This window comes from Falco rusticolus, chromosome 1 (genome assembly GCF_015220075.1).
Source record: "Falco rusticolus isolate bFalRus1 chromosome 1, bFalRus1.pri, whole genome shotgun sequence".
Lineage (NCBI taxonomy): Eukaryota > Metazoa > Chordata > Aves > Falconiformes > Falconidae > Falco > Falco rusticolus.
In genome coordinates, this window is record NC_051187.1 from 38912696 (window position 1) to 39055922 (window position 143227).

Genomic DNA, 143227 nt, shown 5'->3' on the forward strand with positions numbered 1-143227 from the left:
TTTCCTTAAGTACATGCATTCTTGAATTAAGGCTCTAGCTTCCTGCTGTCTCATGCACCCAGACTCCACTGCTCTGTCATTGCCACTAGCTGCTGGTGACCAGCGATACGTCAAAACTGGCAGTGTGCTGCTGTATGCCACAGTGAAGAACTGCTTTGGTTGTGTGCTGCATCTTACCTCACCTGGGCACAGGTGAAGCCCTCGGGCTCCTGGCAGGCTGCCACTGCACAGCCAGCACAGAGCGAGTTAGTGTGAGCAGGGAATGAGACCTCAGTATTGCATTTCAAACACTAAGTAGTAAAGCAGGCAATTGAAAAAAAAAGCATCTGTCTAGCTTATGGAGATTGTGGAAAGGAAAACAGCTGCAGAACTAGAAATGCTAGAGCAGTCAGGTACATCAGATTCCTAAGGATGTCTCCTTCCCACCACCTTCAGCTGCAAGGGTGACAGCCTGACCCGTTTTCTCAGACGCTAGGCTGGACAAGCAGTTGAAATGCAGCTCAACAAAGCACCAGTCAAAAGGGTCAAGAGCAAGGATTCAGGCAATAAAACAAACATCTGGAAATGGAAAAATCCTTTTCCATTTTTGCTCCCACATGTTTTGGAATCATTGTGCCAGGAAATTATTAAATCACACAAATTTCAGTAATGAATGCGTCGTTTGGATGGCATGTGATATTGCCCAGGGATATGGCTAAGGAAAATAAAAACTTTTCAAAGTCAGTAGTGATGAAATATCAGATAGAGGAGCTAAACTACAACTTATATGGACTTCTGAAAACAGTACTTGTATGGGACAATATTCTCCTGATTGATACAAGTGAGCTTTAAGAGGAAGTGTGTGCATAAAAAGCAGAGGAACCTCTGTTTAATATTTTCTGCTGTAATTCAGCACAATGATTCACCATATTTTTGCTCAGCTGAGAAGACTCTGCCACCTCATTAGGAGAGGGAGAAAGCAGACTTGTTAAAGCACTTCTCTATCTAGAAGGCCATTTTTATGGCTTTGGAGAGCAAGACTACTGTTGCTCTGCTGCAAATGCCAGTTTGTAGCATGCTAGAGTTGTTCTGCAACTTAATAGGATTGCTGCATTGGTAACAGGATGCTGACAAGCCAGTTTTCTCACCTGCACTTTGCTTAATGTTGCAGTTCAGTTTAGCTCGTTAGATCTTGCTAAACATGTACCAGCAAAATTTAACCCTTCCCTGAATTATTGCAGCTGCGTCATCTAGGAAACAATTCTCTCTGTATCATGATACAGTATATTTTAAATAATATTTTCTGTCTAGCTCAGTCACAATGGAACATGGAGCATGTGGAGGAGGGGTGGGAGCTGACAGGCTGGCCAGAGCAAAGGAGGCTGCTGCAGCACTGCCACTGACCGCGCTCATGTTGCCATTCTGAGCCCACGTGGTGACTGAGGTGGGGAGAATCCCAGAGGCAGGGGCTGAGGAGTAGCACCCACAAACGCTGCTAGCTCCATCTATACTGCATTACTGTGTGCAGCTTTGGGAATAAAAATAAATGCCAGAAATGTCAACAGCCCATAGCACAACAGCGTACGATGAAGCAGATAAAATGACTCACAGGTCTCTGCAGTGTTGTTAGCAGCCCAAGTATTTTCAGAGCAGAAGGCTGCAGAACTTTTGAATATGGAATTGTCTCAGTCTCCATGAAATTCCTGCCATTTAAGAATTCTTGGCTTTCCACAAAAGTCCAATGACAAGTAACAAGTCCTTGGACATTCAGTCCCAGTCATCCTGCATGCATTATTCCAGGAGGAAAAAATACAGGCCTGTGTAATTCCCTTGCAAATCTTTTTCTGTGGGCAGGTGGATGCAACTAGGTTTTAACCTTTGCTTTCTTAGACTACAATTTTGTAACCTTGTTATTTATATTGTACTGCTGCATTTCTTGGCTGCCTCTCTGCCTAGACTTCACGCAAAGAGCCAAGGAACATCCTGTCATCATCATCCAAGACAACCAGCGGGCAGAACTGTAAACAGATTGGCCAATCCAGACACAAGGTGACTGGTGAAAATAGGGCAATAAAGTCAAGACTATCAAGACCCGATGCTATGAGTGTTGGTATGCAGTAACTCAGTACTGACATTACTGTGGATCTTACTGGAAGCCAAGAGCAGGCTGCATCACCACCCTTTTCAGTTGCTTCACACAAGGGAACTCCTGCAGGAATTTTTCTTCAAAAGGCAATGATACACGCTAGCCATCTGGCCATCAAACATCAGATGCAAACACTAGAGTCACACAGAAATTCTAACAGAAATCTGGGGCCCAAATCTTAGGGCAAGCAAGTCAGATTTTAGCACCTACATGACTTGAACTCAATTGGGACTAGCAAAATGAATACACTGACCAGAGTGTATTGAAGAAAAGCTCTTCCATTAGCTATTTATTTCTCACAGGATGGAGAGTGGGTGAATTTAAAGGATGAAAGAGCAAGGAAGAAATCGGGAGAGACACAGGAATCATGCAGCAAGACAAGCAAACTGTTTGATTAATAACTAGATTAAATGCAGGGAGAGACTAAAAGTCAGGAATAAAGAGCCTAGACTTTACCTATTTTACAAAATGCATAATGTCAGCAGGAAATTTTGTTGAGTGAAAACAAAGGAAAATAATTAAACTATATATTTTTCCCCCACCAGCTCTAACATTTTAAATTTTTTTAAATTTATTTTTAAAATTTTGTTCAATTATACACCTTTTTGAGCAGTGCCTCCCACTCCCTAGGGCTGTCAGCACCTGACATACACATTCCAAACTGTATCCTTTTCTTTCTACACTGAAGGGTTAATATATACAGCATGGCCTTGGTGGCACACTCCATACCGTCGCTGCCCTAGCTGAACCTGGAAGGCTGCGACACATACTAGAGCTGGGCAAAGGTTTCTTCTTCCAAGCAATAGAAATTCTAGTGGCTTTTCAGAGTGCTGATCTGCAGGCAGAGCTCACCCTTGGCAAAAAGATCTACAATTAATATGGAGGAAAAATAAGGATCACCTAGAATGAAGATGCCAAGGAAGTCCATTGTTTTCCCCAAAATATCCACAGCTAGAGCTGGAAGCCCATTTTCTAGAAGGTTCTGCCTTGCCAACAGCAAACTCACAATCCATCTAGACTTTTTATAGCTGAGGCAGGGCTCCAAAGTCTCTGTATTTAGAAAACCCTGCCTGGCATTCAGGGATCTTCCTGATTTGGCAGACTGTTTATTCTGGGGGCACCTCGCTGCTTTTGGTCCCCTACCAAGCCTTCAATTTTGCCCCCAATGCAGTTCTTCATATTTTCCCATTTCAGGAATACGTAATATATTTATTGAAGCAAACCGACCCACTGACCACCTACCAAAATGAAATGAAAACTGTAGAACTGTCTCTTAAACCCAAACCTCTTTTCCGAAGCAGGGAAAAGGGAATGAGGTGGGCAGAAGCATGGGGGGCCCTCTGTTCCAACAGCACCTGCTCTGCCTGGTCTTACATCCTTGCGTGAGCATCTTTTTATCTCCCCTTCCCTCTCATTTCCCAGAAAGGCAGGGACTGTGTTGTAAGCAAGGAAGTCCTTGAAAAAATACAAGAGGGCTAAAATGCCTGACCAGCCATAAGCAAACAGATTTGTGTGAAATACTCTCTCTTCTAGGACTCAGAAACTGATTCTCCGTGCAGGCAGAGCAAGCAGAGAACATTCCTAGCAGAAATCCAGAACTCACTGCACTGCTCTGTTCTCTACTATCTTCCACTGTGCTCTTCACATATTTTTTGTTTTTCTATATGCAACAAAGTGCAGAGATGGAAGAGCTCAGTTCCCATTTGTTGAAGAACCCTTAGCAAAGGCACCAAAAGTTACCTGAATTAAAAAAAAAATAAAAAAAATCTGTCAATCTCCCTCTAGCATACTGACTTTCCCTTTTCAGAGCTTTTGTAACAGCGCTTATGGATCTCTGCTTTACAGTATCAAACAAAACTACACTTTACTACAAAAAAATTTTCAGAAGCCAAGTTCCTCCCTTCATATATAGATAAGACTCTAACTGAAGGTGAGGACATTCTGAAGTTTTCTGCCATCACCAAATTTGGGACCACGCAGGAATATTGCATACCTGTTGGCTTTAAGTTTTCAAGATGACATGGGGCTCTTTTTGCCTTACTCCTGTTCTGCCTGCCTTGTTCATGCTTACATCCAGTTTATGATGCTCCTGATACTACCAAGCACTATGGCAAGATTACTTTTCAAGGAACATCTCAAATATTTTATTATCACAAGTTAAAAGTTTTGCAAAAATAAATGCCCATTTGCATTCCTCTTTCAGAAACTAAAAGAATCTACTCAAGAGTCAAGTAGAAACGTAATACCCTCTTTTTATTCTCAGAAAACAAAAACCAGCTGCAAACTTATTTGCATTCTGGCACAAACTTAAAAGTAGGTCCAGCACCTTAACAGATCTTACTATGGGAAAGAAATGTCAATGAAGCTGTTAGCAAAGAATTTTAGGGAAATAAATGTAAAAACTCTCCATTTATAAGCACCTTTATTCACCATCTTACCATTCAACATTCATTTCATTCAATTTCTTAAATTACCATACTACAATCCAGTTTAGCACTTAAATAAAAGAAATAGATATTTCAATTTGACTAGTATAAAATTGTTACACTTGGGTGGCACAGAATTAAAGTACTATTTAAAAAAGCCATAGACACAAATAATCACTACCTGTGATTTTGAAAATTAAGCCCCATATATTTCAAAGTAAAAATTAACACATATCCTCTGTATGTTATGCTTGTAAAAATGCCTACAAAAATCTGTTTGTTCAGAAGGCAGAGTGGTTGGAAAGTATTTTCTATTTTACCATTTAACAAATGATATCACTTCACAAAAACTACTAAGCAGCAAAATATTTCAGATGAGTTTCACACATTAGAAAACCCGTGGCACCATGTAGTGCCCCCAGCAACTTCTGTAGGCCAACAGAGTTCAGCACAGCAACAGATCTTTGTAGTACAGACTAAAATTCAGCTACGCATCACTTGTTACAATATTTAATTCAATGCTCAGGAAATTTAAAAAGCAAATACACCTAGGCATCTAGTAGTCAGACACTAGTTTTTTTTCCTTGCTGTTTTTAGTCTTATGTACGCAGGGTATGCTACTTTCTAGTGTTTAAAACCTCTTCAAAATGTATTAGCAAACTTTTTGAGAAACAAGAAAATGCCTTGTGCAAAGAACACAAAATATTTTTTTCTATCATCTTCTGACCTTCAACTTCTACTCAAGACAATAAAATTAACAGAGGTATTTTGCTGCAATGACACCAGTTTCTACACCAACATGAGTATTTAGGCAATATCATTTAACTTACCAAGTTAGCGCTTGAGTGCAAATTAAATTTCTTCTGGAAGTCCTATACCCTACACAAAGTAAGTTTTTCAACAGTATCCAAGAAATAAAATTCTCTCAGGAAGTAGTAAGAAAAGCTACTGAACTAAGTCCTTCATAACACATGCAAAATGACATTTCCTGGACCGGCAAAAATCATGTGGTGGTTTATTTTTTGTTTCCTTTAAATTTCCCCTTTCTGCAGGAAAGTTACTCTAAGGAGCAAAAAAATTCATCACTATTACAAAATAGTGTGGTCTCTTCATGTCAGTTACACTTAAGTTCTTCATCAACATAAATCACCCGTATGAAAGGCAAGAATGGGAATTCAGTTTGTCACAGGAATGAATTTACTCCCATACACCATCTTTTTTTCCCCACAAAAGAAATCAGATGTGGGAAATAATCCTTTAAAACAAGGCCATTAAAAAATACCAAAAAGAAAAATAAATTGAGCAGGAAAGCCTAAGCAAAGACAGACATACATTACTGAGGCAATGAATGGGATTCTTAGAAGAGATGAGAAGTTAGACCTCTGCATGACTTCCACATGGCTGAGATGCAGGTGTTCTAGTCTGCTTGGATCATGAGGTTCACAAAGCAGAAATAGGGGGTTATTTTTTTTAATCCACCTTTCCTGCCTGTGTTTAAAAGGCAAAGAGATCCAGGATGCAATAAACATTTCATAAGGCTAATACAACTGAACAGTCGACCAAAAACTTCAGTTCATTTTGTGAAATAATTGAGACTAAAAAATTGAATAGTTTACATTAGAAAGGCAACACACTTCACTCTTAAATCAACAAAAATTTTTGTTTGAATCCAAGCTCCACATTTCTTATTACACGTAACACAACTACAGCTACATTTTTCCTCCATTAGCCATACCCTAGTTGAGAAAGTCTCAGCGTACTCCCTAGTTAAATTCTTACTCCGCAAAAAATTTAGTTGTGAAACAGTTGCATTCAGGTGAAGGCAGATCTCACAGTAAAAGGAGTGTTACTATGCCATTTTTTTTCATTCTCTGTCTGGAGAGAATTTATACAGCCTTTCTAAGGTGTGTTTCTGTTAACCAGCATTGGGATAAGAAAAAAATGCAAGTCTTTTCACCCTTTTTATTAAAAGGGAAGAGTGAAATAAGAAACTAAAGTAGGTCTAATCAAAATCTCAATCTTCGTTCACTAAGATACTTAACGTTTTGAAAACTAATGATTGTATCATTTACTAAATAAATGCATCAACCATGTTGAGACATCAAATTATATAATTCATAAATATTCTAACAGAGTAACAGAGAATTAATTATGGTATATACCCAAAAAGTTAAGATGATACATTGTTATTAATAAGTTTTTTCACAGTTCCAAATGAACGTAAATGGCACAAAGTGAAAATTAAAAAACAATTAAAGGTACTCAATATCTCTTGAAGTTTTATGTCCCTGGAAACCACATTTCTTTTTAGGGACTGAAATCAATGACATCAGTAACATAAGGGGAAACAGAAGCTCACCTCAAATTAATTCACAACTCTACTCTGCTAGTAATCCCAGGAATAATATTTTTTCCATAATATTATGTCCAAGAAGTATAGCTTTTTTAGTGATTCATTTTTCTACAAGTGAACTTTCAGGAGACACAGTAAACCAAGAAAGACTCAAGTTTTATCTCCTTAACAATGGCATGTACTTCGCAGCAAGCCAGCTCAAGGCAACAAATCCTTGAAAAAAGAAAAAGGGAGGGTGTGAACACGATGTTCATGAGGGGTAAAAGCTCGATAGCCCTAAACACCAAGGTCTTCCTTTAATTGGTAAAATACCAAGATACAGCTCAAAAAGCAACTCTCTCTTCTTAGCCACACATTGTCATTTGTGACAGCAAGTGCTGCAATACTGACACAGGTCCCTTGGCCTCTCCAAACTGAAATAACTTGTTTTCATGACAGACAGCAAGTTCTCACTGTCATGTCTTCAGGCAGGAGCAGAATTGTTATCATTTTGTTCTACAGTGATACTTACAAAAGAATAAAGCAAATTGGAAGGCCCAACTTCTATCTGGAAGATTCAAAGATGTTATTGAGCTTTTCTTTATTCGCAGGAACTTTTCACACCTGCTAAGTTTCTTCAAAACAGTCATTACCTGGGAAAGCACAGCACCTACTCAATCCCTATCGCATCTGAAATAAACGTTAAAGAACAGTCTCCTACAATCTGTGCAGCATCAGACCAACTCTCTGTTTCTAAAATGGAAGTTCTTTTTCAAATAATCACCTAACTGAATAAACTGAGAAAAAGCAGGAAATAAAAAAGCAAGACTGTAGCAATTTCTACACAAGAATCTTTAAGAGCACATATATTTAAGTCCTGATTTTGTTATCCAAACTTTTGGGGTCACTGTCAATCAGCACTTCTTGCTGACTGTAAGACACCCTTAGAGATCTTTACAGAAAATGCTATAAAGGTGATAGAATTTAGTGACCCAAACATAAACCCTGCATTTTGTGGAGCCACATTTGGCAAAAGTCATCTTAGGAAAGGGAATGTGCACAGGGTATTATCATCACTGCATGACATCCCCAGTATTTCACAACTTCCACAGAACAGTGCGTTCCTTAAGCCCCAGAAACACCAGAGAACAGTCACTTCGAATTATTTTTACAGCTGGAAATCAGCATTTTTTCAGAATTTAAAATAGCTGTAGGTAAACAGAATCAGCAACATTTGCTCTGGGCAAAGCAGCACATTCTGTTCCCCCTACCCTCTCCCCAAAACAGGGGTAAAATGCAGTTACTTTTCTCATCGCAGCTACCAGGCCAAGGACACTGGAGCTTTGTAGATTGCAAATTCCTGCGCACACATCATGCACAGTTATACAGCTGAGCAGGGTATCCAGCACAAAACCACTTACCAAGCGCTGAGAGATTTCACTCAACATGCACTTTTCCCATATTCATTAGGAAGAAGTATAATGTATTATGCTGCACTTAAGATTATGCCATTTTAATGACAACAAAATCAATAACATATCAGAAAAAAAAGAAATGGACACTGTCCAAGATTTTTTTGTTTTAGGCGATCAGTTGAGATAAGACATCCAAGAAGAATTGATGCTGGACAAAAATATTTCTAAAAAGCCTTTAAAGTTGTCGGACTTTTTTATCAGTACTTTTAATATTGACGTCCAGTGTCTCCACTTTTTTTGTTAGCCGATCCAGCATATCATCTTGCTCATCTATTTCTGTCTGCAGACCAAGAGCTAGGTTTTTCAGACGACTCAATCCAGAAGACATCTCATCTGTCAATAAAGAGAGGGACCATAAGGAAGCATAAAGCATACTGTTTAAATGGACACTCTCAGGATTCCCTCTTCTACAAAACCCTGAGTTAGAAAATGTTCATTACAACTGCTCAAATCTAAATGTTGTTCTCCAGTAGTGGAAGTGTTGACGTTTTAATACTTCTACAGCATTACTACCAGAAATAATCACTTCCTCCTTTTTTCCATTACAAGTTAATGACAAATGCTTAAAACCAAATCAGATCTTTATAAAATGACATACTCTGTAATGTACTTTTTACTTTAAAAAAAAAATTCCTAGAAAATTTGGCACATCTTTTCTCAGCTCTGTATACACAGTATGCTCACTACCTCAATTGTTTTACCTTAAACTTCATGCAGAGGTATCATCAATACACTAAGATTTAAGCAGTTATTTACCAAGCATAGATTGAAAAAATCCCATTTCCAGATTTTCTCATTTGGCTACAAGGAAACTATTTAATCATATAATTTATTGGTATAAATGCTTCTGGGGCTAATAAGTTTTGCACAGCTTGGGAGTAGAACAAATGTGTGTCTACTAACTGGTGCTTGACTACTTTGATCTATTCCTTTCTGATTTCTAGGTCAGCTAAACAGTGACACATGTAAGCAAAGAGGCACTTTGTATATATGCTACAGAACAAAGGAAGAGAAAGTCAGCTGAGTGGTTTTGGGAAGTAATGAAAGAAATGCAGCAATTTCACAAATTAAATATTTAGTGCCTTTTGATTCTTCTATTTTCTGCATAACTTGTTTATTTCAAAAGTTGTGCACAGTTGTAAATTCTTTGGGTCCAAACTGATGTACAATTTCATGTCTGCATTCAACTGTCAGTCAGGTAAGTTGAATGCATCTTTCAATATAAGTAGTAAGCTTTAGAAAAAGAGGTAGTAAGTATCCACGCTGATATAATCTGGATGTCAATTCAAAGCAGTATTTCCTTATTAATGTTACTAGTACCTGCTTAAGACTTTTCAGAATAGATGGTATAGTGGGTTTGTGGGGCAAGGTTTTGGTAGTGGGGGGGGGGGCTACAGAGGTGGCTTCTGTGAGAATATGCTAGGAGCTTCCCCCATGTCCAATGCAGCCAATGCCAGCCAGCTCCAAAACAAGCCCACCACTGGGCAAGGCCAAGCTAATCAGTGCAGTGGCAGCACCTCTGGGATAGTATAATACGGAAAAAAAATCAGCACCACTGAGAGCAGCGAGACTTTGAGAGCACCACAACTCTGCAGACACCAAGGTCAGTGCAGAAGGAGGCAGGAGGTGCTCCAGGCGCTGGAGCAGAGATTCCCTGCAGCCTGTGGTGAAGCCCATGGTGAGGCAGGCTGTGCCCCTGCAGGTTAACAGTGGAGCAGAGATCCACCTGCAGCCCACAGAGGACCCCACACCGGAGCAGGTGGATCCTGAAGGAGGCGCTGACTTGTGGGAAGCCTACACTGGAGCAGTTTTGCTGGTGGGACTTGTGGACCTACGACGAGTCCATGCTGCAACAGGTTTGCTGGCAGGCTTGTGACCCCACAGGGGACCCATGCTGGAGCAGTCTGTTCCTGAAGGGCTGTACCCCATGGACGGAACGCATGCTGGAGCAGTGCATGAAGAACTGCAGCCCATGGGGAGGACTCATGCTGGAGAAATTAATGGAGAACTGTCTCCCGTGGGAAAAAGCTCATGCTGGACAAGGGAGGAATGTGAGGAAGAAGGAACAGCAGAAACAACATGCTATGAACTGACTGTAATGCCCATTCCCTGCTCCCCTGCTCTGCTCAGGGCAAAGACATAGAGGTACTGGGAATTAAGTTAAGCCCAGGAAGAAGTAAGCAGTGGGGGGAAGGTGTTTTTTTCTGATTTGAATGGTAGTAAATTAAAGAAGTTGAGTCTCTTTCGCTCATAACAGTAATTGCTGAGTGATCTCCCTGTCTTTATGCCTACCCACGAGCCTTTTGATATATTTTCTCTCCCCACCCAGTTGAGGAGGGAAGTCATGAGTGGTTTTGGTGGGCACCTGGCATCCAGCCAGGGTCAAACCACCACAGGTGAATAAGCCTGCTTGTCTCAGTAATATTCCAGTCAACTTATACAATGATTTAAAGAGACATTTTCGTATCTTGAATGCAAATGTTATGGGATACTTCAGCACCATTTTGTCATTCAAATGACAGATTTGCTAACGTATTCATACTTGGTAAGTGTTTTTCTTGTCAATATATGATCTAACAGACCTTATGGTTTTGGTGTGGGTTTTTCCCCTTGGTCTCTCTGCTCAGAGACAGTTCAAAACCTAACTATTTCTAAAGCACAAGCATGTTGCTGAAGAGTTGAAGTACTGATACCAGTAGTGTCCACAGTAGATTTATACTATTCCAGGCATCCTAGCCAGTTTGTTTCTAGCTGATTTCACATTAAATTAATGTCTAACCCTGACTTGTTATTAATATTTGCAAGTAGTTGATCCACAGACACCTTACAGCATTCTACCATTCAAATACTGTATGCTTCAATCAACTTCGGGTTCTTGCCACATGAATGCTGAATACAAGCAAATAATTTATTTTTATTATTATCAAATTTCACATGTGAATTAAGTGAAAAACTGTTTGTTCACAATATCTTACTTAGTAATTTTCTCTGGCTCAAGAGCCAAAAATTGAATTACATCAAACAGCTTCAATTTTCTCACTCACCCAAGTTGCTATCAATTTTCTGGTGGTAAGCTCGCAGGTGTTGGTTCTTCGGATAGGAATCCCCTTGCACTGAAGAAACTAAATCTGCTTTGCTGAAATTGTTGTCTGTTAAGAGTAGATACATAATATTTTATAATAGAAAAGCTAGCAAGAAGAAGCTATAACATTTTAGAAGGGCTATTAAAAATTAGTCTGGCCACAGCTGCCATGTAATCACATAACCTGTTGGCAATATATCAAAACCAGTCCAAGGTATACAGCACCCCTCAAGATGAACAGTTATTAAGCTACAATTATTCTCTTTTGGGCTGCCTTTTGTAGTTCTACTATGTAGTTGAGAGAAAAAAGGAAAAACCCCGTCCAACAAAGCAAGTAAGTTGGTAACTTCTACCAGCAGCAGTTAGTGTTCTCCCAGGTCAAGCCACCAGAGAGTTATTTCTGCCCTCTATCGGACAGACTTTTAGTATTCCATGGAGTGGAATGGAGATTAATGTTACCAAAACCCACTCCTTCGCTTACACAACTACAACTATAGATACCCTGCTGCTTTCTCACTCTTACTAAGCTAAATAATTGAACCTCTTCAAAAAGGAACAGTTACTTTGTATGTTAACATCACCACACAAGTTAACTCATTGTGAGAAAGAGGAACAAGACCAAAGCTACACTTCCTTGCGTGAATCAAGTAATGACTTCAGTATGAAGGGTTATAATCCATGTTTGAAATAACAAGGAAAACATATATGAAAACTATGACAAATGGTAGTTAAAAAGGAGAACCTCTGAACCTGTAAGTTGACATTTTGGCAAACATAGGACAAGGCTGCCTGCAGCTTGTGTGAATTCTTGGCTATAGTCTCCTCTGTGCAAATACAGGCACTGGATATATCAGTCTTTAGCAGCTGCAGCATAATTTCCCTCACCCCCACTCCTGGAAGGGCTAAATAAAATCTGCATCCAAGTAAAAAATTTCACATCCTCAGCATGGATATAAGGAGTTTTAGGAAAGATAATTGCCTAGAATTCAAAGCCATGAAGGGATACAAATCTCCAGATGATAGGCAGCAACGCAAGTCAACAATTGGGCAGGCTGAAGGGTGTCTGCCTTCACCACTGTGCAAGTTTGCCCCACACGGATAACAGACATTCAGTATAAAGTTAACAAACCTGAATTATCTAGCTTCCTTAAATTTGGATGACTTTCCTGGTATTTTGACTCTTGTTCTTTACTAGACATCATTGCTTCTTTCAATCTAGTAATAAAGAGAATAAAAAGAAAACATTCCAATGGACCACAGGCCTCATTCCGACTCTGTTAAACAAGAACAGGTATCAAATTTAAACAAAAGCAAATTTGTCAGGCCCAATCCTAAATGCTCCTTTAAAATAAACTATTAGCATTTGTTTTCAGTGAGAGCAGAACTGGTTGCTTTAGTGCTGAAAATAGGGTATGGAAACTTTGAGATCAAAACAAAAACTGTATCTTCCATCTTGGAGGCAACCTGTTGCTTTCCTCTAGTGGAAGATTGAGGGGGAAGGGAAGGGGGAATCAATCCATGTAGCATTACCAGGCTTGACATAAATTTCTCAGCTCAAGACAGACAAGTACTGTAAGACACAGTAACTCCACAGCAACGATTTTTTTAATTACAGCTTCTATTAAAGCTAGAGAAATACACATCATGTTTAACTGGAAGCATGTCAATGCTACAAATCATGACTTCCTGATAAGACTGAAGTAAGCATGATACTTCAGAAGGCTCTGAAGAATTACTTGTGTGACTTTGTGTAGTTGTTCTAATTAACTTCAATTACAAGTTAATTACAAAATTAACACAATTACAAGTCATTATTACCACTAAAATTATAAATAAGAGTAAAAACATTTCTCTCAGAGTTAAAGGAGAAAGAGAGCTAGACACCATCTCAAAAGTCTACTCAACAGAGTCAACAGATCTTTTAAGTTCTGGTTTTCTGGTGACATTTTAGAGATGCTGTGGGAGATAAATCTCAAGTACAATATTTATTTTACTTACCTACTGTTAGCATAATATTCAGGGGTTCCATTCTGCTCTGGTCTGCTCTCTGGAGGTTTGGCTTTGAAGTAATTTACCAAGCCCCCCCAAACACTTTTAATGCTATTTATGTGCCTTTGACTAGTCTTCAAGTCCTGGTCCATTTTATCTACCATCTGTTCCGTGCGCTTCAGTGCCTCTCCTTGACGTACGAGCTCCTAACAGACATTGACAGAAAAAGAGAAGCTAGTAAAGCCAAGATAAACTGAAATATCAAGCATGTAACAGACACACTAAAGGAAAATAACAGAGTTCCTTCATCTGTGTAGATTATTTCTAAAGGCACGTAGCTTTTTCACTCACTCACTCTTCCTCCAGAGCATTCCAATCAAGAGCTGCTAGTCAGCCATAGCATTAGCCAGCTATAAAACCATCATCACTATGCAATGCCAGTTTCCTGACACCTACCACAAAGAGCATCCAGGAATTTTCTGTATTGGCCTTTTGTCAGGCTGATGTTTGTACCTCTTCTTGATGGAACAAGCATGGCACCAGATGGGACATGCAGTGAAAATGCAAGGGTTTAAGGCTGGGAAACAAGCAAGCGGTACTATTTCTAGTTGTGAACGACACCTTCACTGGAAAGGGATACTATTTTCACATTACTGGGATGTTCCTGGTCATTTATAAACAGGATAACCACAGGAAATAAACACAAACAGAGTATTTTCATAGCATAGGTATAATATTTTAGCTGATACTAGCAGTACAGGATTTGAAATGTTGATATATACAATTATGCTATTTTCCAGTTCAGCAGCACCAACACTATTCCAAAGTAATCCAAAGATTTTGGCAAATTCTGGCAGGAAAGCTACCTGCAGCTAACACTAATCCAGAACAAGGAACTTGCATCCATATTGTCTCTAAACTTCAGGAAATTCTAGTTGAATATTCTTTCCTTCCCTTCAATAAAGCAGCAAACGCATATGATTCAAGTCTTTCCACGAGCCCTATGTTAAGCCTAAGTTCTTGATTCCTCATTTGTGCTTTCCTGGACAAGTCACGCGCTCGCATGTGTGTGTTGGCGTCGCGGAGAGCCCTCCTCAGCGCCAGCACCTACCGCGGCCTGCGGGTGCTCCCGGGTGGATTTCGGCAGCTACATTACTGCTGTTCAAAGAAACGTGCCATTAGCAGGTGACACAAGGGACAAGACCTTTACGAGCGACCTCTCTAAGCACAAGCCCTGCTAGCCAGGCAGGAGGAACGGAGGAAGTGATTCATTGGGGTGAAACACAGCAACAAACAACAACAGGGCAGGCTCTTCGCTTCGTCGAGAGCCCCTGAACGCGTTTTGGTCAGATAAAAATAGGCATAAATACGATTAATAAGACTTAATAAGAATTGTTAAAAGCAGCTGAAAACACAGCCCAGTCCTACTCTCAGGCCCGTACAGACAGAGAGGAGCTAACGGGGGATTTTTCCTCAGAAATCCAACCGCCTCCCCCGAAACCGCCAGCCTGCGGCGGCGCAGAAAGATCCGGTGTCTCCGAGGCACCGACTGACCCTGCGGAGCCGTTCCGGAGACCCGCGGGGAAGGGCAAGCAGCCCCCCGGCGGTCCCTGGCGGGGGCGGCGGACACAGGGCAGGGGTGGCCGCCGCGGCCCAGACACAGCAGCGGCGCGAAGGGAGGCGGCTCCGCCCCGGGCCCAGGCCCCGAGCCGCCGCGACCCACCTCGGAGGCGGCCACGCCGATCCGCTCCGACTCGTAGAGGAGCGAGAGGGAGCGGGCGGTGCTGTCGGCGGTGGCGGCGGAGCGGCGCAGCACCTCCTGCTGCAGGTACCGCTGCCGCTCTCCGCTGCCCCGCGCCGCCACCTCCTCCTCCTCCTCATCGTCCTCCTCGGCGAACGGGTTGTAGCTCCTCGGGACGGCCGACATGGCGCCGCCGACAGCCGGGCGCGAAGGCAGCGTCCGCGGCGAGCGCCTGAGGCAGACGGCGCCCTCAACCCTCTCGCCTCACGGGGGACGACCCACGCCTGCCCCGCCGCCAGCTGTCAAGCCCCCACCTCAGACCAAGGCCCTCTCAGCTCCTTCCGCCCACAGGCCGCCGCCGGGCGAAACCACCGCTCACCCTCCACCCCCGCCCGGGGCGGGGCAAGCGTGCCGGCGCCCCGCTAAGAGATAGGCGGTTGCTGGGAGAGACCACCGCGGCGGGGGGAGGGAAGTAGTAGGGCTGAGCGCGCCCATTTGTACAGCGGGGCCTGAGGGCGGGCGGCGCGGCAGCCAGGGCGGGGCACTGGTGAAGGGCGGGGAAGCCACGGCTAGCGCCGCCATCTTTGCGGTGCGATTCGCGATCCGTGATCCCGCGGGAGGTGGAAGTCTTGCGAGAGAGGGCGGGGCGCGAGCTGGCCGGCGGGCGGGCTGCGCTTCGCGTTCCCTCAGAACATGGCGGCCGCGGCTGTGGCGGCGGCTGCGGTGGCCGCTGCGACGGCGGCGACGGCGGCGGCGGTGGCCACCACTACTACGACCACCGCGGGCGCGGCTCCTTCTGTGGGGCGGGGGAGCAGCGCGGGCACCGCGCGCGGGTTTTATTTCAACACGGTGCTGTCGCTGGCGCGGTCGCTGGCGGTGCAGAGCCCGGCGCCGCTGGAGAAGGTGAGGGGAGCCCCGTGAGGGGGGCGGGGGGGGGCTGTGCCTGCGGGGAGTGTGGGGTTGTCACGCGTGGGGGCTGCGCCTGTGGTGGTGGGAGGGGTCGTCTCGCCTGGGGGCTGCGTGTGTGTGGGGAGAAGGGGCGTCGTGCGAGCGGGGGGGGCCGTCTGTGTGTGCGTCACACGGGTGGGGGCTGCGTGGAGGGGTCGGCATCGGGGGTGCTGGGGCAGGGGGGACCCTTCCTGTGGAGAGTGTTCGTGCCGCGGGGGTGGGAGGGCGGGGGGTCGCGGCCGTGTGCGGGGCGGGGGTGGGAGGCCGCCTCGCTTGGCTCTGGCACGCGTGGGGAGCGGGTCAGGGCGGCGCTGGGGGTCCGTGCCCCGGGGGGGGGGTTTGTGTCCGTGCCCGGGGATGCTGCCGCCGCGGGCGGGGCCTGCCCCGGCCCTGCGTGGGGGCTGCGGGCCCGGCGGGACCCCAAAGCACGGTCACGGGAGGCATCGCCACAGCAGCTGTGGCCATCGGCCCCCGTGACCTTGCGAGGAACGTGGGTCCTTGCAGCAGTTTCGCATCCCTGAATTTTGTGGAACACAGTCCTATAAGTTTAATTAGTCTCAGCTTAATTAGGGCAGGCCGCTTTATTCCACGTATCTGGTTAAATCCAAGGGACGCGGTCGGCTCAAGGTAAAATTTGCTTGGGATAAACCTCCACGGAATGTAAAAGCAGGTGGGAGCCCTCGCCTGGGCAGTACCCCCGGTGGGTCTCCACCGAGACCCACCGCTGGCGTGGGGCAGCCGGGTGTGTCGGGTGTTGGTGTCTCTGAGCTCAAAGCTGCGCTGGTGAAAACTATAGTGCTTGTTCGTGGTCCTCTGTCACAGACTGCTTAGTTCTTGTTCTCAGAATCTGCCATTGGTCTGACAGCCAACTGTGAATAATTTTTTTATGTCTTGCTGTTGGTTCACTAATATTCAGGGGTTTATTTCTTTAGTTTGAGAGACTATAGTAGCAGTTAAATTATGTTAATGGTTCATATCTAGCTGAAATTACTCACTCATTTTATTGCAGATATTAACCTGATGTGTGCATCAGAAGTTATTTTCCAAAGTTCCTATTTCCTCTGCTGTGTTTTATGTTGAGCAAGGCGATTATTTGTGTTGTGTATGGATCTTGTAATCATGAGGTCTGGCAGTATAAGGATCAGAATCTTAAAATTCCACTGAGTACCCAGTAAATTCTTTCAGTCCTCTAGGGAAATAGTTTTGTGGCTTAGAAATCTCAAGGCTGTGTGTTTAAAGAGCTATGTAAACAGGAAGTAACTTGCGTTCAAACATAAATATTTATTGTGGCAGTCCTTTTTAGATAGTATTTATTAACACTAAGGAGATTTACAAAAAGACAAATACGCTTGTTGCATTTTCCTTTTCTTACTTTGTTTCCCTATGGAACTGTTATTTGGGAGAATTATTTAGATGTGTGTTTGCTTGGTATGGAGTGAAGTAATAGGTAAGTAGTGAGAAAGTAATAGTTCTGGAAACTTAATTATGCTAAAAAGATTTGAGCAAAAGTCGTACTCGGCTAGGTAAAAGTTTATTGTTCATTGCTATATGTAATTGAGGCATTTGTGCAGCTGTAACTAAAGCTCTGTCCACCTGGTTTTTGTTTACAGGAATTGATTAAATGTGGTGTGTGGTGCACATTTTTTGTATGTCCAGAATGCCCAATGAATTAGTGGAAGGGAAGGCTTTGTTGTACCAGGGATGCAGGAATGCGCTCTGTTAATGTGATGCTCTGAAAAGTTTCAGAAATCTTCTTGAGATGTGAAAATAAGTTGTGGTAAAAATGTTTGACATCTACTTGAGATTTTTCTGTCTTTCTTTAGTTTCTGTCATTCATCATTCTTTGGTGGCCCTTAGATGCTCTCATTAAGATTGTTGACTAAAGGAGGGGAATGTGGCCATCTGCCTTCCAGAAGATGGAAAGACTACTGCCCACTTCAAACACAGGAGGTCTGAATGAATCTTGAAAACCACAGCCTGTCAACTCCTTCCACTGCTGTGAAAATATTTGCTATTGTGTTAGTGCTACCCAGGCCTGTTGCTTGGCATGTGCTAGGGCATGGATGTGACAGCCAGCTCTGCTCCATGAGGAGAAGCTAGGAGCTATTTGCATTACTTGCCTGAGGTCTACTGGTGGATTTTTGGAAGGCAGTTTTAACAGATGTACTGTTGTTCCCTTGGATTGTTTTTTGACACTTTCAGTCTTGTTCCACTGTTCTTTTCCTCCGCTATTTTTCAGGTACAAAAACTGCTCTGTATGTGTCCAGTGGACTTCCATGGGATTTTCCAGTTAGATGAACGTCGCAGAGATGCTGTTATTGCTTTAGGAATCTTTCTAATTGAATCTGATCTTCAGGTATTTGTCCTGCTTAGACTAACTCTATTTAACTTGAAAAATTTTGGATTAATTCAAGTTTAGTTGTTCAATGAATGAAAAGTTGGTATTTACTCTTCATAAAAATAAATAAAAGGGTCAGAGATAACAGATGGATGCAGGCAGAAGAGCACAAGGAAACAAGGACAGCACTGATGAGTGTGCTACAGTAGTCATGACACTGCCACAGCCAAACTGCTGTCATGTTTGTTGGTCATCATAGCTTAAGGAGAGAAAGGAGAGGCTATTCAGGAGGATTTACTCAAACCGTGTGTATCGTTCTGTGTTCTTCCCCACATGCTTCTGAATGACAGGTATGTTCCAATGGACTCCTGAATGTCAGGTTTGTAATAGGCCCTTTCACGACTGGCACTACCCAGGCATGAGAAGACAAACAGTGCACATAGGCTGCATTGTGTATGAACACCCCTTTTGTGTCTGTCAGCCTGTTTATGACAAGCTGGTCCTCTTCCCTTTGAAGATCCTTTCTGGGCATGGTATTGTTTTGTGCAGAGGAAAGGAAGGATACATGGAGTCCTACGTCCAAAGTGATTAGATGTTACTTTAAGTTGTGCAGTGTTGCTTAGGTTTGCATCGGACCCGAGTCATCTTCTATTTAGTAGTACATACTTACTATAATACTGCTTGCATTTTTCCTTTTTTTTTTTTGCATTTTTTAGGTGTTTTTGTTAGTATGAAGTTTAAATAAGGCAGCTGTATTCATGTTTTGTAGCATTTTTACGATATTTTCAAAACCAGCAGTTAGTATTAGTTAACTCTGTGAGGCAGGAAAGTGCTACCCTTTGATTTGCAGATTAGGAAGCTGAAGTGTTACATAGGTGAGTTAAGTGCCAGGTCAGTCACATGTACTGAATTAGGACTGGCACTTTGAATTTCTAGGTGCCTTAAAATTATTTTTGACCTTGCTGTAAACTAATAAATTGTTTGGGGTTAATTGCTGTTCTGGAACTTTTTTTCCCAAGTTTTGTGGGGAATGAACTGTTGCCTAGAATGAAAGGATTGGATTTATAGCATCGAATTGGTTTACTTCCAGTTGCCTGTGTTGAAATCAATTTTGCAATGTTGAAGAAGCCTGTGGAGTAATCATTAGCAGCAAGTTCTTTGTGTGGTTAGTGTAGTCTTTCCATATCTCTAAAAACTGTTGAGATTATATGGTTCAGCTTTTCTGCTCCATTTTAAATAGAGTGTTTTCTTCTTTAGCACAAAGATAATGTGGTTCCTTACCTCCTCCGACTTCTGAAGGGTCTTCCCAAAGTCCAATGGATAGAAGAAAGCAATGCACGGAAGGGCAGAGGTGATGTTTGGATTTTTTGATCTTTCATGGAATGCCAGCCAGGAAATAGAGATTACGAAGGTTTTTCAGGATATGGTACTAGGGGAGATGATAGGTCCTGCTAGGTTTTAGCTCCTGACTTAGCAGCCTTGAATATTGATTTCCTTTAGAAGCAAAGAGGAAGTTTAATAGCTCCTGGCTTTCTTGCTTGACTGCTTTTTGATTAAATTAATTTGGATGAATTAAAAATAGTTCTACGCTCAATATATTTTTGTTACTCAATTGGAGAAGATTGTGTCGTAGTTAGAGCAGCAGAGTGGAACCTGATTTGTATGCTCTGCTTCTAGTTTTGATGCTTAGTCACTAATTAAACCACTTAATTTCTAGCTCTGTTAATCTCTCTTAAAATTAATGTAACTATACTTTTATATAATGTTATAGAATTTACTTTTTTTCAATTACTTGAAAACTTGGACATTTTTTAATTGTTAAAACTACTTTTTTAACATTCCATGCTGAAATAATAATGGTTAGAGTGTACTTTTAATTTTGTGTGTTATACTATATTTTTCTACAATCTATCTCAGAGCTGTATGAGTTGGGAATCCCTTAGCGTCTTCTTCCTTTATTATCATTTGCTCTTTCTATGTTGTTCTCTGTCACAATGCTTAAGTGGCTTATTTTCTGTCTTACTTTGCAGGCTTGCTTCCAGTGGCAGAAAACTTCAGCTTCTGCTTGGTAACGTTGTTATCGGATGTTGCTTACAGGGATGCATCTCTCAGAGAGCAGGTAGAGTTTATCTTAAGTTTGTACTGATGTAGTGCCCAGTTCTCCAATGCTGTAATACTGACAAATGTCTAGAGAAGAGTACACCACAGCAAACCTTTCTTGCAAAGGGTTTGATTGCTTTAACATGCATAGCGTTCCATTATTTTGCTTGTGTTAATTAATAGTCAAGTATCTAGAAGATACTCATAAGTCTGCCCTTACTTCTGGGTGTTGAAGGATGCCAGCTGCTGACCCCAGAGTTTTAGAATTCCAGTTTTAATACTGAGATAAGGACCGCTGCAGTTTTCCTCTGCTGGTATGTACAAGCTAACTGCAGACTTTACAAAAGAAGCTCTGTAAGCTGAGTGAGGCCAATATATGTTTTCAGTCACACAGCATTAAGAAAAATTGTTCGCAGAGGTGCTTAAATTAATATTTGCAAGTTCCAGTTGTTGTAGTGATCTAATAGAAGATAATGATATGTCTTTACCAAAAGATATTTTTATATATCTGTCTTTAGATTTTGGATGCAATTCTACAAGTAATGCAGTTCCTGTTGGGAATGTGCCAGACCCCACAAATGCATGATAAAGGTACTATAAAAATTGTTACTATATTTGTAACTCCTGTCCTCTGAACTTCTCTTGTGTATTCTAATTATCAGGGTCGCTCCTGAAAAGTGAGCAGCTTTTTCTTTTGACTCACCTTAACACACATTTATCCTGTGTGTTGCTGACTGGTAAATATGGAAGCGGAAGTGTTAATTTATAGTTTTTCCTCTGCTTGCACAGATAAGTCTTTGTAAATCACATTAGGCTGAAGCAGTTAAATGAAGTGATAGCAAAACCATGAAGGGGAAGTTCTAAGTTACTATTAATGTACTCTTTTCTTTTTTTTTTTTTTTTTTTTTTACTTTTCCAGAATATTTATGCAAGTATGCAGTGCCCTGCCTGATTGGAATCTCTCGAGCTTTTGGTCGCTACAGCAATTCAGAGGAGGCTCTCCTTTCAAAGCTTTTTCCAAAAATTCCCCCACATTCCCTGAGAGTTCCTGAAGAGCTTGAAGGAATTCGCCGACGATCTTTTAATGATTTCAGATCAATTCTTCCCAGTTCTCTACTCACTGTTTGCCAAGAAGGGACACTGAAGAGAAAGGCTAGCAGTGTATCTAGCATCTCACAGGTTTGCATGACTTGCTCTGGGTTGGAGTTGGTGCTTAGATGATTTTGTGGTCTTGGTGGAGTTAAGGCAGCATTAAGTCTGGATATGCAGTCAATGTCTCATTGCAGACATGTTGTTTGACCAGATACAGAGATCTTTATTTCTGTTCCACAGCTGAGTTTCAAAATAATTTTATAGTTTCTCAGCTACAGAACAATCAGTGACAGTTAAGCTAACACCTGGACTAATAAGTCTTCACATGGAACAACTGGCAAATCCTGCTCCTTGCTTTATGTTCATGAAAAAGCAGTGTAATGTCAATCTGTGAATTTGAGGAGCTGGCACTCTGTGGGTGAAGTTTTCAGAAGTGCTTGAGGATACATGGGCTCTCAGTGGTTTCACGAGTATCTGTGGATGTTCGTTGTCTTAGGGGAAGAATGGATTGAGGTGCTGGTTTTGAAACCACAGATGGCTATTGGCATGGTTTCATACAGTGCAGGAGTCATCATTCTGATCTCATTCCTTTACTCAAAAGCACTGAGCTAGTTTTTGACAACTTCCTATTTTTTGTTTCAATTGAGCTATTAGGCCCAGCAATACGTAGTCCCTGTTAGTTTTGTTTGAAGCTGTGTTTCATTTTAAAGTGTCTCAACCATTCTCTGGAAGACTTTTCAATGTTTTGTAAATAGTTTTAAGATTATGGCTTTTGTGAATGTTTCAGGTTAGTCCTGAACGTGGAATTCCCCCTCCCAGCTCTCCTGGAGGATCTGCAATTCATTACTTTGAAGGTAAATTATTTTGCAAAGGAACAGTGTGTGATTTGGGAGTTTGTTACTATCTACAGAAAATTGAAAACCAAATTCCTTTTGACCCCTTTGTCTGGACTCTAGAATTTTTACGTAATTTTCTGGCACATGCCTGCTAGGTTTCTGAAAAATTGTGTAAAGACAGTAGGAAGTTATTATTAACACTGGCATTTTCCAGGCTGAGAGACACGTGATTTCCTTATTGCTAGGCTGTGCTAGTACTGAAGAGTTGAATTCAGCTAGGCCAAAAATACTTCAGGAGATTAGGTTGAGTAACTTTGAGGAGCAAGTGTTAGTACTGTGCTTCACTGGACAACTAGATTTTTGGACGGGGGTCTGGAATTTTGAGGCTTTTGGGGCACATTGTATAAATCTGAACTGCTCTGTTTGAAGTAAACTATGGATCATTTTGTAAGACCTAGTAACTTGCTGAAGTGAAGAGTTATAAAGGACACGCTGAAGTCAAGTGCTCACTAATGTGTGTTAATTACTGCATCATAAAAAGCAGAAACATGAAAAATTTTCATGAATTAATATACAAACTCTTAACTACTGTGTTTTGGGAGAGCTGAGTTCTATGTCAAAGCAGGGCTTAAAAATAACCTGTCTCATTAATCAAGTGGAGGCCTAGCTCTGCATCTGAGGTGTTTTGGTGTCTCTAGTTTTGTCTGGCCCTCCGAGGTTTTTAACAGCTTGGCCATTATCTGTTTCTGGGTCATTCTCCTCTCTTGAGCCCTGGTTTAAATGAATTTCTTCCACATTACTTTTTTTTTTGTTTCCTTCATATTACTGTTTGTAGAGGCATCTGTCTTCCTCAGTCATATTATGGGATTGCAGGGTAGCTCAGATACTGTTCTTAAATTGCCAGGTAGGAAGAGACCTGTTTGTCTTCTGTCTATCCTGTTGAACCAACTTGTTCTTCTTAAATATTGTGATCTTTGTGTTTTGAATTAAAAAAAAAAAAAGCTGCAGGTTAGAGAGAGCCTATAGTAGTAGATCAAAAATAATCAAAACTGTAGGTGGATAGTGGACAACTTTGTAAAATTTTTGGAATAATTTAATTGTGTCTTCAGCAGAGTTATGGTTATTCTGATCAGGATTTTATTTTCAATACTGACTTCCACCAGTTATTTCAGATACAGGCAGTCCTTGTATTATTTCCAATAGTATAGATTGTGATAGTCTTACTTTCTGAAGAAGATAAGTAATTACCTTAATTTTTATTATATTAATATAATTATTTATATGTATATGTAAATAAGATAATTAATATAAACAGCATGCTTAGCAAGTTGTTTGCTTAATAGAGTACTAGAACCTGAAAAATAATTTGATTTCTCTTTGCCTTCAAATTGCAGTAGTGAATTGGTGCTGCTTCTAAGATGAAAGCTGTGTCATGTGTTCATTTGATCTAATATAGGGGAAAACCTTGCAAGATAGTTTCGACTTAACCTGTTCTTAGCACCTCTATGCTTTTGAATAAAATGGCATTTACAAATGTTTTCAGGTAAATGTACATCAGTAATATGGGAAGACTTTTTGTTAGCAGTGTCTCTGATACGGACACACGTCATTGAAATCAATTCTTCCACTGTCACTGTAAACTTCTCATGAACAAATGTATGTTTTCATCATAGTGTTCTGTCTTGATTTGCCAGTAAATTAGCTGAAATGTGCCTCTTGATAGCTTGCAAGTTAAAGACTGTACCTGGGTTGGACATAACTCTTTAGTAGTGACTAAACAGTACTGTTAAACGAAGTTAATATATCCTCTTTCCCCAAACTTCTGTTTCTGTTATTTTTTCTGATCAGGTTCATATCTTCCTGATGGGAGTGCACTGGATCCTGATTATTACTTCTGTACAATCAGCTCTAGCTTTTCAGTTTCTCCTCTCTTCAATGGCATTAACAATAAAGAGTTTAACATCCCACTGGAAATGCTCCGTCAGCTGTTGAACATGGTATGCAATGGGTTCTTACAAAGGCTGTAGTGAGACTGTATTCTAGATATTCATGCAAGAAATAGATGCAGTTTAAGTTTTAAGCTTTTAGAATTCCAAATAAAGAGACAGTGTTTGTCTCTCAAGCTTTTGTAATGTTATTTTTATGGCATTTAACATTATGCTTCAGTAGTATTCCTATGAATCATAAAGAATTTGGAAAATCAAAGTAAGTTTATGTCACCTTATTTGATTTTCCAAATAAGTTGACAAAACTTCATGTGTGAGTATTTCAGACCACTTGATCTGAGGTAACTTAAATACTGCTAGCTGCTGAAGTACAAGATTGGCTTTTTTTTGTGAGAATGAGACCCTTTTCTAGAAGAGTTTATTTGCTGGGAATTCACGCAAGTGACAAAAACTACTAGCCCTGTCTGCTCCCTGCAGCAGCTATTTTGGAACAGCACACAGATGCTCAGATACATTTATTCTTGTTGCAGCCAGAAATTCTTGTAGCCTTAATTTCATCTGAAACTTTGTGGTCTAGTGATTTGTGTTTTCTGTGCATGGGCAAAATTGTATTGCTTTCATATCACAGTCACCCACAGGAAACTTTTTTTTTTTTTTTTTTTTTCATTCTGTAGGTAAAACAGATAGTTGGGGATTCTCTGCTGAAGACCTTAGATGCAGTTGTAGCTGAAGTTGCAGAGGTATGTTCTTTAATTCCTTGTCTGATGACTATTTTTTTGTCTTAATAATTAATACTTGGAAATTTGTCTTCTACGTATGTAAGGTATGCCTTCTCTTTACAAAATTACACTAATTCCCTGTTTGAACTGTTCTTTCAGTGCTTTAAATCTAGCCTTGAACTGTGTGAAAATGTGGGGGTGAAGGGGGAATGTTTTTCACTTACACAGAAGGAAATAGTTATTCTCCTAAAAAATGAACCATTTTCTTACTTTAGCTGTGTTGTCTCATTAAGTTACAGCATTGGTTGCCCAAAACTGGTTTACTGTAGACGAAGGTCTTTATCACATATTACAGTAATGTTGTCTTTTTTTCATGTAGACACAGTGTGTTGGTGGTTTTCTGGCTTGGAAATCACTGCTGCTCTTTTTGGTGTAATTTCTATGAGTTGAAGAGTGTAACAGTTTGTTGACATTTACTTTCAGAGGTGGCATACTTGTTTCTATAGGGCTGTGGGTCCTTGTTCTCCCCTACCCTGGGTGCAGTTCTGTGACAGCCTCCACCACGTTTTATGGAGTTAGCCTCACCTCCTTGGGAGCGTAAAGCCGTGTTGAAAAGAGTATGTGTTCAGTTACGTAGGAAAAGGGCTTTGCTGTTCCCTCCTGTCTTCCTTCAAGTACTGCCATATTTGAAATGTAGGCATAAGTGCAGACAGCTTCAGTTTCTTTTTTTGCAATCTCAGTAAAATGAGAGGTTTAAATCCTCCTCTTCTTTTTTTCTTTTAACAATTCCGTTCGAGAGAACATATATGTGCTTTTCAAATCGAAAGACTGACTGAATCTTATTTAATGCATTGAATGGCTGTACTTTTCCTTTTAATAAAAGTAGACGGGAAAAAGCTGTGAGAGTACTTCTGGTAGCTGTTTTAAGTGCTTGTTTACATTGTAGAGGGAAACAATTATGTCACTTGAGTAAGATTTATTATCCATATAATGGAAAATGTTTAATTTTGAATCCAGCAGGTTACTTCTTTTCTCTTTCAGACGGGTGCTAATACAGATCTCTATTATAAAACATTCAGTGACCCTCTTTATCTTGCTCAGTTTAAAATGCTGAGAGACACTTTGTACTATATGAAAGGTATAGTATTTGTATTTTTTTTTTTTATTTATCCTTCATTATGTTTAGTATCCAAAGTGTTGTCTGTATTGTATTGAATGCTTGAACATTGGGGTTTGAGTTTTCTGGGAACTCTGCCTGTCCTGTAAAATTTGTATTTTGAAATGTTTTCATATATAAAAAAGGTACTATGGAAACAGGACAAAAATATTTTTAGCACCATTAAAAGGATTAATAGATGGCATTTAATTTGTCTACTCAGTGGTGGACTTTGCTATGAAATTTATGGTACAGGCAGGATATAAACTTTATTAAATAGTTTGATTTATAATGTAGCAGTGGATTTTATGTATGTTGTCATTCTTATACACTGACTTCCATCCTTCTAGTATAATGCTGTTTCCTTTTATTTCTTTAGACCTTCCCAACTCATTTGTGAAGGAAATACATGATTTTGTGCTAGAGCAATTCAACAGCAGTCAGTCAGAACTTCAGAAAATCCTTCATGATGTGGATCGACTGCACAATGAACTGAGTCCTTTAAAACTGCGTTGTCAGGCTAACGCTGCCTGTGTGGATCTCATGGTGTGGGCTGTGAAGGATGAGCAAGGTAAAAAATGCTCTTCGGTCTCTGGAATGTCTTATTTTTTTTAAGTTGTAGAAATACTTACAAGGTCTCTGAGGGTAGATGATGCTCAGAGAAATATAAAATAAATTTCACTGCAATACTTTTTGCTATTAGAATACAAGAGTAAAACTTCGATCAAAAAGTTGTCAGACAAGTTGGCTATGTAGTTAGACATCTCTTTATAGAAATGGAAACAAACATCCTATTGGCTTATCTACAAGAGATGGTATAATTGCTGCATTATATGCAGCTCTTACTTTCTAGTTTATGTTTTTTAATTATCGCTCTTAGTGTCTTCAATGTTTCTCAGTTGTTCTTTTAAAGAAAAAGTTTTTTCTTCATTGCTATCAGGACTGGTAAACCCTTACTTTTTCTCCATTTTCTTTCTTGTATAATTCTTATGCCGCCTCTGAATAATTTGAAGGATTTTTTTTTTTTCCTTTGGACTGTGCAATACCTAATTTCTGTCAGATGTGAAGTATGCTCAAAACCAACTTTAAATACTGTCATTCTTTCAATCATAGTGTTTGACAGAGCTGTTTGGTGCAGATAGTAAGTTTCCAAAACTGTTTTTGCAGAAGCAGCACTAAATCTTTTTGAGGATTTGTCGTATGAAGAGAGTGAAGTTGATAATTTTTCTGCATTGTTTTAGAATTTCCAGTAAGCATTAGGATTTGTGTGGCCTGATAACAAATCGATAAATATAAATTTTTCTGTTGGATTTTTCATTTAAGGTGCAGAAAACCTGTGCATCAAGTTATCAGAGAAGCTGCAGTCAAAAACTTCAAGCAAAGTCATCATTGCTCACTTGCCACTGCTAATTTGCTGTTTGCAGGTCTGTCTTTACAGTACTTGTCATTACCATATCAGTGAGTGAGAGTTTGGGGACTTCTGCAGGTTGACAGAAGGATACTTTTTATCTGCTATTTGTATTACTTTCTATCAGTGTGCTCTATGTTTGTATTTAGAGGTCTGTTGTGGAAACTAGAACTGCAGTAGAGTAGTGCTTTCAGAATTTTCTTAGTTCAGCTACTTCTTGAAGAGTAATATTCATGAGGGTTTTTTAAACCAGTATTTCATTTCTGAAATATTTAGATTCTTAGTCCATTACATAAACAGATAAAATACTGGGACTGGCAGATCACTGAGTTTTAAAGCTAAGACTTGTTTATTCTTATTTTTATGTCTTCCTGTTCGCACTTATTCATAACCTTACAAATCCGGTGTTTTCCACCACATAGTAAATAGTAAGTTATTAGGATTTTCTAAATGTTGGAACTTGTTCAGTAACTTTATTTTTAGAAAGTGCAGTTCATTTCATGTCATTCCTGTGAAATCACCCAGGAAGGGACAGCAAGGCTTGACTGGCATGACACACTGTAGGAAAACCTCCAAGAATTAGAGGCTTAAAAGATCTAAATCTTCCACTAAAAACTGAATCCCTCTGAACTGTGTATGGTTTGGTTTGGTGGGGTTTTTTGGTTGGCTTTTTTTTTAGTTGAGCTGAAGTTGCAAGCTTACAGTTGAAATAAAAATTGTGCTGTTATATTCTAAAGCTATGTTATGCTTGCTTTTTTGTTGTTGTTTAGGGTCTAGGTCGTTTGTGTGAGAGGTTCCCTGTTGTGGTTCATTCTGTCAATCCATCTTTGAGAGACTTTCTTGTGATACCGTCCCCAGTGCTTGTGAAACTTTACAAGTATCATAGTCAGTATCACACAGGTAAGGGAAAAAAAGCCACATTTCAAAGGGTATGCTAGTGATTGTTTTCCAGCTTGTATGGCTTTTTGATGCTTTTGGATATTTTGTGGTGATAGAGCTGTAGGGGCAAATGGAGATGGATTTATGTTTTTTGTTCTGTTTGTTTGGTTTTGGGTTTTTTTTGAGATGGAAGGGTGGAATGCAAACCAAGTTCTGGTAGAAGTGTGTCTAAGGGCAAGCAGTGTATGTAGAACTGCATTTTATCCTAGCAACGATATAGCTGTTCTGCTGCTGCTGAAATGGAGCACTTCTGTCCTAAGTAAGATCACCAGCAAGTATAGTGGGATACTACAGTATTTAAGGTTGTATTATGTGTGTCAACCTCCTACGTTCCATTCAGAGCAGTTTGCTTAGAGCTTTGTCAATGTGGGCCTTCAGAGGCCTCCAAGGACAGGGACTCTATAACCTGAGCCAAGGCACAATTATCCTCATAGTGGTGGTGGCAGGAATCACATATCCAGTTGGAACTTTCCTTGTTTCAAGTTAGGGCTGTTGCGTCTCATTCTCGTATGAAGCCTGCTTTTGTCTTATTGGTAGCCTACTTTGCATTTTGGAAGGCAGCTGTTTAGTCTGTCCAAAGTTGCCTTTTCTGCAGGCTGAACAAGGTGAGGTTCCTCAGACTCTGCATCCATGTCCTGTGCTCCAGCCCCATGACCATCTTGATGGCATTTGGCAGGTTTTTTGTGGGTTGTTTTCAAATTGTAATGTCAGGTTATGATTTTGAAAAAGAAAATGTTCAGTTTAAATCATTTGCATAATGCTAAAGCAGAACAGGTAAAATGAGAACTGAAAGTGACTAATTTAGGAATAATTATTTAGGAATAAATATTAATTATATTGAATACAGTAAACACAGTAAATTTTGTATAGCTAGTGGCAACACATGCACTCTCAGAGTCCTTCAGTTCAACTCTGAGCTGTAAAGTAGGTTGTTTTGCACTCGCCAGATATTGCTCTGGCTGTGCGCTCTCATCTTGGGGAAAAAGGGTATTTCAAATGTTGTTGATTTCCGTACTCTGTGTTCTTAGTAGGTGGTAATGACATCAAGATTAGTGTAACCAACGAGCATTCAGAGTCTACTCTAAATGTAATGCCTGGCAAGAAAAGTCAACCATCCATGTATGAGCAGCTGCGTGACATTGCCATAGACAACATCTGCAGGTAAGAGGGGCTTGCACCATGTTGGAACGTGTTCTTGTCCCTAGCTGAAAAGTATTGTGACGGTTCAGAAAGGTGCTGCTCTAGAAGGCTTGTTGCCTTTTCTGATCGTGACTCCATTTTCCTTCAGACATCTTTTGGTTCTGTTTATGTTATGTAAAATAACAATTCAGTCTCATTGCTTCCCACATATGTAATTCAAGTTAGTCACCATTTTGATACTCAGCAGGGTTTTTGTTTTCTGCTGAAGATTATCATGTTGAGTGAGCCTCCTGTAACAGGATTGTTACATGCACAAATGTGGGCAGTGTAATGATTATTCTTCCCTTCTAGACAGCTACAGAGAGCTGGAGGGAAGACAGATAGTTGGTGACTAGAGATGAGATTGACGTTTCCAAAGCAGTGGATTCTGAGTTTACGTTATTGCATATCCCCATCTTTATTGTTGCTGGAGAAAGCAGCAGTAGAAGCTCTGCTCATTTTTTAGAAATACGTCAGTGTTAAAATACAGCAGCCTTCCTAGGCAATCAGTTCTTCAGTATAAAGTTATTTCCCTTACACCTAGCATGCATTTATAGTAGTAAAAAGTAAAATGTTTAATTCATGTTCTTTGTTTTTTTCCCTCTGGCTCTTCTAGCAAGTTTTCTGTTTATTGTTATTCCAGGTGCTTGAAAGCTGGCTTGACTATAGATTCAGTGATTGTTGAGGCCTTCCTTGCCAGTTTATCTAACCGTCTGTACATTTCTCAAGAGAGTGATAAGTAAGTTGTTAGCGATCAAACCAATTTTTCCTTCACTTAGTGAACCTGAAGCTTATTTGTAGATATAAGTATGGGCAGCATTATTTTAGAATTAAGTGTCTCTGGGATTCGTGGGATTAGTATGTGGGGCCAGGATCTTCCCATGCAAGTCTTTGCAGAGCTGAGCCTTTGTTTTTATACTGAGAGGTATGGATTTATTCTTACATGATTGAATCAGCAAATCTATGGTGAGTATTAGCCAGTTTTGTATCCTAGATTGAGTGATACTCTCTGCTGTATCATTCAGGCATCAGCCATCTTTTATGGCTAGACACAGCTTGTCACTTGTGGCATTTGACTTGCTTCACTTCTGAGAGACTCGCCAACCAAGAAACCTCCAAGGAGAGGTCCTGTCTTGTCTTAATGTTTTGCAGATCACTTTTACCTCTTGTCACTTGTTTCTAGAACAGTTTCTTCATGGATTAGTGTGGATTTCTTGGATAGTGTGTTTGTAGGTGGGTTGGTTTGGGTTTTTTTTGAAAACCAACCTGTGTAAGTATATATCTGTATAGTTAATGTTGAGAGTAGATGGATATATAGAGTGACAATATTAAAGCTGTTAGTGATGTTTAAATTTAGTATATGAACTATTTCTTACATGAATGTAACCATGCTTGGAGTTCTTGATAACTGTTGAACAGTTATGTGTATCATTTTGTATCATTTGTTTTTTGTAACAGGGAAGCTCATTTGATTCCTGACCACACAATTCGTGCTCTAGGGCACATTGCAGTGGCTCTGAGGGACACGCCAAAAATGATGGAACCCATCCTACAGATCTTACAGCAGAAGTTTTGCCAGCCGCCTTCTCATCTTGATGTACTCATCATTGATCAGCTGGGCTGCTTGGTCATCACTGGAAATGTAAGGAAAGAACTGGTCAAGAAAGTGCCAGTTCATGTTCCCTTTCTTTTAGTTAAAAAGTTAAAAAAATTTTAGAAACTACATTTGCAGAAGTTTTTTAAGGTTTTTTCTTTTCTTCATCACAGGTATGTGCTTGTACAATCCTCATTTCTCTGTGACATCAGAAAACAAAAGCTAATTAATGATGTGTAAAGTGCTGTCCCTGTAAAGATTATTTCCCATAGAAAATAATAAAAAAGCCACCAAACTCATTGCTTTCAGAATGTAGTAAGAAGTTTATAAACTTGGCCAGTGTCCCAAATAAGCACACAGTATTTTTTTTTTATCACTATTTAACTTTCAAAGTCTTGTAGGTCCATACATTTAAAAGTATAGATTGTCTTCTTCAGTCATAAAAGGAGTAACTAAATTTTCAGAATGTGATTTGTGCCTCTGGCAATTAATTGCCTGAACTCAGACGTCTGAAAAAGTTTTCCATCAGCAGGGCAGAGTTAAAGAACTTAATACATTTTGTAAAATAATGAAAGCATTTCCACTGTGTGCTTTATGGAAGCTGAAACTGTTGCTCAGGCTACAACTAGATACCTGTCTGAAGGACTTCCTAATACTTAGTGTGTTTTAAACGTTGTTCTTCAGAGAGATTGTATTCAATAAGCTCTACTTAATAATTTGTTTGGGGTTTTTTTTTACAGCAATATATCTACCAGGAGGTGTGGAATTTGTTTCAGCAAATCAGTGTTAAAGCAAGCTCAGTTGTTTACTCTGCCACAAAAGACTATAAGGATCATGGATACAGGTAACACTTTGCTGTGTCCCTTAAATGTATGAATACAATATTGAACATCCTTTATGTTACATCACGGATTTTCACTTTTTTCCACTGTAAGTTTTATAAAAAAGTTATAAATGGTACTGTTCTTTTTTTTGTGTGTTAAAAAGTAATATATGTTTAAAAATAGTAGCACTTCATAATGTAGAGATTCCTGAAAATGTTTTTCACAACAGGTAGTATTAATTTTTTTGTTCTCCCCTCTGTAAGGAGTTAATGTTTGTAAATGATATTTGACACTGATGACTTACATTATCTACAACTAGACTAATAAATCTCTCAGCCTAAAAAAAAAAAAAACCGGTGAAGTTCCACTGGGTTTTGTGTGTGTGTGTTTCATTATGTTTGTTTTTTTTAAATGTCATCCCAGTACTACTTAGGGATTAAATGCAAACAATTAACAATTTAATTCTTAGTATATAAATATGGATTGTAGTCCCTGTTACAACTAAAGATTATCACTGTCTTTGTTGATAGCTGGAGTAGGCTGGATATCTTCTAATGCACTATGATTCTATGTGAATGACTGAGAGGACTATTCCTGTCAGTACGTTTTAACATACTGTCTGACCAATGCAGTCTCAGCTTTGACAACTGATACTAGGTCTGATTCTTCTGCTCAGGAGCTTTCCCAGTCCAGAAACACATCCCTTTGCTGCTGTTTGCAGCCGTATCTGCTCCAGGGAAGTAATTTCCTTTTGGCCGTGACAGCATCATAAATGAAACATTTTCCAGAGGCAAAGCTTACAACTAGTTTTTCACTTCAATACTGATTGAATTTCAATTATCAGTAAAGTGACGTGTTATTCATAAAAACAAAAAACAACACACACCCCAAAAAAATTAAGTGCAAAAAATGTCAGCAGCTTTATTAAAAGAGTTACAATCAACGTTATGAGGAAAGCACTAAAAATATAAAACTTTAAGGAATTGCTTGTTCATAACTTTTTTTTTTTCTTCTTAGACACTGTTCTTTAGCAGTCATTAATGCCCTAGCTAACATCGCTGCTAACATTCAAGGAGAACACCTTGTGGATGAACTACTGATGAACTTGCTGGAACTGTTTGTTCAGCTTGGGCTGGAAGGGAAGAGAGCTAGTGAGAGAGCAAGTGAAAAAGGACCAGCACTGAAGGTCAGATATTCACTGTTCATCGTATGTAGCTGTGCATTTATATGGATGGCACTATTAGATGTAGTCTTCTGCATGTTGTTTTTTTTTAAACTAAAACCACACCCTGACACACACAGAAAAAAACCCCATGATTCGTGAAGCCTGAGAATGTGTCCTGATCATGGAATATGAGTGAGGGTCCCTAATGCCTTTCAAACACCTAACTAATCTGTGTATAGTATCTGAGACAAAGCAGCGACATAGCTGTTGTTCACCTGAGCCTGTTCGGTGTGAAACTGAGTGAAGTGTTAGAGACAGAGCTCTATAGAGAAATAGTGAATGCTGACTACTGAACGCTTCTTACTAATTCCTGAAGTGTCTTTAGGTGTGACAAATTTCTAATTTTAGTGGTGCCTTTAGATCATAGGAAAACCCAAGTTGGAAGGGACTTTAGGAAGTCATCTAGTCCAATTTCCATCTTAGAAATAGTCAGCTTATGCAATGAAGCTTAAGCTTAGAAGCAGTGAAAAATCTCAGCCTTTCCCACAGTATCTTCCTCTTCTCTTTGCTTTAAAATTTACTCATAAACAAGCTGTTAACCCTGACTTTTGTTCGTGAGATATATGTTGTTGTTTGAAAAGCAAAATGTGGATGCTTCCTACACGTAAAAACCCAGAGCTTTCCTCCAGTTACGTTCCTCCCTAGTGTTCAAATTCTGTAACCTCTTGGCATTCATGCAGTGCCTTAGGATAGCTTTTAAAAACTTGTGGTGTTTGATAGTGATTTTTATATGCAAGAAAGACACTTTTAATAATTCAAATGTGTTCATACTGGAAAATTAAGGTTTTCTTAGAGATGCGGTTTGAGAGCTGTTCCCAGTTTTTTAGGGCAGATAGGTAACAATTCTTTTTGAAATAGGCGTATTTTTCCTAACAGTGAGGGTTTTTTCAGTGTTGTTTTCAGTGAGGGTTTTCAGTGTTCAGTTTTTAAACAGTGTGGGGTTTTTCTCGTGTTGACCTCTTTTTCCCCCCCACCTTCCTGTGCATGCTATGTTTTAATAGTACTAAGTTTGTCCTTCATCCTTTTTATGGGGTGAGTGAACTCTTGGTAAATCCCTCTGAAATGAATCTGCTTTGAAGACAGATTGCATTTAATCGGGAATGCCAAGTCTTCTTTTAAAAGGGAGCTAGAACATGTCTAGAATCTGGTTTTCATGAAGTCTATGGTGGAAAATGTCTCTCCACAGGTTTCATAGATTCTTTTAACCACAGATAAGTGAGCTGAAATGGTGGTAAACATATTGTAAACAGTGCTCTAAAATGACACTTCTAAATAAGTTTCCACTCTCCTCCTTTCAGGGATATTTTTCCACTGTTATTTGGGATCACTATGGGAGACTTAACTGCTGCACTGACTTAAAGCAGCCTGCAAACAAAAATATGTGATTGATTTAACACGGATTTGAGCTAGGAGGCAGTGTTTCTTTATTATGAAGATACTTGGAGCAGTTTTCACTAGAACACTCTTTACTCAATGTAGAGTAGAAGTTATGAAAGGTATTCTGAAGACTGGGTTACTTAAGAAGAGATAAGTAGGTAAAACACTGCACATGCTGTTCTCCCAAACAAAAGCAGTGTTTTTCTTTGATACTTTGCCTATGTTCTCTGCTTCTCAGCATACCTTTCTATGGACTTAAATTTGCTTGCTAGCCATTAAAATGCTTCAGTGACTTATTCTGTTTTAAACCAGATTTTTCAACCACGCAAAAGTGGCTTCTGTGAGGGGAAGAAAAATAACCTTTTTGTGGGTTTCGGTTTTTTGTGCTATTGCTGATAGTTAACACTAATGTCCCCTGAGTATGCCCAAGGATGGAAGTCATTGCATTTTCTTCATCCTTAGTGCCATATACCATCATAAAGAGGCTGCTATTCCATTTTTCTAACAAAAATGCTAGTAGAAAAGTAGGTTTTCTACAGTTCTATTTGTTGGTGTTGTGTGCTGGATTCTGCCTATCTCAGCTGACTCTGCAGCACTTTGCCGTGTGCAGTGGACTGTCCTGATGCTAGCAAAAAAAAGAACAGTGACTTTTTTCCAGTTGTTCCTACCCCTTAGAGTGACTTGAGGGCTGTTCTTTTACTCCCTTAAAAAATATTAAAGGATCCATCTGTTTTGCTTTATCTTGGACACTACAGGAAGGATAACTAAAATGTGTTTTAGTTGGGTTGTGTCATTATTGTTTCATCTGAAGACTGTTTGACTTTTTCTCCCTCCTTCCTCTTCCTCCTCCCTCCTCCTCCTCCCTTTTTCTTTTTGCTCCTTTTGGTTTATTCCAGTTCTTGCAAAGCTGTACCCTGTTAGCATGTCTGCCTTGCCTCCTCCCTGTGGGGCCACGGTCTCTGTACCTGGCTCTCTCGTAAGAAGGAAGATGGAGAGTTATCTCCATCCCAAATCCAGTGTGGAGGGACATGGGAGGGAGGGAAGAACTTCAGAGAGACGTCTCTGAGCATGTTATCTGTGCTTTCACTCTTCACCTTTACCAGAGAAGCGAGACAGCATGCTGTGTGCAGTGAATGTTTTCCGTTCTTAAACACTGTGTTTTGCCAAGAGCCGCACACTGTATAGAGTGCAATTAATAAGTCCTAGTAAGTCAAAGGAAATATGTATTCTTCTTAAGCTTGTTATGTTTCAGTGGAAAAGGTTTTTCCCCCTGCTTAAATAAATTCTTGATAACGGTGTCTTTTTACAGACTTGTTATTTTTCGCTTTGTTTTAGTAGTAAAATGAGAGTTCTAGTAAAGTATTGACACTTGTCTGTGGCCACCCATTTAATGAGAGCATTTTTCTTGCAGTTGTTGAATGTTAGGGTAGATGCAGTGGTAACGAATATTTCCCCCCCCGCTTTAACTTCTAAACACAGTAGACTGTGTTGGAGGGGAAAAAACAACCCTTCAATAGTTTATGAGGAGCCACCTGAAGAGCTCTGAAAGGCTCCAGGGTGTGCCCAGTCCTGTGGATATCTGAGGCACTCTTTTGGCCACCTCTTGTACACCTATTTGCAAGATACAGAGCTGTAATTGGCAATATATGTTTTCATTTGCATAGACAGTAGGAGTGTTTGAAGTATGTCTTGTAGCAAGTATTTTAGAAATGCTTTTATAGCTGTTTTGATAATTTCAATTTCCTTTTCCAGGCCTCCAGCAGTGCAGGGAATCTGGGTGTGCTTATTCCTGTTATTGCTGTGGTGAGTATCCAATGGCTGGATCGTTGCAAAAGGAATATTTTTTCTCACATGTCAAATACCAGTGCTATTTCATGGTCAAATGGGTTGACAAATAACTAGTGCAGAAGTAAGCATCCAAGAGAAATAGTTTTGTAAAATAATATTTCTTGCTCTAAGAGGGGGGGAACATTTGTTAAATAATAACATATCTCTTAAAATAATGAATCTTTTGTGATTCAGGGTTAGGTTGTTGCTAGTCATGAATTCAAGAGATTCATGAGCTAAATAATACCACAGGGGATATTTCTTTGAATAGTGTTTGATATGCAATACAATAAATAGCACGTATCTGTGGCCTAAGGAGAAAAGTCAAAAAACTAAGTTAATAGAAACGGAGTTAAAAATAAATCTTGGTTTGGCAGCACAGTGAATTCTGCTGCTTAACAGGAGAGAGAAAAGAAAAAAAAAAGTTAAAAAAAGAATCATTGATAAAGGAGGGAGGAAGGGGAGGAAGTGTCCTCTGTCTTCTGAAACTATAATTGGCTGTCATGCTGAAAGCATTTTAGGAGATGTGCAAGGACACTGATGTCCATTCCAGACTCATTTATTTTCATGTATATCTGCTTTTGGTCTCACATGACAACTTGTTCTGCATGAAAAACTTTTTTAACAAAGTATAATTACTAATTCAGCCAAAAATTGGTATGTAACGGTTCTAGATCTCCAACAGAAAATGTGGTACATCTGAGCTGGGTTTCCAAGTCAGTAGGACTAGTTGCCTAACTGCTGTAGCTTTTACAAAAACTGTCACGTCTAGAAGATCCATAGACAAACTTAAACTTACTGGAGGACAAAAAGCAGCATGTCACTTTCTCCCCTCCTGAAGCAGAGTTCTTCTGTGGAACTTTTCCTGCACAGCTAGTGAGTGGGACAAAAGGGGAAAATGTATTATGTACTTACAGTAGGCATGCCTACTTGTAACTCGCTCATACTGCATGTCCATTAATAAGCAGAAAAACCCCATTCATTTCATCCTCTGTGCTCACAAACCTCTTTACTGAGGCTTTTCAAAGAGAAGAGCCTAAAATTGGCATTGGCTAAAGATCAAAGAACTGTTTCTTTCTTTCCCCTGTCTCTTGCACCACTTTCCAACATAAGCTCTTCCTGAATTCGCCAGCGTCGCAAGGGCCGAATCCTAGCTTCACAGAAATGTGTTTATCGGTGTCTTCAACTGGTGTTCTTCAATAGCTGCTCAGGTTTTGCATGAATTAGCTAGTCCTGTTTTGAGAGAGACATCCTTGTGGGTTGTATTTTTCAGCTGTCAGTAATGCCAGTACTGATGTGAGTGAAAGCAGGACTGTTTCTTGCATATTGAGAAAAGATTGGTGCTTGTTAGAGACTTAATATAAAAGTTATGGAAGTACTTCTCTGTTTCAAATTTTTATTGATGATACATTTCTTCTGAATAACTAGTGGTAGCTACGTTTTTCTTAACCAATGTGACCTTTAAATGGAGTCACATAGTGCCAGAATCTGAAGCAAGAGTTAATGGTTACATTATGGTTGTTGAAGCAAATATTTGACTTTCTTGCACAATGTATGAAGATCATGAGTTTTGAGCAGTAGCTGATTTGCTTTTCTGCTCGACCTCTTTCCCTTGAATAATTTCTGTTACTTAGGTCTCAAAACCCCCTTATTTCAGATGCTCCAGCTCATTTAATCATTGATAATATACAGCATGCATATTTAATATTTTGCATATGCTTTTCTTTTTGCATATAGAAAAAACAATAAAATGCATATATGAACATTAATGATTTCTGTTGTGAGCCTTCAATGCTGAAAATTGTCCCCCACACGGTGGGCTTACAAGCACACACAATGTGAGACAGGGATAAAGAGAACCATCTGAGCTTCTTATTCACTATCAGCTTTTCATCACCCTTCATCTTATGCTGGCTGATAATTCACTGGCTGTCATGTTGAAATGCATTGTGTATGTGGCAAATAATTGTAGTAGATGCAAAATTACAAATGGCAGTATTTAAAAGTAAAATAAAATCAGTAAGTTAATATTGGAAAACACCTTTCTAAGAGAATTCCTAATCCTTAAGATAACTGTTGGTTTATACCTTAATTTGTGTATTTTTGCTAATATAAGACAAATTTATAATATAAGTAGATTTAGATAGATACAATATTTGATACTGCAAATAATAAAAATACTGTCACTGGATTGTGAGGCATGCTTTTTTAAAAGGTACAATGCAAAGGAAGGTATGCAAAGGTGAGTATGTTCATTGGCTTTGATAACTTGAATGTAAGGTGCAACTCTGTTCCTTGTACTGGGTAGGTAGTAATATGTTACAGAGCTCAGGTGAATTTTTGCTTTTTCAGATGTGAAACAGGCTTTGTACGGCATTCATGTTATTACCATAATGATTCAGAAAGTTTACAATCTTAAGTTTTAAGACTTGAAAGATTTTGTCCATTGAATCAAATATGGAGAGTGTATTTGTGTTCTTAACCAATGTGATTGCTGTAGTTTTGTAGAGAGGATTAGGTGATACTTAGCTGGTGAAAAGAGCGTTTTGCTAGCTGCTTTCACTATAAAAAGTATTCTAAGGATGTTTATAGAATTTACCTGTTTGGCCTAATTCTGATACTGCTTGTACCAATGAAAATCGGAGAACTGTATTGAAAAGGATACAACTTAGGTTGGGGAAAAGTAGTAGATCCCTTAAATATTTCATTCCTCCAAGACATTTTTATCTTCTGTTATTCAGTGCGCTGGTCCATAAGGTTCATTGTGTGTATCAGTCTACTAAATTGTGCAAGCAAAAAACTCTTAATGTAGACACCTACTCTTTTTTCACTTTAGATTATGTAAAACACCCAAGGGAGGCTTAGGTTTCTAAGGCTGGTCAGGTGTTCAGGTTTTCCTTATTCCTATTCTAAAAAGTCGTCCTGGCACAAATTTAGAGCTAAACTTCAAGAATCCAGATAGTCTAAATATTTTATTGATTACATTTTATACGTAGAACACAAAGGGTAAGTTACTTTGTGATTTATTTTTTTAATACACTTGTATCGATACATGGCACTAACCATTTTAAATTGCAGTCAAATTATCTACTGCTATGAGTCCATTCATGTGAAACTACCTGTAGATAATATCATTTCTTTTGATACCAGTGGCTTTTATATTGGCTAATATGACAATAAAATTCTCTTTGTGATACTGGTATATTAACGTGTGATTATACAGCCCATGTATAACAGTATGTTGGAGGTCGTCTCTGCTCTTAAGATTTGGCTGGGTTGACAACTCTGCCCATGAACAGAAGGCAGCTGGTACGATGTTCATAGATCAGAAACAAAAAGGGGCGGTCAACAATAAAGCGAATCTGAGTAGAAAGAGGCATGAACCCGACATTGGTTATTGCTCCAGCCTCTGTACCTTCCTCATTCACAGTTATTGTGCCTTGATGATTGAACTGTTTAAACAAACAAAAAAAGGAAAACAAACAAAAAAGAAGTTTAGGATTTTGGAAGTATATTCAAATTATGTACTTACAGCCTTTCCCCTGCCCCGTGTTCTGCACGTGGTTCTGTTGTGACAGTTTTGCCGATAGCTCCTGTGCAGCAATAATCGTTTGGTTGCTGTTCCTGACTGACCACAACACTGTTGGTGCCTTTGACATCTGATTAAACATGTCCCTCACTAGATGAATAGACTAAGACATGCAGAGAAACCCAAACCCCTCCTGTGTCCTCCAGGAAAGATGAGAAAAAAATATTATTTTAGCTTACTGTGAATTGTTTTTACTGTGTTGCCATGTTTTCAGGTGATACAGTTTAATCAGAAAGGAAATGAAAAGAGAACAGGTATAAATACCTTGTCAATGGTGACTTTCTCATCCGATATACCAGAGTAGTCGCCTTTTTCATTGAACAGTTCTTCTATTCCCATGGATCTCAGATAACCGATCAGGTTGTAACTCTTCTCCAGCTTAAATTTAGGCAGAACCACTTCTCTTGTTCTGGTAAGAATAAAAACAAAAATTCAAATCATCGAGGAGGTAAATATTTGCATGACTCCTTTGCTTTGCATACCTGTCGTGATTTGGTTTTTTTGCTGTTTTCAGCAAGCAGTACACAGAAGTATATGGGAGTGGTTATTGTACTTTCAAAACTTGGGCATCATTATTTTTAAGCTATGTTTTAAAAAACTAATTCTCCTCCCAAAACTGTTAGTTTGTCAATTTAATATTTCACTTATGATTATTTACATTTTTTTATATGTATGAAATCCATGGCTTTGAGCAGTTCAGCACATGGTTGGATATGCTTGTAATAGTTGAACTGAGATTTTCTGGAGTACTACTAGATTGGAGATTGGTCACTTACTGTATACAATAGAAATAGGCCGGCTTCCTGAAGAGCATGTCAAATTAGCTCTTCATATCTTTTTTTTCTGAATCAAGTCTGAAGACTACCTAGTCTCTCATCTTGCACAAAAGAGGCTATATAATTTTTTCGCTTCTGTAATTGTGATGTCCATTGTTGGTTACTGAGTGTGTGCCTTCACACAACAGCTATGTTGAAATGCATAGTGCTGTAATGACATAGGGTGCTTTCCGTATGATTGAGATCATTCTGCACAAATAAGCTGTTATTATCATACGCCTAGTTTTTTCCTCATTGTAAGCTTTATCAATAAGCACTTCTTTACATCTACAACATTAAATATGTAATAGAGAGAATTTTGGAAGTCAATTAGAATTTTCCACTTCAGTTATCCTTGATTTCTTGATGGCATTTAAATTTTGAGAGATCATTGGTGCTGGTTTTTACTTCAATAAATCCATCCTTTTGGGGTTCTTGTTGAGGTTTAATGGTTTTAATCAAAATGTTAGCTTCTGTGCTCTTTACTTACCCTTGTCAATCTCATAAAGGAAATGCATTAAGAGTTTAACAAGATGTACTTTTCAGCAGATACCTGTTTGTCATGCTCTTCTGCCATTTTTCCACCACTTGAGGTGTTATCTGCTTTTCTAGGGCTTTCATGCCAGAGAGTTTGTGTGGAAGTACAATCAGCATGCTGATGTTCCCCACAAATGGGAGCTGGATCACGCTGCAGTCTAGCTCGGGGTCTGCAGCAGCGAGGAAGTTCCCTTTAGTCTGCATCATAGGGACCTTTATTGTTTGCTTCTCATTCAGACGGAAACTTCTCTTTGTAGTCATTTCCACTGGAAACTTATTCTCCCAAGTTCCTGTTAATACAATGCAGAAAACACATAAACCCCCACCAAGATTCTTGTTTAATTAAATCTTCCCAGATTAACAGTTTAGATTGAGCTTTAATTCATGTGAATTGAGAATTACTGTAGGAATGTTGGTTTCGGTTAAGCCTGAATGAGAAGACAGGTTTTGAAGTGACATTGAAATTTCTGGCTTTCTAAATTTTAACTAACATTTCTCTGATTGGAGTGTTCTGAATTACAAAAGCAGGTAGCACAAACTGGAGATCTGAAAGAGGCTGGTGTGTACTTTTTTCCTGCAAGGAACCTAGAAATTACAAAGTTTAAACAGATACAAAATACTTGACAGTGTTTGCACCTAGCAGAACAACTGACACAGCTGTATTTTCTGAGAGAGCTTGATACCTGAAACCCATGCTGAAGCAGTCTGTTGCAAGCATGTTATTGGTACATCAAGCTAAGTAATGTCTGGTTTAGTTCTGCGTAAAGTTATAAAAGATGTTATGCTGAAGGCATTACCTTGACTTAGTCCATTCAAGCCAATTAACTTTCTGTCTTAACACAACCTGAAGAGTTTGAATGTTGACTGCGTTAATTGTATGACCCAGTCTAATGTGATTTCGGCATGTCTGTGGGAGCCTGTCATCTGACGGGTTGATGCCCGAATAATGCAATTTAACATACTTTGCAGGCCAGGAAGCTTTCCCATCAGGGTTTGAATTTTTCTATGTGAAGATTCTTTGGGTACCCCAAGTATTTACTGACTGTGTAAAAGAAGGTGCTTTTCTTAAAGCAGTGTTCCTATTAATCTCTTTTCAGAACCACAGCTCTGGAAAAAACATTTCTTTCTTCATGGGCAGACAAAGCTAGAATTTCATAGTGGAATTAGGGTTGTTGGTATTTCCTGTTAATACTCTGGATTTTAGGTCAGCATTGGCAAGAAAGTAAATGGGGAATGTGGCTGTGACTGTGTATAGACTACAAATCTAAACTTAATCAATAACCATTTTCTAAAAGGTTGCAAGTGATTCTGAGATCCTTAATCTGACTTGCAAATTAACTGTGAAGTAACAAAAAAAGCCTTAAGTCCAACTTTCAGCCTAATAGTTTCTTTGTAATGGGTCCCAGGCTGATGGGGAGCAGTTTGAGAAGTGGTCAGACTATAGTTAATACTCTGAAGGGAATGGGATATAAAATGGTTTATGCTATTCCCAAACAAATTGTCTCACTTCTCAGGAGAACCCAACATCTGGCTGTTCTTCAGGGAGCAGAATTCACAGGTGTGGGACTCTTAACTAGCTAACGACATGAAGCTGCTGTGGGCCAGGGGAGCTTCAGCAGCACTGTCACCACCTGAGGAATGGGAGACACTTAACGGTTTTTCCTAGTAAAAGAGGAGCTGGGGAACTTTATTCTTCGGGTTCATTTTTCCAAATGTGTTTGTCTTGGGGTAAAATGTTGTTCTCCAGCAGGAGGCATGTGTTCTTCTGGGGTCAGCTAAAACCGGTTGGGACTTTGACTTGTGACTTCCCATTTTGAATCTTCCACCAGGATGTCTTTGGGATCAGTCTGTGGTGACAGATGTTGTCTCCACAGATTGACTTCTGCCTTGCATTCATGACTAGAATCTCAGAAAAGTAATTTTAGACCTGTCAAAATTTCAGTTACCAAAAGCTGCTGTGATCTACTGTGGCTAAAATAACCAGCTCCTACATGATAGGGGGCTCATAAATGATTGTTCAGACCTCTGCAGACTGGTGGGTAGATCTCAATTAGAGGTAGACTGGGCACCTATAGAAGATAAAACTTGCTTTTTATCTAAGTGAATAGTTCCTAATAGTTTCTTGATGGTATTTAATATAAAAGGAGCTTGAGATTTCGGTGTTTGGCAAGTATGCCATTACTCAGTATTGCTTGTACTGTGCATCTCTCTATATCTGAGAACACTCATAGGTTTCTTAGATCTAAGGGCTTAACAGAGCTTGTCTGCAGTGGTACAAACAGCATAAATATTGTAAATGGAAAGATGTAGACAAAAATTAGCATGTCTAGGACTAGTGGGGAAGCTAGGAAACTCAGGAGCAGAACTTGCTTTTAAAAAGTTTGGTTCCACTCAAAATAGAGTTACCAGGAGACTATCAATGTAAAACAGAAGAATGGGAGACAGCAATATAGAACTGATCTTTCTCGTTTTGAGGGTTAGAAATTGCAGCCTTCAGCAGACAACACCAAGGCAGTTTGGACAAACAGGACTCCATGGGCAGAAGAAAAAGCCAAAAATCTTTTTGATCTTGGTGACTCAATAGTTCCAATATTAAAGCTATTTATTTTTTGGTGGTGTTTTTGTTACTTTGAGATGGTACAAGTATTTAATAATTGTAGAGTAGAACAAAATGGTATTTTAAGCTTGACTGAATTGTGAAACATTATGTATCTGTTTCACTTTGCCTAATCCTTTTCTTAGGATGGTCTAATGGAGAGTAAAACCATGTATTTAATATGATATGATGTGATCATCAGAGATGTACTTAAGGATACAAATAAGTCCCTTTTCAATGGTATTTCAGAACAAGGGATTATTTGGATGTTATGCTAATGACTGCTTCAGATCTTTTAAAGGTACAAGTGGCATTATTCAAGGAAGTAATGCCTTGCAGGTGAATGGGGAAAGGTATGTTTCATAACCTTACAGGAATGGTGTTCCTGTAATCAAATGCTGAGAAGGCAGGCATAGAAGAGCCTTTGAGCATTTGTTTCCTGAAAGCAGGGATATAATTGGGAAAAGAAACTGCTTTATAAGTTATGGAAAGGAGTGTGTTGTATTTTCTTTTCTGCTAATCTGTCTTTCCTCACCAGTGTTTGAAGTCGCCTTCATCTGATTTTGGTCTCAGTCAGTCAGTAACATTTCCTTTTCTTCCTCAGTTCTTCTTTCATTGGCACTTCCCACCTCTTGCTCATTTAATACTAATTTAATTTTAAAAGTTTGTTGAAAAATTAACAAAACTTCCAACCTGAGGAAGATAACTGCTGTTGAAAACCTCTCTACAGACTCTTAGTTTAAATGTAAAGAAATTGAAAACAAGAATTTATAGTAAGTATATATTGTACAGTCTTTAGCTCAAGCCTCTAACTCTTCAGCCTGTAGTGATACATGTGGGAGCCTGTATCAGCAGACAGTTCATGAATGTGTGTGTTGTTGGTTGTAGAAGAATACTGTTTTGGTTATTCTCTTCAGTCCCCTGTATAGGCTTGTTGACAAGGATCATGCTCTGTTCATATAAAATAAATACATACTTCAAGCTGGAATTCTTTATAGTCACTCCTGTGAATCCTGAATACTTCAGAAATGTTAAGTGTTATAATTGAAATAAACCTGTACCATTAATGAAGTCAGTAACTTGAAGCAAGACTGAATGTGATTATTAACTTGGACATGAGTTAATACCTCTCTATCTGAGACTCCTACAAAGCTTATGCTTTCTGAGGGTATTCTGCATTTATATGTTGTTTTGTAGTCTCACTTTTAGACTGTAAGGCTTTGGGTGTAATAAGAATTTGCTGTATTTTTACAATACCCACTAGCTTCGGGGCATGACTGGAAAATCAGTGTGCTACAGAAACACACAAAAATGGGCTAATAGAGATTCTTAATGAGGGAGTTGGTAGGTGGTTTTGAAGTGTAGGCTAGATTTAAGTTCCATCTGGGATTTCTAATGAAGTATGCAGTGAGTTGCAAACTGAGGAAAACACATTGCTAAGATCGAACCAACAGATTCTTACCTTTAAAGTAAAGACAGTTAAGAATCATCATCAGCGTTGTAGGGTTTACATTCACAAGAGCTTCCTTTATTAATCCTTTGGTCAGCTTCAAGATGCGTTCATTTGTTGTAGTTATGAAGTCAGGATCTGAAAAATCAGCTGGTTGGGCATCGGCAAAGTAGTATGTTTTCATATTGTTTCTGAAATCATTCAGAATAGAAAAGTCCTTCTGAATGTAAAGATCATTCACAGACCTCAGTGTATAACCAAAATTGCGCCTGAAGAGCCGATGAGTGAGTTTGCGGAAGAGATTATGAACAGTCATCAGCTCATATTTGGTGCTGGCATTAATGAATTCTTGAAAGCCAAGAACAGATAATACTTCCTGCTGAGTTTGACCCTTGAGACCCAGAGAAATCATAGCCATTGCAGTGGAAATACCAACAGGAGCCATGAGAATATTATCTGAAGAGTTGGCCTTGTCTGCCACACTGCGGTAAAGGTTGAAGCCAAAGTTTGCATTGAGGATATTGAGGCGCTGGATTCTGGTTTTGCCTTGGAATAGTTCAAGAATATTTCCTTGCTGAACTTCAGAAACCATGTATGGGCCAGCATCAATAATGTCGCTGTAGTCATCTTCGCCCAAAATCTTGTCAAGATCTAGATAGTCCTCTTCCTCCTCCTCTTCAGGAATCAAGTCGTTAGTGATCGTGTTTTCTCTGTGGAACTCGGGTGGTAAGTTTGGCATATCATAGGTCCCATTTTCATGTGCGTGCGCATCTTTAAGGCTTTCAAAATGCTCAGTGAAGTCCTTGACTCCACAAAATGCGGAGGTTATGATGAGAGCAAGGGCAAGCAAACAAAACAAGAACTTCATACTGACAGGTCAAAACCTGGAAGACAATGTAACACAGAGTTGAGTGTGTAATTGAATTTGTTATCTATTCCTTAGGTCCAGTCTGTCTCAGCAGAAGGTCTATAGTTACCATATTTGACAGCTTTTTTTTTTTTTTGGTGCAACACAGCTTAATTAGATGGATAAATCTGTTTTACTGGTAATTGGTTTTGCTTACATAATGCCTCCAAGCCTCCCAAAAAATTGGTTGCCTTCCTCCCATGCAAGTGGTCATTACTGGTGTATTTCAGCAGCTACAGAATCATTACCTAAAATGTGTGGGACACTATAAATTTGTAACACTTAAAATGTGTGCTAACTGTGTTACTGGTGCATGCTAAAAATATGATGTGAAGTTAGTCTGAGGATTTGAGCTGGGTAGAAGGAGGGACTAGGCATCCACTACATGAGCATACCAGAAAGCTGAGATGTGCTGAAGAATTTGAAAAACAGACATCCTGTATGTAGCTACAGCAAAAATAGGAGTTTTATGGGAGTGTTTTTGGGAAAGCAAGGTTGAAATTTAGTGGAATAAAGGAGATCTAGGGATATAGCAACAAACCTTAAGATGTGTATTTGCACCAAGTAATGGTACTGGTATTGCACTGTGGGAAGTGTCGGGCATAAATGTATGTCCTAGTCTGATTGTGACCTTACTCGATGTCTGTGCATGCTTTCTGCAGCTGTGTATCCTCATCTGCCGCTTCCATGAAGGATTGGCTTGATGCTGCTTTTTGTTTAGTTATCTTTTGTTTCAGTTTGCTTTCGTGTAGCACTGCACAACAGGTAGTACTGTTTCCTTCATGATGCAAATTCTTTGTAAGTTCCTGTTCCGACCTTTGTTTCTCTAGACTTAATGTTATCCTGATGCTAGATTTCTAACCTCACCTGTTTTAATTGAAAATATATTTAAGTAGAACCTGCATTTTTCTAAAAGGCAGCTTTATATCTTCTTGATCTACTGAGTATTGGACTATTGCAATTTTAAAATATTTTTAAAATCAAGAACTATCTTAGGTATGTATTGTTTGAAGAGAATCCATTGGTCTTACTCAGCTGTAAAACACTGTATCAAGAAGTGGGTCTGAAAGACTTTTCACCATAATATCAGATTGCAGTAATTACAGTGATCTTAAAAAAGATAGGAGAAAGTGTAATTCCTTCCCTTGACAGTGAAAGAAAGACCAGAATATAAATGTTCAGTAATTCTGTACCAAGTGAAACTGTAATGTAGGTGTCTGAATGCCAGGGTCTTGTTTTTTGCTCAGACTTATTTAGAAAGTAATTTGCTGACATTATAAAGTCAATTTATGTTGATAATCACCTTTTTACTCAAAAAAGTACTATTTACAGTATTATCTAGTAGAAAACACTGAATACAGTTAAAACAAAAATCTTACTAAGATATATATTAAAATGCTTTTTAAATGAGCAAATAGTCCAAAGAGCTGTTCTGTAGAAGTAAAATATATAGGTATACATACCTGTATTATCAGCGAATAAAACCAGTGCTTGGCTTGAAGGAAAGTATTTTCAAACATGTTGTAGCAGGACTGAGGTAACTGAGCTAACAGTTTAATTTTTGAAAAACTCCCCCCAAACTAATTTGCCTGAAATCCTAAAACCATTTAAGGTGACTATCTCACTTAAAAAACTGTGGTGTTTTGCAACAATGATGGATCCACAGAAGATGCTTTTTAAATGGTTTTACACTGTGACTGGACAACATGAGTCAGTCTTTTTCTTAGTGTTTCTTCATAAATTCATTACTTTTTTCCCCGCCCCGAGGAGTCAGGCCCTTATGGCTGAGATACTCTGTCCAGTAACCACTGATAAACGTTTTCTGCTTCTGGCATAGAAGAATTTGCTGTCTGTAGTTCCCAACTTTACATTCTCATCTTCACTAAAGTTCAATTATTGCTCAGCTGCATTTACACAGGCAAAACATTCCCTCCCTCTGCAATATATATGTCTTTGGTCAGATCTACCTAAAATAACAGAAGATGTAAATGAAGCTTACCTTTAAGCCACTGTACAGAAAGGATGTGTTGAACAGCCCAAGTAAGAGGAATGGCGGGGTTTAAATCTGAACTTTGACGCTAGTTTTTTGTGTATCTCCCAAAGTAAACATTCTCTAAACCAAACACTGCTAAACTTACTTCGTCAGCCAAAATCCCTCCCTTGCCTAGTGATCTCTGCTGAATTGTATGTTGTTTGTTGAACTACTTTTATGGCTTCGCAGGTACTTGTTCACTTTTGAGGAGGATCTTTGAAAAAAAATTCGGGTGTATGTAAAGTTTCAAAGTCAAGCATGCACATAAACTTGACTGTTAATGACTAGTGAAAGCCATGTCACTGATACTTTGTGCTAAAATGGGGGGCATTTGTACTGCAAATATGGTTGAGGCCTCGGTGCTTGTGATGGTTGGTCTGCTTCAGTCCGTGTTATGTTGGTGCAAACATGTGTTGCACAAGCAACTTTTTACTGTAGTTCCATTCCCCAGCTTAAACTGATTAGTTTTACTATAATCGAGGGATTTTCTTCATGTTTTTCTTTTATAAATGAACAGCCTCCCTCATGATTTGCAAATATATCCAAAGTTGGCTTTATATAAGGTTTCACTGAAATACTGCTGGCTTTCATACCTCAAGGGAATTACTGTGCAGTTAAAGAAAATGTCAAATTGGATTAGAATCTAACATTTTCTTAATAAAGTTTACAGTAATAATATATAGTCATACTGAATAAAGCTTGCAGTTTAATGGGCCGTTTCCTTCATATTTTAAATACTGCCTGTGCTTCTAACGCTTTTTAGAATAACACACTATGATCTTTGTTACATAAATATATGTAAAATTGCATATCATGTTGGCTGGGAGGATAAACTGTGCTCCTCCAGTGGTAGCAGCTGTTTGTGCAAATAGTATCAGAGAATTTTAATAAATGTGTTGAAAATAATGCTCTTTTGCTTGCTTGTTTAGATAGTGAATTCTCCAGAACTGATGTCACTGTGTGCGTGTGTGCAAACAATGAAAGATCCCCAATTGGTGCCTCAATGTATTTCCACAAAGCCAATAAACAATAGCAACCAGAAGTATGTTTGACTAATATTTATTTAGTTTTGAGTTCCTTTGCACTGAAGCAAAGCTGCATGGCATTGTCTTCAACACTATTTAAAGGACCATGTAGTTTCTTCTCTCTGTAGTTGATAGTATACTAATACTATGTGTTCTCTTCAGAGGTTACTGTATCAGCATGGTATTATTCCTGTGTAAAACAAAAGAAGTTCTTATTTCAGGCATCTCAAAAGTTAGCATTTCAGATACTCTAACAAGATCTAATTTTCTTCAATATATATAACAATAGCAATATAGTACTAGTTTTCACAGATGACAAAGAACATTACCTTCATAAATCATAGTAAAGAAGGTACATGAATTGATTCCTTAGCATGAAATTAAGTTGTTATAACTCCCATGATTTTCTGATGTTAACTTTTATTTCTTTGGTAGCTCACTAGGCGCTTGCCACCTATCAAGGAGGCCAAGCCCAGGTTGCAAAAGCTGTTCCGTGACTTCTGGTTGTATTCAGTGCTGATGGGATTTGCTGTGGAAGGATCAGGTAGTGTAAATGATAAGAGAACAATGTTGCTGCTCACATTTAAACTCTCGATGAATGTAAATGTAACTGTATGCAAACCATTCACAGCAGGCTGAAGAAAAATTGCAGGCATAAAGACACTACAAAGCAAAGAGCTTACATGACAGTTCTCTGGTAGGATTTCTTTACATCTTTGCAGTTTTGCTATGAGATTCAGCCCAGTACAGGTTGTACTTAATTTTTTTTTATAAGTTAATAACCTTAGTTAACTATGAGTTTTGATAGTTAAGTTCCTGAAATGGAAGAGCAGACACATGGGGTACAATGTTAATCAAGTAGGAACTTCTTATCCAGTGAGAAACTTCACTTGGAATTACCTACATGTGTGTGTTTGGAACATGGATCGCTTGTATGGAGGTTTTGTGCTTAAGTACATGAGAAACTGGCCCTAGGAAGCAGCACAAGTCTTGGTAATGCTGATTAGCTTTATGAATTTTCGTCTTGTTTCCTCTCCCCACCCTGCCTTCCTCTTTATACTTGTGTTCCAGGTCTTTGGCCAGAAGAATGGTATGAAGGTGTATGTGAAATTGCCACCAAGTCTCCATTACTCACGTTTCCCAGCAAAGAACCACTTCGATCTGTTCTTCAGTACAATTCTGCCATGAAGAATGATACTGTAACTTCTGTAAGAATTAATTTCTTCTATTAGACCCTTCCATAAGGTCTGTCAGTGTTAAATGATACAGTAACCATGATATATTGAAATAGCACAGTTTCTCCAGCCTGCCACCTATTAGTGAAAACCAGCTTGTGTACACTGCTCTTATGACGGCAGTGTACATAAATGGCTTGGGTTTAGTTTTATTGAGTATTAATACCAACATTTAGGATGGTAACTACAGTATTTTGATAAGGTGTAGAAAACTAGTCTTTGTGGAGGTGGAAGCCTTCTAATACTTTTTCATTTATTTTGTATCAGGCAGACAAAACTCACACTTTAAAAAAAATAAGCAAACTTTGGAAGGAAACAACACATTTAGTCTTTCAAAGAAATGTTAAGTGAGCTTTTTCCCTTTTTATCCTCTGGTTTGGTACTGGTATACTTCTCTCTCCGTAGTGTTTGCAGGATAGATTTTACCTGAGGACTAACTGCGGTAGCAGTGTAAAGTGTATTGAAGAGTTGGCAATTTACGAAATATCTTTGTCTGGCTCCCAAATAATACAGAAATGTGTATCGTGCCAGGATAGTTAGTTCTGTGCCATCAAAGAATGGCACAACAGACCCATGAAGTTTCAGAAGCCAGACAGTGTTGATGTTGATCAAACTTATATGCTTTTAGTGTAGGAATTGTATTTCCTCATTGGTATAACTGCACGGAAACTAGCAGTTATTTCAACAGAGACCTTGACTCCAGTACTTAATTCTGTTTAGTTGTGTATTTGAAGAATTGTGACTTGCTGAGTCAGAGCAGGTCGGTCTTAGTCTGCAGACAGAAGCATCCTGGCATATTGTTTATGAAGGTTAAAAAGTAAACAGAGTAATAGCTGAAAACAAATGTTTTCAGAACACAAACTAATATAATACTCCCACTTCAGATAACTTCATGTATTCATCTCTAGGCTGAATTAAATGAATTGCGGAGTACCATAATAAATCTCTTGGATCCTCCTCCAGAAGTGTCAGCGTTGATCAATAAGTTGGACTTTGCCATGTCTACCTATCTCCTTTCTGTTTACCGCCTAGAGTATATGAGGTATATATACACCTTTTTCACTGATGCATTTTTTAAAAAATAAATTAAAAACCACCTATGTTCCAGTCAGAATTGCCAGACACTAAGATAAATGAGAGTGTGTATTTTGAGTCACGTTAGCTCTATTAAGATTCCAAGATTGGCAATTAATCTGTGCAAAAATGCCTTTAGGGTAGATAAAAAGGATGGTTAACATAGTAGGGCCCAAAAAAGTGTGATCTCCTCTGTATAGGTACTAATAGAAGATGGACAAAAGGGTTCTTCAAAGGAATGTTTTGCAAGTGTAATATATCCTCTGCACAGTCTTGTGCTTGCATCTCTGAAGGACAGTGTAGACACTTGCCTATTCTGTGAGATCCGTGTAATGTAGGAGCGGAGAAATCTTTTTTGTAGTGTACTTTGTTTCCCCTCAGCAGTGTGTGTTAGGTTGTACTAATTAAACATACTGAATTCACAGACTGCGCTTTTTTTTTAAAAAAATTCTTCAAAACTGTATTTCTTACAGCTGTTTAAAGAAGTGTATAGCTGAAAGCTGAGCTGGAGGTCTAGCAGTGAGGAAAGTAGGAAGAAACTTCTCCATCACGTTTTTACTCTGACAGTAAACCAGAAACATCTTGGCTGTATTTTAGAAACAATCTTTTAATAAGTGATATTTCTATTGTATGCAAATTCAACAAATGCAAAACCTGTAGAAATACCAAAGATTGTACCACATTTATATGTTTGTGGTGATTGTATAAGTGCATCATCAGGTTTCCTGCTCCTGAGGTGTGAAAGTTAGTCTCTCAGTGACAAACCAGCATTTTATGGTCTCAGTCCTGTTAATTGAATGTAGAAACAAATAGCAGTATCACACTTGCTGGAGACTTAAAATTGCCATGAAATGAACAGTGACTGTATGTTGTGTACTGTGGTGTTAAAGTACATAGTTTTATGTTTAACATCTTTAAAAGAAAAGGAAAAAGAAAAAAACAAAACTAAACCAAAACAACCAAACCCACAGAGCTCTTATTTTCCTAGGGTGTTACGTTCAACCGACCAAGATCGTTTCCAAGTCATGTTTTGCTATTTTGAGGATAAAGCAATTCAGAAAGACAAATCTGGTAAGATTACCTGTCTTGGTTGTCTTGCAACTTGACATACTAGGAAGTTATTTCCAGGCATGCAAAACTAAAAGAAATCAAGCAACTATATGACAAAATGAATCATGTTCACTAGATTGCTATCGCTTTGTTCTTGCACTGCTTTTGTTGTGAAACAGCTTGGTTCAGTGTTGGCCGAGTAAACATAAACACTTTGTTAAGCATGATTTATAAAACAAATGTAATTCTGATAATCAAATCTGCCACTTCTCTCAATTCCTCAGGCATGATGCAGTGTGTGATAGCTGTTGCTGATAAGGTGTTTGAAGCTTTCCTGACAATGATGGCTGATAAGGTAGGTTACATGGAAACTAAAATTTTGAATTTGTATAATTGTTCTGAATTTGAGCTTCATACTTCTCTTTGGCATGCTTTTTAGCCTAAAACTAAGGAGAATGAAGAAGAGTTGGAGAGGCATGCTCAGTTCTTGCTGGTAAATTTTAACCACATTCACAAGAGGATCAGAAGAGTTGCAGACAAATACTTATCTGGTCTGGTAGACAAGTGAGTATAGATTTCATCTTCCTGCTCTCTTTTCACATTGGCTGTTTAGTGATTGCTTATGCAGTTGATGACAACAATCAAGTGGATTTCTTGGCTGGTACATCTGCTGAAACATCTCCTTCAAAATTAACATTCAATAGTATTTTTACCCTGGGCCCTGAAACCCCTGCTTAACGTGTCTGTGTCTGCTTAGTATTCCCATGGATGGAGCAAAGCAAAGTGTGCATGAAATAAATGCATTCTCAACTCCTATGAAATAGCTCTAGTTAGCTTACTTTCTGAAAGCTTTTGATGCTGTATTGAGCTAGGCTGTTGTGAGCCATGGCCAGCTTTGTAACTTCTGTTGAGTATGAGCTTACCAGGTGATCTATGTAACTAGCTCTTGGAGCAGCTCAGTTTTTTGATAAAATAATTTCCTTTCATAGCTGTCCATCATTGTTGGTTTCTGAATCCTGTCTTGCTCTAGGTTTCCTCACTTGTTATGGAGTGGAACTGTGCTGAAGACTATGCTAGATATTCTGCAGACACTGTCACTGTCTCTTAGTGCAGTAAGTTCCTTTTTCTTTCATAGAACTGAATTGTCTGGCTTTGGTTTGCATTTATTTGATACTTATTTATGAGTTCTTACTTTGGTTTTGCTTTTATCACTAGAGAATGATAAAATCTTTATTTTAAATTCTGTGAGGTAAGTGCATTTCCAACCCTCTTTCATAGGTAGTAAAACTAGTGCTAGAAAGTTGTTGTCGAATGTGGTTCAGAAAGTCATGTTTAGCATCAAGAACAAAACATAGGATTACCAGTTCTGGGTTGTAATTGTTGAACTGTCTCATTTGATATCAAAATTTGGTGGTGGTTTTCTGGTTTGTGTTGGTTTTATGAACTGTGGTTGTCAGATTATATTCTTTCCAGTCTCTGTATGTGTATCCATATTCCTTGAATTTATTACATATTAGTATTTTTGAAGATGGAAATGCTTTGTAGAGTTTTATTTTTGTATTAAACGTTGAAGGGAGAGCCTTGAATTTTTAAAATTATTCATACTAAAAGCCAACTGGAATACAAGCAATTTCTTCTAGAGCTATTCAAATTGACTTTGAGAGCAAATATTAGCAAAAAGGTTTGGTAAATCAGGCTTCTTGTTTGTGAAAAGTGCTACCTGTAGCATTCAGGTTAAGTGATGATGAATTTCATCTTACTGAAAGCTGATAATTGTTTTTGTGCAGGACATTCACAAGGACCAACCATACTATGACATTCCTGATGCTCCATATAGAATAACTGTCCCTGACACACATGAAGCCAGAGAGGTAGGTGGTCTTCCTTGATTTATTGAAGAACAAAATAATGCCTAATATTTTTGTATGTCTTGAGGATACATTAGTGAGCCACTCGGGTCCTTTTTTTAAGTGCTTCCCTAGGTAAGTTTTTTCTAATAGAATATGACACTTGGTATGTATGTTTTTCTGAATCTTACTATTTTACTTGAAGTGTGACAGTTGCTTGCTTATCAAGGGTACATTGATTGTTACAGAAAATCCTAACTGTATCATGTTGCTGCAACCTGTCTTACTCCATATGTAACTTACTACACCATTAAAACCAGGGCCTCTTGTTATATGCCCTATATTGTACTGATTGTATTCATGCTTTCTAATTCTAGAGTATAGTCAAGGATTTTGCTGCACGCTGTGGGATGATTCTGCAAGAAGCAATGAAATGGGCTCCTTCTGTCACAAAATCTCATCTACAGGTAATAAGCATGTGAAAACTTGATTTTTGCAGATATTCAAAATTAGTATTAAATTATGTGTTGTTTTTCAGGCTATCCAAGCATAACTTTAAATATTCTGTTGCTCTAGCGTTTCCTTTAGAGCATTGTCAGAGGATAATTAGGATTTTTGATTTGGTGTGACTTTTGATGTAGTCCAAACTGAAGTATCTTGGAAATAACAGGTTTGTAAACAGTTGATCATCCTGGATTTACTTCAGAAGTCAGAATTCAGTATAATAGAATCATCTGCCTACCAAAGTCCATTTAATGCCGACATTAGCTGAAAATATCAGCTGGACTGAAGTATATGATTAGGTTGTAAGATTTGTTTATTATTTCCCTCTTGGGAGGATGTTTTTTTCTGTCTTTATGGTTGGGTGGGGTTTTTTCCTTTTTTAAATATGGAGAAACACTGCTAATATGAGACCACTGTAAACTACAGGCTTGAATTTGAGTGTGGGTGTTGTAAATACTCACATGTGGTATATTTCAGTAAAAAGCAGTCACAAGACCACAAAGAAAGATTAAGAGACTGTTTATGATCTACTAATAAAATACCTTTTATGTAAACAAAAAATCTCACTATAGTAAAATGCAGGTGTCTATTAATCCTTGGTGAGTAGCTGAAGGAGCTATGTAGTCTCGGTTAGACTAGTATTCCTTCTAGAGGTGCCTAATGTAGTCCTGATAACAGAATTTCTGGGAGGCTCACAATCTTGGGCACTGCAGATCAACCTGAAGTTTGTATTTCTTTCCCCAAAAAAAGAACCTCAAGGGATTCTACCCTCATGTGAAAGGATTCCCTTCTTCCATGGGGTCCAAAGCACTTCCTTTCGTAAGGTTCTCTTTGTAAGGTTCTTTTTGTCAAAAGGGATTTTTTCTAAAGAAGACCTCAGCCTTCGAGTATCTAGCTTGAAAACTTTATCTTTTTGCAAAATGGAGCAAGTCTTACTCTTCACATATTTGGGAGGACATTTAGAATTTCTTATTGCCAGGGGAACACTGCCTAGAAGGGATGAGTAGAGGCAGCCTGTTTGTTATCAGGTATGTGTGTAATTAAGTTTCTGGTAGTTTGTGATGCTGCAACACTTGCCTATGTGTTGCCTTGTTTTGAAAAACACAGTAGTTTCCCAACAAACTTTTTTTTTTTTTTTTTGTCAGGAGTACCTCAACAAACATCAGAACTGGGTGTCAGGTTTGTCCCAGCACACAGGACTGGCTATGGCTACGGAAAGTGTTTTGCACTTTGCTGGCTACAACAGACAGAACACTACTCTGGGCGTGAGTATTGGGCACATCCTTGTTTGTTCATTTGTGTACCTGTATAGCTATCGTGCTAAATTTATAACATTCGGTATAGCCAAGTAATACAGATTTTCTAAATCACCTTTGTTGTGGCTCTTGAACATTACTCGGAAAGATCCCTTATTTCTTTCCATCTGAAATCAAGGTATCTGCCAATCATATTCTTCTGTAAAATACTGAAAAGTAAGATGGTAACAAGTAAGAAAATAAAACCATATCTAATACTGTTTAAGAGTTTTCTGTAGATGATTTTCAGTTACTTGAAACTAGGATCTGTGTTAGGCTGAAATGAACTGTTTTCTAGAATAGTAGCGTAGGTGAGAGTTGGGTGACGCCCATTTGCTCTGTGTTTCACATAGCTACACTCAAAACATGGTTTTGCATTGAATATTTCATGTAGTTATTAACTGTAAAAAACCTGCATATTTCTTCTGATTTGTGGTTGTAATTTCTGATCTGGAGAAACGCCCAGTAGAATCTGCTGCATCATCAGCCAGCGTGTTTTCTAGCAGCAGCTCTGGAACTGCCTCCTCCCCCAGCCTTAGCAGGATTTCCTTTTGGTTCTCTGTTACAGTTGTCCTTCTAGACAGTTGCTAGTTACTAAAGGTAATTAGGATAAAGAACTCCCAGGGCTCAGGAAGACAGCCATGCAGTTCTCTAAAGGGACAAACTTGATAGAATACAGACTGTTCTGGAAGAATCTAGAAGCTTTACGACTGGAAAGGAAATAAGGGAAACAACATTCTCATTTTCTTAATAAGATAACAGTATTTGTTTTTATTAGGGCCCTCCTGTGTCAACCAAGTGGCAAAAGCTGTTTCAGAAAGCTTTCAAATTGCTAGCAGTTTGGTTTGCTTTATTCCCGTGGACTGGACAGTGCTAATGTGAAGGTGATCGTGTACAAATTTTATAACCAAGACACACAAAACTAGTTCTCAGAAGTTTATCCATTGTTGAGCCAAGCTAGCCATTAGCAGTACTGAAGCAAAGCATTGCAGGAGGGTTAAATTTTTGGTGGTTTTGCGGGCCTTGAATTTTAGTATTAAATCCTCAATATAAAAAATTCATTTTACAGTGTAAAGAATCATTCTTTTTTTGTTTGCTTTTGAGGAGAAACTCTGAGTCATGAATTCCTGAGTGCTTCTGTGAAGGGAAACAAGGATTACTAGTGCACTTCTTAAAGACAGGAAAAAAATATTCTCTCTTCTGCAGTACCATCAGTTCAGCAAGCTGTTGCATGGAGAGGGCAGAACCAAGATCAGATCTCCTCCTTTCTTCTTCCCTACCTTTACCTGTTCATGAAAAGAGAGCAGCAGTCCCAGAGCGTCTATCCTTTATATAGTTTGGTTTTGGTCTTTCGAGAAGTACATCCAATACGTATATATTTCAAACTGTGTATCCATGGAATAAATGCACATGTTACTTAATTTTTGTCAGTCCTGGTCCTGTTGCACCTAATAGTCTCAATGCTATTCTGATTATAAGCATAAGGAAAACTAAACTTAAAACATGTTTGAAAGTATAAAAAGACAAAACCACGAATGGTTGGATATGAACAGTATAAACACCTGTGTGTGGTTTGGTCACAGGCAACCCAGCTGACTGAAAGACCAACTTGTGTGAAGAAGGACTACTCCAACTTCATGGCTTCTCTTAACTTACGCAACCGCTATGCAGGAGAGGCAAGTACAGGATTTCTCATGAGTGTGGAATGTCCACGAGCTCTGGCATGGCTTTTCAGGGCATGATGCCCCTTCCAATCTGAACTATTGTATGTTTCTGTGTTATTTTAAGCACAGATTCTAAAGTTCAAATCCTTCAAGGTAAAGTATATAATTTTCTTAAGTTTTTAAACAGATAATTTTACTGTTGGTCTTGCAGAAAGTTCTTAGATTGCAGATAAAGTGAAAGATTTAGGGAAGTAGTAACAAAAGATGCCTCTATTTGTGAAGTTCCTTAACAGGCACATGACAAATAACAAATGAGATACGTAAAATACTGTTCTCTGTTGAAAAAAACCACTGTATTTTACAGGTTTCTGGAATGATTCAGTTCTCAAATGCTACAGGACGAACATCTGACCTGAACAAACTGATGGTCAAAGAGCTGAATGATGCTCTTGAATCAGGCCACACTGAATTCTACACTCAGGCCATGTTTAAGTTGACTGCACTGCTAATAAGTAGCAAAGGTAATGAAAAACAAATGGAGTTCTGCTTTCTGGCTGTGAATGCCAAGAATAATAAAAGTACAAAAAATATCTGTATACAAATGCAGTATGCATCAGCTTGAAGCAGATTTGTGTTTTGAGTTTTTTCAATTAGGCTTATATTGCCGAAAAGCTTTAAGCTAGAAGCTATTTATTAGAAATTGATTATTACATACCGTGCGCACCAGTTTCGTGCTGATGTGAAAAGCAGTTATTTATTCTGTTGGAGAAATCTGAGTGAATGTTTGTTTCTAGACTGTGATCCCCAGCTCCTTCATCATCTGTGTTGGGGACCCCTGCGAATGTTCAACGAGCACGGCATGGAAACAGCAATTGCTTGCTGGGAGTGGCTGCTTGCTGCCAAGAATGGAATAGAAGTGCCGGTAGGAAGCTATTTAACAACTCTTTCTCTGCCCCTGCAAGGGGTGGAAGGGAGAAAATTTTGAGAGATTCACAGCTATTGTGAATCTGTGTCAAGTGAGGGTGTTAAATGCATTGTTAATCACTTCAGTCTGCTAGGAAGTTTCTTTTCATATATTGTTGGAAGTCGGAGCACCCTTACAAAGTAGAGTCTGGGAAACAGATCTTTCTCAGCAGCAGGAATGATACAGCAAAGGAAATCTGTTAGGATCTTAGCAGTACCATTTGTTTTGCTGCCGAGATGCCCAAGATGCTCATGAACCAGGTTCTAAACTACCAAAATTTATAGAATAGTGTTTTAAAACAAATAGAGATCAATGTCCCTGTTCATGATTCAGGGCCTCTGGTATCTGGCATTGCACCCTTGCACAAAAAAATAGGCTTGCAAGTGTCCTAATCCTGTAACAGGCTAGACCAGCTGTATTTTGTGAGGTGGGGATGAATCTAGTGGTAATAAAGCAACTCAGCATGGTGTAGTGAGAGCCCACACAGAGTTGAGAAGCTGCCTCTGATAATTGCTCCAGTTAGTGAGTGCTAAGTGTTTCACTTGCTGGAGATAATCATCTAAATTTGCTTAGGTCATGTACATGGCACATCTTGGTTTTTAACTTTATAAGCATCAATTTCATTTTTTTTCCCCTCTTAGGATTCTGGGAAAGTTCTTTATCTTGTTGAGGCGATCAGATAAGCTCCCTTGGTTGCTGGGCCTCCTTTCTACTAGAGGATGCTGCTCCCTGGGGCAGGTTCAGCAAAAGTGAATTATGTGCCATCTTTATATTGTGCACTGCATCAGCTCTGTGTGGTCATGGGTCCAACTGTGTCCTGCAGTGCATGAGAACCTGGTGTAGGCCTGTCTCTGCTGCCCTGGGGCTGGAGGCGGTAACCTTTAGTAGAGAGGGAGAGGGGCTGGCACCAGCTGATCTAACAGTTCAGTTTCCTCAAGAAAATACAGCACTTGTCTGTTACTAGCTGAACTTCCAGGGGAGTGGTTCTTCACTTTGTAATTTAGGATGCAAAAGAAACAGTTATTAACACTGTTACCTTTCTTTTTGCAGTTCATGCGGGAAATGGCAGGAGCCTGGCAGATGACTGTGGAACAGAAAGTTGGTCTGTTTTCTGCTGAGCAGAAAGAAGCAGATCCATTAGCAGCCTCAGAAGAGAGCCAGCCAAGGCCTTGTCCACCAGAGGTGACCCCACATTACATCTGGATAGAGGTGTGTATTTCTTCTGGAATGTCCCACCTATGGTGGTGTTGCAGTGATGCTGTGATTAAGCTACTCTGCACTGCTTGTTCTCATGATTCAGGAAAGGGCTGGAGGTCATGGTGGTAGTCAATCTGCCTCAAAGCCAGGAGACGCACTCTTTCTGGATGAGCATAATAACTGAAGGGTAGAAAGGCATTTGAAACGGAAAAGACTGGGTGAGAGTTGAGATGAAAAAGGTCAAAGAAGGCATGGCATGTCTCTCTTTCTCAGTTTTTGGTGCAGAGATTTGAAATAGCCAAGTACTGCAGCTCTGACCAAATAGAGATCTTCTCCAGCCTGCTCCAGCGGTCTCTTTCGTTGAACATTGGAGGGGCCAAAGGCAGTTTGAATCGGCATGTGGCAGCAATTGGACCCCGATTTAAGTGAGTAGTTTTGGATTTTTCCTTGGGGGAAGAAATAAGTTTATAGGGAGTTGGGAGATAAGGACTAAACACTAAATGTTAAATTGTCCTTGGCTTCAAGTGGTGATGTTCCTTTAAAAGCCTGCAATGATATAGAGTGTAAGCCCTGTTTTCAAAGCAGAAATAGCTAATTTTAGCTTGAAAGTCATTTTTTGGTGCTTCAGAAAACTTCATGGGATAATTTCATACAGTGAATTGCCTGCATCATGGATCTGTCAATGTATCAGTTGGACATAATTTTTCTCAATCGTTTTCACTTTTTGTGGCTTAAAGGCTTTTACTTTTTGTGGTTCAGTAGGCACAGCTTTAGGAACAGACTGATGATAATATGAGCAGTTTGCCAAGAGCTCTGAAACAGGCACTTTCTGATAAATTGAGCAGAGTTACAGCTGTAGCTATGGTTTGGATGGTATTGCGTTGGTCTCCGTTTTGGGAATGCTAAAATTTTTGTTCTCTATTTTGCTTATTAGGTTGCTGACTCTGGGGTTGTCTTTACTGCACGCTGATGTGGTTCCAAATGCAACTATTCGAAATGTTTTGAGAGAAAAGATTTATTCAACTGCCTTTGATTATTTCAGGTACCTTTTTATTTGCAACTACTCACTGAAACTGTGTGTGTGTGATTTCCTGAACTTTCTGTCATACTTCAGAGCAGCAGCTGTCTTTCTCTTCTAGTGATTTAACTTCTTCCTTTACTTTTTCTCCCTTTTTAACAGAAACCTTTTTTTTCCTTGTGCTTTTCTCTAGTTCATAAGCCATCTCGGAGAGGCTTGGATATAATTTCCAGATTTCATCTGTCGTTTACAAAGTAGTGTCTGCAGGTGTTTCTGTTGTTTTGGGGTTTTTTTCTTATTTTGGAGTTTAGGTACCATTTTAAGCACTGAATAGATTTATAGGATCTAAAGAATTGCTGTTACAGAGTGTGTGGCTGAAATACAGTTGCACTGTTTTGATAGTACACCCACGCTGAATCTGATGATTTCAGTATTTGACATGGGCACAACAGAAAATAATATAATTTACAGGAATGTCTGAATGTGAGGAGGTCAGTCAGTCATAATAATAAATTTCAAATGAATCCAGGATGCTGACAGACTGCTGCCTTAATTTTCATTTATAATGGGTAGTTTCTACTTCTTCAGTCAGACATAATAAAGCCATGAGGGTAAAATGTAGTGATGCTTAGTCTCCATCCTTGTAGATTCTGGTCAGAATAAGAAATACGACTTGGTTAGATTTGTGGGTTGTTAGTTGTTTTCCCCTAATACGTTCAACTTCACATTATTTGTGTAATTTCTTCAAGTTGTCCCTCAAAGTTCCCTACACAAGGGGAAAAGAGGCTTCGTGAGGATATCAGTATATTGATCAAGTTTTGGACAGCGATGTTCTCAGACAAGAAGTATCTGACCGCCAGCCAACTTGTGCCACCTGGTGAGCTCCTTTATGTGCTGTTTGAAAAGCCTGCTATTTCTTTGATTGGATTCTACATCAGGTCTGTGCTCTGTTGTTAGATAATCAAGACACCAGGAGCAACCTGGATATCAATGTTGGGTCTCGGCAACAGGCTACACAAGGATGGATAAACACTTACCCTCTGTCCAGTGGCATGTCAACTATATCTAAAAAATCAGGTATATTTTTGATTGTAACTAGCTCATTGCAATTAATTGCATAGTGTATTTCATATGCAGATGTTGCTTAAAGTCATTGTTTCCCTTTGACATTGGGCTCGTGTTCTTCTGGCAAGGTATTTAATTACCAGTGCCAAACTGGAGAGGGAACAGAAAAAGTCTCACTAGTAGGAGGCAGCAAGTTTTGAAATTACTTGGTTTTTTGACAGAATGTTCAATTCTGCAGTGCAGAAGGAGTAAGAATGGAGGTCAAGATGTATCGAAATCCTGTGAGGAAATTGCTTTGTGCAGACATGCTGCTAGCGCTTCTTGGGGGCAGCGGAGTGACATGAGATTGTGGGCTGTTGCTGTACAGTTATAAACTATGTGCCCTTTCTTTTCAATAGGCTGTCTTGTTTCTAAAGTGAACACAATGCTGGCTAAATTGATACCGCTGTAGCCTGTTGTACTTTGTATATTCAGAGAACAACTGCACAACGAGTAGCTGCACTGCTGACTTTGGGAAGTCACTCTGATCTAAATTTACACATGTTCTGTGATTATTCAGTTCTTATATGTTGGTGTTGCCAGTTGTGGACAGTTTGAAAGCACATTTAACGTACTGAACAAAAGCCACTGAAAACTTTTTTTATCCTTTTCTAAAGGAATGTCTAAGAAGACTAACAGAGGTACACAGCTACACAAGTACTACATGAAGCGAAGAACATTACTGCTGTCATTGCTGGTGGGTCATCAGAAGAATGGGGAAGCTGCATGAATTTCTAAGACTGTTGTTGCAGGATACATAAACTGCATGCAGTATGAGATCAGAAGTGTTGTTCTTCTTCCAGAAAACATTGCTTTTTTTTTTGCTTTTTTTTTTTTCTGCTTTCCTCAGGCTACTGAGATTGAACGCTTAATCACATGGTACAATCCACTGTCTTCCCCTGAGCTAGAGCTGGATCAAACTGGAGAAAGCAGTGTAGCAAACTGGAGGTCCAAGTATATCGGTCTTAGTGAGAAGCAGTGGAAGGATAATGTAAATCTGGCTTGGAGCATTTCTCCTCATCTTGCTGTACAGCTGCCTACCAGGTGAGAAATTTCAAAAGAAAACTGATGGAATTCCTGCTGCCTCTAGAAGTTGAGTGAGTACTTGCACTGTAAGTACCGATGGCAGTTGCTCCTGTTTAGAGCCCCCTTGCATACTGTCACAGCTGGTTGTGACCTTTGAAATGAAGAGAACTAGATTACCTAATATACTCGTTTGGCTCGTGCTCTGCTGGAGTCTAGCTTCTTTTCTGCCACCCATTCTTTGCTAACACTTATATGGTGTTCAGAAGAAATCATGTTTGATTTCTAACAGCACTGAACCCATTAACAGGCAAGCTTTTAAACAGTGCTAGAAGTGTCTTTGAATGAATTGTTCTAGATATATATTGGCTTGCACTTTAATAAGTATTATAAGAGAATTAGCATAGTTGGCTCCTGAAGGGAAAGGAAATTCTTTCCCCCTTACAACAGTGATAGTTTTTGCCAAGTAGAGTTCTGCACACCAGTTTCTGTAGAATCCCAGACAGTATATTTCAGCCAAGAATTCAGTAGTGGGCTAAAATACTACTGGTTTATACAAAAGCATTGGATGAGGACCAGTTGTTCCTGAATCCTCTTTTGACAGCATATTGGTCCCTCAGTGTGCATTATTTCATAGTTAGACTATTTGTTTATCAAGCATATACTCTTCTGCCTTCTGCTGTCTGCATCTTCACATAAACAGAAGAGGCTGACAAAGTTTTCTAATGTTGTTACTGTATTTCTGGTTGTACTTAGATTTAAGAACACTGAAGCTATTGGAACAGAAGTGACCCGTCTGGTTCGGTTGGATCCAGGAGCTGTTAGTGATGTTCCTGAAGCCATAAAGGTACTTGTGAATATCTGTACTGTTACAGGGCCCCACTATGCCCGTTTCCTTCAGATGTATTGGAAAATACAGTCTTTACTTAACACAACATGTATATTCTAGTTCTAGTCATAGCTCTAAGGAGAGAATGACAGAATAGCTGTGGAAATAGGATGCTGAGACAAGAATCACAGCAATAAAGAGTAGGTAGCTAGTTAGCTAGTGGTACATCTTGCTCCTGGGTATATTCTCACCATACAGAAAATGTCTCAAAAGTCATCACTTGCAGCACAGCCACCATTTCTGTTCCTTTTGCATCATTTGTAAGGAAAGGCACTGGACCAAGTCATGGTGAGTGCTGCTGCTGCAATTATTTCAAGCTTAATCCGTTCTGTGTGTCATGAGGCCAAGCCTTTTGAAGTGGAGGAGACTCACCGTGCTGATCTGCAGTGAAGTACTTGTCATGTGAGAGTCTTGTCAGAGCTACATTCTGTACATCACCTGTAAGAATAGATGACAGGAAAGTTGAACCTTCTTTAACCCTTACAAAAGGGCTCATCCTTTCTCCCTATGCTAAAGCTCCTGTGCTGTGCTTTTAGTAACTTGATTTCACTAACTTCGTCTGGTGATCTGGGAGGTGTTAGGTTTTCATAGGAAAAAAAATGTTTTAGATAAAATAGCTGTGGATTTGTAAAATAAAAAGTACCATGTTTCAATTTCTCTGCTATAGGAGGCTAGCTAATAGCGTTACTGTCTGGTGTGTTCTACTCAGGCGTTATTGGGTGCTATAACCCCCTAACATGTCTGCCTTGCTTTTTCAGTACCTGGTTACCTGGCATACAATTGATGCTGATGCACCTGAGCTCAGCCACGTTCTGTGCTGGGCACCAACAGATCCACCAACTGGCCTTTCCTATTTTTCAAGCATGTATCCACCTCATCCTCTAACAGCTCAGTATGGGGTTAAAGTCCTGCGATCTTTTCCTCCGGTAAGACAAGTCCCAAGAGAGCCTTAACACTCCTAGTAAAGTTACAGCCGTAGTCATTGTGACCACAGAGTTCATTTTAATACCATGGGGAGACATGTATGCTGAAAGGGCACACCGCATTGCAGAATGTGACTAGATTGGCATGGAAAGTTAAAGTTGATTGTCCCACGTAATACTGGCTCGGGTACTTACAACTTTTTTGTCATAAATCACACAGCTTAATTCTTCAGACTGCTCTTCTCAGATTGTTCCTTTCAAAACTTTTCTTAGTGGAAAAGTGTTTTCTAAAGCATCAGAAGGCTGGATTTTTTACACTTGTCAGACTTGTATTAGGACTGTAAAATACATGATTATTAATGACATCTTTGAAGGGAGTAACTGGACAGAAAAATACTTTGTTTTGAGGAGGTGGTATAAATATAGTTCTAAAATAAAGAGGCAGTGGTATTTTGTTCATTACCTAACTGAAAGTAGCTTTTCTCTGTGCATATGACCTGTCTTCCCTTCTGACTACTAAATAACAATACAAACCCTGCCATCTTTTCTCTTTCAGGATGCCATTTTGTTCTACATTCCACAGATTGTGCAGGCACTTCGGTATGACAAGGTGAGGATATGAAAAGCTGCATATGAACGAAACAGATTTATATTAAGGCAGTGTTTAGACCTGACAAAATCTAAGCTTAATGCTGCTTATTATTGCCCTGTATCTAATACATAGAAGAAAAATTATTGTCTCTAGAGGCTGGTTTGCTTTGGATACCCTTCTTATGAACAAGTAAACTTGAGAAACCAGAGGCTATGTAGCTCATCTGCCAGGAAAGAGATTTTGTTGTGGGAAACCCCAGATAAAGATTTTGAATAAAGCTTTTGAAGGTCTGTTTGCATGAGACAAGCAGTAATGAATTTGAATCACTATCCTTAATCATTTTGCTGTGGAGTTAACCAGAGAAGACATCTAGGGGTGTCTTGTGCTCCATCACGTGTATGAAATCGGATCTTAGCTTCATTTTGCAGAAGCCAGAAGTGAAGCTTGATAACCAGGTTCAGAGTTCGTTAATGTGAGATCATTGTTATCTGCCCACAAGGTATGTGAACTCTGGTCAGTGCGTTATTTTCAGGTGAAGACATCCCCAGCCAGTAGTGTAGGTGACCACATACAGTTATTCTTTGACAACTTTGCATGTTGCAGAGCACAAGCATCAGACATCTTGTCTGTTAATATCAGTCATACATAGAAACATCTACAGACTGCAGAAATAGTTGAAAGTAGAGGAAAGGGAATGCAACTTGTGGAAGGAGTAGGATTCCCTTGTACATTTCAACTTCTTTTGTAAGTTTGTTCTTACTTTCTAGAATTTCTGTGGAACTGTGCCAGCACTTGCAGTTCTTGCTGCCAAAACGTGCAGTCCATATGACACTGTCTAGATTTCTGGTATTACAGAAGTATTCAGTGATGCCAAGCAAGACCAATGTCTCTGTTGCAGTTGTGCTTTCTGCTCTGCTTTGTACACATAATAGAAGATGCCGTAAGCTCAGAGAAATCTGAAGTTCAAATAAAACAGGTAGAAGGGGGCACGGAAGCTGGAAGAAGGTTGGTTAGAATAACAGAATAGGTCAGTACTGAAGCTGGAAGCAGTTTAGGTCAATTCACTGCCTATTAAAATAGTACTGTCGTTCTTTAGAGGTCTTTTTAGTAATGTGAATAAGAGTGCAGAGGTCATGTTTAAATCTGTTAAATGTTTTGGGGGGTTGAAGAGTAGCTGTTAGAAGAGTAATATTTAGTCTGCTAGAGTTATAATGATCTTTGATCCTTACTGGACTGGATATGGTTGCAGATGGGTTATGTTAGAGAATACATCCTGTGGGCAGCCGCCAAATCCCAGCTCTTGGCTCACCAGTTCATCTGGAACATGAAAACTAATATCTACCTGGATGAAGAAGGACATCAAAAAGATCGTGAGTGCTTTAAAATATAATCTAGCTTGACTCCTTTCCTTGTCTCAGTTCAGACTAAGTCTCCTTCATGATTCTCCCTTGGCAGGAGGAATCCTTTTAGCTAGGAACTTCTCTTTCATTTGTAGAGATAGGGCCCATTCTGTGGAAGTGCTACCTGGTAAGAGTCCATCAGAATTGATGCAGCAATGTTTGCTTTGGTACCTTTTTTGAATACTATCCCAAGGTGTTACTTCTATCACCCTTATAATTTAGCTTTCTGAAATAAGCTTCTGACACAGATGATTCCTTTTTCATATGCAGCTGACATCGGGGAACTTCTAGAGCAGCTAGTAGAGGAAATAACTGGCTCATTGTCTGGCCCAGCCAAGGAGTTCTACCAACGTGAATTTGATTTCTTTAATAAAATCACTAATGTTTCAGCCATTATCAAGTAAGTATCGTCCTTCAGAACTTGTGCTGTTTTGGGGGTCACTGTTGTTTAATTACCAGTGTCCTGATTAAGAGGATAAGTTGCCTTTAGGGGTATTGGGATAGTGTTTTCAAGAAAAAAAAGAATTAATTACTTAGATGAAACAAACCTGATTTTTTTTTTTTGTAAATGTAATGTATGAGTTGTAGTAGGATGCAAAGGCTCATTTTAGTTTGACTTTCAGGGATAGTTCATATCTGCTGTGATCTCAGTGCTCGTGCTTTGAGCTAGCAGTCCATCTGAAACAGCTATAACTTTTTACTTTGGAAACAGATGATTCTAAACTTGAACTTTAATTTTCAATCTGATTTTATCAAATACATTGTGGTTGGTAATAGTGGAATGAGGTTCCATAGAAAAGTGCGCTGATGCAGGAATGGGATTGGTAAAGCAGTTGGTGCTCTTGTCAGAGTTGAAATCCCATCAGTCTAGTTGTCATCTGCATCATTAATTTGGCTTTTTGGAATTGCTGTCAGGAGCAAGCAGAGGTTGATTCAGGCAGGAAAAACATAACTTCTCTTTAGGTCTACCGGATTGACTGTCTTTTTTTTGCATATTATTACTTTATTATCAAAAAATATCAACATTTTGTGTGGAGTTTAAAAACAAAGCCAAAAAGCCACCAGAGAACCTCAAGCATATAGATAAATACCTTCTGCTGAAACACCATTAAATTGTCTTTTCCTTTTCTCAAAGAAATTTCATTGTGCGGTGTAATACAAAGACTGTTGTTCTTTTTGCACGTTTAAGTCTTTTTCCTTCGTTCCTAAATTGTTGTTATGGAGAAAGATTTGATGTCATAAACATTGGATTAACATTAATCTCTTACAACTGAAAGTCCTGCTCATAGAAAGATTCTCACTGTTGACTGTAAAGACTGCAGTAAGAAACGTAATTTAACTTTTTAAAGTTTGCCAGTGGGTGGCAGCAGCTCAGCACACAAAGTCTTAAGTCTGTAAGTGTCGTTTTCGTCACATATTTTTAAAAACTCCTGGTGTATGAAAGTATTTGAAAGTCATATAAAATGTATTTTCTAGAACATTCCTCCTTTGAAATGAAGCTTTGCAAACCACCAGTGTAATAAGGGTGTCAGGCTAAAGGACACTTACGTCACAGAAATGATCAAATGTTAGGTGCCTTCTATGTGTATGTTAAGGTGTTTTCACCCGGTAGGCCGAGTTAAAAGGGGCGCTTGGGATCTGAATATTTTGATATTTAGAATGAAATCAATCCACTGTTTGTTAGTATGAAGTCATAATGAATAATGATGATAATCGTGCTTTGCAAGTGCTGCATTTTGCACCTCAGCCTTCAAATTAATCTGGTTTTTGTGAGTCTCCAAGGTAAAGACAACATAGAGGAGATGCTGTTTGCGTTGTAGATGGCATAAATGAATGAATGTATCATCTCTGATGATTTCATTATCTTAAGTGTTACTGTCTTGATTCAGTAATCTGCTGTACAGCTTAAAACTAGAACATAAGTAATACTTTTCAGTTGCATGCTGCTATACCAGGTGAGCGTACAATTGTGTGACTGACTTCCATAGGTGGTTAGCACAAGTGCCTGGGAAAATTGGGTAATTGTATGTACTAATCATTAACCATGTTACCAATTATTCAGTTGACACCTGTGTCATGCTAAGTATGTGAACAAATTAGGCGTGTAATTGCATAGGCATTTCACTGTATCAGCCTTTTCTAGTTAGCAACTTATTCTACAATAAGTTCTGCAAGGGAAAAATGTATTGGTGTAACTATAGCGGAGCTTACAAAGGTATGATTATACTCAAATTTCTGTGTAAGGAAGAGCCTTCATATATTTCATTCACGTCTCTTATGCTGCTTGGTTTCAACAACCTGTATGTCAAATCAATGTTAAATCTACGAAGCAAGAACTGTAACCTTCATTAAAACAGAAAATGTTCTTAGGTATTGAGCCTGTAAGTTCTGGAAGTGGTGCAGTAAGAGATCTCTGTCATTACAAGAAGAAACATTTTTACTGAAGTTTGTATAAGTTTGAAATAAATCTGAGCCTAGTACATAGAATAATGTATAGTATACAGATAAATAAAATATCATTCTCCTTTCTAGGCCATTTCCTAAAGGAGATGAAAGAAAAAAAGCTTGTTTGAGCGCTCTATCTGAGGTGAAAGTGCAGCCTGGTAAGAAGTGATTTAATCTTATAATACAGTGGGCTTTTTGCATTTAACATGAATACTGTATTTTCTGCAAGCAGATCTTGAAATCTCTGCAAGTTGAAGCTCTCAGTGTTGGTGCTAGTGGCTGTTCTTCTGTTACAGTTGGATTGTTTCTGTCCTGAAACAATTCAAGTATTTTTACCCACCCCATAATTCCTATATGGTGCATCAAACTTGCTGAAGAGCAAGTTAGATAACACACATCATGGATAAAAGTAGAAATGGATGTCTGAAGAGGAAAGATCAATAAGCTCTTTTTCTTTGGACTGCCTTTTTTAAAAAGATGAGGTGCTTCTAAGAAGTTATGCTATCTCAAGAATGAAGCATGTCCAGTTCCTTTCATTCTCGTTTTTCTCCCATCAGGCATTCCCTTGAAACATCATTGTCTGAAGGTCCTTTCAAATCTTGAACATGTTTTCCCAATCTGAGTCCTCTGTTTAAAATGGAGTTGTTTGAAAGCTTTTCCTGATCTCTAGCAGGTCTCAATTCTCCTACCACGTGTTGGTTGCTAAGGGCCCTCCCTAGTGCACTGGGACATGCTGCCACGTCTTATTAGGGACTATTGCAAGAGAAAAGTCCTATCTGCCCATTTCTGTGGTAGTGATTCTGCAGTATGAGTTCAAAACTGTATTCTGTTAGTGAGCGACTGCCAGAAACTAATGCAAAGGATACTGCATCCTTCATGGGTCACAGACTGTAATCTCCAGATTATCTCTTAACATTTTATTTAATTCAGAACTATGTACTGAAGTTACAGGCACTGACAGTAGTTATTCTGCAGCTTGCATTGTTGCAGTAGCCAGTGGATTTGTTCTCAGCTGTCTGCTCCATTTTGCAGGCTGTTACTTGCCCAGCAATCCTGAAGCTATTGTTCTGGACATTGATTACAAATCAGGAACTCCTATGCAGAGGTACCATCTTCTTGTTATATTCTCCCATTAAGTTAATTCATTATATTTAGAAATTTTTCTAGAAAGTCCTTTTTGGCTAGTTTGCACTCATCATCATCTTGTTTTTATTACAATTTAGTGCAGCAAAAGCACCCTACCTGGCCAAATTTAAAGTGAAACGATGTGGAGTTAGCGAGCTTGAAAAAGAAGGTTAGTAATTGTGTCTTAATCATTGACATTACTTATTAAGAGTCAGCAATCCCTTTAAAATTGCCCACTTTTAGTGACGTGTACTGCTGCAACAAATTTATTTCCATGTTGAATTTTATTTGCAATGATTCGGCTCAGAAATGAAACTGGATCAAAGGACAAGAGAAGAAATTTATGAAAAGTTAAATTATTTTTTTGCAATTTTTTTTAAATCCCAGGAAGCACGCTACATAGGTATCCTGAAGAAATTTTAACAGTTATTTTAGACTAACATATAGATTGATTGCCTTTCCCTGTTTTTTAGATTGTAGCAACCTCCAGGTTTTGGCAGCTTTTTCTCATAATAAATTTTGTGGGATGCACTAGCTGACTAGCTTAATGCAATTCAGGCATTTATCAGGTAAATCATGAACACTACTTTGATATATTTCAGTTCCCTTAGACAAAGGGAACCTGTCTTAATAATCTTATGGTATTCACCTTGCAAGGCAGAAATACTTGTAGTGCACATGAAGTGAAACGTGGGTTTGAGTGCAGAGGGCTTGTCATGATAGAAAGTTACTAATTGAAGTCTGTGTCTGGGTGTTGCGTTGTACTCTTCTTGCAGGTCTGCGTTGTCGTTCTGATTCCATAGATGAAAGTGCGGAAGAAGGGGTGGACAGTAAGAAAATCTGTTGGCAGGCAGCTATCTTTAAAGTGGGCGATGATTGCAGACAGGTACAAAGCTAATCGGGCTTTGCAGTTACAGAAGACACATTTCTAGGTGACAATAAGTAAGAGAAAATAATTCTAGCATAGTTCTGTATTTTTCTTTGGAATTTTGAGAATCTCCATTGTTTAGGGACTGAGGGAGAGAACTGTGGTGTACACTAGAGTAGTTCTGGTTTGGAAACAAAGGCCATTCTTTGAAGACACTTTACCACAACTTAAAATTCTTTTTCAGAGTTTGTTCTGGTTGAACTATTGACACCATAGCAGTTGTTTCCAAGGCGGTATCCTGAATATTGAAGCTTGATTGTTTTTGATTAAGAGAGAATGCTAGCTGTTATCCCTGGAGTTATTAGGAGCCCTTTTTACCAAAGAGTGATGGAAAAGTTTGTTGTTCTTAGGTCAGCAGTTAAATCTCCAGTGTTGCTTGCTACCCACTTAAACCTTTTCCCTTTCTGATTTCCCCCAGAGCCACAGTGCATGCACACGCACACATCTGCAGACCTGCTGGGGTAGCTTAATGTTCACTTCAGAGTTCTTCAGAGCATTTTTGTAATCTAACTTCTCATCTGTAACCTCTGTAATGCTTGTGCAATTTTTTTCTTGTGCAACAGGACATGTTAGCTTTACAAATCATCGATCTCTTCAAGAACATATTTCAGCTAGTAGGCCTGGATCTCTTTGTGTTTCCATACAGAGTTGTGGCCACAGCTCCTGGGGTAAGTGGGCAATTAACTGTACTGCTGTAGAAAATAGGTCCTAATTAAAAACTACTTTCTCTTCCAGCACGCATAAAAATTCCATACTGCAAGGAAATACAGCCCACATCACTTACCAAATATTTGGAGTACCAGCAACAAAAAAGAGTTTTTCCTCTCCTGCTTCCTGCTTTTCTAAAGCTTTTGGCTCTGAAATTTTGCTGCTTGTGGTTATTCATGTTTATTGTTTGATTTTTGGGACTATGTGGTGCAAGTCAGTGGAAAGTCACAGAGCTTGTCTTACGTTGCATGGAAATCCTAAAAAACTGGATGTGGGTTTTTTTTATGAATAAACTAGAAATTCTGTAGTTGGTGATCTGTAGGCTTCCCCACATTTCCCAGAGGACCTGTATGACTGCCAAGAGCCATGAACAAAATACATTTTTGGAGCGTGCTTTACAGACCTGTTTCTCTTCTTCCCCTTCAGTGCGGTGTTATTGAATGCATTCCTGACTGCACATCCCGTGACCAGCTGGGCAGGCAGACAGACTTTGGGATGTATGATTACTTTACAAGGCAATATGGAGATGAGTCTACCCTTGCATTCCAGAAGGTAAAATATCAGTTGGCAAGCACAGCAAAATCTCAACTGTGAAACATTCTAGCTATAAGAAATTATGACAAATAATTGGATAATGACTACCATAATGCTCTATCTGGTTTCTGATGCTCATAATCCATTTTTAGCTATAAGCGGGTTAGTTAAAGAAGTTACTGTAGCTGTAGATGTATGGAGAATATTATTGAACATTGCTTCAAACTAATTGTGAATGGAAAAAAAGAAGGAAAAAAACCCCCTTTGTTCAGCTCTATCTGCTCCTGGGATGGAGTTACTAAATTCTCTATGTTCTTCTGATTTGCTTTAACTTCTTGTTTGTACAGGCTCGCTATAATTTCATCCGCAGTATGGCTGCGTATAGTCTTCTCCTGTTTCTGCTCCAGATTAAAGACAGGCATAATGGCAACATCATGCTGGACAAAAAGGGACACATCATTCATATCGGTCAGTCACATCCACATTCAAATTTCAGCAGTTACCTTTTCCTTCTGCTGTGAAGTATTGCTCATAGAAGACAATAACGCATTTCCCTTTTGAGACCGATCTATATACTGATTTCACAGTTTGTAAATAATACCTGGGATTTCTTCATGCCAGCAGTATTGTGTGTATATTTGTGTTTATCTGCTTCTGTGAAAAATCAGCTTTGCAAAGTTTTATCAGCTCCAGGAAAGTATATACACACATATGTATGGATTATGCATGTATACATACTTAAGCATGCATGTGTGTGTGTATATATATGTATAAATATATAAATGTATCTTTAGGTGTCTTTCACCACTGTATGGGTATGAATTAAATTTGAGAAGTAAATGTATATAATTGTGTGAGGCTGTAACCTCTGCTTTAGTTTTGTTTTTCTGGAACTGCACAGATGTTCCAGCAAGGAGTTTATTTAACGTTGTCATTCCTACATCTAGTCTAATGGCATGGTGATGATTCTTTTGTTTGTGTTCTGCTTCACCAAAGCTTTTTCCCAGTTGAAGTTGAAATGTTGGTAGGAAAAGTAGGTATTAATACATGAAATCTACCTCTCCTTTCTTCTGTCAGCTTTGACAGCACACAGTTAACCGACAGAGTTTGAGGCAGATTATCTTTTGTGCACAGATTTTGGATTCATGTTTGAAAGCTCACCTGGTGGAAATCTGGGCTGGGAGCCTGACATTAAGCTAACTGATGAGATGGTGATGATAATGGGAGGCAAAATGGAGGCAACGCCATTCAAATGGTTTATGGAGATGTGTGTCAGAGGCTATCTGGCAGTCAGGTAAGGTGTTCTTAACTGCTCAAAAGTGGAAATGCTTGCATGCCCCAAACCAGATGATTAGTAACAGTAAACATTTGTCTGTAGGGGGTCTGAGCCTCTCAGACTGTCCCTAGTACATCTTGCAAACTTTGAAACAACTTAGTAATCCTGCAGTTTTACAGGCTAACTTTGGGGGTGGGTGTGTGTCTGTTCTTATGTTATATCTGAAAATTGTATATATTATATTCAATTTATAAATGTGATGTTACACACATTTCCTCACATGATTATGTTGTTAAAACTTTGCAGTAAGAAACTACAGGAGAATCAGAAGTCACCATTTCAGCTAGAGTTAATTAGGAAATGTAAAAAAGTGCTACAATTTTCTGTTCTAAAATATGCAGGGGATTTTGGTAGCTCAGCTCTTCAGCTGTGATTGCCGCCCAGTCACAGTAAAGATCTGCAACTTTACCTTGTTCCATACCAAGTGCTTTAATATGCAGGAGCACCAGTAAATCTATATGAAGAGGATGTTGTATGTGGGTAGGGAGTGGACAGTAAAACAGTCTTAAGTAAAAGCTCATTCTATCACAACTATAAAGTATTAGTGATGTTATCTTACAGAATCAAAGTTTCGTCAGCTAGTAGCCCCAGAAGGGGCTCTCTTGGAGTCAAGACCAGTTTGGTTCCTTGAGGAGGAGCAGTCTGGAGAAAGTTTTGTGTCAAGGCAAGAATGTCACCCAAGTAGGAGATTAGAGAAATGTTTTTTACTGATGCATTGCTTTGTATAATCCTCCTTGAGACTGTTCATCTTGCAACATTCTGAGTATCTGGTAGTCTAACATAAAGACTGAAATTTAGTTGAAGTGACAGATTGCTAGCAATGGTGTAGTTCCACCAGCACATGTAAGAGAGTAGTATGTGCTGATTTTGTTACAGAAGAAGGTGTGATCCAGCCTGTTTAACTCCTCAGCTTGCCTGATTTACCTACTAAGGCTGCAGAAGTTTGAGTGCTGTAACCTTTTTGCCCTCTTTCTCTAGGCCTTACATGGATGCTGTTGTGTCACTGGTTACATTAATGTTGGATACAGGGCTGCCCTGTTTCCGAGGGCAGACAATCAAGCTGTTGAAGTAAGTCAGCATATGTATGAACTGGAAAATGTTCATATGTTCTTCACAGAATGTATATTGCCACAACTTGTGCTGTGAGTATAGGTGTCGTGCTACTCAAATGTCTTAATATTGTAAAAATGGTAAATTCTGTTTATGGAATATCTCAGACAGTAGGTCAGAGGCCTTCTCATAGAATTAAGTTCAAGTTTAATGACTGTGCAAGTATGTGGATTATCTTTTAAGTTTGTAGGACTGGTAAAATAAGACTGAAAAGGAAAAGTCTGTTTTAATTGAAGTAATGTGTTGCATAATCTGTCCTCTGAAATGGTATTGGACTCTGAAGAACAGCATCTTAGAATTTGTTCTACAGATAATGCAGTACTGAATAGGACTGTGTGGTAACACCCAACATCTCAGGCAAATACAGATTCTAGTGTCGCACTTTAAACAGCCTTTCAGGCTTATGCCTTCAGAGTTAGCTCAGCATTTCCTGCATATAACTTCCTACAATTTCTGAAGGATAAGCACAGATTCATGACGTTTAGTGGGCTGAAGCTCAAGGGTCCTACGAGGTACAAAGATACTTTAAAAGCAACAGCTGCCTAGAAAGAGGGATCTGCTGTCCCTAGAGTTACCACTGGACTGAGCCTCTGTTACCACTATAAGACTAACAGCAAGTGCTTATTAAAACATTATGTAATTGGTATGAGGTAGTCTCGCAAGAAATATGTACTTGCAGCAACTGAAATCAATACCTGGCTGAGCTTGTGCAAAGACACATTTGTATCATGCTCGAAGGAAACCTCACTAATTTTACTCTTGCTTTTTGTGATTTTCTGCATATTAGACACAGGTTCAGCCCCAACATGACTGAACGGGAGGCTGCAACTTTTATTATCAAGATCATCCAGAACTGTTTCCTCAGCAACAGGTTTGACATTTGTGCATGTCTTCTCCCTATGGCTGAAGGAAAGCCATGGAGCTTTGAGCAGAGCTAAAAACTAGAGTTTTGTTAGTCAGATACCAAACATTTTTGAGCTGCTGTTACTTAAATAATGCAGGATGGCAGCTTTGCTTCTGAACATGCTGCATCTCCTCCCTTTTACACTGGGAATGAAGGTTTAGGCCCAGGCTGATCAAACAGCAGGAGTGGCTAGTCTAAATTTTCTGTCAAGGTTTAATTTCACCCAAAAGTTAAGCATTTTGTCTCCTGTGTTAGAGCGTAGCCAACTGTACTATTAGGGTTATATGCCTAGTTGTGATACCTTTTTTATATCAGGTAGGGTCACCTCTACAAATAAGGGGATAGATAGTAAAGCACGGTATTGAATGGCACTAGGAACAGCATGCCTTCTGGTCAGAATGAAGAGAGATTGATCTTGAAGCTTGTTCCCTTTTACTTTGTAAGGAGAAGGTTTCTTAAAAAACAATATGTACGGTCCATTGGTCTGAGTAAAAATGAAGCCGAAACAGGACTACGACGACATTCAAAAGCAATTTTTTTATAATTGCTTGTAGGCATTAAGTTGCCTGAATATCCTCCTGAAATTCAAACCTGCTCTTCTGTGTGAAAGTATTTTTGTTTCTTCTCTAGAAATGAGTTCTAATCTTCCTATTTTTTTTTTTCTTCATGACTTCATGCTACATTAACATATTAATCATTTTGCTAAACTGTATGTTACTTGGGTATAATACTTGCTGGGGAAAATGCCTTAAGTAGAGAACACTGGCAGTGTGGTTTTTGAATGTCTTTGTAGCTGGGCTGTGTTTGTTTGTCATCTACTATTCAGTACACTGAATGGAATAATCAGTTCTATCAGATAATTAGCAATTCAGAAATGAACTTAATCACCAGCTAGCAAATCAACTATAGGTTTTTTCTCTTCAAGTACACAAATAGTTTGGTATCTTGTACAAAACTTTTGAAAGGAAGTAACATGTAAAATGTAATTTTATTACATTCAGTACTTTAAATACAATAAGTTTTTTAATCCTTAAACATCTTAAGTGCATGTTTTATTATTATCCTGTATAATACAGACTTTGTGGGGTATATTGGAGAGTCTAATATGAACTCTTGTGTAGTTCCATGTGGGGTCAGCTTGAGACCATTAAGGCTCAGATATAGCCATACTAGAACTGAATTGGGTTTTCTGGTGTCTGCTGGGGTGCATCTGCTCAAAATCTTAGATTAATATTGGGGGTTGCGAAGGCAGTCACACTGCTGTGTGAATGCCCAGAGCCAGCTTAGTTCTGACAAGCTTGAGATTCTCTACCTGTGGCATAGTTACTGAGTAAGCGCTGCCCATGGGTAATTGAGTTACCTGTGACAAGGCTTAGATTTGTTTGTTCAGCCGCTCATCAGAGATGCTGCTATTAATGCTGTTATTTCCTCTGCATTTTTATTTTTATTAGTAGCATTCTCCTTAATTAAGATTACTTTTATTTCTATATAATCTTGTCTTCGTGCAGTCCTGATGATCTTGCTTTGTTCATTATGTGTTTCCATCTCCTTAAAACAAACTGCCAATGCAATGGGAGGTGCTTCTGTCTTAATCCAAACATAGGATCCAAGCTGCTGTTGCTGATGCCACACTGAGAAGCATGGAAATACTTTTTTTTTTTTTTTCACGTGTGTGTGTGTGTAGTTTGAACAAGAGCAGGATGTTGTGCTATTCATAACAGCAACTGGGCTTTCACAATGCCTTCAAAGTGTGTAGGGCTAGTTTTGATTGGTGGCTGATTTCCTTAACCTGTTTCGTTTCTGTGGAATCTTTGTTTCTGTGACAATGGGTGAAGTGTTTTTTTAAAACTTTTACTTACCTCTGGCTTTGCTTTTCTTCTTTAGGAGTAGGACATATGACATGATCCAGTACTACCAGAATGACATTCCATACTGAGAGACACTAGAAATTTGCTGCCGAAGTGAAAAATGCAACCCTGTGCCCTCTCTCCAAACTTGTAATAAATAGGAGATGCTCAGTCACACCTTGCTATCTTCCATCTTTTGTGTATGTGTGTGTAGATAGGGGTACATGTCTCCTGGACATTGCAACAATCAGTCTGATTCATTCCTTTCTCTGCACCAGGTTATATGTATTTCTGTTTTTCCCTGGATTTTTGGAGTTGGGCTGCAATCACAATAAAAATTGTACTATGATTCTGAATGTGAAAGAGGTAAAGCTTGTGGAGTTCAATAACTTTTCATGCAATGCAAGGATTTTATAGTACCTTTAAAAAGAAAAAAAACGAACCCTTTCCTGCACAATCCTACAAAATGCCATGGAAGGGAAGGGTATGGATTTCTCTTTGGAAGCAGAAATGTTAACATGTTCTAATTTTACTGTAGAAAAAGCCTGATAATCATCCATGGTGGTGATGTCTGTGTAGCTGTGTTCATACTTTGCACTGTACGTGGTCCCTGCTACGTGGTCAGTATTTCTTATGTACATGAAGAATGTATTTTTTTCCTTGTGTGTTTTAAAAAAGAGACTCTACTGAAGATATATTTAATCTATAAAATGTAATAAAAGACCTTAGACTTCGTGTCTGTTGCAAGTCTTTTGCTGTGTGCCAAGTTCTAGTTTGTATACTACATCATTCTGCATGTTTGTGTACTGTTTGTTACATTGTGACCTTCCTCAGGGAGAAATCTGATTTGTTCTTCAGCTTCTTATCCCTCTTACATGACGCTTTTTATTCATAAAACTCCCCTGCTGAGGAGCTGAGGCACAGGAGCCTCCCCCCGTGCTGCCCAAGGAGCCTTACCGCGGGCTGGGGCCCGGCCGAACCTCTTTCCCTTTCTACATGCCTGTCCCTCGGGGATGTGCGCTCGGACTGTCAGTCCCGTCTCTGGGGGGCAGTTACCCAGCGGGGCCGCGCTGCGCCCGCTCCCTTCCCGCTCGGGGGAGGCGCTGCAGGGCCCGGACCGGCCGCGTGCTGAGGCCGCGGCCCCTGAGGCGGGAAGAGCGCTGAGGAACGCTAGGCCCTGAGGCGGGAACGGCCCTGAGGCGAGCTCAGATCGGGAAAGGGCGCTGAGGCGGGAACTGCGTGAGGAAGGGCTCTGAGGAACGCTTAGCCCTGAGGAGAGCTCAGCTTGGGGAAGGGTGCTGAGGAATGCAGCTCTGAGGAGGGCCCGACCCTGAGGCGGGCAGGCTCAGCCCTGAGGAGGGCTCAGCTCAAGGAAGGGCACTGAGGAACGCTCAACCCTGAGGAGGGGTCAGCTTGAGGAAGGGTGCTGAGGAACACTCGGCCCTGATGTGGGCTCAGCTCAGGGAAGGGCAGTGAGGAACACGGCCCTGAGGAGAGCTCAGCTCAAGGAAAGGCGCTGAGTAACACTCAGCCCTGAGGTGGGCTCAGCTCGAGGAAGGCGCAGTCCTGAGGAACACCCAACCCTGAGGAGAGTTCAGCTCGAGGAAGGGCACTGAGGAACACTCAGCCCTGAGGAGCACTTGGCCCCAAGGAGGGCCCGGCCCTGAGGAACACTCAGCCTTGAAGCGGCTAGGACCTGAGGAGGGCCCGGCCCTGAGGCAGGCTCAGTCCTGAGGAACGCACACCCCTGAGGAACGCTCAGCTCCGGGAAGGGCCCTGAGGAACACTCAGCCCTAAGGAGGGCCCGGCCCTCAGGCAGGCTCAGCCCTGAGGAAGACCCGGCCCGGCCGCCTCAGCGCTGAGGAGGTGTCCTGAGGGAGGCCCAGCCCTGACGCGGGCCATGCTGTGAGGTGGGTTGGCTCCGAGGCGGGACCGTGATGTGAGGGGGCCTGGCCCTGGGAGCCTGGGTGTGTGAGGGGGCGTGCCCAGCGCCCAGGAGCAGGTTGTTCACATTAAGACCCCAGCCTCTTAAGGGGCAGCCATGACCCTGAGGGAAAGGGTACTGGGGCTGGTCACCCAGGAGCTGGGCCATGGCAGCAGACCGAGCCTTGCAGGGTGGTCTGGGGGTGGGGGGGAACAGGTGGGCATCTGCTCTGCGGGGCTGCATATATGGCTGCACCCACATCTTTCCACTGGTAGCGTGACCTTTTGAGCACCTTTGGGTCAGCACTTAAATCTCCCAGGGTGAGTTTCTGCTTTCTGAGGGAATTCCCAGTGTGTCCCCTTGGCCCAGGGCACCTGGAGCTGTTTAGGGGCGCTACTAGCCCAAAGCCAGGCTGGATAAGCAGGTCCCTGCCAGGGAAGGCAGCAGCAGGGAGATGCACTGCTGTGCTCACAGCTCAGGGAAGCAGGGGCAGCGAGGGCAGCATGCTTTGGTTTTTCCTCAGAGGTGGGGTCTTTGTGTGTGGTGCAGTGGAGAGCCTGGCCCATTCCCGGTATGGAAGGGCTGCAGCCTGCCTGTTGCATTCAAAAATGACTTGGGCTATTGCCATGGGTGTTAAAGTGGGGTTTGTGCTGCTGTCTGTAGCCTGGGCAGTGGGTGGCTCATAGCAAGGTGGGCTCGGAGCCCCTTTTTTCATTAGCAAAATGGGCAGGTGCCACTGGCTTCCTAAAAAACATTTGGAGGTTCACTGTAATTACTGATTTAATTCAGCTTTATTATACAAGTAACTGGGATATGGAGTAATTCTTGTGCTCTGTGCCTGCGATTAGTTGTACCTGTTTAGGCTCCAGAGGAAAAGGAACTGATTGACATTACAAATGTGGTGTACTTCCTCACACCTTTCCTGTAACAGGGAGTGGGCGGAGTGATGAGATGTGAAGGCCTCTTCTCAGGGAAGGTGGTGAAGAGTTCTAATATTTTGCTCATTCAAGTTAATGCTTGTGTGCATGTATTTTCCTTTCCTGCACCTCAAAGTAAATGTAACGTGTAAAATAAAAACCCAAATGAGTGTCTCAAGCAGCCTTATGATGAGAAGATCAGTTAAGAGCTAGCATAAATGAAGATGGCATCAGAAGTTGCTCTTGAATGAGCACAGGATGCATGAATACTATTAGGTGTAAACTTGCTAACAAACACTTTGTAGTAGTATTGTTGGAAGTGACTATGAGCTGGCCCATAATAACATTAGGAATAATAAATGGAGCTCTGCTAATGCTGACTTCAGAAAGTCACTCCCAGTTGCAAATCTTGACCCACGTAGCAATTTCTGTGTGTTCTGGCATAGGATGTGTAGAATTTGCTAGAGTGCAATTAAAGCCCTCCAAGGTTTTGTATCAGGAAGTGAATGAGTTTGAGTGTTCATCACAGTGGTCGCTTATTTTACATACTTCAGTCAGGCTGTCTGGAGAGCTGACATGGTCTTAGTTTCTTTGTCAAGTTTGTCCAGAGAAATGAAAGCAGCTGGAGCCAATTGCATGTAGAGGTCAACTGGAGTTATCACAAGAACAAGCTTGTTTGCAGTATGCTATTAAAAACTGTAAGATGTCTGCAGTTGAGATACCTTGGTTGTATCGTTTGCATTGTTGTGAATGTGTTAAAACTTTGTGTTAGTAAGAGTGACAAGCTCTTGTGACATCTTTTCTCCCTGTGATTTCTGGTAACGGTGTGTACCAAAGCTCACCTGCTGACATCTGCAGATTTAATTTTCACAAATTGACTGTTCTTCCTTCCCCTCCCCTCAGGGTTTCTGCCTGCAGCACAAAGGTGGGAGAAAACTCCCCTATAATAGAGCAGCCATTGAGATACAGAAGGGATTAGGCAGTTTACGTTTAATCATGCAAGTCAGTACCCTAAAGATGATTCTTCCAAAGTGGGATGTATCTTCCCCCAGGGAGACTGTGGAGGTGAGAATACTAAGATGCTCCAGAATATTGCAAGTGCTTTGGAGATACTGAATCAATGCAGTTGGCGGTGGCATAGACTACTTATTTCACCTTCATCCTGCCACCAGGAAAGGTTATGCCCTTTATGCAAGGAGGCTGGCAGGACTTACAGAAGCTGCTCAGATAATTAAGAGTAGGTAGAATTAAGACCTACATGAAGGTATTCTGAAGGGGTTTGTCCCTGAAGTTTCCCCTTATATCAGAATGTGTTCTGATGCTTCCGCAGCGCTGGGAGAAAAAGAGGCATCTAAAAGGGGAAGAAAATGCTCTTTTTTATTAAAAAAAAAAAACAACCAGAAAGTTTTATCTAAGAGAAGATGCTCCTATGGTTTCTCCACTCTCAAAAATTCTGGGTCATGGTGAGAGACTGACTTCTTTGGCTATACCCACTGCAGTTCTTTCTGTGTTGGTCATGCATATAAAGAACCCTTTAGAAAGAAGCAAAATTTATAGTGATTCATTTGCATCTGATGGACCCAGGGTTCAGTGCTACTGGTAACTTGATCAGCACTATTCAAATGCTAATCTCATTATGTGAGCTAGAGACTGAAGCACAGCAACCCACCTCCATTAGCGCAGTGTGCCTGTGTGATGTTCTGGCTGGTAGGCAGGGTCGTGGTACCCCCTGTGGACACCCAGCACATGCTGCGTAGCATCGGGGTTGATATGGGCAGAGAATGGCAACTCTGTGGAGGAGCCAATGAAATGACCAAACATGGGAAGAGGAGCTAGAGTCCTCTTTGGAAAATGCTGGAGGGGGGGAAGGGATTGTGGCCAACAGAACGATTTAGATTAGACTACCCCCCACCCCCCCTTTTCATCACAAATATGTCCATCCTTTTCCCTTGCTTCCGCATGAATGCTGTCAAAAAAAGAGCAGTAAACAAAAGAATTTGTCCTGAATATAGATACAGCTTAAAAGCATGATTAATAATTGTTTGACCTTATGAAAAATACGGTGCCTGTGCTCTTTGATGTTAAGCCATGGCATTTTTGTCTGTCCCATGTAACAAGGACTAAAATCTGCTGGACAGCACATGGCATACTCAAAGACAGCATGCACAGGGGTTATTTCTAGATAAAGGCTCTCTGACAGAACCTTGTTACCAAAAGCATCTTGAAATATTGTTTGGAGGTGCAGCCACAGTTTCCAGGCCTGGTGCAAAGGCTGTTACCTAGTATGTCTGTGGTGGGTTGGTTGGTTTGAGGTTTTTTTGTGCCTCATCTGCTTTTGTAAGGATTCTGCATTTGGGAGGTCACAGGAGTTATCCTAAAGAAGCAAGATTTGTAAGGTGACATAGTGTATTTATTAGATAAGCTACTTATCAGAGCTCATCTGCTTTTGCCAGGTAACGCGCAGTCCTGGCATCAGCTGGCTTATTAAATAGCACAGCCTCCCCAAAAGGACTGTGTGTTCTGATGGGCCGTTGCAACTGCCACAGCCCTGTTCCTAGAGCTTTGCAGTTCTAGGTGATGTCTTTGTGTTTATTTCTGGTACAGTATCAGTTGCCTAATAGCAGTGAGAGTGTTGCTGTGAGTTGTTATTCTAACAGGTCCCTCTCCAGGGTCGGCGTGGCCACGGTTAGCCTGGGTATTTACTGTAGCAGTAAGAAGCTGTGAACAAGCTTGTGTTAAGGTTTATGAACAGTATGCATGGCTCTGCTTGCCTGGGGAGAGCAGAACAGGGAGGATGATGCAGTGACATAGATGAGCAATCACAGTAATCATACAGGCAGGCAACAGTGGCTGGCAGTTCACTGGAGGGAGAAGTTACCTACCTGACTGCATTCAGGTATCTCTTCCCGAGGGAAAGACAACAGCCAAAAGGGGAAGGGAATTGGGAGCGATTGTTGGGAGTATGGGTGTAAGTGCCAGCACAAAGACTACATTACATACCCTGATACCCCACACACCTTTGGGAATTGAAACCCCCTCATTGGTGACATACAGAGCTAGGAACATGTCTTGGTCTGTTCTTAAGTTGTCTTAGTGTTGCAGTGACAAGCCTGGCAAAACAAATTGTGCTTTGCTGTGGGAGGGAAAAAAAAAAAAAGTCTGAACTGTAGCAAATCTAGGAACCAGTCCCAGCTGCATGTATTGATTAGGAGTGAACACGTGGGGTGCTAACTTTGATCCTAATGTAAGAAGGGGAGAGTCATGGAATTCCATACTTGTAGAAGTATCAGAGTGATACCTCACAGAGAGGAATATTCCTCTGGATAGTAAAAGATAAGAGATAAAAATCACATATTGCTATCATGTAGTTCTCTTCCCCAGTGCAAGATTTGGTGAGTTATATTTTGACTGCCTCATCTAAGTTCTTCTAAGATCTCTGCTGTTAGCGTACAGAGGAAGATTATGTGTGTGTGCATTTTGGCATGCACATGTGCAAACCATTTCCTTGCTGAGAACTTCATTTTACCCTTTGGAGCACAGACCTAGCAGCTTTGCAGTACTCGACCTCATTGCACAGACAATACTGTATGTATTGCAAAGCTGTTTCTTGTGCAGGACAATGCTGTACCTGTGTGGTAGGTGATTGTACATGAGTGAGTGATAACATTCCTTATGGGTGTTGTGCTTAAAAGAACTTTATTAACCTAGGTAAGTAACAAAGTGCAGGAACACATGATGTTCTGGCATTGAGAGTCAGAAACTTGAGTCTTAAGTGTCAGGCCTGGCTGCCTGCACCAGCTTGAACAGAGTATTGGTAAGGGCAGGGTAAGGATTCTTGGAGCTGTGAGGATAACTGACTGACTAAACAATTTTGCCTAAAGAAAGTATTAGAGGTTGTAAGTTAGTGGTACCTTCTAGAGTATCCGATCTCTTGCTACCTAGATAGAAACTGTTTCTGTGCGGTTTTCAGAGGCCCTCTGACCCCCAAAGAGATTCCTGGCTCCACTTCTTGGGCTAGAATGGGATGAAAGTCAGCTTTCCTATTTCCCTTTTGAGACAGGAGTTACTTATCCTCAGACAATGTAGGCTGGGTGGAAGTGAAGGGTAAAGCTGCCTCCCATGGCTGCAAAGGAAGGATACAGCAGTGCTAGTGCAAAGAGCATCTGCTGCCTTTTTGCCCCAGATCTCAGACGAGAACTGGGCAAGAGCTTTGTGAGGTGTGGGAGGTGAGCTGAGGTACAGTTGCCCCAGGAAACAGACCTGCAAATCAATTGTCTGTGCAGCCCTGGTAGGTGGCGTTGCTTTCCAAACCTGTTGCCTTTAAAGCTCTGGTTATTAGAGCCAGATGCAGAGCTCGGGTCTCAGCTCGATCTAGCTCGGGATCTCTGAGCTGCATGTGAGGCTGAACGGTGCTGACTGCTGTCTGTCCTTAACCGAGATACCGCTGATTTTCTCGGCCTCAACTGCAGCCTCAGAGCTCGGCGGGCTGGGCGGCAGAGGGCACTCCGAAACAAGCGGTGGTGCCTAGGACAGGCGGGCAAAGCAATGGAGGAGAAACAAATCCGCCTTCCCTGTAAGGCGAGCAAGCCTGGCAGGGAAAACCTTGCCGTGACCTTTAGTTGTGACATATCTGTCACGGCAGGCACTGAGCGTTAGAGCTAGTGAGTGCCTGAATATCAGATATGAAATTGCTCAAGAGCCTGGCAGTTTGTATTCCAGCATATTCTGCTGGGGAGGTTTTTGACCTTCCAGGGGACATAAAGGAAATATGTTTTGCTGACTCTGCATTGTTGTCTCAGGTGAAGCCTTTAAATATATGGGTCTCCTCTGGTATAGCAAGCATGCAGAAATCCATAGTGCATTTACCAAAAAAACAGAGGTTTATCATGGACAGTGCAGTAGTTTTCCTTGTTATTATCGCACTGTGTTGGATGAGCAGCAGCTGTATTCAGCTCCAGAAGTGGCTACGTTTCAGTAGTTCTATGCATGTACATTTTTGGAGAGCTGCTTTGGGGTGAAAGGTACTCTATGTGCAGGCTCTGATGTAAGTTGTCCATTATTTTAAGGTTCATGGGTATTTACTAAAATACAAAAAATAATATAGCAGTAGTTTAACGTTCTGTCTTACCTTGAGCAATTTGCCTTGGGCTTCACCTTTGCTGTAGACATAGTATGTAGATGGCACTGTGAAGTCTGAAGCCTCAGAGAATAAGCAGAACCCAGGTGGTAGGATGGGGAAAGAAAACAGGTCCAAGAGAAAACACTTCAGTACACCTATAAAGAGATCATTGATTATGAATAATTCCTGCAGTCATTTTGAGTCCAGGCAAGTAGCAGTTAATAGTCTTCCCCATGCTGTCTGTGACAAAGGTGGGATCAGGTGTTTGGAATCCTCTGCCATGAAGATAACTCTGGCCTGTGCTGTTACCAGGCTTAAAAAGCACTGTTTGAGGATGGATCCCAACAGAAAGCTGGGCTCTGAAAAGCACTTTCTCCTTCTTACCCCACATGTAAACTGGGATTTGAATTTCCATGTTTTTAGCATCAAGCCTGGCCTTTAGGCTGCAGACCCAGCCAATAAAGAAGGAAGCAAGTCCAGCTACAGTTGTGGTTGTGTTACAGATCAGAGCTCAGAGGGGCACACAAATACACAGTAATTTCAAGCTCATTAGTTTGCAGACAGGATGACTAGATCAGAGGGAGGGATTAAGCTCTAGGCAAGAAGACAAACCTGCCAAGGAAACACCTGGACTGGATCTGTGATGAAACCTCAGAAAGACCTCAGGAACCTGAAAACCCAGTTGACTTCCAGGACAATGCTGAAATAAGTTTTTTCCCTGACTCTCTGCTGACGCTGTGATCCATCTTCCAATTTGAAGAGAGTTTTCTTTCCTTTGAGAGGTAGCTCTTACCAGCTTGAGGGACAAGTGACTCAGTGCAGTGCCTGAGGCTATGGGAACAGGACCGATGGTAACTGGGTTCCTACTCATCAGCTGAGCCTGGGAAACCAATCATGTTTGTGTTCCTGCTTCCTCTCAGCTGAAAGGTAAAAATCCTAAGCTTAAATCTCACCAAAGATTCCTTAAAACCAGAGCAAGCGTAAGAGCAGCTATCTCAGTTCCCAGCTTCACCAAGAGCAGAAATCTGTGTTGCTCTAACATGTTGCATGGGATATATGGTGGGCCAAAACCCTTCAGAAATGCTTGAAGTGAAATGTAGGGAGCTTGATTTTTTGCAAAAGATGTGCTCTGAATTTGGCAGCTGCTTTGGCTGCTCAGTTCTTAAGGAACTGGAATCCAATAGGATATAAGTTTGGAATCCAGAATTCATCTGCCATTTCTTGAGAACTGAGCACATTTGTGTGCCTATGCAAGTGAGCTGTCAGAGTACAAATTGAAATTGGAGTCCTTTTTCCTCCAGTACCTATTACTAGGATTTTTGAGCATTATTGGCAACAGTATAGGTAAAAGTGACGTTTCAACAGATGCAACTTGTATGCTGAGATTCACTTTCAGATTTAAAACTTGTTTACAGCTGAGCCTACTTCTGATTGCTATCCCTCAAAATTATTGTGGTTTGCCCTTTTCCCAGGAGATTGAGTCTACGAATTGTGTGGCAGTGATAGAAAAACAAAGCTCACCCTTCACTTTATTAGCGAGCCTTTGCAAAGAGCTGTCCTTGAGATGCGAATGGCTTTTGCTGAAATGGTGGGGCTGTTCTGCCGCTCCAAAAGTTGGTGTACTTCGGGAGGTAATTATTCACTGGACCTGCAGTTGCACTACACTGAGGGGATGCTTGGGAAGTGGAGGTGGGTACTGTGTGTGTGCCCATACAGGCTGTCACCGCTAGATGACACCATGACTCTGGCAACAGGGTCCAGATGAACCCTAAAACCAAGGGCATTTTGCCCTTTTTGGAGGTTTGTTACAAACCCAGAACATGGGCTGGATTTGCAAACCTTTCAGTGAACTGGGGTCAAGTTTCCCCCAAATGCCGGCTGAGGTTTGAGCAGAATGGGCTAGGTTCCAAGTGACAGGGTGGGATTTACGATTCGGGGTGGAAACCAGCTGAACGTTTGATTTGCAACCAGGCTGATCTTGGCTGTGGTTACGCTTGGAGGGCCTGTGTGTATTTGAAACAAAATCTCAGATCGAGGTTCAGGGAATATGAGCCTGTCTGAGCCAAAACCAGAAGGGGTTTGCACGACCCTGCTGAGAACCGCCATAAGATTTCACGTGACTTCATCGCTCACCCGAGGTGGGTCCAGGCACAAACCCAAAAGCTGTATCCAGACCTGGTCAGTGGTAGCCCCACTTCACTTTTAACCTGTTGTCTCTGTGGGTGGGAGGTAACTAAACACTTGACAGAGAGTCAGCAAGTGAGCAGTGCCATGCTACACTGCCACCACACGTACCTTAGAGCTCACCATAGCGTAATGGTGGCTCCTGCCACGACAGCGGCAGCCTTGTCTCCAGGAGCACTGTGCTTTCTGATCACTGACTGACTCTTTACCCACCAGCAGAAGGGAGCTGTTTCTCCTGGAGTGCCTTTCTGGGCTCTTGCTCTTCAAATTGCACAGGGTCTAGCGGGTACAACTCTGCAACTGTTCGTCGAGCAGTGGCTGTTGCTTGCTACTTCTTTCTCTTTTTTTGCAGAGAAAATGCTGTTATTCCCTAGCCTGAAAAGGCTTCTTTCTCCTGTAATTGCTGTGTATGTACACCTACTCAAGTCACCCTTCCATTGCTTTTTTCATCCCTTTCAATGAGACTCTGAGGATGTTCACACGAAGCGTGTTAATAAACCAACCTGCACATCTTCTACTCTTGCAAAGGGTATTTCTGCATCCCAAAGTTTGGCAGCTATCATGTAATTATGTGGCTCCAACGATAGATTCAGGGAGTTGATAATCTAAGAGATGTTTTTACAATGTTCTGCCACCTCCTTTGAAATTCATGTCTTTCCACTACCACCTCAGTGACAATCCTCACCTGCAAACTGGTTAAATATCTGTAGCGAGGAGTCAGCACAGACCAAGGGCATTCACCTAATGAACATGTTGCGCGTAAGCTATGCCAAACACTTTGTGTCCCACGCTAGTCATGGCCTAGAAGGATCCCAGCAGACTGAGAGACGGGTCTTTTTGGTAACACTGTGACTCCTGATAGTTGATAGTGCTTGGAGATTTGGCTTTTATTTTGGCAGACTAGTAGTGCATGGGAGTTTCCTGAGTTATTGACTCCATACACTGATATTTTCACAGGATGCTCAGATGGCTAGCTAAAACAAACTACCCATATTAATACAGTTGTCTTATGCTGATTTGTTGTTATATGTGTAAAAAACTCTTTCAAAATAACATTCATAAAAGCTTCGTTACTATTGTAAGATTAGTCACAGAAAACCCCACTACAAATGTTTTGGTTTACTGTTTGGGGTTGGTTTGGAGTGTTTACTTTGAATCATCCTGAAGCTTTGTTCTGGTTGGAATATGTTATTTGTGGAAGTCAGCTTTTATGTAAGACTGGAGTTTATATTTCTGGTGCTTGATGATACTGTGTGTTTTGGTTATTCATTGATGCAGTCAGAGGATTCTAAAGGATTAGTTTTACAGAATCTCTGTTTATAGCCCATCATGGAACAGCAATATGACTATTCCTATATTTAATTAACATCTAAATTAATTTACCAGCTTACAGCATTTGAGTCTCTAGCCCTCCAGAAAAACCATAGGGCCTTTTTGAAATACAGGTGCACTTGTTACCTTGCAACACTGTAGATGATTTTAATGAGAGATTCCGTATTTTTATTCACAGTTCAGACACTTCATTCTTATGACCCTTCACATGATTAGGCATTGTTTGGTGGGAGAGGCAGAACTCTAGTCAGGAGAAATAAAAGGCACACTCTTTACACAGTGATAGTTCAGCCTGCCACAGTTCCCTGCCACAAGTGGTGTTAAAGCTGACACCAGGACAGATCAGGAGAGGCAACAGGTACGGGTAGGTAATAGAAGTAAAACAAATGGGTACTCGTGGCCTAGAGTGCCAAGTGTGGCATGCATGTGTTGTCTTTATCAGGTTGCTCCTGTCCAAGTCTGGAACAGCAGAAGTGGTATTCAGGTGTGTTCACTGAATTATCACAAGGGGAAGAAAGTAGGAGCTCAGTCAGTCTCATGTGATACTTTTCCTGGCAGAGTGTCAGGTAACTTTCACTCCTGATAAGCCTTCCAAAATTCATTGCAATTTTTTTTTTTTTTTTTTTTTTGCATTGAAAGCCTTTATTACTTAAAGAAAATTACTACTTTCCAAGCAGTTGTCATACTGCAGACGTTTCTTCTGCAGTCCATGTTGTGTCCAAAGACATAAGATACAGGTATATCCAGCGCTCAGCACTGTTGTCTAAACTTGTGCTACTCTTAATGTTTTCCTGAAGTCTTGTGTGAGCTTCTGTTTTTCCAAAGGGCCAATATACTATAGGCACAGCTTCTTTCCTTTGCCTGCCCTCTGGAGCAGATGTGTGAGGGAGCTGAGTGGAGATGCCACAAGCACCCTCCAGGGCTCTGTGCCACTCTGACTGCTCCAGAATTAATGGGCCATGGTCTTGGTGAACGTTGAGACCATTCTGTAGGTGTTTCTTCTAATTCTTAGCCTTTCTTCCTCCAGTGCCATGTGCAGAGTACGAACAGGGAAACTAACAGTTCCTTTATCTCTTGGCCACCCCTGCCCCTGATCTGCCAGGCTTACAGTATTCAAGGTAGCCTTCCTCAGTGGCAGAGGATCGACAGCCTCCAGAACAGACATAGGGGTGGGGAAACTCCAAACCTCTGGGCTGGGAGCACTGTATATCTTGAACTATAAAGAACCTTACACCTTGCAGGAAAAAGCAATGTTACTGAAGCATCATCAGTGCCTGTAGATGTGGATTTCTGATTTATTCTGTGACTGACTTTTACTTATGGGACTGGACCTTCTGAAAAGCTGACTGTCCTGCAGAATGTCTGGGAGGCTGAATAGGACTGTTTAACAGGATAAAATGTCACTGCAGCAAGCCTCTTTGGTGCAGATTCCTATAATGTTTGTACCTTTCTCTTTGGCTGGAGGTAAGGAATCTCTTGCCTGAGAACTGATACTTTACAAGTCAGTGCTTGCTTCCTGCTCACTTCTCTGCATGCTGATGTGAAGCAACCAGGGAAGCTGATGGAGAGTCAGTGAACTGTTGTAGTTTGGAGAAGAGAGGAGACAATTGTGAGAATCGACGTGGTCTTCCCTCTGTTCTGCTGCCTGTGCCTGATTGCTCCCACATCTACACACAGGATAGCAAAGTGGGTAACAGCTTTGCCTTGTGTGGGTTCCTCCAGCTAAAATCAGGAGTTGGTGTCTTCTTTGCTAGCCAAATTTCACTGGTGCTGTTTAACACCATACTGCATCCACTCTCCAGCCAACTTCTGCAAAGTTAGCTTCCTGCATGGATGCAAGAATCCCACAGGTTGCTCATGCAGATAACCTAAGTGGTGTGAGTGGTGCACAGTGCTGCCAAAATGAGATGATTTCTCAGCCGTTTCATTTAATGGGCTGCATTATGAAAACAGCCTCGTCTGTTTGCCTGTCTGTAACACAGGGCGGTGGGAAGAGCCTCATGTTGAAATTGCTCTGTGACCCCTGGACTAAAAGTGCCAAGGCTTGGCATTTCATCAGAAGAACTCTAGGGCTCCTAGTGTTGCTCCTGTTTGTTGGGCCTGCTGAGACCCCATTGGGGAAGGATTTTCATCTTCTTTTACAGCTGGGAAAACAGAGACCTAAACAGACTTGAGTCAATGATGCAAACTCCCATGTGCCCAGCTCCAGCCCAAGAGCTGCTGGTGTCTGTCACAGAGAGATTTCAAAGCTGAAGAGCTTAAGAAGGGCACTGAAGCTCTCCCTAAAAGTGAAGCAAAAGGCTGGGGAGCCATTCAGTGGGACCCCAGCCAGTGAATTGTCGGTAGGTCATGGCAGCGTCAGACAGACAGACTTCCTGCTTCTGTAGGGGCTGTGAGTGTAACTGCAGAGAATGAAGAAGTAAGCATGGCTTCTTACTTAAGTCCTGCCTGTAGAAAAGGATCTCCCGCAAAGGCTGTTACTCTCCCATTTGTTTTTTCTTTCTGTCTCATTCTTCCATGTCCATGTCTGGCCATTTGTGCTGCCTGCCTGTTTGTTTGTTGGCTGAGTGCCTGCTGAATTATTTACCAGTCTGACTGAATTAAGCAGCAGCAAAAGCAGGCAAGTGAATCCCACCTGAGACACTTCCAGGGAGAGAGAGGTGGGATGTGCGTATGGGGGTGTTGATACATAGTGCTTAATTAAGTGTACCAGCCCATTCCAGGCAAAACCTTGTGGGAGGAGGAACTCCTCTGTTACCCTGAGACAGGGCTGAGGAAAGCTGAGTGCATGGCTAACACACCAGCTCAGGTGGCAGCGTGCCCCATGTCCAAGCTGAGTGGGGGTCTTGCCACTGGGAGTTGCCTTCAGCCCTTGCAAGTGTCATGTCAGCGTGCAGGGATGTGGCAGGGCTGTCAAGCAGCCATTCCCGTCCACCACATCAGTTGTGTGGTTGTTGTGCTGTGTGGGGTTAATTGGGTTAATGAGTGCATTGTACATTATTAGAGGCTGAATTGGCAATTATGCTAATTATTGTGTCTCCCAAAGTGCCACAGTTACTGAGGATGTTTAAAACGACAGGGGTTCTTGTACCACACACTAAATCAGAACTAAGTATTTGGACACCAAAGGACTTCTGTTTAACAAATGGCAACACACTGTGTGTTTGATATAAGGAATTGTCTTGTCGTTGGCATACCTCTCCAACATGAACGTCCAAGCTTAGCACACAGTCCTTAGTTCATGCAGTTTCTTTCCTCTCCTCTCCATGCATCTCTCAGCTGTGAAATCTTAGAGATGGGGAAAATGAGACATAGATCATTCTGTATTGTATCTGGTGTGGTTACTCTCTCATTAGAGCAGGTGTGCTCCACTATGGTTGCTTTCTCCAAGTCAGTGCTTCCTAGCCTGTGATGGACACAGCCTTGTGACTCTGGAATGTGCCCTCATCACAGTTCTTCAGACCAAAGCAGTTGGTTCGAATGCCAGAGATCTTCCCAAGACTGTTCTCCTTCCTGTGAAGCTCTGTCTGTGCTGAAAAGCAGCCATCTTCCCATTAGTCACTGTTTGCCAAGGTGCAGAAGCACATTCTGATTTGTAGATAGGCCAGTTTGGGCTGCTCTCTAGGTTGCATCACTGTCATGCAGCTGTTTGTTACTGTCATGCCACTGTAGCAATGCCATCCTGGCTTTTCCTTCCTACTATGTAGCTGTCCCAATAAAGATAACCTAGGGATGCCATTGTGCCCTAAAACTAGCTTTGGAACATTTGTTTCTGGGTACTGAGCAGTTGCAAACTATAAAGCAGTATGGGATTTGAGAAGGGTTATCTTCCATGGGCTCACATGCAATGCTCACCAAGATTACTGCTGGCTTCAGTGAGAGCAGAACTGAGGCTGGGAACTGGGGAATGCCACAATGTGCTTTGAGTCATCCTTAATGCTGATCTGAAGGGTGCCTATTCGGAGCAATATGGTACGAGTGTGTGGGCTGCACAACCCTTCCAAAAGGCTGGTTAAATATCTGGTGGTTAACCTGTGCTGGGTTCTGTGCTGGTTGCGATGTCTCCAGTTACTCCTTAGGTATAGCTATGCTCATGCATCCCCAGATAAAAGCAGTATAGCTTTAAACTGGGGATGAGTTCAGACTGCAGAATTTATGACATCTGAGGCCTAAACAAGAAACTGATGCACCTTTTAAATCTATAGACCGTTTTCTCTCATCTTTTCCTTGAGAAAGTTTTCATCTGACCCAGTTTAGCAGGGAAAGTCATCCATCCACTAAGTGACTTGTGAACCCAGGAGTGCTTTAGTTCTGCATGTGCAATGTAGAGCATCATTGTCTTAGGCTAGCTGATTGAGGACTGGTCCCTGTCAGCCCTTTCTTTCACATAGGGACATACATGCCTGAGTGTATTAGGAGAGACTTAACCCCTCCAATCGGCCTGCTTGCACTGCATCTCCTCCTTTCCAGAATGTGGCATGTCAGAAGAGGAAACTAATGCAGATTAGTCCTTATTGTCTATAGTATCAATTTACCATGTGAGGTAGAATACTATCTCCAGAAGATGGATAAAGAGGGAGCTGGAAATAGCAAGACATGAGAAGAGCACTGTGTGATCAAAAGCACATGCCTCATGAATTTATCATGAACTAACTCAGTGGGACTCTTGCTACATAAATCAACTGATAACTCACCATGTAAAAGATCATATATAACAGTTCACCATTTTCTTCCCATTTCTACTATATCCCTGTTCCAGAAATTCACAGTACAATTGGTGTGAATATGCTCATGCACGCTGCTCTGTTGAAGAGAAATGTATGTGGCACATCAAGGTAATGGATTTTTCTTGAATAACCTATGCAAGTACTGTCATGTTTTGCATCAACAGTAAGTGATTTCATATTGCATAAAGCAAGGAGTTTAAAAGAGCTGATGACCCTTTCTGGCTTTATTCCAGATGGGGGTCATGTGTCTGGGTTACTGCCCAACCTTTTCCAATAAGTTAATTCCCACTCTTAGAACTGTAATGGCCGCACTGAGCTGTGTTCCCCTCCATAATGTATGCTTACAGAAAAAGTACTTTTCCACTGAACTCCAGCATTCTTCCTTGTGCCTTACCAGCATTTTGTGTAGGTGCCTACACTTTGCACTTGCTGTAAAAACTGAGGCATCAGGTCCGAAACTGCTGCTGGCTTGAGCATACACGTCATGTGCTAAGGCTCTGCAGCAACATTCGAGTAAACCAGTTCTATACTCTCCTTGTGTCTACAACTAATTGAATGTATTTCTTTAATGAGAAAACTTAACTATCTTGAATCATCAGCAGACACTGTCTAGCTAGATTTCAGCAAAGCACTTTATAATATATCTCATGGGAATATTATACTCTCAGAGAAAATGGGGATTAGCACGTGGCTTGTACAGTAGAAGAGGGACTAATGATGGGAGACTGCACAGGAAGGAAAACAATTAGGGTGGAATTCTGACAGGACAAGGTTGATGTATTTACAAACGTTAATTCTACTACTTATATACAGATTAACTGGACAATATTAGAATTCTGCAGAAGCATCTGTATATACAAACATATCAGAGGAGCTGAGGGCCCCTTTGCCTTTGTACCCATTGGACAGCACTTGTCTGCTCTAGTCTCTGCAAGAGGAAATGACCCTTTCTGGTCCTGCCATCCCCTGCTGTGTTTCAGAGAGATTTACTGCTCTCTGCTCACTGACTGTACTCAGGAGCTGGTATAAAAGCAAATACCTAAGGGAAGCATACGTCAGCAAAACTTGTCCTCCCTGATTACTCAAGTTAGGCGAGGGATGGGCTTTCTGTCAAAGGAAGGATTCTAAGTCTAGATCTGTCTTCCTTGGGCTAAGTCAGAATTTCCCCCTCTAAATCTGCTCCTATCCACATGTCTGAGCTTGGAAGGAGAAGGGGGTAGTCCTACCTAACATGTCAAAGGAGAGACAACATTCCTGGCTGATACCAGTATCAGTGTCAAAGGGAGATCATCTTTCTATGGGATGTATAACCAAGCAGATAGCTGTATGTGAGCATCAGGGTCATCCTGCCTCAGTCTTGTAGTGCTTGGTGCAGCTGCCACTTCTCTACAATGCCAAAGTAAAGATCATTTCCCTGCTTGGCAGACTTGGCAGGGAGATGATGGAAGAGACATACCTGGAGGAGCAGGTACTTGGTCAGAATGACTGTGGGAGTTGCAGGTAGTACACTAGGGAGAGATTCAGAGATGACAAGGGAGAAGAGATCATATGGGACTGGAAGAAAGGAAGGAAGGTATCCAGAATAAAATTTAAAAAATGGATGGAGTACTGTGGGAGGATACAGACAGGGACTTACCTTGGCAGCAATCTGGAGAGGATGTCTTTCTTCCCTTTTTCTTTCCCAACTTCTATCCTTTCTCATCTTTCCCATATAGATGTCTTAATCAGCTCCCTTCATGGCAAGTCACTCCAGCATGCATTCTGCGCTGCTCAGCTCTCAGCAACTGGCTGATCTGTGCTGTTTCTTTTTGTTGAGATGCTCCCTTTTCCATTTTCCCGTGTGGGAATTTGATACCAAGAACAAACCTTCAGATCTGTCCCACCAACAGGAGGTGGGTGATGTGTTAACAGGGAGAAGTGAAGGGAGCCATCCAGGCCCAGCGCTTTGGAGCCTTTCCTCTCGGATGTTTGCTAAAGAGGTGTTTTGGTTTAACTGTAGTTTATTGGATTATGTGATTATGGCATTTGAATTCTTTATTAGATCTTTTCTATCTTGGTCCCTGGGGTTGAGAGGGACTTGTTTTCTGGCCTTTGATGTGCTTGAAAAGTCAGGCTATTTGTATCACTGTGTATCACTGCTCCTTTGCTTTGATTCTTTGACTCCATCTCTGGGGAGCATTCTGATGTGCAGAGCTCAGCTTTGTGTGAGTCTGCTGCATGGGATGTCTTTGTGGTTTGTTTTTGTACCGGGCACAAATCATCCCTCCTGCTTCCTTCTTTGCAAGTTGTCATGAAAGAAGCTATTGCTGACCAGCTCTTTTGGAAAACTTCTGTTTGCTGAAAGCTGCACAGAAAATTCAGTATTTTATGGGAGAAGCACTACCTTTGCTTGGAGGGGATGGGTGGCATTGCAGGGTGGCATTGCAGCAATGCCCTCCGTCCCTTTCTCCTGTGTCTAGAAAAAATCTTACCATTATAGTTCACTTGTCAAAATGATATTCCTCACATTCTGCTGTATCTGCTCTTTCCTGATCATTCTGACTGAGGTGCCAGGAGAGGGCTTCTCCTAGACCCGCAGTGGGGAGTGAGAAGCTTCTACTCTGGTGCTTTGCCACAGAGCAGCACCCTGTGAGCAGAATATCAGAGAAGGGAAATTTGCTTAGCCTGCAAGAAAAGGTCAGGCCCAGCCCAGTAAACCTGCCAAGAAGGGTCAGAGTGGTGAACCAACTTACGCTTCATTTGTCACCTGTCAGTGCTGAGCGTGAGACACTTCACAGCACAGTAGTGGAAAGGACAAAGGGGATTTCTGATGGGAAGAAGTGAGGTAAGCCATAATTAACTAGAATGCTGAGGGAAGAACTCTATCTTGGAAATGCTGTTTCTCTTGTGAGCTCAGATGTTTTCACATGCACTCCTAACACACAGCACAGCCCCTCCTGTATGCCCTGACACCCATCCATGGTTGCATTCTCCACAGTGTGTCATATTAGGAAGTGGGACCAAATAAAAGGGTGTCTGAACCTTTGTGGACATAGGCAATGAATGCAGTACAAAAAGCTGTGAGGCTTGAGCGTTCCTGCTGGTGCAGAACACAAGCTCAGTCTGAGGTGTTGACTGAGGGAGCAGGGAGGAGTCTCCCATGCTTCTGTTAATTCTGGAATTAATCTCCCACCCAGCATGGGTGAAAAAGGGGCTCATTGGCCCCGAGGAAGACAGTCAATGATCACCCCAGCAATAAGAAACAAGGAGTTTCCCTTCCTTTCTTTGTAGGATGAGCTAATACCTGTATCTATAGTGGCTGGTTTGTATATAACCTCTCCTACATCAACATTTACTGCCATATTCCTGTCTTTCCCAGCGCTGAGAATATGCATGTTTTCTCCTTTTGTTCCTGAGTAGTTTCCAGCCAGTGTCATGTCCCTGTGTAACGTATCCCATGTACCCTATGGCACAGGCAGCTTCGATGTTGAAGCATATGCTAGTTGGCAACAAGGAATTTGGTGACCTCTTTTTCTCCCAAGGCTTATTTTGGAAATAGCTTTGCAAAAGAGCTGCCAGTGCCCAAGCAGTGATTTGTTTCCCACATCCTGCTCATCAGATATGAGAGCTGCTCTTGTTTTGCATGGCGACAATTGGCAGAGCAGGCTGTGAATGCTGAGCCTGCATTCCACCTCATCTCAATACTTGTAGTTTACGTGGGCCTGAACTATTTTTAAAGGAAAACTTTCAAGCGTTGTTAACAAAAAAGTCATAATGGCAGCCTCTGACACAGCTGGAAAACATCTGCAAACACTTGAAACAGGTAACAGTTTGATGAGGGCAAAGTTGTATCAGACTGCATGCGGCTCTTGGGGATTAAAAGCCTTAGCTAGTGGGGTAAGCACAACCTCTGGTTTGACTTGGAACCACACTGTGTTCAGGAAATATTGGTAAATGATGGCAGCCTCTTGCTTCTGGAGAGTGTCAGGATGTAGGATACCAAATGAAAAGATAATTTACCTGACAAATGTAGCTCTACTCTTTATGGAATTTTCTTCTTGAATTTGTTCACTATTCAAAAGTTGTTGCATTTCTGTGCCATTTTGAAGGGGGCGGGGGGATGAGCTTTTTGGGTTGTCCTAAGCCATCATTTAAACAGCTGCCTGCACTTGGTAACTGTGGTTGCTGTTTGTGGTTAAATGACTAATGTTTTACATTCGCTAACCTTGAAAATAGTTATTGTGCAGATTTTGCTGGGATTAGTTTTTTTGCTCTGTTTCTGTAAGGACTTAGGCAAGTGGCTTTCTGCTGATGCAGGCAATCATGAAAAGCATCTTTGAAGCATCATCATTCACAGGAATTATGGCAAGAGCACAACAATGACAAGAAGAGCAATTCCCATAGCCAAATAAATATTTGTGATGTTTCTTTTGCTACATTTGCTCTGAGGAGTGTGTGTATGTTCAAGATGTTGTGATTTTTAAGTTCCTGCTATTTTGGTTTGAGATCTGTGTGGTGATAGGGAGACTCTAAGGTGTGAGGACCACACTGTGTTGTGAATATAGCAAAAAGACAGCATTGTGTTCTGTGTCCTCTCCGCCTATCACCTCATGATCACCTTTGTCTCAACGACTACTTTTTTTCTTTCAAATTCATTCTAGTTGAAATGCCAGTTGAAGTAGATTTGGATATCTAAGTGTTTTTCTAATGGTTATGGAGCCAATAAACAACACTGCAGTTGCCCCATACACGATGCTATCATTTTCGATGTCAGGAAGACCACAGGTCGTCCTTTTTCTCCTATCCTAATAAGGCACACTTCGCACTTGAAGCAGGCCCTCTCAGAGCATGGAGCACTTCCTAAACACAATAAAAGACAGCAGAGCTTCAGTGCTCCAGCTATTGCTCATGTTGCCCTCTGGACCTGTGTGGTGCTGTTTGGTAGAGCAGTTCAAACTGCTACTCGATAAGATGTCCACTAAAAGACTCTGGGTTTATGGGCCTCATTTAAATTTTATCAGATATGCTTTATGTAGAGTAAATGTCAGAAGACCTTGTTGGAAGTTATATAACTTTTAAGGTGCCTGCCCAAGGTTATGTGAAGTCAGTGACAGTGACAGACCTAGAAACAGAACACAGGAGTCCTGGCTTTTTAGCTATCTTCACTAACCAGTAGATGATACTTCCTCCAGATGTTTCAATAAGGGGTGCTATAAAAAGTTCTTGATGTTGCTGTTGCAATTCCTCATTTCCAAAGGGCTGCCTGCCTTTATGTTTTTAATATCATTGCTTTGAAGCACCATAGCTAGAAGTGACAGCGCCAGAAATAATAATAACAATAATAATCTGCATAGCACAACAGGCATTTTACCAGCTTGTAGGAGGACAAAGGTCTCTGTGTGTTTTGTATTAGCACACTGAAAAAGTCTTATTGAGTCTATCTGGAATGCATAGGTGGGAACCTTAACCCCTCATGTGCTGAGAAGAAAATTGTATGCAGACCAGAGAGCTGAATTAAATGAATAAAAGGGCACATGAGCTTCATTCCTATGGCAGTGGGAGGTCTTTCTGGACCATATGCCTTGACAGCCTTGCTCAAGCTTATGTATTTAATATCCATGTGACACCAGAGTAGTTAATTTACAAGTGTTTTTCCAGTTTCTTCAGTCATATTTAATTATTCTTTACCATAGACCAGAAAAGACGGAGGAGAGGCAAAAGCTAACCCAAATCTTAAAATTATTTTTTCCTCGGCACATTCCATCCTTATTTCTGCTGTGGCCCATGTTCAAAACCCAAACAATAAAACATTCAGCTGTGACATAGGGGGATTGTCCAAAAAGGACAATGTTTGAAGGTTTATGATTAGGTTTTATATTCCCTCTGTCTACAGAGCAGCACTTCCTGCATGTTTCTGTGGTGGGAAAAGCATCCCAGCCATTTCCCCTTGTGGAAGATGGTGTAATTAGAGCTGTAAAGAAAGAACCCATGACACTAAAAGGCTATAAGTGCTGCAGATTTAGGACAAGGGGTTTCTATGGAAACTGAAGTGAAAATAGGACCTTAAATGGGTGAATAACAATAAAACAGAGTTCTCAGTTTGAATCAGTCTGTAAGTTGCACTAAAATCCAGCCTGCCTTTCTGGCAGTTATTTGCATAACCTTTTCCATGGTGCTGTCAATGAAACCTTGTCCCCCCAGCTCTTAATTTCTATACAGAAACATGCTATCCTTAAAAAAGAAAGTTGAGGAATTTCCAATGGATGGCATGCACCCATTTATAGATGTTATCAAAATAATTTGGGCTTAATAGAGGGAAACAGACAACATAATAAGTTCTGGCATCCATTGTCATCACTAGTACTACTGTGTTTGGGTCCTTGGTAGTAGCTGAAAATTTTCCTGCATCAGATGGAATATGAAGTTACCTTATATTCTGGTTCAGTGATGGTGCAGTGGAAAGATGGGGCAATGCCAATAATACCTTTGAGATACCTTTGTGTAATTCACTGTGTGTTGTACTTGCCAGGTCTTGATAGCTGATTTTGTCTCCTGAAATCCTGCTGGAACACTTTCCAGTCTGAGACTAGTTCTCGTGTCTGCTGTGGGAGACTCTTTCCTTCAAGTCTTCAGTTTCTGAGGAAACTGGGAACAGTCTTTTACTGGCAGGAAACCTTTCCAGGATGTTCAGTAGAATATGGTGTCTTGCATTGGCTGTGCCATGCTTTAAGCAACATCTGAAAATGCCACTGCTAGAAGTGCTTCAGGAAAGAACAAAAGGGGACTCGGCATTCTTTGCACTGTGTTTTTTTTTTTCTTGTTGAGCATTTAACAATCATGGAAGTGAAACTGCAGCAAGGGAATGTTTGGACTGCTAGTGGCAGAAATACCCATATGGTCCTGTTCATTTCTGTAGTAACAGCCATGCAAACTTTGTAATAATAAATACACTAACTCGGTGATATTTAGGAGAAAACTATTGTAGACTACAGAATTTTCTGCAACTAACCTGTATAGGCTAAATATATTTGTTGAATTATTACTAAAATCAGTGGCAACTGAACTGGGACACATCTGTGCAGTAAGTGACCCTAAGAGCTTATCATCCCCCTGCCACTCTGAATGGTTCATGTTCTCTGCAGCCTGAAACATGAATTAATTTTGCAAGCAGTGGGATAAAAGTCACATAAAATACAATTTAACTCTTTGCAAAGTGTCCCAGAAGAAGAGCTAGCCTCATAACATTCTGGGTCTCTTTTTCCTGCATGCACTGGTGCAAAACTGCCGTTCCAAATGGGAACTACTTAAACCAGTCTGTTGCCAGTCATTAAGTCTGAGTCAAGATCCTGGTTTGTGGGAGTGGGATCTACAGCAACACCGTGTGTCCAAATGCCAATGATTTCTGGCCTGAAAAATGTGTCCTGTAATTTGAGTCTTAGTGAAATGGTACAGGCTTCCTTGACTCTCTCGCTTTATGTTGCTATGAGAGAGAAACCACTTCTCCGTGCATGTGTCCAGAATCTCTCATTGGACTGCAAGCCAGGCAGATTCATGATTCTGGCTGCTCTGCTTGTGCAGGCTCAGGGCATCATCCAGATGCTGATGCGCTGGCTCCAGACAGCCTCCCCACAGAATAAATGCTGTTAAATTCTTGATCTGATTGGCAGCCCTGGGAATTCAATTCAGGTCCCTGGGGAGAGGCAGGAGAGCATTTCTTTTCTCTGTGGCTATTGTCATGAAAATGAATAAATCCTTCTCCTTCCCCCCACCCCCCTCAGGTTGTCACTGGCCTGGATTAATTTTGTTTTTCATATTCCTTTCCTTGCTGCTTCTTTGGGAGGGGATTGCCTAATTCTCTGTTTGAGTTCTAAGTAAAGCCAAGCAACCTGGTAGATGTGAACGAAGGAAAGGAAGACAAGGTGACCTGGCTGAAGCCTCTTCAGCCTGATGGCTCTGTGGGTGCCTGGTGCCCTGGTAAAGAGAGAGGCTTATCAGGACAGATGGGAGTGAGGCCAGCCACACTGTCCGTTTTCTTTAGCACATCTCATCATCGTTTGCTTCTTGTTAAGATATTACTTTGCCCATGGATTTACCCATTCTTCTAGGCAAATGTAAGTTATTCACAGCTGGGCTGGGGCCTAGTGTGCTCCCCTTGTCTGCCTCCTATTCATCTGCATGACATCTAACATGGGATATTAGCTCATGGCACACACCAGTGAAGAGAGCAAGTCCCTGCGCCGCAGTGTAGGTTAGGTCAGGCACAAATGAATTGGAGGTGAACAGCAGCTGGGACCCAGCAATGGGGCTGGGCTGCGGCATTCAGCAATCACTGAGTGCCTTGGGGATGCTGCACTGCAGACGGGTAGCCAGCCTGCAGTGTCAGAGCAGAGACTATAGGGACCAGCCCTAAACATGCCTATCTGAGGAAACCCTGTCTAGCCTTTGTTTCAGCAGAGCATTTAAGCATAGTTAAACTTCACGCTTCTGGAAGAGCTTGCAGGGGAAAAATGGAAAAATAGATTTTTGCACTGAATTTTTATTCACTTAAACTTTTTGCTCTATCTCTTCCCTTTTGAAGGGAAAAATGAAAATAGAAATCTAGGGTTTTGGGAAGAAGCTTTAGAGTTTTGAGAAATGCTGGGTTTTGATCTGGTTTATGGTTAATGAAATAAAATATTTTAATGGAAATAATAAACTGCGCCAGAATTTTCTTTAGAAAAGCAACCAATATTTCTCAACCAGCTTTATTTATATGTTAAAAATTACTTACATGCTTAAACATCTTGCTGAATCAGAATTTTAAAAGACAGACCCTTTCTTATCTTAGCTACAATACCCATTTTAACTTATGTAGGACATTAACTGTAATAGTTATATACTGTCTCTTTTATATCATAATTATAGGTCTTTAAAACCTTTTTTAAAGAAGTGTATGTAATTATTATATAGATTGGAGGTTTTACATTTAAATGTCATATATTTGCATAAAAATTTACATATATTAATGCTAATCAGGGCCATAGGAAGAGAAACAGAATTTCACTAAACTCCTTGCTCTGAATTAGGACGCCAGTGTCAGAGGTTGGGCTGAAAAATATGGATGTTGATACCAGCTGTATTCCCCAAATCCTTACACAACTGCAAAATTGTCTGATGTTTCTGTTGGTCATCATTCTGTCAAGCTGGTCAGGAGTGCTGACACGCATGTAGCTGTTGCTGCACTGTAGTGTTAACACCTTGTTGAGCTGAATGAGAAACTTGCACCTCTTTTTAAGGCTATTGATTTAGTGATTTATAATCTGCAGGCTGGAGGCTCCTGGAGGCTCTTCTGAGAGCTCCAAAGGAAAGTGAGCCTGTTGTCAGTGTGCTTAGATTTGCTATACAAAGCCTAGGGCAGCCACTGGGAAATTTTGAGGGACTGCAATCTGGAAAACGTTGATAACTGTTGATTTAGACTGTCAGCAGTCTCAGCAGCCAGAGCTGCTCCCGGTTAAGATCCGGACATTTCCTCTCCAGCCTTCACCTGGGGTTCTGGGTCTGTTCTCAGTCATTCTGTGTTCACAAAAGCATTACAAAAATAGAAAGTGTTCAGGGAGAAACGATTATTCTTAGAAACATGAGGCAGCTTCCATGCAAAAAGAGAGATTATTTAGGTTGGAGAAGGGGGTCATAATGGAGAGCTATTCTAGAAGCGTGTGAAATGAGGATTAGTACCATGATGGTAAGGAACTCCCCCTTCTGCATTTTACAGTAGAATAGGAAGGAGATATTGGATGACTTTGAAAGGCAACATTTTTAAATGGCTAAAGAACATGTTCTGTCACATGCTGCAGAAAGTCTTGCTGAAAGCTGTCACTGGGCCAGGGGTTCAGCAGGATCCAAAGAACTGAAGAGAAGAATTTTCCAAGGCAGTAAAAACAAGCTGGGCATCAGACTCCCTGTGGAAATTAATTGAATGCTGAACCTGCATTCATGATCTTGAGACCCCCTCGTTGTCTCTAAATGCTGAGAGCCTCAACAGTTGAATTGAAAAGGATAAAGTGAAATACAATGGTGAAGCTACAAGAACTCTGTATGACAAGGCATAAACTCCTGACTTGTGCCCACTAGGAAGGACTTCCCCTCTGGGCAGATTGTCCTGTCATTTGCCTGCTGTGAAGCTCCCTGCATTTACATCTTTGCAAGGGATTGTTTAATACAAAGGAAAACAAGCAAAAAAATCTAGTTTGTGAATCACTGAAATCCCGAAGTGCATGAAATCCTGAGCTGCTGAACAGAATTCCAGTCGCTCTGAAGCGGGGCGAAGGCGCTGCTGTTAGTGCGGGTGGAGCTGTGCTGCCCTGGCTGCCTGCCTGCCTGTGGCCGTCCCACCTGGTGCTCGCCTGTGTTGAATTTGGAGTGGGAAGGAAAGCTGAGTGTGCTTGAAGGGGAAATTATTTTTCTGAACTTGTTTGAATGTTGATGTTAAGTTGTCATGTTTTGTGACAGTTTAATATCTGGAAGCTTTTCTTCTCCCATAGTCAGAGCAACAAATCTGCACTGGTCCAGAGCAGCCTTCCCCAGCACCCAAATCTCTTATAGAATGATTTCAAAGCACAGGCTTCTTGCATACAAGGTAAATGAACATATTCTCATTGAGAAAGTAACTGATTTATGGTGAACAAGGTCTGAAAAGGAGACAGTTACAGTGGAGGCACTGTAGCCAAGTAGTATCAGCATTTAGGTACAGCATTTGTATCTAGATAAACAGCGATGCTATAATAGTATTGTTCTGCCCATCTGTGTAAATGAGAATGGCACATATACAGTTGAGTATATGGAAGGGAACCATGCTATTTTCTTTGAAGCCTGCCTTTGCGCTATTTTAAGATGGCATCATTGTCTAATAGTGATAGTGGCAAGCTTGCTGTGGTTTATAAACCTTTAACTCTGCAGTGGTCCAGGATGGAAAAAGAGCCCACCTACCTGCATAAAAGTCACCCCCCTGCATCTTGCTTGCAGTTTGAATACTAGAAAAGCAGGGATTTTTCAGCCAAATTAATATGTAAAAGCTAAGCTATATCCAGTTGTGAAACATCTAAGGCAATTTTAGTGTCAGTCTTTGGGATTATGATTTACACCATGTATGCCTTTTGACTGTGGCATAGAATACTTTTAAAGTGTCTTCTGATTGAACATGTGCTGCTGCCATCTTTGTGCTGGTATAGGCACAGTCAGAATCCACAGGCATCTGAAGTAGAGCTTAGTGTCTTTATTCAAATGTATGGGTTTTGTTTCTTTATGGCTTTGATTTACAATTTTCCCCCTCCGAGTCACGAGTCACAGTGAGGGGGAAAAAAGACTAGAATTTTTGATAAATTATTTTTTGTGGAAAAAAGCAAGAAAACGTTATCTTTCACAATCTGTAGTCATTGTGAAAAAAAAGTGTTTTGGTACAGATGAGCTGTAATGTATATTCAAGGAACATTTCAGAAAGATTGGTACATTGCATTGCTAGAAAGGGACATACAAGGCAAAAGAGTATGTTCTTCAACTTCCATGCATATGAGCAGATCTGACTCTGCAGCTGCAGGTACCAGTTTAATTTGGAACAACCCTAACTGTCCAGCAAGGGAGAAGTGAGTGTGCCATTGTGCTCATATCTTAGATGAGAAGGGCAGAATCAGGCCCAGTGAATGATGAAGGTCAGGCAAAATAAAGCTGGTGATACATTGCAGGAAGGGTATCTTGAGCTTGAGGCTTCTGTTGATGTGTTCAGCTAGTTTGTACAGTATACTGCAGGGGTTCTGTGCATGTTTTATTGCTATAGATGACAGTGCATGTCTTGGATATAAGCATTAATTGCTTTTACTACTCAGTGTTTGATCATTATACTAATTTGCTAGATGCAGGGCCGTTGCTGCAGATTACACTGGCATCTGAACAGATTACTAGGACCTGCAGTTTGCTGCAGGGCAGCAACCCATGTGATAGAGATTAGGGGTCAAATTCAGCTCCCCTGTATACCACTGTAAATATCAATAATCCGATTGATTTTATCAAAGTAACTCTGGATTTAAACTGGTGTGATTAAGGGCATCTGACCTCGTTGTTTTGTTATGTTTGTTAATACATACAATACTGTATATCAGCAGTCTTTCTAATGGGTAGGAGAGGAATCTGTAGAGGAGATTCCAATATGTTGCTGAGATTTTTGAAGGAGCCTAAATAACTGTAACTTGAGCCTTTCATTAACTTCAGTGGTCCCATGTTTGTTTGTCTGAGAATCTCAGCCATACAGTGTAAAATGCAAATCATACTATAATGCAGTTTTATGCAACATCCTCCAGAGAGAATGCCTTCATTTCAGACTGAGCTGTGAGGAAGAGCAGTGTGCTCTAGGATATTGAGAGACAGCAAGATGCACAAGGTATATAATGCTGATTATACAAGATGAACAGGCAAGTGAATGCAAGTAACATCAGTGGTTACTCACGGATTTAGTACTTGATCTTATTACCGCCAAAGCCTGTAACAAAACTTCCCCAGCTCTAGGGGGAGGAGAATCAAACCCTGCTGTTGTACCAGTAGAGCACAGCCGTCTTCTATGTGCTGCAGAGGGAACAGTGCGTCGTAATGCAGATTACATTGGTTTGCTGCAGCGTCAGGGAATCTCCCGGTGGTATGTGCTCTGTAATAGAAATGTCACTCAGCTTGCCTGCTTTTATAAATAAGTGTAGTTATTTTAATACTACTCTTGTTAAATTCACAGCTGCTAAAACAGCCCTGAGTGACAGAGCTAAGCCAGCTTCACCTGCAGCCACCCTGGCAGGCTGCAGGATTTTGATGCTTATTCCTCCAAGGAAGAACAGCAATTTTGTTCTCACACCTCCTGCCTGACCTTGTAGTTCCCTTGCACAGCAAATGTTGCAGGGAGGCTGATGGCAGTGGTGTGGGACAGACAGATTTCTTCTTGCAAGGGTAAGCAACCTTTGCCCACTGTTGCCCTGCTGCTCTGCTACGTGCTTTGCCTCCCTGAGTGGAAGGAGCCAAGGGACTGCTGCCTCTCTTGGCCTTTGAAGTGGGCACCATCAGTGGCTGTGTGAGGGGCTGGGGCTCACAGAGTAAAGAGCAAAGCCACCTGCTAAACCTAGTTCCAAAGTTTTGTCACCTGCCCAGAGCCACTTCTGCATGTAGGTTGTGTACGTCTGCCTGCACCCTGCTTTGGAGTTGTTCATACTGTGGGTTGGCCAGGGTGGCCAGCAGCCGTTGACTTACTAATGGTTCCATAAATAATGCATGTGCCGGAGTTTAATTGGCTCTGTATCTGACCCCTTCAGGACAGGGTCTTTCTTTGAGCCTTGTGATCTTTTGCTCTTTGGATTTCAGGGTTGCATCAGCTACTGATTCTTCCTGGGAACTTGGTCTTCCCATAGCTAACCAATTATTGAACGAGAGTCACAAACCTGGTAACTGATACTTATTTTTTCCTGGTGCTTTATACAGGAGGGGATTTGCCCCCTTTTGCCATTTGCTAGAGGCCCTCGTTGACAAGACACAGGCCGGCCTGGTTGGAGAAAACAGTGTAGGCAAGCATTGACAGTACGGTCTTACTCTTGTGGTCTGCAAGGCAAAACATGGATAAGGCAGCGGTGGTGTCCTGGTAAAACCCTGAGGTGGTACACAAGAGGCTTGAGCTCTTTCCCAGCCCTGTTTCTGGTCTGTTCTATTGCCTTTAGCTCCTCAACTGCATGTCTTGTTCCCCACGCATCTGGTGAAATTTTAAGAATTCAGAGCCAAGGACTGTAGCATGTTAGCATGACATCTAACAAGGTGGATAGGGCTTAGTCTTTGGCTGGAGTTTTTAGGCCAGGCGCAAATGTGATCAGTGTTTTTTGCCCTATCTGGTTTCTTTCAAAACACCATATCACATCTGGATATGAGTCCAGATCTTTTGCAGTGCCGAGCGTTGCAGCAGATGGTTCTCTAACATGGCTGTAGATGTTGTCATACAAACAATGAATAGGTTCCATAAATGAACACTACAGAAAGGCTCCCTTCACTTATGAAGTGTAGAGAAATGTGGTAACTGCTTAGAATCCAACATGTTCTCATTTTATTCATTGCCTTGTCTCCTTCTGTTCCACCCACCTGTTGTGCCTGTCATTAACTGAGAGTATAACCAGTTCAGAGCACTTGTTGCTTAAATAGAAGTAGACATAAATGTTCGTAGACTCTCTAGCATAACAGACAACATACTACTACTTTTATTGACAATATTAGCTAATAGAAACAACAAAAATAAGCTTTTACTCTTTCCTCTCATCTCTGCGTTATGTATGAGTCTGCACTATGCTCTACTTAAAAATTAGCCTTACATAGATTACAGGGGCTGTCCTTTCTGACCTGTGTCCCACTGAAAGTGATGGGGTCACAGTCCTGTGGTAACTTAGACTGAAGGATCTTTTATTAATGGAGTTGATGCACCAGTACTGAAGAGTCAGTTGAACATGTGGCTGAATTTGCCTCACTGACTGCTCATCTTTTTGGTCTGAAAATTGATTGTGTTTACACTCTGGTTTCTGGAAGACAGCTATGTGGAGCCCTGTTGATTTTAATTAACTGTCTTGAGTGGAAGCAACCTCTGAAGGAAGTGTTGAAGCTTTAGCTTCATTGAGAGGAAAGCTGTTGTGTTGTGCAATGGCAGTGGTGAGCGTAACAAAGCTGACTTAGCTTGCAGGTCTGAGAAGTTTCTGTTACCAGTTCCTCCATTCATGAAAAGAAAATCCCATTCATCTTTCTTTTACTCAATTGTACCCTCCATAGGTTAGAGGGTTTTAACCCACTGCATTCGGAGTAGGAAATGTGAAGCAGTCTGACTCATTTTCTTCCTTGACTGTCCCATCATATCACTCCAACTAGCAGCTGCATACTGACATACCAAGACTGCTAGCTGTCAGTACATTAGTTTATCTCTCAGTTTTCTGCCCTCAAGAGCTAGGCTCTGTAATAGGCCAGGGAGGTTAGAAGATCTGTGTGAGTGTTAAATGGATTTACGCAGCTTTGACACAGCCAGAATCACTGCTTCTCAGCTCTCTCCTTATTACTATAACAACTTAATTATTTGATTTCCAGTTGCTACTGTATTGTTGTTGCAGGCACTGTATAAACAGAAAAAATGATGGCCTGTGCCCTGAAGCTCTTGCAGTCTTGCGTACACGAGACAGCAGACTGATGCAATGAACACATATTACCAGACAATTAAAAAAGTATAAAGCAATAGTTGGGTTTTAGCCTCAGGACCACATGTCTGTCAGTGCTGATCTTGTGGTTATGTTCAAGTTTACCTTCTCCGGGATGCAGTGGGGCAGTCTTGCTTGTGTATCATTTATGCAAGTGTATATACTTTGTTTTGTGTTGAAACAGTGTAAAAAACATTGTTTTAGTGCGCAGCTTGAATGAGAGGAGAAGCCTGAGATAACTAGTGGGGGGACTGTCCTGTGCCAGATAAAGCTGAACAGCCATTGACAAAAGCCACTGATGGATGGTTGATGGTTTTCATTGCCCCATCCCAGTTTCATTGCAGAATCTAGTATACGTTATCGAAATACCATCACCATGATATCTCTGACTTCCTCTGCTGACTTCCCTGGTGACTCTGACCAACATAGTTTAGTTCACAGAGATGTTGGAAAAAAGAGGCTCTTGTAGATATTTACATTAACTATGGACTTATGCAAGTATTCATGTTGAAATAGTCAATAGCTACTGTGAAGGCTCATTTTGATTCTGGGAGGTGTCTAGTCAAGCAGCAAATCCAGAAACATGATCTAGACAATTAGTCACAGTGGATGGATAATGAACTCCAACAAAGAACACTCTAAGTCAACAGCTGTGGCAAGTTGTTAGCAAATATTCCAGATAAGTAAGGTATTCCAGGAAGTATTTCAAGTATTCTGATATGTAGTATGTTTGCATAAACCATCAGATAAGGCTTTGTTACACTGTTAAAACAAAGATTGGAAGTACCTATTTCTGTTTTTTAAAAGAATGGTTTGACTTAGAATTGGCTTGAAATTCTAATAATTTAACTAATTGTGGTTGGTCAATATGACTTTTTGCTGGTATGGTGCAATGGTAAAAAGTCATAGTACAAAGGCAGGTATAATGATACATAGGTTATTAGTAGGCCGTATTCCAAGCTAGGCAGGAGGAGGTGAGGATACTGTCCCAGCGCAGGAGGAGCCAGGAGGGATTGCCTTGCAGGGAGGCAAGATTCAGCCATCAGCTGCTTCCAGTGAGCAGTTGCTTGGCTCCTTCCTCTGGGCTCTGACTTCCTGCAGCTGATGGGTGGTTTGCTTCTGTGTGAAACAGCAGCCCCTGCGAGGTCCTTCCAGGCATTTCACGTGCAGCTGTTTGACTAAGAAGAAGAGAGGAGGGGCAACATGGTGGTGTTGCAAAGCAGGAAAAAAGAATCCTCTGCATATCACTGCTCTCCGGGTGGTGCTGCCAGAGGTGACTGTCCCATTTTTCCTATAGGAATAGCGAAATCTGCATAGAATGCCTTTAAGACAAGGTCTGCCTGGCTGGGGAGGTTTGTAGATATCTTGGTATAACAAAGCAGTGCAGCTTTCTAGTGCAGACAGCCCTAGGCAAAGCTTCAGACAGGAGCAGTTGGTTCCTGTTTGACATTGTGTGACTTGCTTTTAGAGATGTGGGGAACTACAAGCTATATGAGCATTTGCTTCCTTCATGAAACCTAATGTGCTCTATGTGACACCAAGGAGCAGGGTTAATCGTTTCTGGGAGGTAGCTCTGTGCACATCAGTACCTCAAGGCACTGAAATCTGATAAGTTGCTTTGATACTTGTCTGTTACTATCAGTGCTGGAGTTTGATAGGTCACAGTTTTATAAAGCTGGCCTCTTATTTTCATGTCTTCTTGAAAAATCAGTTTTTCTTCCCTTTATCACTTTGTTTCATTTCTGGTCAAAGCATGGTCTCTTCAAATGCATCATTCTGCATTGGCACCCAGTCTTTTTGGCTGTTCTTAATTTCAGCAGATTTTGCAGAAGAGGTTGTTTATATCACTGAAGTTTGCAAGATCTGACTTGTCTTCATCCATATGTAACTAGTAACTTTTTGATAATTTAAGTTCTACCCAAGTAAGCATGTAGAATCCCACCCATTATATTTGGAGTAAGTGTTCTTGCTCCCCAGGTTTGGGAGAACATCAGCAAGAAACAGGTTTCTTTTGGTACTTTATTTAACAGACAAAATAAACAAGCCATACCACCCATTTCTGATTTAATTCAGCCATAAGAGCCAGTGTTTATGTTTTTTCTGTTTGTGGAGTTGGAAACAGTTACAAAAGTAGCTTTTTTCCAACATTAGAGATCTTTCCTGACACACTAGCCTTTTTGTCATACCAGACCTTTTTTTGTGATCTTGCTGCTTTCATACTATTTTCTTAAGCCCTCTTTGCTGACCCTAAACTTTTTGATATATTCTGCTTTTGAAGTATTAGTTGTTTTAGCTCATTTTGTTCTGGCTTCTCTGTTGTTGTTTTCTTCTTATTGAAGAAGACATTATTGCCTTATTATGGCCTTGCGGACTGCTATCCACTTGCTTTTAATGAACCTTCTCTCCTTCTGAACCTCCTTCAGAAATGGTGCCTTATATGCTGTGAGATTACCTGTAATGAGGAATCTTTCCCTGTCCAGAGATTTCTTTCTCCATGTGGCAGATTTGTGGCTGGGCTTTGCAGGAATGCCATGAATGAGGAGACAGTTGAGAATCTTGGATTTCTGTGCTCCGGTTGCAGACTTTGGTGGGAAAAACATGGAAGGTAAGTACCACAGCAAAGGAGTGTGTGTGAAAGCAGTCAGTAAGTTTTTCTGGTCCTGAATTGCATGTAACTCTACTTTTAGTTGAAATCAGTGCAGTAGCTAGCGTACTTATACATGGCATGGGAAAGATGGCAGAACTGGGACCATAATTTTTACAGCAATAGGCTTGAAAAAAACCAACACTGAACTAAGTAACCCATTTACAAATGGCCTTTTCAGGTGAGCCTGTGCTAGATAGACCATGCTTCTCAGAAAACCTAATTAGTCTAGGCAGAATGCCATATTAACACAGCTGTATTGCCTCTAGTTCCTCACTAGTGCTGAGCAAGCTTAGCTGGAATTAATCTGCGTGGCTGTATGTGGCAAAGATTCTTCCTCTTCTCTTCCCACTGCTTTGGTTACTTCTCAGTTCAGGAAGAAGCTGAAATGAGTGTGGCTCTTTCTGTACTAATACAGGTTGCTGTGACATCCATACTGCCCTGTATTGCTGATCCACCCCTCTTTGTGAGCCTGGAGAGAATGACGGCTGTCAGCAGAGCCTTGGGACTGCTGCTGTCTGTGGGAATGCTGCTGCTTAGACTATAAGGAAGGAGTAAAAAGTGCTGTTTCTATGTTGCTGTTCTATAGTAGGAGTAATTAGATTTCTTTCTCCTTGCTTCTCATGGTGGCACAAATAGCTTTCATTTTTTAAAAAAATAATTTTGAATCTGGAGCACATACCTCACCAGTTTGCTAGGAAGATCTTGAGATCTGAAGACTTGAGTGGCATCTTAAGAAACACCCTAGCAAATAAATGGTTAACCAATAAGGCAGAGCATAGAAATAGGATGGAGGAGTGTAATTATCATGGGATAAGCAAATGATTAGTGTTATGATGCTCAAAGTATAGCCCTAGAGTCAGGCGCTTAATTATTAATATTATTATTCATGGATGAGTCTTTATGATGTGGGAAATGAATATTTCTGGCACTGGAAGGAGATGTAAGACACCAGTTTAATATGCCAAGCAGGGCTTACAAGAGAACGGTGTGCTTCATATAAATTAAATCTACCCGTTAGCCACGTGTTCTCCACTGGGGATGGAGTCTTCCACTTGCTTCCTAAAGCTGCTTGTACAATGAGAAATTAAAAAAAATAATCTCCTTTTAATATTTTTGCAGGTAAATCAAAATGGAGGGGAAAGATAGGTGAAGGAAGACATGGATGAAGGCTCTGGGCTCAGGGGAGGCAGGGCTGAGAGCCGGGTCTTGGTGATGAGCCCAGGTCTGGTTTTTAGGTAGCACTGGCTGTATTCTCCTTTCATTTAGGTACCTCATAACCTCACAAATGCACAGTATGTATGCGGTGAGCAGCACATGTTGGAGGAGACACCAAACGGTGCTGACACAGCTTTTGTGCTGACATAAACATCAGCTGCAGCATCCCCAAGGCCAGGCACACTAATATTTGTTTTGGAACTGTTGTCAAATCAGATGTTTTGGTGTGTGTTTATTGCATACCTGTGCTGAACTCCTTCATAGCAAAGGTTTGTTTGTCTGGCACTTTTTTTTTTGTACATGGTACTGATGTGGCTGATGAATCTGTGGACCACTTTGGAGGCCACTGTGTAAAGGGCTGGGTTAGTTTTTTATTTGTACAACAGTATAGACTTGATTCAAATGGGCATCCCAAGCACATTCATGAAAAACAAAATGAGATTGCTGTAGTGAAATAAAGGGAAAAGATTATATTGCATGTCCTCCAGTCACTGAAGGCCAACATCAACCTTTGCTAACTCTAGCTTGTGAGCTGCTCCATCTTGAGCAGAGGTGTACAATATGAATAAACGTACTGCTGTCCTTTAGAACAAAGGAGTTGTGTCTCTCTGTGGATACATGGCTGAGAAGTAAAGCCTTATCTCTAGGCAAATAGTACATAATTTAGCAGAAGGGGAAGAAGTGGTGTATGAAATGTTCTAGAGAATGGAGGCTGCGTGCATGCTGAGCACACTGCTGTGCTTCTAAATGAGTGATGCCTGTTTTCTTCCCCATGGGTATCTGGCTTTTTGGCGGTGTGGCTGTTGAGACTGTGTTAGTCTTTTACTCCAGTCCTAAAATGATGCGCTCTTGCAAAGTGCCTGTGTGTGTGGTGGGGCAGAAGAGGAGAGGAGTGGGAAAGATGCCTTTTCTACTTCTTTTTCCCTCTTTTTTTTTTTTTTTTTCTTTATTACAACACTGCTTTTTTGATCTTGCTTCCTGCAATATTATGAGGACTGCAGTGGATTGCTATGGCAACTGGCCAACCAGGCCTGCATACTAAATGGAGACACCTCCATGAGGGCTGACAGGGAAAGGAGATAAAAGTATAAAAGATGGAAACAAACAGAACAAACTCCCAACAACAGCAGCAGCACCACTTGAATGCATTACACTGTGGGATGGGGGAACATAAAGAATGAAGCCCAGTATTGCTGGCAGCCTCAGGGCCAGAACTTTCTGTCAGGTACCAGCAGGATAGAAACATCACATTCTTCTGCTCCCCCCTCCCTCTGCAGCTTTCACCACAAGCAGATCTCTAGCAGACATGTTGGTCTGTAAATAGAGGTGGACTGCTAATTTGCGGGGAGTTGGGGGATGGCTGTGTGAAATCGGGGATGCAAATGTTCAATTATTGCAGCTTGACAGTGATGAATGGAGAGGGGAAGAGGGGCTGCATGGCTGGGTTCCTCCTCAGGGTACTTCTGTTCTGGTTGGTCTGAGCTGCATCCCTGTCCCAGTGTTGGTGGCTCTGGGGAGTGCTGGGCAGGAGGGGGGAGCGTAACAGGAGAAAAATGCCTGTCTGGCGTGGGGCAAGGACAGCTGGCAATAGGGTAGGTCTTCTCTGTTTAATACAACAGGACAGAGATGTTGGTTCCTAAATATCTGGCAGAGGAGGCAAGGAGGTGGGGAGGGTCTATGATTTCCACCCTCCCTCCCCCCCCCCCCTCCGGCGTGCTTGGCTTTATCTCCAGCTTCATCTGTCTGCTGTATTGGGTGTTTCTCCAGTCTCCCAGCCACAAGCCCATATGGTAATTTCCTTTCCCCACAACTGGAAGAAGCCAGCCTTTTTGCCAGAGAAGGAGGTGGGGGAGCGTGTGGTGGGAGGGAGGGGGAGGCTGTGCTGCTGTTAGGGCCAGATGGCCCTGAAGGGCCTCCAACAGCCTGAGGTAGCTCATTGTGCACTGTTCTCTGGCTCAGACCTTTTCAGCTCCTTTATCTCTGCTTTTCTGCTCCCAGCTCAATAAGCAATTTCTGGTGTAACAGGGACCACTTGTATCTGGCATTGTCATTAAAACCTCAGGTGTATTTTCATCCTCCTGGGCTGTGGGATGAACTAGGTGAGCAGGTGCCCCCCAGCCAAGAGAACTGGAAAGCGTTTGACCCGTGCTAGAGTAAGGCAGCCTGTCTCAGTGTGCCTGCAGCCCAGGAAGACATGCTGGGTGCAGAGGAGTTCAACAGATGTGAATATCTAGGTCTAGCCCCAGGCTGAGGCCTGTTACTTAGAGCTTGGCTCAGAGAGTGTGACAGCTAGTGCCTTGGTCACGCTTTTCAGCTGAAGAGCTCCATGAGCCTTTCCCAGCTTGCCTCTCTTTGCTCTCAGTAAAGCATGGATAGTAAACTCTCACTTGTCTTCCATGGGGTTGTATTGGTGCACAGGGGATGAGAATTTTACCCTTCGCCCAGAAGGAAAGCCACTGCATTAAAACAACGCATTTTTACAGGCAGGGCAAAGTGCTTACCCAGTCACCAGGCAGCTTCTTGAAACCAGGTGCAGAGACACAAATCTGATAAGGAGCAAGACTCCACAGGGCAGAACAGGTGACAGTGAATGCTAGAGAAAGAGGCAGACCTGCTCTTCCATAAAACATAGCTATCTTTATAAATTAATGAACCCTGCTGAAAGACAGGTGCAATGAGCAAAATGTGCATTTAGCAGTACTTTCACCTAGTTTTAATGATTTGGAGTCCTGCACAGAAAATCAAGCAATGCTGTTGTTCTGGGGCTCTGATTCTGGCAGTAATATTTGCAGACACTTACCAAGCTGACAGCCAGCAGAGGGGCTGTGCTGTCCTGCAAAGCACTGCTGTGACAGTGACAGGGCCAGCACGTTCATGGCATGATTCTGCATACAGTGCTCCATACATATCAGCCTCCCTTTACAGCAAGCCTTTGCTGCAGAATTAATGGCTTTTTTTTTTTTTTTTTAGTCTTAGCATCCTCCTTGGCCTGTTCTAGATAGCCAGAGTGCAAAATCGCAGGTGAGCTGACAGTGCTGCTTTGTCCACCACCAGCCACACTGTAAAGTTGTCTGGGTTCACATCCCATAGCTCTCTGTGCTGTGGTAAGATGAAGCACCCCTGAATACATTTTTCCAATGAGTTTGTCTGTCCTGTTGCAGATGAAGGCGTTGGAAAGCTATTAGAACTTCAACAATTCAGTGGATTTGAGTTACCAAAATGAGAACATCTGTGGTGTTACATACACTCCTGGGCTCCACAGTAGCATGTTGCTTAAGTAGTTGTGGTGCTGCTTATGGCAGACTTGCTGTGTGCATGTAGCAAGGAAATCTTACCCCATTGCTATGTGCATAACATTAACAGAGTTGTTAAATCTGAGATGCTGAGCAAAAGATTTGCACCACTAATGCTGTCTGCTGCTCCCTGCAGCTAGGGTATAGCTCACACATTTGCATTGTATCAATATGGCCTCCTTCCTGCTCTGTGATCTGTGTCCCAAATGGTTGTCACCATGGTCCTCCCACCCGCCATGTAACCAGGTACTCTTTCACACATGAATGAAGAAGACACTTCAAAGATTTGCAGAAATGGTTCCTAATGCATCAATGGAGTGGCATATAGGGGCTAAAGCAGGCGGTGGATGCAGCCTCCTGCCTCTTTCAGTGGTGGTCTTGGCAATACTAAGACAGCAGGAAGAATCTCAAATACCATCATGGGTAACAACTACATAAATACATAACTAGAGTTTCTAACTTTATAAAGTGCATTGAAGAGGGCAGAGCTGTAACAAGTGTCATGTATTAACCCTACTGCTGCACACAAGCCCCTTTCAGTGTGGTAGCTATGTAAAAATACTAGATTCACCTCAGAATCTCTGCAGAGGCTGGGGAATGCTGATCTCAAGGCGTGAATCTGAGGAGCTTGGCAGCAGCCAGGCTTTGAATGCCGACCTCGTGTTCCCATGAAATTCTGCATCCTTCCAGAAGTGGGCTTCAACTCTGTGGCCCTTCCACAAAATGCTTTCAGTTGATTTTCCTTTGCCAGTTTCAATATGTTGTTATTCCATTCATGGGGCTGTACCAGGCTCCCTGTGGTTGGTAATTAAACACACTGGAAATTCTTGTGCTTTCATTTTTGACCAAAGACCCTAGGCTGGCTGGCACAAAGGGATAAGGTTTGCTGACTTTGGTGTAGGAGGCTCTGAGTTCAGATTTGCTTCCCTTTCTCAGCACTTTTCTCTTTCTAATGAAAACAATAAAAGAAGAGATGCGATCAGAAAGCACTTGACAAGTACAAAAATATTGGAAATGGGATGTTCGCTGCAAAAATGGTATGAAGTTAGAACAGGCTGAGCCTTGAAATGGGCCAAGTTAAATAAGCAGCAAGTCCTGATAACTTGGCCCTTTTTTTTTTTTAAGGTTCATACACCCACATATGGGATCTCAAAAGGGTGAGCCAATGTAACCCTAATTGTATCTTATTTATCTTGGCTGTTTAAACAGCTCACCATGCTGTAACTTGGCCCCTTCCAGAGTGATTGCATCTTTATACAGTTGACCTTTTCTTCCCCCTCCAGTTTTTTTGTATGTGCTACAAGTTTTCATGTCAGATATAATTATCTGAACCCCCGTAGGCTCTAAGGATAAGGTTTCAGCCATTTTTGGCAATGGGGTTCTTTCCCAGGGCTGCAGATGGGTTAGGTGAACCAGATGTACTCAGATAAGTTTGTTGCAATTTCTTTCTGGTTTTTGGGTTGTGCTTCAAAGGATGGCCTCTGCGCTTAGGGGTTAGTTGCCTTAAAAGTTGTAACCTATATTTTTGCCTTTGTGATGAAGGCACTTTCCATTTCATTGAAGCCTGACTTAAACGATCACATTCTTGTAGGTTCCCTTCTAGAGCTTGAAATGTGACAGTTGTGTGTTTACTGTATGTAAGTGCTTGGACTAAGGTTGGAAGAATAAAATATTAAAAGATGTTTGGAGATCAGAAGCAGCTCTGCTGCTGCTGTACTGTATCACCTTCAGCAAACTTCAGCAAAAAAAAGAGGCTGCTCTCTAATGGCGTGGGATTTACTTGAGAGATAAAGACATTGCCAGTGTGTCAGAGCTGTGTGTGTACCACCGCACAGCTGGCCTGCTGCAGCCTTTCCCTGCTGCCCCCACCACCACCCAGCAACTCCTGCACCTGCATCTTGGTCTGATTCTTATGGATTACTGGTGACCTGGAAAGTAGACAGATTGGTGAGATGGTTAATTAATTCTGTTTTATTATTATTATTTATACTGGGAGACCACAAAGAGCTGTCTGAGGTCAGGCTGCCCCTTTCACTAGGCACTAGAAAAGCACATGGACAGGAAGCTTTCTGCTTTGATTTGGTTTCTATCTCAGCAGGCGAGAGTAGGGAAGAAGGACACGTTGTGACCCTGATTTTGCAGAGGGGGAATGGGGGAGATGGCAAGTAAGGGATTTGGCCAAGGCTATGCAGACTCTGACTGAGCCAGGAAGTAACCCTGTGCAGGGCCTGTTTCACAGGGTATCCTTGGTTCTCATTGAAGCTGGCTCTTTTATAATTTCTTCATCTTAGTATTTCCATGCTGAGTTACAACCTCTTTTCTCCGTGCCCCACCCCCAACACCATCTCTTGCTCTCTCACCTCATCTCCCTGAACACAATACCAGTATCTACTAGAAACAGCATCATTTTGGAAACAGGGCACAAAAGTGTGTTTCAGGTGACAATCCTGTTCAGCTGCACCACTTGTAAGGGCTGGAAGAGAAGTGCAAAGAGCTCACTGGCTTGTGTCAGGGAGTTGGTGGGGTTTTCTCTCCTTCCTGCAGATGCCACTCAGGAGCACCTCCTGACTTCTGCTAGAGCCCGGTTCCCTGACAGAGCCATGGGCCACATGCTGAACTCTGCTGAGCCCCAGCTGTGCTAACTAAAGGCCGTCAGAGCCCATAGTGCTCAGACCCCTCAGGAATTGGCTCCAATTTTTTTTTAATTTCATGTTTTTGTCTGTTTGGGAGGTGACCAGTGGCACTTAATGTGGGTCAAGCCTGGCAAACTGATTTCCATGGCAACCCTTAATGAATGCCATTGGCTCAGTGGTTCCATCCCTGCATCTCATTAAATTTCAATGACTTTCATGGGGCTCGGACATGTAATTAATATCAAACACATGGTATTCAGCAGGATAAGGTTTAACAGCAGGCAATGTGTGCAGGAGCGGGAGAATGACGTGGGGGAGAATGTTTGGGCTCTGTCCCCAAACACCACAGGAACAGACAGCCCATGAAAAAGAAGCAAAAAGCAGAGCCTGGCGGTTGCTACTCATGGCCCAGCAGAGCTGTCGACAGGCTCTTTAGCCCTGTCTGCTTTGGTGGAGACTGGGAAACAGTTCTGTGATCAGGGCTGATGCCAGCATGTTAGAGAGTGGTTCTCAGTTGCTTTGTGAGCAGTGGCCATCTTGCTGAAGGCAACATAGTCCCCTTGTAGGGAATGGGGTCATATGTGCTGGCTAAAGGAAACTCATCAAAGGCCAGGGAGACCAGAAGACATGGCACAAGGCAGGAAGACAACTTCAATTGCATTTCTTTGATTTCTTTTCATTGTGTAAAGGTACAGCCTCTGTGGTTCATCGCCAGCTCTCCCCATCCCTGGCACAGCAGCATCACAGAATAGCTTCCAAACCCTCACAAGAAATCACTGTGGACTGGGAAAAAATCTTGTGCTTAATGTTAGGATTGGGTGAATCATAAGCCTCTTCAAAAGCAAGCAAGAGAAATTCAGGCCAGAGATGCAGCAGTAGGAGCAGCACCACAGTGTCAGCACAGAGACCACCTGTGCTTTGTACCATCCAGCTGCACAATAAGGCCAGGGAAGGCTCATTCCCTGGGGGAAGGGAGAGATGCCAAAATACAGTGGGGAGTGGTGTGGAGTGATTTTTAATTTTTGCCAAAATGAATTTGAATTTCCTAGGGTTTGCCCGCCTCTAGTGAAGAGCTCAGTCATTTCAGCTGTATTAAAATTTTGCAGCATCTTACCTCCCACAGATTAATGTTATCAGACATGAAATGAAACAAAAAGGTGGGGGGAATGGAGGAAATAACCTCTGCTAATTACTAATAGGCAAAATGAGTAATGAGATGAAGAAATAATGTGCTATCAGATGCAATCCTGGGGTTTTTAAAACGAATTATTTCATCTTCAGTTGCATTGCTGCTATTTCCCAGGGAATAATATACAATTCCCACAAGGATATGAGGGTATAATTCAGTGGCAGCTCTGGTGAAGTTACATTCAGTTTAATGAACGTCGGTGGGAAGCTAAGATTGAATTATTGCCTGAGTGCTCTGTCAGGTTGCCTCATGTTGTTATGCAGGGTATAAAGAAAATTATTATTGACAATACTAAGGAGATTCATTTTGTCTGAGTGAAGGAGGCAAAGGAGGTGTATTGAATATGTGACGTAGTGGGAGAAGGTTAATCATGATTGTAATGTGGGATGGGGAGATCGATCATGCGTGGGTCACAGGGATGGATATTTAATGTGTGTGTGACACAGCAGGGGAAGTTTTACTGGCTAGGATGCGTGGAAGGGACAGAGTTTGAGGCAATAACAATGACTTACTGTGTGCCTAGTAAATAACAGCGTGGGGAGGATGGTATTCAGGGACCCGTGTGCCCACTAGAAGGTGCAACAGTGGGGGAGAGTGAACAGGATTTCTGGCAGTTAAGCTAAATTCAAGGCATCTCTACGTCTGCAAAGAACACCCAGGCCTCTGCAAGCTCGCAAATGGCTGTCGGCGATTTACCCAGGTGCTGCTCGTCCCCTCTTGCCATTAGGTGGCAGCATCTTGATGCGCAAAACCTGCTCCTGGAGCATTTACAGAGTCCTTTCACCCGCGGAGTCCCAGAAGCATCTCCAGAGGTTCTCTGGAGTTAGGCCTCGCATCACCTATTCACATCAAGAAATACTGTGCCCAGGTTCCCGATGGGGGTCTGGAGTGCAGAGCAGTTACAGCACGGTTATGGCCTCAAGTTGCACCAGGGGAGGTTTACGCTGGATATTAGGAAAAATTAACTTTACTGAAAGTGTCAAACGTTGGAACAGGCTGCCCAGGGAAGTGGTTGAGTCGCTGTCCCTGGAGCTATTTAAAAGACGTGTAGATGTGGCGCTTAGGCATGTGGTTTAGTGGTGGACTTGGCAGTGCTGGGTTAACAGCTGGACTTGTTGATCTTAAAGGTCTTTTCCAACCTAAATGATGCTATAGTCCTGCAAGTGAGGTGTGGCGGAACTGGAACCTAAACTTAGTTTCTTTAGGTTGCAAGTTGTGTCTTTCCTTTCTCCACGTGTTACACCTGGAGACTCCAATCACATTCTCTGGGGGGTTTGCTCACAGCTTACTGGGAGACCAGCTCAGAGCCTGGGGAGAGTGGCATTGGGACACAGTGACACATCAGCTGAAGGATGACAAAGATTCTTTGGGTATCCCTGTACTGTACAGACAGATGAACTTTGGAAGCTTTTGATATAAAGCTGGAGGGCAATGAAGAGGTTGATGGATAGTTTTCTGAACTGGCCTTGCACTGACTTTGGGCTCCATGTTCCACACTGGAATAGGCTTGCTGGCCCACAGCTGTGGTTGCACATAGCGTGAGGGAGTATTCTTGTTAATTTATCTCTCCAGTAATGAACAAACGATGCTTAGACTCATATAATGTCTCTCATTTTCTAGTCTTCTGCCTGCTGGTTCTTCTTTAAATGCCTTTACTGTTCTATTTCTTTCTTTCTTCCCTTTCTTTTTCCTAGCACACTCTGCTGCTGGACAAATTGAGCTGAAAGGGTTCTTGAAAGAGAATCAGAATTATTCTTCTGACTCAGGGCAGGCTCAGCTTTTCTGGTGCCACTCCTGGACGTGTCCAGTCTGTTCTCAGAGTTCTCCAGGGGCAGAGCTTCTGCAGCCTCCCAGACAGCCCAGTCCTATTGCTTCATTGTTCCTTACCATAAGAAATGGCTTCTTGGTGTCTTACCTGGACTGTCCGTGGTTTATCTTACATCCATTTTTCTTATGTCCACCACGGGCTTGGAGAATAGATTGCCTCCTCCCATTTACATTTCTGTGCTTGAGTACTTCTGTCCTATTTTTCTGTAGGGTGTCCGTATTCTTCAAGAGTACAAACTGAACAACTTCAATTCCTTTACTTTTTGCTTAAGCTCTCATCATTCTCACTACTGTCCTCTGGGGTCATTAGTAGAGGAGGATGAACATCAAAGTTTTGGTTAGTTAAGCTGCATTTGCATAAGAACTTGAGTAGACTCCCTGGCTCAACAGAGTAGTAGACTGACAGTCTCATCAGTCCTAGGTATTATCATCGGCAGTCTTGACTTGAATCAGAAAAGAGAGATGTGTAAAAAAATGCAGAGTAATTATGTGCAAAACTGTGCAGAATTAGCAAAACCAGTTTTTGGTAAAACCATATTTGATTATCTTTGAGATCTTCATATCTGTCAAGTTTAGTTGACATTGGCAGATGAGTTATAACTTATAAACAATATGTAGTATATGCTATTGTAGTAAATATTAATAAATCACACAATTATTAATGGAGAAACTTGCACAAACATGTACTTACATGTAGAGCAGGATTGTGTAAGACTTGTTTTCTCAGGAAAACATCCAGTAAGTAATGGATGGTTTGGAAAGAAAGATCTGAACATTTTCAAACTTCCAAGAAATGTTTGCTTAAAAATAGACATTAGAAATGCTTTAATTTTTTTTTCTTAAATATCTTTCTTATCTTGCCTATTTCTACACAGGAAATTAATGATTTATTTTTCAGGATTGTAGGTCACAGAATTCTAATCAAGATCTCATTACACTCAGATGGTAGAGGTCATTGATTTGAGGGGTTTGTTTAATTCATCAAACTTTCCATATTGAAAAATGTAGCCTCCAATTTTGAGTACCATTAAAGGGATGTTTGCTTCTTGAGCACTGGACGAGGCGCATCTTCAGTATGGAATGGAGTCGGCACCTATTAGAAGGAAATGAATGTGTTGAAATCTAGTGCAAACTATTATAAGCAAAGCAGCTGGTGGTCTTGTTTCAGCAAATTCCATCAGCTTGCAAAATAGAAGATCTGTCCAAAAATCCTTTTTACATTTTTTCTTGCCGTTCACAAGCAACTTCAAAAGCGGATTAAATTCAGTCTCCTTGGACCTGTCCACCACATTTCACTTTCATATTTTCTTGGGAAAAAAATCCTACAGCAAAATATAGGGATGATTGTTTCATTTTCCTAGCCTGTCACTCACAGCATTTGATCTGCCTGTTCAAAGCGCAGTCAGTTGCAGCCAGCATGTTTCCATTGCAGGCAGGAGGAGTGGCCCAGTCCAGACCATCTAGAACTCTTCCAGTAGTGGGATTCAGAGGAACATAGAACACTTTGTTTCCATCTGTTGAGATGAGAAGACTGATAGGCAGAAAATAAATAAATAGGTGGAAATAAATTCTCTAATGGCCAGATCAGAAGATATTATCATAAATCATAGAATATTTTGAGTTAGAGGAAACCACTGAAGGTCATCATGTCCAATCTTCTGCTCAAATTCCTCATCAGACATATTTGAATTTTGATATCCTAGACCTCATTGTTACATTCCTGCACTGTTGGTTTTTTAAAAAAGATTTGCCAAAGTCCCATGGGTAGCTTTCTTCTGAGTGCAGTTCTGCTTAGAGCATCTTACATTCTTGATATTTCTTTTTATTGTAAATAGCAAAAGAAGAGACAGCCCTCAGCTGCAAAATTTCATCTACACTCAAGGGTCATAATCGCAGGAAAAGTCTGTGGTGAAATGTAGCTTAAGTTGAGACTATGTATCAGTAATTTAAGAGTAAAACATTGCAATATGTGTCAATCCAGAAGTGTGCTTTAAGGACTTAGGGAATTCAGGATTGAGATAAAACTTTAAAGGAATCCAGATAAATCCAGGCATGGAAAACCATCCAAAAATACCTGACTCTACCTTGTAGAGATGCAGAGTTGTTACTGTCATAGAGATGTCATAATGCTTGTGGTCAAAATTAAAGATATTAAGGCACACTATATTTTATGCATTAGAACTTTCATTTTTTTTACTAGGATCATTTGGAACATGCTGATGATAAAAGACAGGTATCACTTTTCTTAACACATCTCAATCTTAATGTTATCCCTGTCTCCAGCTGGTCTTGCAGATCTGCTCAGCCTGGAGAAAAGGCTCCTGGGAGACCTTATAGCAGCTTTTCAGTACATAAAGCAGGCTAATAAGAAAGATGAGGACAGACTTTTTAGTAGGGCCTATTGTGATAGGACAAGGGGTAATGGTTTTAAACTAAAAGAGGGTAGATTTAGATTAGGTATTAGGAAGAAATTCTTTACCGTGAAGGTGGCAAGGCACTGGCACAGGTTGCCCAGAGCAGCTGTGGGTGCCCCATCGGTGGTGGTGCTCAAGGCCAGGCTGGATGGGACTTTGAGCAGCCTGCGCTAGTGGAACTAGATGGTCTTTAAGGTCCCTTCCAGCCCAAACCATTTTATGATTCTGTGTTTACATCCTATCAAACTCAATAGGAAGGTTGTTCCTGAAAGCAGGCTTTTGCTTTTTCCTTTGTTTTGGAGGGGGGAGAAGAGGAGGAGATCTGCAGAGATGCTGCATTCAAGCTTTGTGGCATAGAAAACTGTTGCTGCATCACACCAGATACCATTTTGACTACTGCAAGGAAAGGGTGCTTGCTGAAATCTGTTACTGCCTGCTGGAGGCCATATAAATGCTAGCAAAGACAGATAAATTAGAAATATGACAACTGCATTCCTTGGCAAAAGGCTACTGTAGTTAAATGTGCAGAAGCAGTGGGCTTGGGGACTGAAAAGGGGAACCATAATGGGAAGATACAGCCTGAGAAGGTCCATTACCTTTCCTTCTAGCATCAGGCTGGCAGTGAATGAGACTTCAGTTCTCCCATGGCTGCTGCAGGGTGCTTGTTCTTTGGCTGCATTATCCCATTGCTGTGCCTAATACAGAAGGTGCTTCCTGACAGGATGCAGCACTCGTTCCCTGTTTTGCCAGAGTATCAATGAAGGCAGACTCTGTATCTCAAACTCACCTGCCCTAATTCTTATGCTTGGCACCCAAGTCTTTTTTTGTGAGAGGGAAGTACCCGCTTTGGCCTGGTGGAAAATGAAGCAGGTTAGTACAGCTTTATCTTAGGTACTGAAGGATCGAGAGAGAATCAGATGCTGTGAAGCTGCAGGAGAATTCCTTCAGCCAGAGCCCTCTGAGCAGCAGCGCACAAGACTGGCATTGGCACCATTTGATCCAAGCTTGCAGCAGGGAGTCTGTGTAAAGCCTAGAGGCAGGTGTCTCTGCTATTGCCTTGGGCTTGGCAGTCACCTCATTTCCTTGTTCAGGGGCCCAAATTTGCTAAGGGATTGGTATGGATGGGGAGTTGTGGTCATCAAAATTACTCAGGAGGTCTGCTTCCCAGCTTCTGCTTACAGCTCCCTGCCAGGGACTCCAGCTGAGCTGCTGGTGGCAGGGAATGATAAGCTGGAAGCCCAAGGTTTCCCAAGGCTCCTGCCCAGTAACTATTGTGGCAAATGAAGCCTTGTCACTGAAATCCAGTTCCAGCCTCATGTCTGGAAAGATGGCAAGGCCCTTTTGCTATGTGTGGATATCTCTCTCTCTTGTATTATCTAGTCAGCGTATTTGAGGGCTCTGTGCTTTGAATAGATTTATGTGTTTAATAATTATTAGTTTCAAAGATTTACAGTGCCCTGCTGCTGTTTCTGTGACTCTGTCTCCCCAGGGGGTTAAGAAAGTGAAAATCCTTCATCAAGGGAAAAAATTAGAAACTTTAAATCTTCCATCATGTGGAAAATAGGTTGTGGAGAGAATAAAAACGCGTTCTCTGAGTGTTGCTGTGCTAGGTGAGTGCATGGGTATGTCTTGGGGTTGCACATTACACATGTGTTTAGGGAACATGCAAAGGTCTGGGTATGTTTAAAGAGACATTTAGGCAAGTTACGAAGCCTTACAACTGTTCTGCCACTGTTCTGTTGTGCAGTGATGATTTCATAGAAGAAGCAACCCTTATCAAGAAGAAAAGGAGTGGGATTTCCAAATAAGAAGACACAGCTTCTTCTAATACAGCCTCAGTGTTTTATGTCATCTTCAAAGCTGTCTCTTGGTCTGTGCTCGTATCATCTCTGAAGCTGGCTCATGCCAGAGCAAGTCCCATTGTGTGAGCTGGCCATTTTAGTCTCCTTTTCATGTAGAGTGATTATAGTCACTATGAAAGCAAAAGGGAACACAAAAGGGGAATTTAAGAACTGAAATGCTTGTATGTGAGGCTTATTAACATACTCCTATCTGGATTTGGTGCAAAACCAATGCAGATTCATTAGATAATAATACTGGAGGCATGATGAGTTTGGAATGCAACTTACAGAAATGGAATTTAAATGACCCATTTTGAAATGAGAGGTGGATTTCAAAAGAAAAAGAAAACCACTTCGGTGAACATAGTTATTTATAATAGTGAAAAGTATTAATGAGTTTTGTGCTAATCCTGATTACCTACAAAAATTAGATGTTGTACAATAGAACTTAAGGAGAAGTTAGCATGAAACTGGAAAGTGTGTGATATTTCTGGGAAGAGAAAGTTTAGGAAAAATATATATTGTGAAAGATGAGAATTATACAGTGAAGAATTACGTTTCCAGAGTTTCCTGAGGCCCTGGCATTTCCAGGGTCCCAGAAGGATAACAGAGGTGTAGGAAGCAGCAAAGTTCCTGCCATAAAACAAGACCCAGAGTCACAGAAATAACATGGTTGCAAGGAAAATGTAAGTGAAAACACAAGGGCCTCTCTCTCTTCTGTCAAAGGGAGGTCCTCATTATGCAGAACACAAAAAAATGCTCTATAATTTGGAACGTTAATGAGTGTCAAGGACAAGAACAGCATGGTGAAATGGCAGAGCTCTGAGAGGCAAGCTAGCTTTATGTCATTTGAACATTGAACTCTGGGCACCTACTTACCCCAGATCCACAGCCTTCATCAGTTCATGAGAAGTCTGTCTTCTTCCTACCCCTGACCTGAGCAGTTCCAGTGGCCTTGGTAGGAAGAACTGAGCTGTCTGACCTGGTTTGCACACCCAGGTGTGCAGACCGCAGTCTTGCTACCAGGCTCTTACTGACATTAAGGGGTCTGTGTAACAGAAGTTTATCTTGAAATTTGGCAGCACAGAGAGGTAGATCATATTTGAGTGAAGTTGTGAAGAGTTTGCCAAAACACCCTCAGGCCCTTAGCAAATTGCAGCTTTTGAAGGACTAAGCTGCATTTTTTGCTTGTGATTTAATTTTAAGAAACCATGTAGAAAAATCCCTTTGTAATTGGCTTTGCAACCTTAGGTTGCTAATTCAGAACTGATAAGCACGGTCAAGGCAGACTCCCGGACTTTGGTTCATGGACAGCTTCCTGGAGGAGCAGATAACAAACGGCCTGCAAAACAGACCCTTTCTATGCAGGGGATCAAATATAGCATGCTTCAAAAGAACAAGTGTCAGTAACGTAGCATCTCTGCCACCTTTTTCCTGCGGTAGCAGCTTCTGGTCTGGCATGGACAAGTGCAAGGAGTGGCCAGTGTCTGGGCTGTGGTTGGCAGCTGCAGGGGCTGGGCTGGCCCACCCTGAGCACCAACAGGAAAAGAAATCCAATCCCTGCTCCTGGTGGAGATGAATCCCCCTTCCTTCTTGGACACTACAATGTGATGAGTTTACTGTGTTGAAGGTGTTTAGCAGGCTATGTACAAAGGTTTCATGTGATGCAAGTGGTTTGCAGGGTTCGGGGCTCTGTATGCTCTAGTTATAGAAGAAAGCTGCTCTTAAGTCTGATAGATGAAGAATCTGGAGGGCTGTTGCTGAACCTGGAGTAACCTGTAATCTGACTTTGGCGAGTTTGCTTTTCTACTGAAGTCGTAGCAATGGAGTCTTGCACTCAGATGATAAACTCAAAGCAAGTTGGTGCTACTGTACTGCTTAGTACCTGACATATTCTGTGCATAATTACAGAGTGACAAGCTTTCCCACACTACCAGCCTCTTGTTTCTAACTGCAGGGATATGCAGTACTGGAAAGCCCCTTTTTTTTCTTCACCAGCGTTTGCAAGTGTCAGTGCCCTATTCCCATGTGAGCTGAACCCCTTCTTAAAGGTGTTAAAATGTAACACATGCAAGGAGTGAAACATCACACCGTAGGGGTGCTTTGGCCTCAAATGGCCATTTGCTAAACTGTGTTTGTAATCCCAAGAAGAACAGGAGAAAAGGACAAATGGAGAAGAGAGGGTTTTCTATCAATGGTGGGGTGGTACATGTGTGTGGCAGTGAGAGGCGTGTGCACACAAACATGCTTTAAGGACTTCATAGTATCTGTTTGAATATTTGTATTTAGTATGTTGGAGCTAAATGTTTGTTTTCTCCTGCTGCTGTTAGCTCTACTTGCTTTTTGTGCGTATTTCATGACATTAAACATGCTTGTTGATATAAGTAGTACATAGATATTTTTATGTGCCTACCGCCTTCAAGGGACGTATGAGGACATGGGAATTTTCAGTATCCTACATAAAAATACTTGCTTCACTCTTCTTGTTTGTTTTTTTTTCTTTTCCCCTTCCTCTAAGAAGAAATAGTTTGATTTATTTTTATAAATATATATATATATATATTTATTATTCCCCCACCCCCAGTTAGTGCTTATTGGCCAGAGGTGTCTCAACCCTCTGTGGCTGTAATCTGTCCTACTTATAGTGGACATGTTCAGGAGAGCGGAGGGGCAGATGAATCGTTGTCTCACCATCCTTGCAGCCTGAGTGCTGCAGTCTGTGTCCCTGTCCTGGCTCCCAAATGAGTAGTGAACAGACTGATTTTGATTTCCAAAAGCTCCCTGTCCTTCAAAATGCTGGGAGCAGAAGAGAGGAGATAGTTCCTGACACAGTATTACTTAGGAAAAGCAGATTTTTGAGTCAGCTCCTCCTCTTTTATTTTCATACCCTTTTTGACTTTGGTCCAGAGGTGCTATATTTGTGCCAGGCACTCAGTTCGTTGGTAACCCAAGGGTGGCTTGGATCAGCCCCTCTCAGTGACAGTCTCCTGAGTGCCTGTCTTCTCATACCTTTAAAACAGAAGGCAGGAATCACATTTCTTCAGATGTGGCTGGAGGGTGATCAGGATTGTCTGTAGCTCTGGCTCAATCCTGTGTGACATGTGCAGGATGCAATCGCAGTAAGACCTGGATTGAAAAATTGGCCCTGTTGAAGTTGGTGGGATTGTTTCATTTGAGTTACTTCATTATTTAAACCTGTCTCTGGCAAATGCTGAAGATTTATAGTTGTCTTTTCAGCATATTCTTAATGCACTTGCAACACACTTGTAATAGGACTACTGTTTTGTTACCATCCTTCTATAGTCAGTAAAATTGTTCTACTTCTAAGATCACAAAAATCTATGATTTAATATTTTAGATGGATTGTATTAAAATTGGAAAGTTGCATTAAATGCATGTGGCTGCATTTATACGTTTCTGCAGGTGAAATGCAGCTTCATTCACTCAGTCCCAAATAGGAACATGTAAGGAATATAAGGACAAACAATAATGTCTCCTCATAAGAATGGAGCTCTGTAGTATGTTTTTCAGCAGGCTGTGCTGACTTCAGAACAAGACAGTTGCTGTTTATGCAGAAAGTTCATTCATAGAAATGTAAAGGCACAATGAATAGCAGAGGGGAGCTGTGATAAACTATCTGTGCCACTTAGGTGCCGTTGAATGAGTTTCTGCATCTTCAGCTTGTATGAGAACCTGGGATCTCTGGCACTTGCCATTTACAGCGCCATCTTTTATGGTGACCTGGTGACTCCATGTTGGAAAAGAGCATTCAGAGGATTAAAAAGGTCTTTCTTGGCTGCTTCTACCTTTCTTTGATAGCTTTGCATAGAAAAATGTAGCTATACCTGAAGAGGATTAGCCTGCTATGTATCTGCATGGGTTATTATTCTGTCGCTCTAGATAGAGAATTGCATGCCAGCAGTTTACTGAATTCTTCTGTCAGGCAGTTGTGACTGTTAAAAAAGTAGGTCATTTGAATGTATTGCTGATAACAGTAATGGATTCACACATCAGCTGGCTGCTCCATACACATGTAACCCCTGCCCAATGTCACCTCCAGAGTGGTTCACTCCCATGCAGTGGAATATGCAGTTTTGCTAATGCACATCTGCATACTTTGCATTTCAAACTAAGGAGAGCTGAGAGCTTAGAAAACACTAGTAATAGCTATTCTCTGCAAAAAAAGGTCTCAAGCCTGGGCTCTGGTCACCAGCCATTCGGGAGGGCTGCATGGCTGGGATATGTGAAGTGGTATTAGAATTAGAACTTGCTTAAAAAGTTACGTGTTGTAGGGACGCTGTTTAAAGCAAAACCAACCAAACAAAAAACCCAACAACCCCTCTTGCCATCTTTCTGAAGTACACACAACAGAGGATACATGTTGAATAATGTCTGTGGGCTGCTCAGTCTCTGCAGCATCCGTTGGAGCATCCTTTCTGCTTTGCCAGCAGTGCTGCAGTGTGTGCTGGTGAGACGGGGTGTGTGGCTGCCACTGACACAGCTCCATGGTCAGTGTGCACCGAAGTGACTGGGATGCTCAGTGCCTATGGGGTGCAGACCCTGTAATCAACAACTTTCTAGCACTTTGTATGAGAAGCTGTTGCTTCCTACTTTCAGGATAGCTTGAAATTAACTTCTGAAGGTTGAAATCTTAAATACTATGTATTCATTCTCTGCTGTCCCCCAAACGGCCTAAAGTGATGGCAACAACCAAGAGCAGCCAGGAGCGGTGGTTACATTTGCATGTCCTCTGCAGCTGTAGTTGGGCCACAGGAAGCAGCAATAAGCCTCTGCCCTCTCCAGGCCAGCTCCTCAATAAGCAGCATTTAATTAGGGAGCAACTGCTTATGTGGTTATGCTAGCAGATCAGAAGGGCAGTGGCAGAGTTTGGGCTAGGGAATTAGCATCATCATTTGGCTGCTGCATGCAGAACAAGAGGTGTGACCAGAGACTAAGAGAGACATTTCTAGCTGCTGTAACCATCCTCTGATGAAGCAGGCTTTAGTTCCTATGGAGAGGATAGCTCCCTTGTGAAGCAAAATCCATAACCTCTACTTATCTCACCTAAGAGAGCCACAATAATTTTGTGTGCCACCCAAAATGAAATAAACTATGGAAATATTGCAGAAATCATTTGCTTTCAAACTGGAAGAAGCAAAACAAAGCAAAAGCAAGTCTTCCTAGAACCCACTTGTTCATGTAAAACACCAGGGCTGGGGTAGGTGTACTTTGAAATGCAAGTTAGGAAAGCCCAAGAGGTGAGCTAAAAACCTGCCAAAATATGGTAAAGGCACAAAACACTGAGTTAACTATCTGCTAATTGACAGTGCCATGAAAGGAAGAGAGCATTACTCAGACTGTAGAGTGTCTTTCAATTAGGGCTGGACAATACAAAATCTTGCTTGATAGTTAAAAGTAGCCTGGTTAAGGTCACACACAGCTTTTGCCTTCCCCTCCAGTTCTGCTACGATCAAGAATTATGTGTGTCTGTTAGCTACTTGAAAATATTTTATTGTTGGATTCACTTTCTTGTATAAAGATTCAGGAGTTGTTGATGGGACCAAAACCTGCCACTTTAGAGAGAATGTATCTGAAGAGTCATCAGCGATATGCTACAGCAGGCTGTTTCTGTGCATGCCTGTGATAGGAGGTTAGCTTTTCTAGTGCAGCGTAACGCAGCAAGTTGATGGAAAGCTGAGTGTGATGCAGGCTTGGCTAATTGGAGCACTCCTGGGAGGATGTGAATTGCACAGTTTCCATAATGAGTAGAGAGAAAAGATAGTTTACATCCCCTAATGTAACAGCATCAGGACAAGATTAATAGCAGAACCACAGCAGCAGTGTCTATCAGACACTTCATTATTAAAGGGACTGAGTTTTGCTAATGGTTTTTTGTTGGTGACGGGTGCTGTGAGTCAGTAGGCAAAATCCCTTCCCTGGGTCCCCCTCAACTTTTTCACCAAAGCCCAAGCTTATAATGGACACGGCACAGATTTTTTTCTGTTATGAGATGCAATTAAATTGTGGTTCATCTTCCAAACTGCACTGGAAATGGAGTCACCTGAATGCAAGATTGTCCATTGATCTTTTCATTCTGCTGTTGCTTTATACAGGGTTATCTCAGGAAAGTTAATGAAGAGTCATTAATTTGAGGTTAAGGAGATGGACTGGATTTGTGTAAACATGCCATTTTCCTTATGTTTTGATCATGCTATATACTGGCCATATCTCAGCCTAGAGAATGCTTGTGCATACAACTTGGGCAGCACAGATTTGGAAAACAGTCAGCTTTGCTGGCAGTTGTTGCCCTGGAATGGGATGGCAGAGTGTTACAAATCAACACACACACATCAGACTTGACTGGGAGGCCTTTGCTTTGAGAAATGTTGTAGGGGTAGAAACCAAAAGAGGTTATTTTGCTGTCATTTCAGATATTTATTAAGAGTACAAGCTGTGGTGGTGTTTGCAGCCAGAGAGGGAAAATACCTTTGAATCCCCACTGCTCTAGGTAAAATTGTAGAAAGTCTTGAGTTGGAACGGACTCATAAAGATCACCGAGTCCAACTCCCTGCTCTTCACAGGACTATGTAACACTAAACCAAACACCAGCACAATCCCTGCTGTCCTCAGGCTCAGGTGCTTTGGGCTACAGCTGCCAATTTGTACTGGGATGTGGCCAGGGGTTCCAGTTTGTATTGGGTTAGGGCCCAGACTGTACTGGGAGAGGGCCAAAGGGGTTCCAGTTTGTACTGAGACAGGGCCCAGTCTGTATTGAGACGAGGCCAGAAGATCCAGTTTGTACTGGGACATGGCCAGGGATCCAGTTTGTACTGGGCCTAGGCCTGTACTGTATTGGGAGGGGGTCAGGGGATCTGGTTTGTACTGGCATGGGACCCAGCCTGAACTGAAAAATGCATGCCTTTTTGCTGCTGGTTTTGGGGAATATCATGATCAGCGATGTCTTATGATCTGTGTGGGCAAAAAGGCTGTGCATTTTTCAGATAATCCTGTTTGTGGGAGGTGCCTTTTTCACACAGATACTATTCAGGTTAGCGCTAGGTTAAGTGCCTCTAATCCCAGTATGTGATAGGTAAAATCTAATCCCATACTGATGAAGTGAAAGTTTTAGTGCAAATTTAGATCAGTTTTGTATGTAAATCTGTGTCCCCTTCCTGGACAGATTTGTGTCTCTGTTGGCATGTGCACCCTCAGCTCTTGCAAGATACGGTGCCATCTGCCAAGACTGAAGACCCTCGTTGGTGCCAGAACTCTACTGTTCCCAGTGTTTGATACTGTGGTAGCACTGATGAACTTGGAAGACCCATTTTGCTCAGTCTTGTCCTCTTGTAGAGGCTTGATGTGCTTCAGTCTTGGCTTGGAATGAAGCAGGTGAATCTAAAGTACAGTAACAGTTTCTGAACAAATCCCTGTTAATACTTTTTTATTACTCAGAGAGAGTGCAATGGCAGTTCTGTGTTCTGTCTAGTTACTGAGAGGGGAAGCCTTTGAAGCCAGAATTACAAAAACCCCTGAGTCTGTCATAAACAATGTACATGCAGTCATCTGAAGAATTTTTCTCTGCAGTTATGATGCTTACACACGTATGGAGCAAAGAAAATGAGAACCTGGTGGTGCTCTGGGCATGCAGACTTATTTCCGTGTGGCAGTCCATGTGTGTATCCAAAGATGATCACTTAACCACCTGCCTGGCCTGCTCATCTGACTTTTATTTGTTTCTTACTGCAATTGCCCGGGTCATCTTAGAGTGCTTGTAAGCAGAGCACATAGCCTTCCCTTTTTTTTTTTTTTTTTTTTTTAAAAATGGAGTTAACCACAAGTCAATATTTGTATCCTTCAAGCTCAATTAAAAGCACGCAGAAAAAAGTTCATGAATAGTCTGCTTCTAATGAAGAGGCATACTTTCATAACAGACGATGTTCAAAGATACTTTTAACAACGAGACCGAAGGATTTATGAGGTAAGTATTTTAGTCATTAGAAAATTGGAATTGTTTCTTTGGAGAAAACAAACAGGCTTTGGGCTCTTCCTAAGAGCAGTATGAACTCAGCGGCTGGCAGCTAGTTAGGCCCCCTGCAGTATGAATTAATGATAAAACTGCTTTCGTTCAGAGGGGAATTTTATTGGGCAGGATGCCGGGTACCAACACAATGAGGTCTCCAGGCGCCCCTCCCTCTAGGGGTCTTCAATTACACTTCGTAATGAGCACTGTTTCATTAGTGAGGAAAGCAAAAGTCGGCACTAATTAAAATTAAATTAGGACACACTCAAGTTGTGTCACACAGTGTGCTGAGATATTAATAAAAAAGAAGCTGCCTCGAACAAGCATGGACCAAAGGGTCAAGTGATAACAATTAAAAGATTGGATGTGATGTCAATGCTGAATTTTTAACACTCCAGTTTTGGCTTTGTGTATGGAAAGATGATGTCTGGACTGGTTTCTGTAAGTTGGAAGAGGCATTGCATCTACATCTGTCAACATAATGTCTGACAGAACATTTTCCTAAAGCTTGCATACTTGCCAGAGTATTTCACAAGAACACATGCATGTACACATGTGCCTGCAATCTGGTATTCATGCGTGCTGTTGAACTGATGTGTGAAAATAAGATGTACATTTCACGTGAAAACCCTGCATAAACTCCTGCTGACATGCAAAAGGTGTCTTTCTTGAGCACTCATATAGCAAAGCAGTGTATCTGTGCTGTTACATATGTGTACCATGAGATTTGTATATATTTTTCTATGTATATATTTCACATGAAGGCAGTATCTTCTAAAAACAACTGATTTCCAGTCCCAGCTCTTGGATTCCTTCCTGGGTGCACTAGTACTTCATTCACCTTAATACCTGTGTGATGCTCTGAACAGTGAGTCTCAGACATTTTGTAGATGAGCTGCCCTTAGGTTTAGAGCATTGCTGAGCTTCCTCACTGATTCACTTTTTAAATTTTCCAGCTTTTACTTCTTTTGCTGTGCTCTGCCTCGGTGCCTTCTGCTGTTGCTCCTTGTCACCAATTGTGTAGCAATCTGCCAGGAATGCAGCGCAGGCACCCACGCTGATCTCGCTCAGAGCCAGCACAGGTCTGGCAGAGCACAGTAAGCCCAGCTCCAGTTCTCCAGCTGCATCGGTCTAAGCCTGTAGCTAATTGTTCGGACTAGTTGTTGTAAGCATTTTTGAGGAAAACTTACTGCCCTATTTAACAGTAGTGTTTAATTAAGTCGGTTCCAAAGGCATTTGCCAAAATATTAAAATATATTTGACCTTCAAAATGGATTAAATAGACATGATGTTCAGTGAGGCAAATTACAGTGAACATCTGTACATTTTGTGTTAAATATACATACGTGAAGCTTGCTGGGTTGGTGAATGGATATGGAATATTCAGCACATACAGATTGTAATCTGGAAAAGAATTTGTTCTTCTCAGTGATTTTTTTTGCATATGAGTAAATTCGTGGCCAAAGCACTTCACGCAATCTGCATCTGTTTGCCTGTGTAATAATTATTAATGCTTGCTATGGTACAGCAGTAGATCGTGCATGAGACTTGGGTGGAAAACTGAACAGAAATAGCATCCTGGTGTTACATAAGAATCCTTGGAGGTTCAGGCACCCAACCACCAGCCCACCCAAATGCCCACATCTGTATAAATGTATTTCAAAGAATGGAGTAGGCCTCATCTCTGGAACATCCATCTTTTTGTGTGTAAGTTCTCTTTCCTAAGTGTTAAGACAGTTGGTTCCTTTAAGCTTGCTGCTTGCTTAAATACATGCTGTCTTTTCTGGATGTTTCCTATTGTGGCAACTACAAAGAAAGCTCTCCATCCTGTGAGACTGTTGCTGTTTATCTGGGGTAAAATTGGCAAATATTTAAGGGCCAGCACTGAAAACTGACTGCTTGCATTTCCGTAATATGTATTTACAAGGCAGATCATGAAACCTGTAAATATGTGTTATAATAAAAACATCCCTAATGTGTAACTGAATGCTCTGCCATAACCATTCCATGCGGGCTGTTACTCGCTGAAAGGGCAATAACCTGCATTGCAATAATTTCCTAATGTCTGGCTTAACAAAGACCCTGATTTCACTAGGTCATTTATTTACAATTCCATAAATGCTGTACCTTTTCAGTACAGTCAAAACATGCATTTGTTGATCTTGTGGGCTTTTTGTTTCTTTTCTGCTTGTATTTGATTTTAATGACATACATTTATATTGTGCTTTCCATCCAGGAGGCAGAGATGTAGCTCAGATAAAATGTGTGTGACTTCACCACTTAACACAGAAGTCGCTCGGAGGTGGAGCACAGCATTCGGTGAATACTGCACACAGACCAATTTCAAGAGTTTTAAGAGGTGCTTAAAATCCCATGTCCTGCCCAGAAAATCTGAACTAACAACCCAGAGTTATTGAAAGTGAGTGTTAAATCTGCTAAGCAGAGCATTGATCATCCAGGGGAAGATGCAAAGGTAAAAGGAATCAAACAGATCACCAGAAAACATTCCTTAGCACCTTAGCTATCCTAGATTCCTCCAGTCACATGAGACCTAATTCTCACTAGCTTTGAGGCAGGACAGCCTGTGAGGCTAATGATTTTGCTGAGCTTCAAACCATATAGAAAGTTTAGCTCTTTGTAAAATTTGTACGTGATTAGAGTCAGGAACCAGCCTCAGTGCTACTCTGCTGAGTCCCAGGCTGCAGACAATGAGCATTATAAAGTAAAGATCAACAATCCTAAGCTAAAGTAGGTAGCAATAAGAAGCCACAGACCTCAGTGTGGTTGGTCACCTTAAAGGAAGTGAACTTGGAAGGTCTCAGCCTTCCAGATCCCAAAACCTGTGGAGAGACCAGGCTGGGATTGGCAATCTCGGGAGATACCAGCCAGAGAGGAGCCCAGCACTCCCAGGCAGATCATCCCATGAAGATGGCAGCATGTGGCCAAAACGGGCTGCTCGTGTTACGTGTTACATGCAGGGGATGGTCGAGATTTCAGTCTCTAGAGCAAACAGTCGGGCACTGAAGCTATAAAAAAAATAAAAGGGGGGGGGCGTGGGGTGGCGCGGGGAGGGGAGAAGAGAGCACTCTTCCCAAATACTTTTCTAGTCAGTGTTACTCTTTGTCCTTTTAGTCTGCACTCAGGAAAGGTACAAGCACGCTCACTGCGGATGAGTAAGTATGCAGTACACCAACATGCACACGCAGCACTATTATACTGGCATGCCTTATACAGGCATTTTCTTGCTAGTTCCTCTTGCCTTTCACTTAACTTGCTGGGGATTGCAAAGGAACACGCTTCTGTGTTTGCTTATATTGAATCACTGGATGATACAGATCTTTGCTCTGTTACCTAAGACTGCCTGGTCCCATTCAGGAGCAGAGCTGTTTCTTTTTGTTGTAGAGGTACTTGCTTTTGCCTGCTGCAGCCCTTTCTTAATGGTGAATGGAGAGTGAGCGTGCGTGTGTGTGTGTGTGTGTGTGTGTGTGTTGTGTGTGTGTGTGTGAGAGAGAGAGAGAGCTTTACAAATCCCCTTATACACACCCCTTTGGCAACCTCTTTTATGAAATTTTTATTAGTATGTTCAGCAATGTGCATGTCCTCAGGAATAACAAACAGCACAGAGAATATATAGCCACTCAAATGGTCCAGGGGCTTCAGAAGGGAGGTGAACAATGCTACTTTAAATATTGCAGGATGGTTTACAACCCTGAGGGAGGAGGTGTGGGGGAGGAGAGGGGAAGAGCAGATGGGCACAGTGTCCATTTAAGGTGGTCTGGCACAATTATTGGTCAGCAACAATGTGATTTATATTTGGAGGCTCCTTCCAGCCCCTGTTTTTCTCTTGCATTTGCATATGTGTCTGTCTTTGAAAATGTTACCTTGGATTTCAGGGCGTTCTCCAGCTAAGCTGTGCCACAGTGAGGTTTAAAGATTGACAGAACATTTTACTGATCATTTTCTTTAGACCAGATGGATGCCTGATGGCTGATGTGCCCTGTGTTGAGGGGCAGATATAGCAGGTAATGCTGCCCATCTTAGCTGCAGCAAGCCAGTCTCAAATCACAAGATGAGTGCCTGTCATGGGATCTGCTGAGCTCAAAACCTCTGGCAGGACTTGCAAAACATTCAGAAACATCACTGGCCATTGTCCCAGGCACCATATTGGCTGCAGGATGTGCTACACGGGGAATGAAAAAAGTGTGTTATTCTGGGTTTGTGGCTCCAGGAACTTTAGAACCACACAAGATTCTTGCATTGAGCAAAGGCCTCAGTGTTAGGGGGTAATCCTTACAAAGAACCTCATAATGCAAAGTTCTTAGTACGTGTGGTTTCCACCCTGGTCAGTGGGAGTTGAGGGTGCTCTTGCATCAGGGTCAGAGCTGAGGAAGTTATGCTGATTCTGATAGCCTTGGCTTGGAAAGAAATCACCAAACTGTACTGTTTGTATATCCCCAAATCATATTTGTGTGTCCCTTGCTCCTTTTAGAGTGCAGGAGCTCTGAGGCTGGTAGGCACAGACCTGTTGGTTTCCTTGGCAGAAAAGGGACCTGGCGTCTACAGCAGTATAGGTATCTGTCTACAATTAGGGCCCATTTTATCTGCTAGTTAAATTTAGCTGAATAGGACTGTATTTATGTTTGCCAATTCTCCTCCCCAAGTGACCAATTAAATCACATTAATCCCTCTACTCCTGTCTGTTCTTCCGCTAAAATCCATGTCTTCCTGTAACTTGCTTCTCATAATCAGCCTATATGCCTGTGCTCCCATCTGAGATAGAGGACATTGAGCCTGGTGGACAGCAAATAGAGTGTATAGACTAGTGACAGGTACGTCTTCTTGGTTTCAGTTTCACTCACTCTGTGATCCCTTGAGAGGCCTCTGACTTTTTACCTCAGTTTCCCCATCTACAAAATTGTTGACTGCATTGCAAGGCTTAATGCAGTAAGGTCATTGAGGGAGCTGATTTATATAAAGGCTAATGAAGAGCATTTAAACTCACATGAACCTGGATATTGATAACAAAATTAGCCTTGTTCCCCTGGTTTACTACCAACAGTGGTATCAAACTCCATAGTAAACTAAAACTGCCTGTGTGAGAGTTCTAGTTTATCTGTTCACACTAGAATTCTTCTATTGTCATAGCAGCATGGTGCAATATCACAGAAGAGCATTAGAGATGAGCTGTTTTCTTTACTTCTGGGTCTTCAGGCATGTGTTTTGTGTATGGAGAGACAGGCAATGATCCCTTAGTGGCATGTGGAAGGACCAGTATTTGTATTTCCTTGAGTGCGAGATGTTAATACATTATTAACTGTTCAGCTTTTCATGATGCTACAAGAATAATACAAAAGGAACGTTGTATCATGCTGAACAGATACTATGAACTCTTTAGGGCAGGAACCATCGCTTTTTGTAATGTATGCACTGTCTCTAGCATGATAAGCAGTGTGTCCCTGAGATTATTAAACATTCCATCAGGAAATGTCATTATTGTCACCACAGACTTGTCTGTGTGATGAGATTTGCAAAGAACGGTCTGATATTTTAGGGATATACATGCAAAATATTCAACAGTTGGCTGTCTGCTGCTTGGAAACCCAATTTCGTCCTTTACGTCTTGACTTGCTTCAGCTGTTCGGGGGTCCTGAGGTCTGTGACAAGAAGGGCTGTATGACAACCTTACTCATTTTTCTGATGTCTGGAGTGTACAGACACAATTAATCCAATGGAGCTTAAGGATATGGCCAGGCATGTACAGTATCCAGCCACTAGAGTAGTCAAAAATGGGTGTGACCCAACAGGAGGCTGGAAAACCGCCTGACACACTTGGCAAGTGATGTAATGCTCCATTCTCAGGAGGAAACTCTTTACTGAACCCCTCTAGCAATGAACTTTTGGCCTGAAGCTGGAGTTTGGATTGCACAAGCTCAATAAATGTGTAATTATAAATACCAGAGACACACCAAGCCCCCCCCCCCGCCCCCCCCCCCGCCCCCCCCCCCTACAAGTAGGACCTGTTTCAGGAGCCAGGAAGGAGCAAATATCTAGGCAGTGAACCCACTGCAGGAGCCAGCTGCTCTGAAGGAGAGCAGCCTCTGCTCAGGGTGTGGGGCCCTGCAGGAGATGGCTCCTGCCCAAGAAAGTGTCATCGGTCATCCTGGGCATCATGGCAGCCAATCAAGCCAGAAAAGCCATCAAACTTTCAGTCTCCTCCTCAGGTCTTGCTGCTTTGAATTGGCTGCTTGACAAGTGTGTGGTAATTCTGCTTTTACCTGAAGTCATTGCCTAATTTAGAGTTTGTTTGCAGCTTTGCCATTTAGGAGCCAGAACTGGATGGGAAGCCCACGGCTATTGGGCTTTCTCTGATGTGGGAGATGGTATCATGCAGAGGGGGAGAATCTCAACTTTCATAAAACATCAGTCTCCAATATTTTTTTTTTTTTTCCTTCCTCTCTCCTTAAATTAGAGTGACTACAATGTAATGCAGAGATATCAGAACCACTTTGATGGTAGAAATCTACCTGCAGCAGCTTGAAGCTCAGCATTGGTAGACCTACCCTGCTCCTCTCGCTCCAAAGGAAAATGTGGAGTTCGTGGTCCAATGACACTTCCACACCTGTAATACAGTGCTTTGAATGGCAGCAGCAAGCAATAGGAGGGTCACTCAGGCATGAATGCTTACTAGGCAATTTCAGGGCAAACAGTGTTTATGGTAAGTGTAAGCTAAGTGTGTATGTGCCCACCAGTTCCAAAAATTTCTTATGACTTGAACTATCAGTGTTTCACAGACATCTGTGCTGAGTGGGGTGAGGCTGGGATGGATGAAAATTGTTTTCATCTTCATTTCAGCTATGACAGTGTGAGGTGGTAGAGGAAGAGTCATCACTGCTCTTGAGAAGTTGGAGATGTTGGTGTTGTGGGGTTAACCAAAACCATGTTAACTGTTGTTCTGCCTGCATGTAAGATTTCTGCACAAACCTCGGCTAGGTTGCATGATGGCTTGCTGAGCCTTTCATGTGTAGGGTGGATCCAGTACTGAAATAAGCAGATGAAAAGGCAGTTGAACAAGGGGTTAGGATGGGAACCAAGAGGTGGCATATTCAGTCTTTTCTATAGGCCAGGAGGACCTGTCCAGCCTGCTCATTGCAATTATTTTATTACTCAACACCATTTTTAAAAGTGTGCAGTACATCTAACAAAACATTAAAATTAACCGTCACTGAACAAAATCAGGCAGGGGCAAAAGCCAAAGAATTGTTACTCTTAACACTGAGTTGGAGAGTGGAAAAAAGTATCCTCATCCTAAAGCCTTTGGAGCAATCACCCCAAAGCCATGGTGCACTGTGCAGCAACACTGCATTTGGAAGGCAGCATGGTCAAGTAGAAGGTGTGTGCACAAGTGTGTTTGTGCACACACACATACATTTCAGCGTTAGCAAATGGAAGTGTTTTCATTTCTACTTGAATATGGATTTATCTTCCTGCTTTAACATACCTACCACATAACTGTTTCAAAGCTATACAACCCATCACAGTTACGAAGCACTGTTAGTAACAACTGCCAGCCAGGGCACCTTAAAGATGATCTTAGGTGGGCAGCTTTATCATGACTCTGTAAAGTTTCTTGCCATATTTCTTGAAGCTCCAAAGGACACTGGAAGAGGTTGTGGAATAGTCTGAACTTTCCTCCACAGGACATGGCAGATCATAGTACAGCTACGATGCTTCATGCTATTACAGTAGGAACAGCAGTGTAGTTCTATTTTAGAGCTTCACTTAAGTGTGTTCTTCAGATGTATACATATTAAACAAATCATTTGTAACCAAATAATTTGTCACTGCACGTGTGCAGTTTGCTTATTTTGCTAATCCTATAAGGGAAAATCAAACTTTTTTGTGACCACTTTACCATGTTGTTTTATAACCTTCCCAACATTCTTTTCCTTCAGATTCTGTAAAGTGCTTCCCTTTGCCAGGCTTTTCCCTTTTTCTCTTTGAAGACTGCTGGTTGTATAACCTTCTGTTCCCTTTTGTTCTGCATGTGGACTTCAATTTGTTTTGGCACTTTCTGCAATTGTGAAACTTGAAATTAAGCTAAGATTTTTATATATGCTAAATTAGTTGCATTAGTTCAGCATAATATTTGTTTTAGCTGTAATCATAGTACAGTATTACAATATCAAGGTAATTATAGTTTATTACGGGTATTATTGCAGTTAGTAAACAATGCTATCCGGTGTAATTGTTTTATCAATATGACTGTTTCAAGGATCTACCAGTGTTTGTACTAGAAAACTAGATTTCAAGGGTTTATAATTCGTTCATTATATATTGCCTGAAGGGAGAACTTAACATAGTATGTACCAATATTGGGGAAATCCCTGTTCTCTTTGTATT

At 41.3% G+C, this 143227-nt stretch overlaps 3 protein-coding genes across 5 annotated transcripts; 1 reads left to right on the forward strand and 2 right to left on the reverse strand.

Annotated features, from left to right (window-relative positions):
- Positions 1-4530: 4530 nt before the first annotated feature.
- Positions 4531-15595, reverse strand: SNAP29 (synaptosome associated protein 29). The gene is made up of 5 exons (XM_037375301.1): positions 15153-15595; positions 13439-13635; positions 12570-12655; positions 11403-11507; positions 4531-8691 (listed from the first exon to the last, which is right to left on the reverse strand). Exons 1-5 carry the CDS (start codon positions 15354-15356, stop codon positions 8534-8536), a joined length of 750 nt encoding a protein of 249 aa, XP_037231198.1. The 5' UTR covers positions 15357-15595; the 3' UTR covers positions 4531-8533.
- A 236-nt stretch (positions 15596-15831) lies between these two features.
- On the forward strand, positions 15832-78774 carry PI4KA (phosphatidylinositol 4-kinase alpha). 3 transcript variants are annotated; one of them, XM_037375266.1, is made up of 55 exons: positions 15832-16073; positions 18358-18474; positions 19714-19807; positions 20487-20575; positions 21075-21147; positions 21476-21735; positions 22436-22502; positions 24333-24481; positions 25105-25170; positions 26191-26287; positions 26685-26876; positions 27629-27729; positions 28484-28613; positions 29681-29813; positions 30475-30570; positions 31290-31473; positions 32166-32269; positions 33267-33435; positions 36604-36654; positions 50065-50173; positions 50701-50837; positions 51773-51906; positions 52927-53009; positions 53273-53343; positions 53428-53552; positions 54019-54100; positions 54776-54859; positions 55213-55302; positions 56485-56604; positions 58218-58310; positions 58663-58819; positions 59093-59220; positions 60313-60471; positions 60733-60884; positions 61394-61501; positions 62227-62354; positions 62435-62554; positions 63199-63278; positions 63432-63625; positions 64361-64451; positions 65252-65419; positions 65973-66026; positions 67258-67378; positions 67679-67808; positions 69941-70011; positions 70886-70958; positions 71077-71147; positions 71755-71864; positions 72470-72574; positions 73041-73166; positions 73496-73616; positions 74283-74442; positions 75463-75552; positions 76382-76465; positions 78383-78774. In XM_037375266.1, exons 1-55 carry the CDS (start codon positions 15864-15866, stop codon positions 78432-78434), a joined length of 6363 nt encoding a protein of 2120 aa, XP_037231163.1. In that variant the 5' UTR covers positions 15832-15863; the 3' UTR covers positions 78435-78774. The 3 variants fall into 3 exon arrangements, with proteins under 3 accessions (XP_037231163.1, XP_037231169.1, XP_037231178.1); XM_037375272.1 differs by having other exon boundaries at positions 29684-29813; XM_037375281.1 differs by lacking the exon at positions 15832-16073 and adding an exon at positions 17548-17565.
- SERPIND1 (serpin family D member 1) lies at positions 39632-48696 on the reverse strand. Its single transcript, XM_037375291.1, has 5 exons — positions 48572-48696; positions 45678-46549; positions 41636-41909; positions 40532-40676; positions 39632-40130 (listed from the first exon to the last, which is right to left on the reverse strand). Exons 2-5 carry the CDS (start codon positions 46531-46533, stop codon positions 39939-39941), a joined length of 1467 nt encoding a protein of 488 aa, XP_037231188.1. The 5' UTR covers positions 46534-46549; positions 48572-48696; the 3' UTR covers positions 39632-39938.
- Positions 78775-143227: the final 64453 nt, after the last annotated feature.

Bases quoted from the DNA above. Each gene is read 5' to 3' on its own strand.
- SNAP29 (XM_037375301.1), bottom strand. From the start codon at position 15,356: ATGTCGGCCGTCCCGAGGAGCTACAACCCGTTCGCCGAGGAGGACGAT. The intron at 12,656-13,438 runs GTAAGTAAAATA...CTTTATTACTAG, and splicing joins GAATATTATGCTAACAGTAG to ATTGAAAGAAGCAATGATGT. The intron at 8,692-11,402 runs GTGAGTGAGAAA...CTTTATTGACAG, and splicing joins GAAAATTGATAGCAACTTGG to ATGAGATGTCTTCTGGATTG.
- SERPIND1 (XM_037375291.1), bottom strand. From the start codon at position 46,533: ATGAAGTTCTTGTTTTGTTTGCTTGCCCTTGCTCTCATCATAACCTCC. The intron at 41,910-45,677 runs GTAAGAATCTGT...TTGTATTAACAG, and splicing joins TAACTGTCTTTACTTTAAAG to GAACTTGGGAGAATAAGTTT. The intron at 40,131-40,531 runs GTATTTATACCT...TTGTTTAAACAG, and splicing joins AGAAAGTCACCATTGACAAG to TTCAATCATCAAGGCACAAT.
- PI4KA (XM_037375266.1), top strand. From the start codon at position 15,864: ATGGCGGCCGCGGCTGTGGCGGCGGCTGCGGTGGCCGCTGCGACGGCG. The intron at 33,436-36,603 runs GTCAGATATTCA...TTCCTTTTCCAG, and splicing joins AAAAAGGACCAGCACTGAAG to GCCTCCAGCAGTGCAGGGAA. The intron at 62,355-62,434 runs GTGAGCTCCTTT...CTCTGTTGTTAG, and splicing joins CAGCCAACTTGTGCCACCTG to ATAATCAAGACACCAGGAGC.